This window comes from Cnephaeus nilssonii, assembly GCF_951640355.1.
Source record: "Cnephaeus nilssonii genome assembly, chromosome: 15".
NCBI lineage: Eukaryota > Metazoa > Chordata > Mammalia > Chiroptera > Vespertilionidae > Cnephaeus > Cnephaeus nilssonii.
Genome location: NC_137086.1, coordinates 25920848 through 26065026, shown reverse-complemented (window position 1 = coordinate 26065026; position 144179 = coordinate 25920848). Strand labels below are relative to the sequence as shown.

Below are 144179 nucleotides of genomic sequence, written 5' to 3'. Positions count from 1 at the left end.
CAAAAAAAAATTTTAATCTTGATTGTCTCATAATGCTTTCCAGCAATAGTTGCCAACCTATAAACATAGTATACTTGTGGGGAGTAGTGTAACTTAAAGTGGCTTGGAGTTATTGTAAATATGCAAGTTCTGTGATGATCATTAAAGCATTTAAAACATACTGTAGCCCTGGCTGTTGTGCCTCAGTTGGTTGAGCATTGTCCCAGTGCACCTAATGGTCACCAGTTCAATTCCCAGTCAGGAGTGGGTTGTGGGTCCAATCTCTGGAGAACGGGCCAGGCATTGCGCCCAGGCGGAGGGAAAGGACATCTTTAAAAAAAACCACAAAAACATACTGTTTTTGGATTTTTCTTTTTTTAGTTGCAGGTGTCAGAAACTGACACTAAATTGCACTCAAAGGGGGAAATTTACTAGACAGATGCATGGATAGATCACAGAACAATAGGAAGAAAAGAGGAGCTGCAGGCCCTCACGTACAGCTTGGACCAAGGATCATGAAGCTTCTGCAACGTTCATCCTCTGTCTGTGCTGTCTGAGCCAGGATACCTCTACTTCTGCTGGGTAGTAAGCACGCAGCCCCCAGGTCCTGAGCCTCTCATCTCACAATTTTACCTGCAGAGAGCAACTAGGTTGCTTAGTTCCAGTTTGAAAAAACAAACAAACAAGGAAGGTCTCTGGTGGCCCACCCTGGGTGAGGTACATCCCTGAGTCAGTCAGTTCTGGCATGAGGTCTCAGTCACATAGGACAGGGAGGTCCGCTGGGAGAACCCCTAGGTGATGACCAAACCACGAGAGACTAGATCGCGCTTTCCTCAGATGAAGGCTTCTGTGGAGGTTAAGCAAAGCTGCAGTGTCCGCTCCCCACTCCCACACTCCCCTGGGAGGGAGAGGACAACACTCAGAACAAATGAGCCTTTTCTGAAAGGAGGGGCTGTTGTAAACTAAAAGAAAACTGTTTTGACTAAAAAGACTGGGAAATTATATATATATATATATATATATATATATATATATATATATATAAGCCTAAGCAACTGAACGACCAGAATGACCAGTCGCTATGACGTGCACTGACCACCAGGGGAGGAGCTGCCCCCTGGTGGTCAGTACACTCTTACAGCAGGAGTGCCACTCAGCTGACTGACCCATCCTAGTGGCCCACCAGCCTGACGGCAGCCACTCACTCCCTCAGGAGTCCTGCAGGTCCAATCTCTGGAGAACAGGCCAGGCACCGACGGACCAGCACCACCGGCCTCCTGGAAGTTGGCTTCAGGGACCAGGGCCGGTGTGAATGTCAGCAGGATGGATCCGGATCCTGGGCCAACAAGAGCGTCCCACCTCCCTCGGGACCCCACCAGTGCACGAATTCGTGCACCGGGCCTCTAGGTAACTGATGAATTAGGCTTTCCCTTTCAAATGGAGAGGAGACTGAGGAAGACAAGATCTGTCACAGATCTGTTCTCTATACATCTAAGCATAGGATGAGTCAATTACGATCACACAGCACTAGCAAGAAAAAGTTTTGGAGTGTATTGTTGATTCTCCATCCTGAACAATAAAAGATCTGGATAAAACAAGACTTGAGGACTTCCTTGTGCATGGTGAAGGAGAACAGAACTGTTGACTATTCAATGTTGATGAATCAATAATATATATTAAATAAGGTGTCTTTTAAACAGAAACACACCTAAAATAATGTATTGATCAGTTGAGTGGGGCTTGCAGGAACCTACCGCTTTATTTTCCCTAGGAGCAATGTTCTTCGCTAATTCAGTGTTTGTGGTGATTTGATAGAACACTACTGCAAATAATGGGAATCAATTATATGTACACAGAGAACAGTGTGGAACTTCCCGTGGTCACACACAGTCATCAGTTACACCACTGGGTTACTGAGAGGACATTGTCAGTCTCTGAGTGAGTATTATTTCGTGGTACAATAGAATTGTGTGTTTTCCATCTTTACATACATCTGAAAATCAAGAACTTCTTTCAAGCTTCAAAGCTCTATCTCCTGAAATCATACATTCTACTTCATAATAACCCGTGGGTATGTAGCAGCTACCACAGTGACATCAGAAGACCAGCTAGCCCCACCAGCATCTCCCCACTCAACCAGTAAGATAACTAAGTAAAGCCCAGCCGGCCCTGGCTCAGTGGTTAAGCATCGACCTATGAACCAGGAGGTCACAGTTTGATTCTCAGTCAGGGCACACGCCCGAGGTGTGGGCTCGATCCCCAGTGCAGGATGTAGTCGATCAATGATTCTCTCTCATATTTCATGTTTCTATATCTCTCTCCCTCTCCCTTCCTCTCTGAAATCAATAAAAATATGTTTGTTTGTTTTAAATAAGATAACTAAGTAAAGATTTTCTCTGGCCAGTTTTCACAATCCCCAAGGCCGGTCACCACTCTGGATTACTGAGATAATGGACAACAAATAGTGTTCATATAAGAAAAGGGTTAAAGAAGGCAACTTGGTATATTGTCCTTGTTGTTGTTTATATTTTTAACTCAGTGGGAAATGCCTATCACTCTACCATGAAATTAAAAGAAAGGGGATTGGGGGGGACTTCCCACCACATGATTTTCTCTTGAGCAGCTAGCTCCGAAGTTCAGGTTTTGTAATGAGTAACCAGTGAGGCAAAATCTGTAGATTTGTAAGTTTAAGGAACTCTACTAAAAATAGAAATTCTGGAGTTGGAGGTTTTGTAACGCCTTCCTCCGGCCGTACCCTCATGCTTTGCCCATCTCAGTGGCAGCGAGACAGAAGGATGATGGGTAAGGCACAGAGCCCTGACATACCTTGCCCAAGTCACAAGGCAGACAATGCAGAAGCAGAACTAGAACCCAGGTCCTGCCCTCTACTGCAGGCTGTGTTTTCTCTGTTAAGGGCCACGTGTGGGAAACCCTTTACCACTCAGCCTAAATGATCAGAAGGCGAATGAGCCCTAGATTAGGGGGAGGATGCCATTGTACTCCTTGATGTTTGTTTGGACTTGTCCCGTCATGAAACAGATGCCATTAGAGCCGTTTAAAGGGAAAGGGGCAGGAGCAACATGTTAATAATGATCATCTTGATAACCTATTACACTTTGATATTGAAAAGTTGCATTTTCTAAAGCATGGAGCCTTCTCTTCCTCCATTCTTCTGCTCGTGCATCCTGATTTTGCCCTTTCTATTGGAGTGTCGTCCTGTAAATGGCCTGTAAAACAAAGGATGTGCATTGAAGAACAATGGGAAATAAAACTAGATATGGGAGGACAGGATGTACTGGCTTTTAAGCCTGGCCTTTTGGCAGGGGGTGTGGGGAGAGGTAGAAGAGGTGGAAAGTAAAGATTTAAGTTGAACATTTCTGAAAGTCCACTGCTGAATTCTACAGTATGGGCATCCGCAGTGTGAGTGTGTGTGTGTGTGTGTGTGTGTGTGTGTGTGTGTGTGTGTGTAGTAAAACATGCCTAACATAAAATGTATCATTTTTCCTACACAGTTAAATGGCATTAAGTAGATTCACCTTGTTGTACAATCATCACCACCATCCATCTCTAGAACTTTTTCATCTTTTCCAACTGAAACGCTGGCAACCATCATTCTGTTTGTTTCTATCGATTTGACTACTCCAGTATCTCATACAAGTAGAATCACACAATCTTTGCCCTTTTGTGCCTGGCTTAGTTCATTTAGCATAACATCTTCAGGGTTCCTCCATGACAGATTTTATTGCATTTCAAGGTTGAATAATACACCACATTTTACTTACTCATTCATGCACAAACGGACATTTTTTTAAATAACCATAGTCATATGGGTATAAAGTGGTATCTAATTGTGGTTCTGATTTGCGTTTCCCTAATGATTTGTGATGTGGGGCATCCTTTCACGTGCTTATTGGTGTGCTTCACCATCACCCACTGTTTATTTGCTTACTCTCCTGCAAATCTCACCACCTTCTTCCTTGCCAGTGTCACACAGAGGGGCGGAGGACGGCCCCGGGTCTCTCTGACTGTGTAAGAGGACAGGCTGTGTCGCTTTCCTCCACAGCTCTACAAGCAGTACCAATCACCAGGCCTCCCCGAAGGCAAGTGGTCTCCTAACTGTCCTCCCTGACTCCAGGCAACTCTCCTTCTTGCCACAAATTGCTAGCTTCATAAATTAGAAACAGCTTCCTAGCACCATGGGAAAACACCTGGGCCCCCACTTACCTTCCTCACACTCTGCTTCTCTGGTTGTGATTTTCAATCAGTTTCCCCAGCACTCCTCTGTCTCTATGCACACCCCCTCTCTTGCTCTACATGGCTTCCCTGCTCCCCACCACCTGCACAAATGCTTCTCTACGTTAACCCCTTCTCTTCTCTCTGTTTCCTTTCTCTGACATCCTTAAGCATTGCAAAAATCTGAACCATTATTGGCACTTAATTTTCTTTAAATTGTGAATTGCCTATTATACCATATTTAGACATGTGCCCGCAACTAAACTGATACATCTTTACGGCGAGAACTGTGTCTTATTCAGCCTTTCAAGGCAAAGATTATATGAAACCATTAGATGGAAGGTTGACGGGGAAGTTTACAGCGGGAGGAGGGTGAGGCTGCCACCCTGGATCCACTGATCAGTCATAGCATCTTCACTAAGAGAAGGGCAGCCATGCCACATGTGCTTTCCGGTGAGATGTGGGATGAACTACAGAGCACCATGTCTGACGCATTCTTGCCAAAATATTTAAACTGAATCTCATCCAGGTTTTAGAGCAAACTAGTTTATAGGAAACCCAGGGTTAAAGGGACAAGTTAAGAGACACTACCAGGAAGCTGAGGGACATATGCAGAATGCAGAACTAGGGACAACTGAAAAAGTGGAAGAGCAGGGAGTGCTTATGAGCAGAGACTTGGTGTTTTCTTACAAAGTGAAATACACCCATTCACTGTGAGCAGTTGTTCTACGCAGGGGTATTTACCCAAAGGAAATGAAGACACATGTCCACGTAAAAATGTATACAAAAATATTCATAGGCCCTAACCGGTTTGGCTCAGTGGATAGAGCGTCAGCCTGCGGACTGAAGGGTCCCAGGTTCTATTCAGGTCAAGGGCATGTACCTTGGTTGCGGGCACATCCCCAGTAGGGGGTGTGCAGGAGGCAGCTGATCGATGTTTCTCTCCCATCGATGTTTCTAACTCTCTATCCTCTCCCTTCCTCTCTGTAAAAAAATCAATAAAATATTTTAAAAATATTCATAGCAGCTTTTTTTATAATATCCCAAATTGGAAACAATTCAAATGTCCAGCAACAGGACCGCACATAAGCGAATTATGATACATGCATAAAATGGGATACAACTCAGTAAAAGGAACGTGCAACAACGTGGATGAACCTCAAAAAACATTGTGCCGAGTACGAGAAGCTATTCACAAAGAGGTATGTACTGTATGTTTCCATTTTATATAAAATTCTAGAACAGGCAAGACTTGTCTACGGTGAAAGAAATCAGCGCGGGGGTGAAGGCACAGGAGGAAAGTTTCTGATGTGATGGAAATGTTTTCTATCTTGATAAGGATGTGGGTTACCTAGTAGATGCATTTATTAATACTCACCAAACTGGATGCTTAGTACCTGTGCATTTCACTATCCGGGGCAAATGTAGGCTTACAGTTTTTCATATGGAAAATAATGTAAAAATCAATAAATAATAATGCAATAATAAACACTGTTTTGCATACTCACAGCTATAAATCTATTTTCGTTACACCCTGTATATAAGGATAAGTTAAGAGGGAAGGAGGAGAGGGGGGGAAAGATAGAGATGGATGCCTTAAAGAGATTATAAATTTTTAGGTGTGATAATGGTATGTGGTTATAAAAAAACGCCCAGTTTTTAGAAATGTATTCTGAAGTATAGTACAGTATTTAGGGCAAAGTGACATAACATCTGGGTAATAAAATTTAAGGGAAAAGAGAAACTAAAAAATTAGTGGTATATATAAAGTGAGAGTGATAAATTGTTGATAACTCCAGAATCTAGGTGGTGAGTATATGGGGATTTATGAGTTTCATCTCTGTTTTTGTGTATATTTGGAAACTTTTATAATAAAAAATATTGAACTGCCCTATACAAACAAAAAGAGAACATAATACCCAGAATGTGTAAGCAGAAAGTATATGGGAGCTCTCAAAGTTATGTTCTCTTTCCTTATTAGACCAGAAATCAATTCTCCCTGATATTTTTCTGCTTTGGCAGGTTTTTCACTCTTGATTAAATCCACGCATTCCAAGATCATGATGATGAATGGATTACACTGATCACTTTAATTTCATATTGCAACCAACAAACACTTATTGAGAAATAAGCATTCATGTGCCCCCCTGAGAACTTTCCACAAACCGCACCTGTTCTCATTGATTCTCCTACCAGAGGAACCGCTCACTCAGCAGAATGGTTCTTCCTCCCTGGGATAGCCTCAGGTTGCCAGCAGGGGGCGCGCCCTCACCGAATTTGCTTTGGAAAGATAAAATCAGCCGCTCCGTCTGAGTAGCAGGTTCCGTCTAGGCACGCCCAGGACCGGTGTTTGTAATTGTTTAGGCACGTCTCTGGCGACCTCGCCCCAGGACACCTGAGTCTTTTTGCGGAAACAATTAGCCTGTCTGAACAGAACAGGTAAGGCAAATTAGTAACTGGAAAATTACTAAGTCGTCCTACAGGACCTGTTGGAACATCCTGTGTTTCCTTGAGCTCAGAGTTTGGGTGTGGATCCTTCTTGGTGGCTGGGAAAGGAGGCGAGTCACCCATCTCCACGGGGTGCAGCCCCTTCTTTGTCCTGGGCGGGCGGAGCAGGAGTGGAGCTGCCCTTCTTTCCTGGGCCGGGAATTTGAAGAGGGCAACAGAAGGGAGGCACAGCTTTCAGAAGCCTCTGTGGTGGAGAAGCCGCCAGAGAGGTGAACTGCTCCAAACGGCCATGTGCTCAGCCCACCGCAGGAGCGACGCCCCGGCCCTCTGGAGTAAGTTACTACTTACTCAAGTGCAGTCTTGCATTACTTTTCATTCTTTTTTTTCTTTTTTAAAATATATTTTATTGATTTTTTTACAGAGAGGAAGGGAGAGGATAGAGAGTTAGAAACATCGATGAGAGAGAAACATCGATCAGCTGCCTCCTGCACACCTCCCACTGGGGATGTGCCCGCAACCAAGGTACATGCCCTTGACCGGAATCGAACCTGGGACCCTCGAGTCCACAGGCCGACCCTCTATCCACTGAGCCAAACCGGTTTTGGCACTTTTCATTCTTACAAGGTTTATTTCGCCAGGTTTGGCCATGTGCCGAGAGACCAGTGGCTTCCAGGCTGTGTTTCTGCTCCGTGACCAAGTCCTCGGAAGACACAGGACTCGATAGAGAAATAATGACGAAGGGGGGGAATCTCTCTTTGATCCTACTATTGGCTGCCTAAGTAAACTCTTCAGTGAGAGTGGGAAACTTTGAGGGCTCCCTGTGGCTTTTAGGGTAAGGAACAGATCCTTGTCATGGCCTGCAAGGCCTGCACAGTCCGCCCCCTCCTCTCTCCTCCATCTCACCCTGACCACTCTCCCATGTTCCCTGCAGTCCAGTCAGCATGGCCTCTCAGTTCCTGGGCTGCCTGTGTGCCAGTATGTGGCTTCCTCCGCCGACACTCTCCCCTGTCCCGTCCCCTCCCCCTCTCCCTCCACCCCAACCCCCCACCGCCCTGCCCTCTCCAAGCTGACCTCCTCCTGGAAGAATTCTCCCCGGACCTGAGATTTTCCTGTAAAGCTTTGCCACGAACCATAGCCCCATGCTGCTGACTCCCCCACTGGACTCGAAGTGATATAGGAAGTATTTCCATAATACTTTTTTGACAAATGAAAAACACTTTAATTTTTAAGTGGTGGATCCAGTAAGTGAAGATATTAAAAGTTCCTGCCACCCCCCACCCCAAGGAGACATGGAAACAATCTAAGGGTTCATCATCAGATGAATGAATAAAGATGTCACACACACACACACACACACACACACACACACACACACACACACAAAAAATGAAATACTATTCAGCCATAAAAAAGGAGATCCTGCCATGTGTGACAACATGGATGGACCTTGAGGGCATTATGCTAAGTGAAATAAGTCAGAGAAAAAAAATACTGAAAGATCTCACAAATGTAGAATCTAAAAAAAAAAAAAAAAAAATCAAACTCCTAGAAAAAGAGATTAAATTTGTGGTTACTAGAGGTAAGGGTTGGGGATAGGGGAATTGGATAAAGGTAATCAAAAGATGTGAACTTCCAGTTATAAAATAAAAAAGTGCTAGGGATGTAACACACAACATGATAACTATAGTTAACATTGTCACATAAGAAATTTGAAAGTTGTTAAGAGAGTAGATCCTAAGAGTTCTTATCACAAGGGAAGAATGTTTTTTGTATCTCTGTGAGATGATAGATGTTAACTAAACTTATTGTGGTAACAATTTTATATTATACTGGAGGCCCGATGTACGAAATTCGTGCAAGGGCCTTGGCTCCGGCCCCTGCCCGCCACCGCCGCCACCACCGCCCCCACCCGCTGCTGCTGCAGCTGGGGGCCTCAGCTGCCTCTGCCATGGCCCCTGCCTCTGCCGCCTCTGCCTCTGCCCCTGCCCGCTGTGGCTTTGTCTGGAAGGAAGGACATCTGGAAGGACGTCCGGTCTAATTAGCATACTATGCTTTTATTATTATAGATGCAAGTCAAGTCATTATGCTGTACACCCTCTAAAGCTGTGGTATTCTGGTAAATTGAGTCTCAAAAAAAAGAAGACTTGGTTTTTTATCATTTGCCAATTTCTGTGGTGTAAATATTCCCACCATGGCCTATTCCAAGCTTCCCATGTGGCTGGGGTTATCTGTAACACCTTCATCTTTCAACTTAAGTAGCACTTTAGTTAAGGTGTGTGTGATGTGAGGAGAAAGGACTAGGTCAGTACTTGGTGACTGGCACAACACAAGCCATGGGAAGCCCAAATTGGACTCTTACCAAAGCTGTGCAGGGCCTTCCCATGAAGTCCAAATGCCACCTACACCACAGAATCCAGTTATTACTTACTCAAGTGCAGTCTTGCATTACTTTTCATACTTACAAGGTTTATTTCGCCAGGTAGCCTGGAAGAGTGAGTTCAGGGGCTGACCTAGCCAGGGCTGGACTCTCAGAGGCTCTCAGGGATAGTTACTGTTCTCAGATGGTGATCCAAACCCCCAAAGCAAAGAACAGATGACCACCTTTCATGGTAAGACTCTGAAGAGAGTATTCATCCATTTCCACTAGAATTGGGCTCTCTGTAAGACAGTTGGACCAGGAGAGAGAGAGAGAACATCTGTGTATGTGCGTGTCTGTTTGTAAATGTGTGTCTATTTTTGAGGATATAAGCATATCCTATATAATAAAAGCATAATATGCAAATCAACCAAACAGCGGAATGACCGGTCGGCGGGGGGGCGGGGCCGGTGAGCAGGTGGTGCCAGGCCAGCCAAGGTGCATGCCAGCGGGCAGAGGGAGGGGACAACGATGGGGTTGGGGGGGGGGGAGGCGGTGGCGACCAGCGGTGGGGCGATGGGGGCTAGCGCCATCCCCTGATCTCCTGCCCGGTTGCCTCCCACAGAGGGAGGCCACCGGCGGCAGTGGCACAATGGGTAGCGGGGCAGGCCGCTCACCACCGGTGCCGTCCCTTGATCGGCCCGCCAGTCACCTCCTGCAGAGTGCAGGAATTTTCATGCACCGGGCCTCTAGTATAACTGTAATTTACTAGATGCCTACTGGACACCAAAAACTTGATATTCTCACTGAATCCTCCTCACAACAGCCCTGTGAGAAAAACGTTACAATGGAATCTGATTAACAAATCTGCTACATACTAGCCGTGGGAATAACATGCGACTTTTTGATTCATTTTCTCTTTGCAGATGTTCAATGATTTTGACAGCTAGGCCAGATTTTTTCCACTTTACTACTTTTATGAGATGACACTGTAATTCAGAGTCAGCTATGTATGTATGATAACCACGCTTAATAAGAAAAATACAAATGCATTGCTGCATTGAAACATTTTTAATGAATGGTAACATCAGCCATGAACAGCTCTAAGTCTAAAGAGTTTACTAAAAGAAAATATTCACTTGAGTAAGTGTAGATCATGAAAAATAAACCTTGAGCAAAAAAGCAAAAATATATAAAAAAAAAACAATACTGTCTGTTTCAAATGGATATGCATGTGCTTTGGTAACTTGTACTAAACTTTCTGGTAAGAACACATGTTACTAAATGCCTCAGTTGCTACACTGACACTCAGGGAAGCAGACACTTGCCCAGGGTCACACAAGCTCAGTATTTTGACTCCCTTTGTCCACCTCTTGCAGGAGAGAGAAAGACATACAAGCAATACAGCCATCTCTGCCCTCCATGTGGGCACGAGCTGGGGCCTGGGGTCCTTGCATTTCAGGTTGGAAATCCCCAGGAAACAGTCCTCATAAACCAGCCCTAAGCCAGGAGCAAATGAGGATGAATCTTTCAAAAGGAGCAGCTATTCCAGAGTTCACATGGGGGTGGGGTGGGGCATTGCTCACTGACCCTCACTTCCTTTCCAGACCTGAGCACATTTCACAACAAAGGGTTTTGTAAGAATGACGATTCCAAAAAGTAGCTGGAAAAGAGCCCCTGGCAATCACAGCGTGGTCATCAGGCAAACACTTCACTTACCACATCCTCAGAAATAATGACACCTCCACTGGTGTTTGGTTTCTGTTGTCCTGGCAACAGCCATCTCCAAGCAGTCCCTCTCCCCTGCATCTCTTAAAGAAGATGGGCAAAGGGCTGGGGCAGGAGGATTGACCAAGACATTTACGAACCTGAAGTAAAAGTTGCTTGACATTTATCCGGGGAGAAGGTGAAGATTTAAAACACCCTGCAAGACTTGCGTATATGTGCTTGTTTTACACCCCTCTTACCCCCACAGGGATTCAAGGAAGCAGGCAGAGCTCCTGGCAGAGTTCTACCCACAGAGAAGACAGTCAAGCAACATCTGTGGATTGGATATAATGGAGTGACATGATTTTAAGAGGGTTGCAACATTTCCCCCCCTTAACTGTTTTACAGATGAGAAGGCAGACACAGAGAGGTTATAGTACTAGCCCAAAGTCACAAAGCAGCTTAACCACAGAGCCAGCCCCAGAGCTCCTGACCATCATCTGCTCCCCCTATCTTCCCAGGAGGATCCCACTCGCCTCCGGGTTTGCACAGGGTTCTCCGTCCCCCCGCTTTGCTGGGCCAGGCTTCACGAGGGACACTGCTGCTTTGTGTTGCCTTCCTTGGCACAAAATGGAATCAGGTGGTCCCCATTCTTCCTGCTCCGCTCTGCCAAATCTATCCGAACACATTTCCTGTGCACCAAGCCAGCTCGCCAATTATCTGCTCCAATTAAAGAGTGTGAGATGTGGTTAATTTAGTCACTCCTGTGGGGTGACCAAGGCGAACGGTGGGCTGGCCTGGCCGTGCTGCTGCAGGCCCCCGTGGTGGCCTGGGCTGCGCTGTTTCCCCTGGCCCTCTTCCCCGACCCCCAGATGGCCACGGTGGTTTCTTCACCTCCCTTCTCCTTCCTTTCTGAGTCTCTGGAGTCCCAGAACTGTGCCTTGCTCTGCCTCCCCCTCTATCAACAGACCATTCTGTCCTAATTCTGTGTCCTCTGACAAACCAATGTGTACAGAGTTGTCAGTGGTAGATCACGGACTAACACTCAAATCTCTCAGAGATGATCAGCTCTCACATGACATTGCACATGAGGCATCTTCTGCATTGATATCCAAAGCCAGACACACCACCAATGAATGTAAAAATCATGCCTGTTTTGCCTTGACGTACAGACCCCAAACACTCAGCTCTCTATCACCAGTCCTTTCTGCCTCTTAGCACCAAAGCAAAGAGGCAAACAGAGGCTGAGTGTAAGTCTAATTAGTTAGGACAATGGACACTGTCAAGACCAAATGCCAGCCCTCCTCCCCTCTTTGTAGAGCAAATATTATGACCCTATGATGAATTATGTGGATAATGAGCCTACCTATACATACCTTCTCAAAAGTAATGGGCTTCGGTTTTTTTGTCTGCTATTCCATGCAAGGCAGCAGCGTGAAGCCTCCTCACAATGATCTCTTCTGACTAGATCCTGGTTACTGGACAAATCTGGGGACAGCAGACTGATCTGAGAAGGGGCTCAAAACCCCAATCTAGCTGAGCTTCTAGTGTGAGAGATCAAGACCACAGTGGGTTAGCCCTGGCTGGTTTGCTCAGTGGTTAGAGCATCAGCCCCCAGACCGAAGGGTCGTGGTTCAATTCCCAGGCAAAGGCATGTGCCTCAGTTGTGGGTTCCAATCCCTGGTCCCAGTCAAAGCACTTGCAGGAGGCAACCAATCTATGTATCTCTCTCCCACCCGTGTTTCTCTCTCTCCCCCCACCTCTTCCCTCCCTTCCACTCTGTCTGAAAATCAATGGAAAAAAATATCCTCAAGTGAGGATTAAAAAAGAAAGAAAGTCGACAGTGGTTTAGCTTCTCACATTTGACATTAGTCATTCAAATGTATGTATGTGTGTTATGTTTTCCAGAGTTTGTGCCAAACCCTTTAGGATTTCCCTAGGGGAGTTCTGTTCAGCTTCACGAGTATGTATTGCATCTACTGCATTTCTCCTGCTGTGTGCCAGCGATGCAAGATGAAGCCAACAAAGGCTCTTCCCTGGTGAGTCTGGGCGTGGGAGAGGGGGGAAAGTGGGGTGGAGGGAGAGTGTTGACTGGCTAAAGTGGTCAGTGCAGTGGAAAGGGATGTGCAGGCATTGTTTGCCCATGACAGCCAGCACAATGCCATTCCTTATAGATGTTCAATAAGTAGTTGTACTTTGACTTGTAATTCTTCTCTGTGATGCTTGGAGAGGAACCTGTTCTATTCCAAGCAGGGGCTTCCCGGGCTGAGGAGTTACCACTGCTTCTGTTACCGAATGCTCTGTTTTTCCTTCTATTTCAGTCAACTATGCCCTAGAAAAGGTTTCTGAAATATGTTTTTATTTTCAACCTTGCAGAAATCCTTCTTGGGTTGAAGCTGTGCCAAAACTCTTGGAACTGGGAAATATCCAGAGATATGCAAAGATGATTAAAAATAATCTCTGTACTTGGAAATTCCTAATTCTTCCTTAGCCCCCAAATCCCTCCAGAAGGCAATCTGGCAACAGTTTTCAAAGTTTTAAGGAAATGTTCATACCCTTTGACCCAGCAATTCCTCTTCTAAGAACTGTACCAAGAAAATAATTAAGGATAGACACAAAGATTCAAAAAAAAAAAAAAAAAAGATGTTTGTTAGGGCCTGGTTTACAATCATGAAAGATTGGAAAGCACCTAGAGGTGGCTGTTTTCAATGTATTCTAACCAATAATAGGAGATCAATGAATAAATATAATACCTTCCATACAACAGCACATTGCATCCACTTGAAAATGATTCATTTGACAATTGCATATTGATTACCTGTTATGTACCAGGCACTGCTGTAAATAGAAGGATACATTAGTGAATAAAACAGACAGTGTGAATCTCACAAGTGGTTATGTGCCATAATTATATTTATTGACATGAAAATATGTTTAGGATGTATTGTTAAATAAAAAGTCAGGTTATAAAATTAATAATAATAACTAACAATTATATGTAGCATTTATTATGTGCTACACATCACGATAGAAGCTTTACCTATATTAGTCATTTTATTTCTATAAGAAGCTGGGTATGATCCAGCACTTGTTTAAAAATACTTTTGTACTTGTTACTATTTTGTTGAACAAGCAGGGGACAAGTGCAATAATAAAGCACGTGTTTCATTTCTACCACATTTGCTTCAAACCAGCTCTCTGGATTTGTCCTTTTCCTGTCCCTGGATGAAATCTCAGGCAGGTCTCAAAGCTTTTCTGGTCCCTTTCAATCGGCTGGGCAGTCTCACTTCGAAAATTAGAACGGCCAGTCTATTCTAAACTTCTTTCCACTCAAAGGGAATCTCCTCCTTCAGGCCAACCTGTTTCCAGCTTAGAATCCTGGAAGGCTTAGTGGGCGCTGTCTCCCTCCCATAGGTCCTCCTCTTCCCTCATCTCCGATTCCTCCAAGGCGGGGCCCCTGGGATGGGACTGGGGGAGACTTTCCTGTGCGTGTGGCAGATGCACCTGTGCAGCCTCTTTCTCTGGCAGGCATCTTGCAGGGTGCTCCCAAGGTTCTCTGTACAGGATGCATCTTTCCTCCAGCTGGAAGCTTCTAGTTCTGCCTTCACCCATGGAGTTTCCAGCACTCTCCCTCCCACTAACCCTCTCCTGGGCCCAATGCCCTCCTCAGGTCCACAGGGCCCCTGGTGAAAGGCGTGCACCTTCACCTGCCACTGCGGAAGGGCAGCCCCTTTCTCCTCGATGGCAGGCAGGCTGAGGTCCAGCCACAACCTTTCACTGTAGGCTTCTCTTGGCCAAGGGGATTCCAGTCCCCAAACTCCAGGAAGCACATGCCAAGCTGTCTGAGTGGGCCTCTGGAAGGCTCTCTCACGTGGCTGGGGATGAAGAGATGTGCCCCTCTACTTCCCCTGGGAACTAAAGCAGGGCCCAGCCCACCAACTGGCTCTCCACGAAATTTTCTCATTACTCTTCAACTCTCACTTTTATAGGCTGGAGGGGTGATTGCTTAATGCTGGCAGTACCCCTTCCTTTCTTCCTTCCTTCCTTCCTTCCTTCCTTCCTTCCTTCCTTCCTTCCTTCCTTCCTTCCTTCCTTCCTTCCTTCCTTCCTTTTCTTCTTCTTCTTCTTCTTCTTCTTCTTCTTCTTCTTCTTCTTCTTCTTCTTCTTCTTCTTCTTCTTCTTCTTCTTCTTTCTCTCTCTCCTCTCTCTCTCTCTCTCTCTCTCTCTCTCTCTCTCTCTCTCTCTCTCTCTCTCTCTCTCTTTTTTTATTTCAGAGAGAGGAAGGGAGGAGAGATAGAAGCATCAGTGATGAGAAAGTATCATTGATCAGCTGCCTCCTGCATGCCCCTACTGGGTATTGAGCCTGCAACCCAGGCATGGGCCCTGACCTGGAATCCAAGCATGACCTCCTGGTTCACAGGTTGATGCTCAACCACTGAGCCACACTGGCTGGGCCAGAACCTGTTTCATTATCTCTCAATCTGCCCTGCATAGTTGCATGGGAGATACAGCACCTCAGTTTGGATGTTTAGGATGTAGGCTCCTTGGGTACCTATTGTATTGTCATCTGTCATTAGGGCACCAGCCAAAAGCAAGCAGAAAGACTCCCATTTTAACATCCTGTTACATACATATATACGTACACATATCTGGAAGTTTCACTTCAAAATGTTATCAGTTATCTTCGGGTCATGGAGTTATTTTCCTCTTTTTTATTTATCTTTATTTCTACCTGCATTGCACATATATTAAATGAAAAATAATTCTTAAAAGGAAAATATTTTTCCACATGCCAAAAATAGAAAGAAAAAAAAAAAGGAATTGAGACCCAGACCTCACACCCCTCACAAAAATTAACTCAAAATGGATTGTAGACCTAAATGTAAAATGGGAAACTGTAAATCTCTTAGAAGATTACATGGGAGAAAATCTAGATGGCCTTGGGTCTGGCAATGACTTTTTAGATACAACACCAAAAGCACAATCCATGAAAGCAATAATTGATAAGCTATGCTTCATTAAAATTAAAGCCTTCTGCTCTGTGAGAGACAATGTCAAGAGAATGAGAAGATAAGCCACAGTCTGGGAGAAAATATTTGCAAAAGACAATCTGATATAGGACTATAATCCAAAATACACACAAAAAATCTCAAAACTCAACAATAAGAATAAAAACAACCCAGATAAAAGGTGGGTCAAAGATTTTAACAGACAATCCACCGAAGAAGATATACAGACAGTAAAATAAGCATATGAAAGGATGCTCCACATCATATGTCATCACAGAAATGCAAATTAAAACAAGATGCCACTACACACCTGTTGTAATGGCCAACCTCTGAAACACTGACACCACCAAATCCTAGTGAAGATGCGGAGCAATAGGAGGTCTCATAAATTGTAGGTGGGCATGCAAAATGGTACAGCCACTTTGCAAGACAGTTTGGTGGTTTCTTACAAAACTAAGGGTACTCTTATCACATGATCCAGCAATTGAGCTCCTGGTATTTACCCAAATGAATTGAAAACTTATGTCCATACAAAAACCTGCCCATGGAAGTTTATAGCAGCTTTATTCATAATTGCCAAAACTTGGAAGCAACCAAGATGTAAATGAATGAATAGGTAAATTGCAGTACTTCCAGACAATGGGGTATTCTTCAGCACTAAAAAAATAATAAAAAGAACTATCAAGCCATGAAAAGACATGGAGGAACCTTAGTTGCATATACTAAGAGAAAGAAAGCCAATCTGAAAAAGTTACAGACCTTATGACTCCAACTATAATACATTCTGGAAAAGGCCAACCTATAGAGACAGTAAAAAGATCAGTGGTTGCCATGAGTTGGTGTGTAGGGAGGAATTAATAGGTGAAACACAGAGAATTTGGAGGGCAATAAAAATATTTTGTATGATGCTATAATGATGGATACATGTCATTATTAATTTGCCCAAACCCATAGAATGTACACCAAGAGTGAACCCTAAGGTTAACTATGGACTTCGGGTGATTATGATGTACCAGTGTAGGTTCATCAGTTTGTAACAAATGTACCACTATAGTAAGGGATGTTGATAATGGGGGGGGGGGGGGGGGCTATGCATGTGTGAGGACAGGGAATATATAAGAGATCTCTATCCCTTACTCTTAATTTTCTGTGAACATAAAACTACTTTAAAAAATAAACTTTTTAAAAAGGAAAATATTCTTAAAGAAAAAAATATTTATCTACACACATTTATTTTCTATTTCTTCTTGAGTCAGTTTCAGTAATTTTTGTCTTTCTAGGAATATGCCCTTTTCATCTAAGTTATCTAATTAATTGGCATACTGTTGTTCATGTATTTCTTTATAATTCTTTTAATTTCTGTAGGATTCATAGCAGCTTCCTTATTTCATTCCTTATTTCAGTAATTTGTATCTTCTCTTTTTTTTTCTTGGTTGGTCAATTAAGCTAAAAGTTTGTCTATTTTCTTGATCTTTTCAAAGAATTCACTTTTGATTTCATTACTTTTCTCTATTGATATTCAATTTGTTTATTTCTACTCTTACCTTTGGGTTTAGTTTGCTCTTCCTTTTCTAGTTTTTTAAGGTGGAAGTTTAGGTTATTGATTTGAGGCCTTTCTGCTTTTCTAATATAGGCATTCAGCTATAAATTCCCCTCTCAGTGATGCTTTAGCCGCATAAGTTTTTGTGCACTGAGTTTTTGTTTTATGCATTATTTTCCTACTTTTCTTATAAGTTTCACTTTTAAGAAAGCTTAGTTGACCAGACTCAAATTAGTGAAATGGAGACTAGTCTAGATTCAGTCTACCTAGTAAAGCCCTTAGATGGTATCCTACCCTGCCAGGATATTTTGGCTGTCTTGGCTCCCCTTGGGATTGGTTTGAATAATGGAGGCTGTTTTACATACCTATTTGCTGCTTAAAATTGCTCTCCTTCTGTTCACTGGTTCACATGGCTGTAGCCAGCTACCTCTTCAGTACTAAAATACAGGCAAATCTCCCATGTAACAAAAGCTTTGAAGATTTAAATGCATTTTTGTGTTTATTTTTAAATTTTACCCCTTTATTCTCTCAACAAATATTTACTGAGCTAAGTACTGCAACAATCCCTGGAGACACAGAACTCTTAAGACAATTGGCTTTTCCTTTTTTTTTTTAGTTTATTTTTAACATTGGGGATCATGTTAAAATACTTTCATTAAACTCATGAACTTTAAATGTATAGCACGTTTATCTAGAAATGTAGAAATTTGAAAAAACTTTCCTCCACCCCTCATTCAAAGGATTCTAATACGTTACAGATGCCACAGAAATTAGTTTGTCAATTACTTTCCCCAGATATTGAATTTTGGCTATCCAAAGGTGAAAAGGTTCATTTGGACATTTTTCATAAGTAATCTCAACCTTCTACAGATATGCAAGGACATCAGATTCAGACTTGTTGTGTATACCTATCCAATTTACAATAGTTAAATGCAAACAAGGGGCGTATGGTTCAGGAAATGGACCAAATGTTCCATGGAGATAATGCCATGTCCAGGTGCTTAGGGAGCATGCAAGAGGCACACCTAGACAGAGTTTTGGGGTCAGAGAGAAAATGACATCTTCTGAGATCTGAATGTTGCTTGGAAGTCAGCCCTTGGGAGAGGCCAAGAGTGTCAGCATCCTGTGCCACAAAAGACGGTCACAGTTCAGTTCAGCAACCGGACTTGTCTAAAAAACACACACTATTTTAGAAGCTCACAGAGTGGTTGAACCCTTTGGAGTCCCTTCTACCTTTACCCTGTCATCTCTTCATGAGAGAAAATCCAAGACTTTTTTTTTTTTTTTTTTTAAGAAATAAACCAAAACAATTTGAACTAGATGAATCTGTAAATCCAGTTTGGAAACAATACCACCAGTCAGACCTGCGTCTGTCCAGCCCTGTGCTAAATTCTCTAGCATAGTCAAATGAAAAAGATGAAGGGTAATATTGTAGCACTTTCTGGATAGTTGGAAAAATAAGCTGTATTTGCAGGGCCCCCCACCCAAGAGCTCACACAGCAACTTTGCTTAAATTAGGGAAAAGCACCCCCTTCGGGCAGAGAAATTACAAAACGGCACCCCATTAGGGCAATAAGTTAGATAAAGACACCTTTCTCGAAACTTCCCGAATAAGGCTCCCATGGAACACAAGCTGATTTCAGCTCCACTCCCCTCCCCCACCCAATAGCATGACTTTGTCCAAGGCACAGACTACACACCCATGTGACAACCTGGCTTATGGGGAGTAATTGAGTAACAGTTCTAAGCACACAGAGGAGATAATCATGTGGCTTATACTGTGACCCATGTGAAAAAGAGGCTTTAAAATGTTCTAACTTTGCCAATATTTTCTTTAAAAAATCTTTTTTTCAATTACAGTGCACATTCAATATTATTTTGTATTAGTTTCAAGTGTATAGCACAGTAACTTTACCAATCTTTTCAAATCAAGTAATGTCCTTAGTCCTCAACAGAATGATTCCTCCCGTTGCCTCTAGATACAGCTGTAGGGGGAAAAAAAGCTGCATTATTCATATTAGTCCTTTTGTCCATAGATTACTGCCATATCAGCAACAAGAAACCGTGACTGAGTGAGGGTTAAATGTTTGAAAATTCTCTTCCACTGAAGGCCGGATCCTGTTGCCTAGTGACTGCTGTGTTGCTGCTGCTGTCACTCACCTTGTCTCCAGAGAATTATCCCCGACTCTCATAAGGAAGGTTATGATTGGACAAAGGTGACATCATAACACTTAGAGGAATGGCATCTCTTTGTCAAGACAGCACCAATAAGATGACTCAAGAGTTGGTAGCAAAGTGTTTTGGTTCCTTTGTTTTGTTTCTTTAATATAGCCTTAACAAATAGATGAAACACTTCTTTCATTTCTCGCAAAGCCAATTTTGCAGGTGTTAGTGGTGGATTTTTGCGCATAAAAATATTCCTTGACAGCCCATATGGATTATCTTCGCATCCATTTAATCAATGCTAGCCCAGTCAAAGCCTGTTCTCCCTCAAGCACTTGGTCAGCACTTGCAAAGCTGAATAGATTACAGGCAGAAAATGACTACCCCGCAGCTCACGATCACACCATTGGTTGCAGAGTGGAATTTGACACAAGGCATGTTCTTCTCCGTGCTTATTTGAGAGGTAGTACCTAAAGTGGTTCCAGAGCATCAGTTTCAAGGACAGCCCCAGAATAAGACTTCAGGGCACATACGTAAGGCTTCAAAAGAATACAAAACAAAACCTATTAAAGTTGAAAGCAAGTCTACTTTTAAAATCAAGCAGTTGGAGAAATCCTTCTCATTTTAGATCATAAACAAACATAACCTTTTTGGTTACTTTTGAAATTACATCACCCATGTTGATGCTGCTTTGAAAACTAAGCCTAATAGTCTTTACTTTTTGTACTGACTTGAGCTACCAGTGTACCCTTCAATATTTTAGCCGTTGAAGACTAGCTATGTGATTGGAGTGTCAGTTGCAGATTCATTATGCCAGGCTGCTATATTAAATCATGTTAAATTTGTTCTTTTCTTGGTAAATATTCAGTATACAGTATAGGCACAGCTGGTATAAGTGGATAATTGCTCCCAATTAATGCTCTATTTCGAAAGCTGTGACTCCATATAAAGCTTATAGTTGAGCTATAACAAAGGCATTCCTCCTGGGAAACAGAAGAGAGCGAATTCCTTTCTGCAATTCTACTGGAAAACAGTTCCTTAAAGAGAGAGAGTGTGTACTAATAAATTATATATTGCTTTGCTTTTACATCCACTGATAAAAGACCCTGTAAGTATGTAAGTATACACTACTGCCTTTCCCAAGAGCTGATTGCAAGTATTTGAATATTGTAATTTCTTGTTTGAATAATCAACATTGTTCTTAAAATGAGGTAAAGCTGACCATACATTTCCTGGGTGGTGGGGGGGGGGGCGGGGGGGGGGCGGGAGTCATCTATAAGGAAGGAAAGATAGATAGTATTTACACAGAATGAAGTTTCAAGGAATCACTTATTCTCAGAATTATCATCCAACACTTACATTCAAGAAAAACCTATTTCATAGAGAATTTCCTTTAAGAATTCAGATTGGTGTGCAAGTGAAAGCAGAAAATGGGTGGGGTTCTTTAAATGAAATCTTAATAGATTGAAAGAAAAAGTTCTGCTGCTGACAAGGTTCTTGCTCATTGGATTGGATAGATATCAAGAATCTGGGCTTTTAAAGAATTTGCTTGGTAGCAGTAAATTATGGTGCTCTAGAAGAGTGTTATAACTTGATCAAGATTCAGTTTTATATTTACTTTTATTTTACCCATTAAGAGATTTAATACTGTAAACAACATGAACAGGGTGTAAGCAAATATGCCTGACCTTTGCCCTAGAGGGAGCCATTATCTTTATTATCCTGGATATCAAACAAATCTGTCTTCCACTTTAGAGGGAGACACTATTCCTGTCTTCTTTGGCTGTTCACTATACAACCATCCCTGAAAATACAGGGTGGAGCAAAAGTAGGTTTACAGCCCTGGCATGTTTGGCTCAGTTGGTTGGAGCCTCATCCCATGCACAAGTTGTGTGTCTGATGCCTGGTCAGGGCACATAACTAGGTTGCAGGTTCGGGAAGCAACCAATTAATGTTTCTCTCTCCCTTTTCTTCTAAGAAAAGAAGCACACACAAAAAAATATCTCTGGATGAGGATTAAAAAGAAAATTTTAATTGCATTTATTGGGGTGACATTGGTTAATATTATATAGGTCTCAAGTGTATAATTCTATAATACACCATCTATATATTGTGTTTGTTCACCACTCACCAAATGGCTAGAATTTTTAAGTATTTCTTTTTTTATTTTATTTTATTGTTACTACTTTGCTTTAGCACAATTTTTTTAAATTTAAATTCTTTATTGTTTAAAGTATTACATGTCTCCTTTTTTCCCCATTGACCCCTCCCCGGGTACTCTCCCCCCTCCCCTAGCATGTGTCCTCACCCCTCTACTGTCTGTGTCCATGGGTTATACTTATATGTATACACACAAGTCTTTGGTTGCTCTCTTACCCCCCCTCTCTCCCCTGCCTACCCACTGAGGTTGGACGGTCTGTTGGATGCTTCTATGTTTCTGGATCTGTTTTTGTTCATCAGTTTATGTTGTTCATTATATTCCACAAATGAGTGAGATCGTGTGATATGTATCTTTCTCTGACTGGCTTATTTTGCTTAGCATAATGCTCTCCGGGTCCATCCATGCTGTTGCAAATGGTAAGCATTCCTTCTTTTTCACTGCAGTGTAGTATTCCATTGTGTAGATGTACCACCATTTTTAATCCACTCATCTGCTGATGAGCACTTAGGTTGTTTCTAAATCTTAGCTATTGTAAATTGTGCTGCTATGAACATAGGGGTGCATATATTCTGATTGGTGTTTCTGATTTCTTGGGATATATTCCTAGAAGTGGGATTACTGGGCCATTTTTAATTTTTTGAGGAAACTCCATGCTGTTTTCCACAGTGGCTGCACCAGTCTGCATTCCCACAAGCAGTGCACAGGGTTCCTTTTTCTCCACATCTCGCCAGCACTTGTCATTTATTGATTTGATGATAGCCATTCTGACAGGTGTGAGATGGTACCTCATTGTTGTTTTGATTTGCAACTCTCAGATGATTAGTGACTTTGAACGTTTTCATATGACTCTTGGCCTCCTGTATGTCCACTTTCGAAGTGTCTATTTAGGTCCTTTGCCCATTTTTTATTGGATTATTTTTCTTTTAAGTTTTATGAGTTCCCTGTAAATTTTGGAGATTAAACCCTTATCGGATGTAACATTGGCAAATATGCAGTGGGCTCTCTTGTTTTGTTGATGGTTTCTTTTGCTGTGCAGCTTTTTATTTTGATGTAGTTCCATTTGTTTATGTTCTCCTTAGTTTCCATTGTCCTAGGAGCTGTATCGGTAAAGATATTGCTACCAAATGTCTGGTCTGATAATTTGCTGCCTATGGAGTCTTCTAAGATTTTTATGGTTTCCTGTCTTAAATTCCTTTATCCATTTTGAGTTTATTTTTGTGAATGATGTAAGTTGGTGATCTACCTTTTTTTTGCATGTATCTGTCCAATTTTCCCAACACCATTTATTGAAGAGATTGTCTTGACTCCATTGTATGCTTTTGCCTCCTTTGTCAAATATTGAGCACAATGGCTTAGATTGAGAAGGGAGAGGGAGATAGAAATATCAATGATGAGAATCATTGATCAGCTGTCTCCTGCACACCCCTTACTGGGGATTGAGCCCGCAACCCGGGCATGTGCCCTTAAATGGAATCAAACCTGGGACCCTTCAGTCCGCAGGCCAATGCTCTGTCCACTGAGCAAAACCAGCTAGAGCAGGCTATACTTTTTAAATGACTGTATTTCAAAGGGATGCCTTGAAAGGAGGGCTTAGAGAGGGGGGTGGCAGTTTAAAATCAAGATGACTGTCTCACTGGATTTATTTTAAAAGAACAATTCTATTGTAAATAATACCATTTAAATGACCAGTGCAGAACTTCAAAGGGAAATGAGGGGGGCGGGGAATAAAACTCAAGATGTTGGTTGTAAATGATTCCATTTTACAATGGATGCCTCAATTTTTAAACATATGGTATTACTGGTATTTTAAGATAATCTTAATAATTTAGTATATTCACATTTTCTTAGTTGTATTTTAAAATATCTCATGTATATGTGAATTAGAAGTTCAACTTTAGGAAGAGAATAATTTAACACTACTTTAGCTGTCAATGATTAAGATGACATGTAAAAACCAAGAAAAACAATACTTAAAAAAAACCCAGACTTACAAATTTTCAAATTGAAACTTATTCCAACTTTATAACTTTGTAAAATGGTGTGTGTGTGTATAGGAGTATGAGTCACATACATCTACACTACCCACACCAAAAAACAGAGAAAACACAAAAATGTTATAAAACAAGGTTTATTCTGCAATACTTTATCATAATGAATTGCATCTCTTTGATAAAAATAAACTTTATAAACATTTTAATAATCAGAGATTAGGTACAAAAACTAAACATCTGTTAAGTTGTTTTAATATGAGCAAAGACTGGCAACTGAGAAGGGGTTCCCTTGGGCTGGTCATCTACTGGCAGTTAAAACTCAAACTCAGGGCAATTTTTATGCTACATTAGAAAAGGGGATAAGGAAACAGTATTATTCAAATTTTTTTAATCAAACAGCATTCTTACACTTTAATTAAAAATAAATAATAGTTACAATGAATTGGCAATTATACATTTTTATACACTATATGATGGCAACGTAATACTTTAAAATTAAGCACTTAGTTTAATAAGAAATGTACAACACTTTAAAAATAAGTTTTGACAATGGCACTGGCAGTTAAATGCAAAAAAAAATTGCTTTAAGAAAAAAATGGCAGGTATAACATTAATATACTTTGTTTTTCAATAAATATTTTGACCACATCATTAACATATTGAAGTAAACTTTGTTAAATCAAAGCTTACACATTTCAAACAAAAACTATAAAATAGATGTAAACCAGAAAGCCTCAAAGTTCTTATTTAAATGCTATGGTCTTCACAAAAGTTTTTTTAGTTACTATAGTATTTAAGACGATAGTCTTTACAGATTTGTTAAGTATTCACTTCTGTTGCTTAAATTGCTGGGAAAGGCTGGAGAAGGCCTCCTGGTCTACCAAGACACACACATTTCCTCTTTAACTCTTTCTCTAGCTTTGAATTCATGCTAATATTATGTTTAACTGACCATCTAGTATGAACCTTTTACCTAATGTATCAGAAAGTAGCAAAAGAAAAAATATATATATTCTAAACTTAACTATATACAAAGAAACCTAAGTTAAGAGAAGTCATGCTGGCTATAAGGAGAGCAGGAAAGGCTCAAAGGTGGAAAAAAGGAGGTGATCCACCAATAATTAGCTTTTCCATGAATACGAGTATTGTTTCCTTTTTCTGAATTTGAAAATAAAATATTAACTAATTTAGTAAAATATTGCACAGATAAATTTGAAAAACATATAGTATTCAAGAAACACTGATTATATTTGGGATGTGAAAGATGAAGATTGTGTTGAGGCTAAACTTTTACTAGGGATCTACTTATAAACTGGAATTGGTTCTAATAATTTATATTGGTGTAAGGCAAATTATGTTAGCTTAAGTCAGTTTTAAACTACGTTGGAAAATATTTACTTCTCCAGGATTGTTGCTTTTATTACAGTAAGATTTGTTGATGATATATTATTTATAAATACAATTTTCAGTCCATAGAAATTCAAGTGATTTTCCTTAACTGAGTGGTTATTAGCCACGTTTTTATTTCAATACACCTGAGAAATGGGATCATAATGTCTATGGAAGTAATAATGGGGGACCATAATTATAAAGGTTCTTCCCTTTGAAAATAACTATGTTGGTAAATGAAAAGTTAGGCACTGAATTCTGTACAAGAATTAAGTGCAAAATATTGTGTAACTTTTCTGTTAGTTTTTAGTGCAAAATTGTTTATTGCCTTTGCTAGTGATAAATATAACTTCAATTTTTAAATTTCTGGGAATACATGGAGAAAGAAAATCAAGCTTCAAGAATTATTGTTACTCATATTAAGACAAAATAATTATGAAGATCAATTGAGAATGACTCTCCCCCTCATCTTCTTCCTTTACTTAGAATAATTATCTCACTAATGGACAGGAACCAGAGAGAACATTTTGGTACAGAATTTCAGCAGACCCAGGCTGGTGTGGTTCAGTGGTTTAACACTGACCCAGGAACTAAGAAGTCACTGGTACGAGTCCAGTCAGGGCACATGCCTGGGTTGTGGGCTGGATCCCCAGTATGGGGTATGCAGGAGGCAGCCGATAGATGTTTCTCTCTCATCGATGTTTCTATATCTCTATCCCTCTCCCTAAAAATCAATAAAAACATATTTAAAAAAATTTCAGTAGAACAAAATAAACTGGAATCAGGTCATTGAAACACTGTTACTAAGGTCTATCAAGAGGGCCATGGTAAATAGTTTAGAAATATTGTTACTAAAATGATGTTTTATAATCTGTGTACTATTTTATACTGTAGTAAAGCAACTTTTGGTGTTAATATTCACTGTCTACAGTAAAAAGTGTCAACTTGAGTTAGCCACTTTCTGTAGTAGATGTGACATACATGAAGAAAAATCCAAATACCTTACCCTGCATTCTTAAGATTTTTCATTATTAGCAAATTTAAAAATTACTAAATTTCAACAGCACCAATTCTATTAATGTAGCTATCCAGGTTCAATTACAATTAACATAGAAACATAACAGATGACAGTTTTGCCCTAATAAAATTTAGAAGTTAAAATATTTATCTCTTAAAAAAATCCAAAAAATGCTTTATAGTCACAGAAATAGCTGAAAGTAACAAATCAAAATCATAAACCTGTGTGTATAAATGTATATACATATATATGTATGTATATATGAAATTATCAGAAAATGAAAACAAGATCACTATGAAACAAGATGTTGGAAAGTTGCTCTGTCATTCTAAAAAGATATATATAATAAATAAGTTTAGTTTTATTAGTATCCCTTATACCTTCTGAATAATATAGTCAAACTATACAAATGATATGAAAAAATCTCATACAAGCATATTTGTTCAAATACTTAAAATGCCTTAGTCAATGCACATTTGGAACTGTAATATAAAATCTTTAGGCATGGATTAATGGCACATAATAGGTATTATACTGCCTTCTCAAAAGGGTATAATGTGCAAGATTTAATTTTATATAAATTTTGAGATCCATGAAGGTATTTTGTCTCTGTAAGTTTGTTACACCTTTTTTAATTGGGTGTACATACACATTTAAGTCATACAAAGCTTGAACAGATTTTCTTTCCTAAATGATCTACCTTTATGTATAAGGACGTAATATTCAAAATATTTGCACTAGAATACACTCCATTCGTACTACAAGATTTTCAGAATGCAGTACATTTAACAAGCAAATAAAAAGGTTCTCTTATTGCAAGTGTGTCAAAATGGGTGTTAACTCCATAACACATTCTATGGCTATATCCTCTCATTGGATAGTTTCTATTCAACAAAGACAGCTAGTGGCTAATATTTAAACAATGGTTGCAATGCACTCTGGGAAAGAATAATTCAATAAATGCTAAAGTTTTTGGAAAGTAAAAAAAAAAAAAATTTCAAAGATAATATTATAATAGTAATTGGAGTGCTCTTAAATGAAATTACACCACAAAATGGCCTTTTCTACATCTTATAAATCTTTGCTGTACTCTCTATGTAACCAAAAGGAATTTTCTAGGCATCTAGGGTCTTTTCCAATTTATATTCAACTTTGTCATGCTTCAACAAAAAAATTAAAAACAAAAATTAAGACAATTAAAAATTCAAATATTATCCTACTGGATTGCATGTGTCAGGAGAGGAGTATGTGAGAGACTGAGCAAAATTTTTAGCTAGATCAGCAGTTGATTACAGACTGAAAAAGAAAACTGAGTTGTCAATTATTACATTTTGGCATATTAAGAGAATAAAAGATTTCTCCTACAAGTTTAAGATAGAAGCTATGGATTCTCTTGTATAAAAATTTCAAAAATCTTAGAAACACATCACCAAAATTATGCTTTTAGAACTTCATATCATATTTGTGGTTGGGCATGATCCTAACAGCAATTATTTAATAAAAATTAATAAACAAACAAAATGTTTTGAAATAAACAAGTAATTAGCATCCCTTCCCTCCCCAAAAACAAAAATAAGTCCATATGGCTTTGATATCCCTTGTAAAGAATTAAGTAGAACAGTATTGCCACACTTTAAAATAATTTCACACTAACAGGTATTTCTATTTTTTCCGCTGCTTTTGATTTTGTGTCTTTGCAGTACTTATTAGGGAACCCAGACATGTACGAATTCCAGCAAGGTGGAGTAGAGACCCAGCTGCCTCTTTGAGCTCCTCATCAATTTCTTGACATGACGTTTTCCGCATCTTTTTGCCTGGCTGCCCGTTTGCAGAGTTATCTACACAAGGCTGTGATACATAGCCACTGTCTCCAAGAGGATCATACTCATAATCAACATCTGTATCTTCTTCACTGTGAAATCCTTCACTGCCATCACTTCCCACATGACTACTCTTTGGGATAAATTCATATACTTCATCCACAGAAGACAGAGAAGACACACTAGACCTGGATGCGCAACGCTGCGTTGCCATGCTATTTGCACTGTAATTGTGGTCTTCTTTTGGATCAATGCTGGTAGCTAAAGAATCACTCTCTTGTAATCGCATAGCACTGCGATGATTAAATGCATTGCCATAACTCCTTTTTTTCTGCATAGCTGTTTTAAGAGAAAGAGGCTTCTCACCTGTGGAAAATAAAACTTTCAATAGGTCAAATGCATTTGATTGCAAAAACAAGCCATTTAAAACAACTATATCATTACTGAATAGTAAGGGCTGTAAAGTTGGAATGTTTTGTAGGTTCTTAAAAACAAAAACAAAAACATGCCCGCTGGCATAGCTCAGTGGTTGAGCATTGACCTATGAACCAGGAGGTCACAGTTTGATTCCCAGTCAGGGCACATGCCCAGGTTGTGGGCTCAATCCCCAGTGTGGGGGCATGCAAGAGGCAGCCAATCAATGATTCTCTCTCATCACTGATGTTTCTAGATCTCTCTCCTTCTCCCTTCCTCTCTAAAATCAATAAAAATATTTTTTTAAAAAACAAAAAACACAGACCATATCATTCTGTGGGTATTAATCTGAAACATTTTAACACCATTTAATGATATGTCTTGACCTTTCGAGGGAAAATAGAATTATTTTGAACTGCTTGCACAGAATGCCTCAATATGTATGTCTCCACTACATTAACTGTACCATTACAATGGTTTGCTAACCATCTCCTGGTTGGTATTTGTAGGTTGTTCCCAAATATTCATTACTACAAATAACATTGCAATGAAAATTCTTCTAGATGCCTTTTCTCACACATATGCAAATAATTTTTAGGAGAAATACCAAGATATGGAATTAAGTAAAAGGATATGCACATTTAAAGTTGCAATTAGTATTTCCAAACTGCTTTCAAAATGGCTGGACCAATTTTTATCCTAGAGTGTATGACAATACCCTGTTCCTATACTTAACACTTAACATTATAAATCATTTAAACTTTTCATAATTTCATGGGCAAAAAAAGCATCTCAATATTGTTTCATATTGCATTTCCTTGATTTCTAGAGAAGATGCATATCTTTTCAAATGAGTGTTGTCAATGTGTATTTCTTCTTGAGACCCATCTACTAATATATTTTGCTGGCTTTTCTGTTGAACTGTTTTCTTATTTCTTACTTATAGAATCCTTTTAAATACATACACTCAATATGAATCCTTTCTTTTATTTAGTATAAAAAAATGTCCTCCCAGTGTTTTGCTTTGTGTTACTTTTCTTAAAGACTTGTTTTGTCAGAACTCTAAACGTTTGATGTTTAATTTAATTTGCCCATTTTTTTCTTTCATGGATTTTGTACTTATATATCTTTTTTTTTAGTTTATTTTTTATTGTTGACTAGAGACCCGATGCACGAAATTCTTGCACTCGGGGGTCCCTCAGCCCAGCTTGCGCCCTCTCGCAGTCCAGGAGCCCTCAGGGGATGTCCAACTGACAGCTTAGGCCCACTCCCCTAAGCCAGTGGTCAGCAAACCGTGGCTCGCGAGCCACATGCGGCTCTTTGGCCCCTTTAGTGTGGCTCTTCCACAAAATACCACGTGCAGGCGCGCACATACAGTGCGATTGAAACTTGATGGCCCATGCGCAAAAGTCAGTTTTCGGCCTGGGTGAGTCTATTTTGAAGAAGTGGTTCTAACGCCGAGCCACACTCAAGGGGCCAAAGAGCCTCATGTGGCGCGCGAGCTGCGGACCACTGCCCTAAGACATCCTTAGCGCTGCGCTGCCGTGGAGGCAGGAGAGGCACCCGCCACCACCGCTGCGCTCGCCAGCCATGAGCCCCTGAGCGGCGCTCCCCCTGTGGGAGCGCACTGACCACCAGGGGGCAGCTCCTGCATTGAGCGTCTGTCCCCTGATGGTCATTGCCTGTCATAGCAACCAGTCATTCCACCATTCGGTTGATTTGCACATTACTCTTTTATTATATAGGATAGTATTATAGATGTCCCCTATTTTCCTCATACTTCCCCACTCCACCCAGCTCCTGCCCAACTCCAGAGAGTCATAAGCACTAGGGAGAAAAGAGGAAAGAGAGATACTGAGAACAGTAGTTACAATTTTTAATATGCCTCTGGACCTATTTTGTTCATCAGTTTATTTGTTCAATAGTGTCCACATATAAGTGAGATCCTGTGATATCTGTCTTTCTCTGACTGGCTTATTTCACTTAGCATAATTGTCTCTAGGTCCATCCATGCTGCTGCAAAGGGTAAGAGATCCTTCTTTTTTATAGCTGCATAGTATTCCACTGTATAGATGTACCACAACTTTTTTATCCACTCATGTACTGATGGGTACTTGGGCTATTTCCAGATCTTAGCTATTGTAATAACGCTGCTATGAACATAGGGGTGAATACATTCTTTCTGATTGGTGTTTCAGGATTCTTAGGATATATTCCCAGAAATGGAACTGCTGGATCAAACAGCACTTCCTTTTTTAATTTTTTGAGAAAAGTACATACTGTTTCCAATAGTGGCTGTAACAGTCTACATTCCCACCAGCAGTGTACTGATTCTCTCTTCTCCACATCCTCACCAGCACTTGTTGTTTGTTGATTTATTGATGGTAGCCATATTTAAAGAAGGCTTATCCCATTCCACTGTTATAATTATACTTTCCTATATTTTCTTATTTATAGCTTTCATTTACTTTTAAATCTTCAAGCTTAATTTCTAAATACACTATTTCATTTCTTGGTCAATGTAACATGAACTATCATAGCATTAATCTCAATCTTTCAAAAGCTCAGTAAAGAAATGGAAATATAGTAAAACAGAAATTAAATTATTCGGATAAAAATACAACTTAGCTGGAAAGAATAATTTGCTATACCATTTAAATATCTTGCATTCTAAATTATATTGAAAAAGGCACTCACAAAAATGTATTTTAAAAATAAAGCATGATTACTTACATTCTAGAATTCCTTGTTCTATAGAAGTATTTAAGAGCATCATTGCAGTGGCAGCATCAATATCAGATTCTGAAAAAGGAAAACTAACAATTTTAATGTTTTTTATTATAGGCATTTGCATGCATCCAAAGGTAACCAACATTAAAATTTTGGTGTGTATTCTAATTTTTAAAAAGAATAGTGATGGAAGGAGACTTGGCTTGGGGTAGTGAACACACAATACAATTATGTAGATGATGCATTATAGAATTGTGCACCTAAAACCTATGTCATTTTATTAATCAATGTCATCCCAATAAAGTCAATAAAAATTTCTTAAAAAGAAAAAAATTTAAACCAAATTAAGTACATATTTTGCCATCTGCTTTTGTTCACTTAAAATTATGAACAGTTTTGTGAATAGTATTGAAAAAAGGAGGATTGACAGGTATAGAGATAATAAAAGTTTTATTCTTTAATTATTTACAATGAAAATAAAAATCTAAACTCCAGTTCAATAAGGTTTGTCCTTAAACAGACTAAATTACCTAGGAATGTATATTAAGGCATTATTACTTAACATTTAAAAAAATCCTTATCTATGCATATCTGCAGTTATAAAGTAATGCATTAATCACATGCTAAAGGAAATAAAAATAAATGTAATTGGGCAGTCTAGATCATATGAATCTACAAATGCTAAAGGAATAATTACTGCTGGCACAAAAATATTAGTACTAATATCTTTAGTTATAATTATATATAATCTTATATGTACTAAAGATTTATATAATATTCAAGAGGTCAAACGTAATTATGACTATTCCATAAGGAAAATGGGCTGGTAAAACCAGCAGGTTCTACTCCAGATAAGGTCATTTTGCTCTCATATCTATTTTTCTACTGAAAGGCCCTCTCCATCTTAGTGATCTATTAATCTGAATAACTGTAACTGAATAAAAGTGAAATGGTATAACCTAAAATGTGAAAGAAAAGTTAGAAAATATTTAAACTTTTTAGATTATAAAGGATAAGTTTAAAATAAGACTCAGACATGAAACCTCCCATTTCTACCTCAAAGCTAGAGAATTTTTATTATCCCAGTTTTCCATTTTACTTGCAATATCTAATTATAAAGTTATTTTAAATAATAAAGTCATGAAGATACTGACTTGTTCTTCCCCCAACTTTACTGTAAATTCCGTAAAGGCAGGCAATGTTTGTTACTGACTTTTAAGTATATCAGAAGATGGTTGTTATGAGGAAGTACACATAATATTAGAGCTCTTTTCCCTTAAATAAAATGTGACCTCATGAAACAAAGTCTCTACATGAACGTCTTTCCAGTTAGACTGTCAGCTTCTTTAGGGTAGGAAACATTATCTTACCTTTTGTCTTCCATAATACCTGGGAACAACAGTAGGTCCTTAATAAATGTGGAAAGAGTAAGTATATTATATCTTTGCCCTCCTTTCCTTAGATTAAGCTGAGTATCACTAAATTACTAACTAACATTGAGTACTTTCAATTGTCTTGGCATATTTTAAGTATTATTAACTCATCTAATTTTCACAACTTTATGATTTGTGTACTATTAGCATTTCCATCTTAAAGATGGGAACAGACACAGAGGATGAATCTCTAGGAATGAGAAGTAGGATTTGAACCTCAGTAGTCTACCTCCAGAACTCAGGCCTTCAATTTTTACTCCATCATCAGCCCTTAATAGGAAATTCTGCAGAAAATTACAGAATATACTGGAAATTCTTGATTCTGTTATTCATTCAATAAACCAAGTGTCCTGTTATAAGCCTGACATTTCATACAGCAGAAAACAAAACAGGAAAATCCCTAACCTCTCAAAACACAAAGAAATAAATTAAAGTACAATAAGCCAGAGAGTCATAAGCACTAGGGAGAAAAATTAAGAGGAAAGGGAGATACTGAGAAAAGTAGTTACAATTTTTAATACAGAGGTTAGGGAAGAGGAGAGGGTAACAGTTGAGCAAAGACTTCAGGAAGGTCAGAGAATGAAGAAGCCATGTGCATATCCTAAGGAAAAGCATTTAGGCAGAAAGAGCAAGTGAAAAATCATTCAATCAATGATTCCCACATGTCATAGCCACGAGGCTAGCAAAACAAAGACCTCTCCTATTCCTTTTAGAAAGAGACTTGACTACAACTTTGATAGAGTTCAGTATTCTAATGTGTCTTTGAAGTGAAAAAGGTGCAGCCGCTAGCCCATATTGTATCTCTGTGTGAGTTGGAAAAAAGGCAACTTTGCCTCCAGGTGAATGTTCCCTGTATCAAGGCACACAGCTTGAAGACTGAAAGGTGGGCTGGATTTCAGACCCCACTCTTTCCTCAGCCTGGTGTCCTTATGCAGGACACAACTTGCATGGCATTATTCAAATGCACAGAGATTTCCTGCTCCATGAAATAATTTTTCTTTTAACAGAAAAAGGTCTTCCTTATTTCCAATTATATATATATATATATAGAATAGAATATAAATTTATATATATATATATAAAGGATGTGGTGGGGAAGGAACAAATCTAATACTAAATTCATTATGAGGAAATAATTTCAGAAAATTTATAATCTTATAAAACTTATAATCTTATAAATGTAACATATAAAACCTTATTAAAATTTAGTATATATCTAACTTCCATTACAATTCAAGGAGTCATATTTCTGAACACTATACCTAAAACTAAAGAAAACCGATAATAGGCTTATTTTGGCAATTATAAGTAAGCTGCATGAACACCATTTCTTTTCTTAGTTTTCGAATATTTAAGGTGATAACAAAATGAAGTACTATTTTTGTAACAGTAGAATAATAGATGTATTCCTTAAATAGATTTATTTCTTGTAGAAAACTTATTATACCTAATTAATTTGAACTCTCCCCATAAAATTAATTTTATAGAACCAAAAACTTCTTTGCAAGATTTTATCTACATTTGATTTGTTTGGTTTAGAACATTCATAAGTATGCTTCCCACAATGCCTTGCCAATTAATGCTAACTCTGATTTAAAGTTTAACTTCACCATTAAAATATTCATTAGAAAAAGAAACCATAACACTTGGTAATCAAGAACACCTGATTATCAATGATTTGTCCAAGATACAATTTGAACTTCTTGGAACAAAAACTCCCTGTACAGCTTTACAACATTTTTTTTTTCTTTAATCTTCACCTGAGGATATGTTTTTATTGCTTTTTAGAGAGGAGAGGGAGAAGAAGAGAGAAACATCGATGTGAGAGAGAAACATTGAGAGAAACATCAATTGGTTGCCTCTCCTATGTACCCCGACCAGGAATTGAATCCCCAACCTAGGTATGTACCCTGACCAGGAATCAAAATCCGCCACCTTTTTGGTGTATGGGACAACACTCCAACTAACTGAGCCATCTGGCCAAGGCTGCAACAATTTTTATTTATAGTACCCAATCTGTGTTGGTATTAAGATTAAACTGAAGACTTATTCAGTCACAATGAAAAACACCTCGTATTTTTTCATTGATAAGTATTTAACACTATTTTAAAGGTGGCTCTGTTTCTAAAAACACATACTATTAGCTATATTACCTAACATATCCAGTTCATGAAGAAAAAAATTTTTGTTTTTATAAGTCTTTTGTATATATTTTCTGACACTACTTAGATTAAGCAAATAATTCACTTACAGTTGAAAGTCAGTTGTCATTAGAACCACGGAAGTGATCCAAATAGTGATTTTAAAAAACAACAGTTCGAAGTCATATTATTTCGCTTTTTAGCCTTCCTAGTTCTGATTGGAGTTTAAAACATACCTAAAACTAAAAAAAACTGATAATAGGCTTATTTTGGCAATTATAAGTAAGCTGCATGAACACCATTTCTTTTCTTAGTTTTCGAATATTTAAAGTGATAACAATGACTGGTTCAAATAAATTTCTGTCAATAGTGTAAACTCACACATTTCCTTAGCCTTGCTTGTTGCTGGAAAATTAATAATAGCTGAGAAAAAATTTAGAAGGCATAAGTTTTAGCCCTGTGAAAGTGAGGATTATAAGATAAGTTTCTATTATCTGATTCTCAAGTCCATTTGCTTAAGGAATAATATGAGAAGCATAGGGGCAGAATTTAAATGGACATAAGCGCAACAATAAGTATAAGAAGATTTATTGCCTCCATCAAAACATACACATTCACAGAGCATCCAAATGGAGAAGCTGTCTCTTGTGATTCTTTAAAGATTCTTTAGGAGAGCAATTTCAATAAATTACAACACTTTAAGCTGCCTGGACCATGGGTTTACTTTCATTTCAATAAAGATACAAATTATGCTAATTTGCAACCTTAAATTGAATTTAGATTTGTACTTAGCCTCTAACATCACCATTAACTATCTAAATTTTATATCTGTTGTAGTAAACTAGTGCTTATGTATAAATACTAAAATCTACTAATTAGAATGTAAGTTCCATTTTTGTCTGCATTGTTTTTCACTGATGAATTTACTATAAATGCACAGCACACCAAACATTGGCAAAAAAGGTTTTGTTTTACTATCTCAGTATGAGATTCCTGTGCCACCTGCTACTATTATACAATACTGTAACATAGATGCTAGTATATATAATTAGTCATTTTAAGGTGAACAAGAGTGACAACTATACTTTTTATTTACTAGAGGCCCGGTGCATGAAATTCGTGTGTGTGTGTGGGGGGAGGTGTCCCTCTTGCAATCTGGACCGCTGGCTCCTAACCGCTGGCCTGCCTGCCTGATCACCCTTAACCCTTTGCACTCGCTTGCTTTTTTTGATTCCTTTATTCTACTGCTAACCATGTCGAGTCACACTCCACATCCGAGTGCAAAGGGTTAACCATTCTGCCTGCCTGCCTGCCTGATCGCCCCTAACCACCTCTGCCTGCCTGCCTGATCACCCCTAACCGCCTCTGCCTCAGCCCCCATCTGCTGTGGTGGCTGCCTTTGCCTCACCCCTGCTGCTGCGGCTTCGTCTGGAAAGTCGTCCAGAAGGACATCCGGAAGGATGCCCGGAACGACATCTAGAAGGTCGTTTGGCTGTCTGGTCTAATTAGCATATTACACTTTTATTATTATAGACTATTTTTTAAAATTTTATTTCTTATATGATTTTATTGATTTTAGAGAGAGAGAAAGGGAGAGGGAGAGAAATGTCAATGAGAGAAAAACATAGATCAGCTATCTCCTGCATGCTCCCTACTAGAGACAGAGCCTGCAACTCGGGCATGTGTCCTGACCGGGAATTGAACTGGTGACCTCTCGGTGCATGGGACAACGCTCAACCAACTGAGCCACACTGATCAGGGCAAGATAACTATACTTTAAACAAACTGCTGCACCCATTTTGGCTGATACTGGTTTCTGAAGTTCCTAAGCCTAATGTGCTACTCTCTTATGTGTCTCAATATAGCTCTAATATAATAATTAGAAAGATGTTTCCATGAAGTGATAGATGAATCTAACATTGGACTCTAACATTGGAGCCCAACAGTGCACCTAAGTAATCTTTACAAAACTGATAATGTCGTCCTAACTGGTTTGGCTCAGTGGATAGAGCCTCGGCCTGCCAACTGAAGGGTCCCAGGTTTGATTCCAGTCAAGGGCATGTACCTTGGTTGCAGGCACATCCCCAGTAGGGGGTGTGCAGGAGGCAGCTGATCGATGTTTCTCTCTCGTCAATGTTTCTAACTCTCTATCCCTTTCCCTTCATCTCTGTAAAAAATCAATAAAATATATTTAAAAACAAAACAAAACAAAACAAAACTGATAATGTCACCGCATTCTTTAAAGCCCTTTAGGCGACACTCCTACCAGATATGGGACATTGGGGAAGCTGCTGAAGGGCTTTAAAGGTTGAGAACCGCTAGCAGGGTCGCCTCAGACCATCGGAAAACACAGATATTTACATTACGATTCATAACAGTAGCAAAATTACAGTTATGAAGTAGCAACGAAAATAATTTTATGGTTGGGGGTCACCACAACATGAGGAACTGTATTAAAGGATCGTGGCATTAGAAAGGTTGAGAACCACTGCACTAGACCAAGGCTACCTGGTCTTCTTCTGTACATGTAGGCTTCAGCCTGCAGTTCCCAGTAACTGCATCCTACCAAACCTCTACCCAAAGTTAAGTATACTCCAAACTTTTTTGAGCCCAGCTCAAACACACTCTTTCTCTTCTAAGAGGCCTTTCCTGAGTTACCTCTAAGCTTAATTTGCCATTCTCTTCCTTTCCTGCCAGTGTACTCTGCATAATTCTAGCCAACCTTCTTCAATTAAACTGTATGTTTTCTGAGATCAGGACCTAGGTCTCTCTCATCTCTGTATATCACAAAGCATCCACTACAGTGTCTAGCACTGTGTAAGAACTCAACTATTACTTGTAGAATAAATGTTTATTCATTTAGTATTGTATTTTTCAAACTTTTCCCCAGAAAATATATCTAGAGAGAATAAAAAGCAAATCTCCTCAGAATTCTATGAAAATGCCCTAAAGCAACCTAATTTAAATGTACATTTTCTTAAGTTTTTGTAAAGTCTATTCCAGGCTAGACGGGCATTTTTTACCCCAGAATACTAATACCTTCCCCACCAAGTTACTTCTTACTAGGGGAATAGGTCTAAGACTTATGAGTACAGAGATGAAGGGAAATAGTGTTAGCAGCACTGGGGAGATGATGCATAACATATAGAAATCATTAAATGAAAGGGAAGTACCTACACAAATTATAAAAACTGGGACTGAAACTAGCAGGAGAAACTTGTGAAAGTGTCTGCTCCCCAAAGGGAATTTAGAAGCAGAATTTAGATGACATGAGAAAAGAACAAGACAAGATTCTAAATAAACCCCAGAATTCAGAAAGAAAATGTTCTCAAAATGTGTATACGAACTGAGCTTGAAAGAGTAATTGTCAGAAATTAATGAGGTAATACAAAGATAAAGGAAGTTTCAACAATACATAAACATAAAGAAAAACCACACATATCCATTAGGTAATAGAAAAATGGATACTTACCTTACGTTAAGCCAGAACATAGCTGAAGTGGACTCCATATACACTAAACTTCCTTGCAAAGTTCTCTTAAACTTTTTCCATTCTCTCCTTCCCTTGTTAAAGACCAACATTATACTGCTTCCTATGCTCAGCTTAGTGAAATTCCAAAGAGACAATGTGTCTCTGATATATGGAAATGCTTTTAATCTGTGAATTTCTATTTTTTTAAAAAAATCACAGAAATTTATCTAGGCTCCAAAGCAACAATGCTAGAAACTTTATATTAACACATTACTAATCTATAATATCAATTATGAGTAGGGGAAAACCCACTAAAATTCAGAATTTTTATATACTTTCAAAAAGAAGTTTATGAAATTTTAAAAATTAACTTGTCTTCTTAAAGTTCTTTTAACTTAAATAACCTATAAAAATTATTCTGAACTTTATTAACTCAGGGGCTGGCAAACTTCTGTAAAGGGTCAATAAGTAAATATTTTAAGCTTTGTGGGCCAAGAGGCAAAACCAAGGATACAATATGGAGGTCTCTGTTGTAACTACTTGACTCTGCTGTTGCAGCAAATTTCCACAAGCCTCAAAATATTATTTTTATTTTTTCAACTACTTACAAGTGTAAAACCATTCCTAATTTACAGGCTATGCAAAAACAGGTGTCAGGCCAAATACTAGTATACTCCGTAGGCCATAAATTGCCAACCTCCTATTCTAGTCTAAGACGTACTTTGAGAAATATCTTCCTATTTTTAAGGAAAAATACATGTTAAAGGAAATGAAAATGGGATATAAAATAGTGTATATAATATGAGTCCAGTATTTGGAGAAAAGATATGTCTATGTGTGTGTCTGTGCATGCACACAAACATACCTACTCATGAAAAAAACATAAAAAGGACCAAAGCAATTGTATCAAAATGTTTACAGTAGAAATGGTAAGTTTTTAGGTACTTCTTTATAAATATTTTTATTTTTCAAATTTTCTAAAATAATCCTATAATTGCTTTATAATTAGAAAAAAATTTCAACCCTAATATTTTACCTAAAATTCTATGATTTAAAATACTGATCTTATACATACCTTTGAGGGTTTGCACCTGATTCTGCTTGAGTACAGAGCTTAAGTAGTGAGGTGATAAAGAGCCACTGAAAAATAGAGATAAGACAAAAAATCTTATAAAAATCTTTATTTTGCTTGTTACAGAACTTAGTCACAAACATAGCTAATTTCTAAAAAAAAAGCCCAAACAATTTTTACCTTATTTTCTTTGTTTAATACTACTCAGTTTAGGAAGAGAATGCCAAAGCAAAAAGAACATAAGATCAAGATTAAATCACAACTATTTGGATGTTCTTAGGCAAAATAATTAATCTTAGTTTCTTCATCTGTAAAATAGGAATAATTAAACCTCCCACATAGAGATGCTCTGCCAATTAAATAAGAAAAAATGCATTTAAAATACTTGGAACAATAAAAACAAAAATAAAATACTTGGAACAATAGCAATACATAATAGTATTTGGTGTTGTATTGAATGCTTAAGTTTGACATTATATCACTATAGGTATTACCACAAAAATTAAAGAGTTTATAAAAACAAATGTTTAAGGAGCACTGAATGATAATGATGCAAAACAGATTAAGTTCCTGATTTTATTAGTAAATATCATTATCACATTGAACTTTCTATATCCATGAAAAGAGACCAGCAATTTCTTTTTAATTCCAAAGATTAAAACATTTTTGGGACAAACTACTTCTGTTTTTTAGAGTTTGTGACAGTGTAACAAATCTATTTTTCTAACTAAATTAAGTCTATTTTCTATTCACAGTTTTATATACACTGTATCTCATTCTCTTCCTCAGAATTACCAATTATGATTTGAAAGGGCCACACAAAAGCAGGTCAGCTGGAACTATCCTTTTGCCAAATAATGTAAAGGAAAAAATGTTTCTAAAAATAGTTAGGTGCCCTAGTCAGTTTGGCTCAGTGGATAGAGCATCAGCCCACAGACTGAAGGGCTCCCGGTTCAATTCCAGTCAAGGGCATGTACCTCAGTTGCAGGCTCAATCCCCCAGCCCTGTTGGGGCCTATGTGGGATGCAACCAATCAATGTGTCTCTCTCTTTTTTTAAATATATTCTATTGATTTTTTACAGAGAGGAAGAGAGAGGAATAGAGAGTTAGAAACATCGATGAGAGAGAAACATCGATCAGCTGCCTCTTGCACACCCCCTACTGGGGATGTGCCCGCAACCAAGGTACATGCCCTTGACCAGAATCGAACCCGGGACCCTTGAGTCCGCAGGCCGACGCTCCATCCACTGAGCCAAACCGGTTTCGGCAATGTGTCTCTCTTACATCAATATTTCTTTCTCTCCTCCCCCCGCCACCCCCCACACACACCCTTACACTCTTTCTCTCTCTTTCTAAAAAAAAAAAAAAAAAAAAAAAATCAATGGAAAAATATCCTCATGTGAGGATTAACAGAAAAAATAAACAAAAATACTAAGTCATGTTTTAAGGTCAAAGATTATAACCTTTATGTTGTCATTGTTTAATCTACCTACCATATTTTTCGGTGTATAAGATGACTTTTTAACCCAGGAAAATCTTATACGCCCAGTTGTCTTATACGCCGGAAAATACGGTATTTTAAGCCATAAATCATTTTTATTTACCTTTAAACATATGATAGAGTTAAAAAATGTAAACATGAAAATGCAACATATCAAAGACACATTGACTGGTTGCCTCCTGCACGCAACCCATCCAGGCCAGGGAAGAATATGCAACTGAGGTACGTGCCTTTGACAGGGAATCAAACCCTCGACCCTTCAATGTGTGAGCTGACGCTATAACCACTCAAGTACACCAGCCAGGGCTCCCATTTAATCTTTAATTTAAAAAATAGCATAGCTAAATAAGACACATAAGTGACCTTCACTGAACTTATCAATTTCTAAATTATCATTTTTTTAACCAGAACATAAGCACCAACATTAACTAATAAAGATATCAACTCCTAAACAATGAAGATATAATCTGATAATTTCTAGATTTCATTCATAAGAATAAACCACTCAGTAGTTCTTGTTACAATGATCCTTTTACCTATTAATATGGTAAATAAGCTTAAATTCTCTAAGAGTATCCTAGATAATAAAAGGCTAATATGCAAATCAACTGAACGGTGGAACGACCGGTTGCTATGATGCGCAATAACCACCAGGGGGCAGATGCACAACGCAGGAGCTGCCCCCTGGTGGTCAGTGCGCTCCCACAAGGGGAGCGCCACTCAGCCAGAAGTCCTGAGCCAGGCTCACAGCTGGCAAGTGCAGTGGCAGTGGCGGGAGCCTCTCCCACCTCTGTGGCAGCACTAAGGATGTCCAACTGCCGGCTTAGGCCCACTCCCTAAGCCATCAGTTGGACATCCCCCAAGGGCTCCCGGACTGCGAGAGGGCGCAGGCCGGGCTGAGGGACCCTCCCTGCGTGCACGAATTTCGTGCACCAGGCCTCTAGTATGTACATAAATTTCAGCATTAGCCTTACTTATTTTTTTACTGTATTTCAGCTACCTCTAAAAGCTATCTAATAATATTTTAAGAAACTAGGATATGAAGTGGTGATAACTGTTGCAGCTGGGAGTTCATTATAACTTTCTCCCTAGTTTTTTGTATGTTTGAAAATTTTCACTTATTACTTTAATTAAAACTTTTAAATTTTTTCCAAAAATCACATTAACCATTACAGAAACTCTTAAAAATATCTTGACAAAATCTGGCATTTTTAACACAAATGAATGTACATTAATAGAATGCAAAAAGATTCTGAAGGCTTCTCTAGAAAAAGGAAACAAAATCAGATTTAAGGAAGTCATATCATTTTCAGATGCAATTTAAAATGGGAAAGCTATAAGACCAATAGGAGTCACTGAGTTTGAAAGCAAAAGGCAAGGAAATACATTACAACTGTACTTACCTGCAAAATCAAAACAAAATGTTACAATTACAATCACCTTATTTAAACATCTTTAAATATACCTTTAATTTCCCACATCATTAGGTCAGCATTAGTATTGCAGACAATTAAAATGATTTAGCCTTTTGTAACTAATATCATATTTTAGAGTTTAGTTATAATATATTCAGTACTGACTACGTTTTCCAGAATTTATGTTCTTAACTATCCAATATCCTGTTTCCTAATAACACAAGTTAGACTATAAGTAAAACTGCCTTACGCTAATGTCTTATCCATAAATAATTGTCAATAAAAAAACGCCAAACCCCTACAACTTTGTTGAGTTTCTCCATCTCATACAGGAAAATCTTATAAAGCACCATTGATACTTATATGGAAGATCCCGTACCTTTCTGGAGATGTTAATGCTGAAGGGAAAGGTTGCTTCTTCAGTGCTTGCATAAGGTTAGGTTTATATTCTGGATCAACACACCATAAGGAACCTTTCCCATTAACCTAGAATAAAATACACAAGAATTAATAACTTGGAACTTTAATCTGTGAAAATGATATAACCCCTAAATTATACGGTGACCAGCATGGAGGGCTATACAAAGAGGCCCTCCACACTTTCAGATGTCAATAAGTGTTAGCCATTATTATTGTTACTGAAAACTCAAAAAGAAAGTTTCTTTGCAGCATCATAGGGAATACTTTAGGGAATATGATATTAAGTGAGGCATCAAAGAATAATTCCTATTTTTTAATGGCATTAACAGCAAACAATTTAATGAAGATCTAGCGAATTTCTCAAAGAGTAGTAAGTTGGTGACACGGGTATGGAAAAGACTCTTGTAAAAAATTATAAAAGCTCTGGTTGGGTGGTTCAGTTTGTTGTTGCGTCATCCTATACACCAAAAGGTCTTGAGTTCGATTCTCAGTCAAGGCATATACCTAGGTTGCAGTTTTGATCCCTGGTCAGGGTGCATACAGGAGGCAACAGATCAATGTTTCTTTTTCACATCTATGTCTGTCTGTCTGTCTCTCTCCACCCCCCTTTCTTTCTCGCAATATATCCTCTGGTGAGTATTAAGTATACACATGCGCACACACACACATACGAAAGAAGCATTAATTTGCCGAAACCGGTTTGGCTCAGTGGATAGAGCGTTGGCCTGCGGACTCAAGGGTCCCAGGTTCGATTCCGGTCAAGGGCATGTACCTTGGTTGCGGGCACATCCCCAGTAGGGGGTGTGCAAGAGGCAGCTGATCGATGTTTCTCTCTCATCGATGTTTCTAACTCTATCCCTCTCTCTTTCTCTCTGTAAAAAATCAATAAAATATATTAAAAAAAAAAAAAAGAAGCATTAATTCCTTCCCTTAAGATGGTTAAGTTTCAACATTTGAGGGACTTCTGGATAATATGGCTGGCAATGGGCACACAAGCTCGAGGCCATTAAAATAATCAATGTCAATGGAATCTAAAAATAATGGAATTTGTAGGGTTCTGGAAACTAGCGAATCTATAAATAAAAGTGTCTACTAAATTACAAATGGAAGGTGCCTGAAAGAAAGGCTTACTTGATTCACTGTTCCCATAGTAAGAAGGACCAGCTTATGAAGAAGGTAAGTGAACAAGATACCTGAAGAACCTCTCTAATATTATCTAACATGCAGGGGAAAGGCCAGGCTATGAGGTAACTCCTTTGAATAGGTTTGAAGATGATGCATATTTTACCTCGCTCCTTTTTTTTTTTTTAATATATTTTAATTGATTTCAGAGAGGAAGGGAGAGGGAGAGAGAGATAGAAACATCAATGATGAGAGGGAATCATTCATTGATTGGCTGCCTCCTGCATGCCCCACACTGGGGATCGAACCCGCAACCCAGGCATGTGCCCTTGGCCGGAACAGAACCTGGGACCCTTCAGTCCACAGGCCGATGCTCTATTCATTGAGCCAAACAGGCTAGGGCACCTCACTCCTTCTTAAATTATACTACATATTAGTAGATTAAGGAATCAAAACAGTCCTGCTATAATTAAACCTGCTTTATGTGGTTTCCCAAAATTATTTGACACAGAACCTCTTTATCCCAGGTAACATTTAAGAAGTTAGTGTTCTGTGGAATGCTGGTGAGAAAAACTGATGTAATTAGTGAACTCTTATAGAATACTAGAGGCCCGGTGCACAAAATTCGTGCACGGGGGGGGGGGGGGGACGGGATGTCCCTCAGCCCAGCCTGCACCCTCTCCAATCTGGGACATCCCTCTCACAATCCAGGACTGCTGGCTCCCAATTGCTCGCCTGACTGCCTTCCTGATTGCCCCTAACCACTTCTGCCTGCCAGCCTGATCACCCCCTAATCACTCCCCTGCCAGCCTGATTGATGCCTAACTGCTCCCCTGCCAGCCTGTTTGCCCCTAACTTCCCTCCCCTTCAGGCCTGGTCACTCCTAACTGCCCTCCCCTGCAGGCCTGGTCCCCCCCAACTGGTCTCCCCTAGAGGCCTGGGTCCCGCCCAACTGCCCTTCCCTGCAGGCCCGGTCACCCCCAACTTCCCTCCTCTGCCAGCCTGGTCACCCCTAACTGCCCTCCCCTGCGGGCCTAATCGCCCACAACTGCCCTCCCTTGCAGGCCTGGTCCTTCCCAACTGCCCTCCCCGGCTGGCCATCTTGTGGTGGCCATCATGTGTCCACATGGGGCAGGATCTTTGACCACATGGGGGCAGCCATCTTGTGTGTTGGAGTGATGGTCAATCTGCATATTACCCTTTTATTAGATAGGATAGAGGCCTGGTGCATGGGTGGGGGCCAGCTGGTTTGCCCTGAAGGGTGTCCTGCATCAGGGTGGGGGTTCCCTTGGGGCATGGGGTGGCCTGGGCGAAGGGCCTGTGGTGGTTTGCAGGCCACCCACGCGCCCCCCACCCCACCCCCCAGCGACCCAAGCGGAGGCCCTGGTATCTGGGATTTATGTATCTTCTACAATTGAAACTTTGTAGCCTGGAGCAGAGCCAAGCCTCCTGCTTGCTCCATGGCGGCAGCCATTTCTGTTGAGATTTATGTATCGTCTATAATTGAAACTTTGTAGCCTGGAGTGGAGGCCTAGGCCAGCCAGGGCTGCAGAAGCTTGGCTTCCTCCATCACCAGGGGCAACCCTGGCCTCCTGCTCTTCCAGCTCCGTGGCTGCTGCCATTTCTGTTGGAATTTATTTACCTTCTATAATTGAAACTTTGTAGCACTGAGTGGAGGTCTAGGCCGGCAAGGGCAGGCGGAAAGCTTAGCTTCCTCCATTGCCGGGGAAACCCAAGCCTCCCTCCTGCTCTCTGTGGCTGCAGCCATCTTGGTTGGGTTTATGTGCATATTTTGCTCCTGATTGGCTGGTGGGCATGGCTTGTGGGTGTCGCGGAGGTACGGTCAATTTGCATATTACTCTTTTATTAGATAGGATACTTTCCAAATATTAACAGGAAAAAAACTATAAACATTGACTATACCATGAAGAAAAATTAATTCCCTTTTAAAGATCACAATTTTGGACTCCAACACAAAAATAAAATAAAAATGAACAATCTCACAACAAAGTTCTCCGACCACTTGGAAATTTATAACCATTCTTGGATTAAAAAGCTATCCAAACTAAAATTACAGATTATCTAGTATCTAAAGGGTATAAGAAACATTGTTGTATCAAAACTAAGCAGATGTGGCCCTAGCTGAACTTAAAGGCAATTTTATATCCTCACTTTCATTCTTTTTTTTTTTTAAATATAATTTATTGATTTTTTTTTAGAGAGGAAGGGAGAGAGATAGAGAGTTAGAAACATTGATGAGAGAGAAACATCAATCAGCTGCCTCCTGCATACCCCCTACTGGGGATGTGCCCGCAACCAAGGTACATGCCCTTGACCGGAATCAAACCTGGGACCCTTGAGTCCGCAGGCCGACGCTCTATCCACTGAGCCAAACCGGTTAGGGCAACACTTTCATTCTTAACCCTTTGCACTCGCTTGCTTTTTTCTCAATTCCTTTATTCTAATGCTAACCGTGTCGAGTCACACTCGACATCCGAGTGCAAAAGGTTAAACAAGAACTGCAATATTTGAAACAAGCTTTTGTCACATCTACAGGGGAAAAATAAAAAAGAAAAGTATGTAATATTCTATAATGTAAATATATTATATAAAATCATATAAAAATTGATAAATATATAAACTAAAAATTAGGAAAAAGAATAGAGTCCTACATAATAAAAGGGTAATATGCAAATAGACTGAACGCAGAACTGAACAACCAATCAAAGCGTAATATGCTAATGATATGCTAAGGCTGCTCAACTGCTCGCTATGACGTGCACTGACCACCAGGGGGCAGACAGTTGACCAGTTGCTATGACGTGCACTTCCCAGCAGGGGGCAGATGCTCCGACCGGTAGCTTGCTGCTGGGGTCCAGCTTATCGGGACTGAACGAGACAGGCCGGAAACACCCTGGAGCCCTCCATGGTCCCTCCCCAGCTGGCCAACCTCCTGCGTCCCTCCCCAGCCCCGATCGTGCACCAGTGGGGTCCCTCGGCCTGGCCTGAACCTTCTCACAATCCGGGACCCCTCGGGGGATGTCAGAGAGCCGGTTTCAGCTCGATCCTGCAGGTCACTCCCCTTTGGAGGGCACCAGACGCAGGGCTCATGGCGGCGAGTGCTGCTGTGGCAGCGTGAGCCGATCAGGACTGATTGGGCACAAGCCAGCGGCAGGCACAGTGGGGCCAGGATGAGTGGGAGCAGCAAGTAGGAGCTGTAGGCAGCATTGGACTGCCGGTTTCGGCCTGTTACCTGCAGGCCACTCAGAGGGACCCCACCCATGCACGAATTCGTGCACCAGGCCTCTAGTTGATAAATAAACTCAAGAGTTTTTTAAAAACCATCAGTATCCCATACACACTAGTTGAGCTAGTCAAATGAAATAACTGAAGGGCCCTGGCCAGATAGTTCTGTTGAAACATCATCCTGATGTATATCAAGATTGTGGGTTCAATCCCAGGTAGGGGCACATGCAGGAGTCAAACAATGTATAGATGAATGGGTGGAGCAACAAAGCAATGCCTGTCTGTCTGTCTCTCTCCCTAATCAATGAATAAAAATTTTTTAAAAAAGGAAATACTGAAGGACTTTAGGAACTGTCATATCACCCATTAACTCTTCCTTCAAGATAATCTTTCCTATTTCCTTAGCTGAACATCCCTACCTACACATCCTGAACAGAAGCTCGACTACAAGCATATTTCTACAAATGTATCACATTCACAAACAGTCCATTGCCACTGGACTTCCTCCTTCTGCCATGCAAGGAGGAAGTCCAGTGGCAATCTCATCCCACTTCCCCAAAGCTAAACACCATTTGTACAGTGATTAAGGCAAGCCTTGGAATCAGACTGCTTACTTTAGAAACTGGTTCTATCACTTAACAGCTGTGTAACCTTTAGAAAAATGTCTATGTTCTCTGTGTATAAGTGTGCTCAAAATATCTCTATATAAATTGTACCTACTTCAAGAATTACTTTATTTTAAGTTAATTCGTGTAAAGTGCTTAGAATACTGCCAGACATTCAACCACTCAACAAATGTTGGCTACTAGGTATTTTTCTCCACAAATGTAAAAAATCATTTATAAGTATAACCTGTCCTCTCTCCTACCATATGATGTTCAAAACTTCCTCAGAACCTCAGAACTAACTCAGGAGATGAGTTAGTGAAATTCAAACTATTAATTTCTGTTAACCCTTTCTTTGATTTACATGAACAATTACTTAGACAACAATAAAATTTACATGTTTTCTGTTCCCCTGCTCCTTGTTATTTATATAAAATCTTATATAATATAAGCTATTATAATTGCTGAAGATTTGATGTGATGAATTCTAGAGTGCTTCCATTTCCCTAAATCTTTTTCAAGGTAATATTAATCTATTACTGAGGCTCTTTTATCTTTGAATATCATGTCATAATTATTATGGCAGAATGGCACGAAAGAATACTTCTACAGGTTTTAAAAACTGAGGTCCTGCCCTAGCCGGTTTGGCTCAGAGGATAGAGCGTTGGCCTGCGGACCGAAGGGACTCAAGTTCAATTCCAGTCAAAGACACATACCTCATTGCAGGCTCCTCCCCGCCCGAGGGCTTGTGCAAGAGGCAACCAATCGATATGTTTCTCTCCCAATATTGCTCTGTCTTTCCCTCTCCCACTATCTAAAAACCAATGGAAAAATATCTTCCAGTGAGGATTAAAAACACACAAAAAACTGAGGTCCTAAAAAACAAAACAAAAAAACACTGAGGTCCTAAACAGTGATTCTTGATTGGCTATGTGATAATGAACAAATCATATCTCTAAGAGTCAGTCCTCTCATGCATAATTTATCTATAAAAAAGAAAACCAGGGCATCACTAAGTTGTGATGACATTCAAAGAAGGTAATTCATATGTAAGTGACAGAGATAAAAAATAAGTTAATACTAGGATATTCTGAAATTGGCATATGTACAGAGAGATTGTATTGTTTAATAACAGTATATTCTTATTCCTTTACTTCTAAGAGATGAGGGAGTTTTAAAAAACAGTAAGAACAAAAGTCAATTAATTCCAGCCCGGCTGGTGTGGCTCAGTAGTTGAGCATTGACTCATGAACCAGAAGGTCATGGTTCAACTCCTGGTCAGGGCATATGCCCGGGTTTCAGGCTTGATCCCCAGTAGGGGGCATGCAAGAGGCAGCCAGTCAATGATTCTCATCACTGATGTTTCTATCTCTATCTCCTACTCCTTTCCTCCCTGAAATCAATTTTTTAAAAAGTCAGTTAATTTGGAATAAGAAACAAAGTCAGGTAGTAAATAACAAGGGCTAAACTAAATTTAGAAGGGAAAAAAAGCCCTTGTCTGAGGAAAGGTAGGTAATTGATGTAAGGCAGTGTCTAGCATCCTAGCAACTTAAATACATAGGAAAAGAAAAACCATGGGTGTCCTAATTACACTGTAATATAGAAAGAAATATACCATATATAAGGTAAAACTGTTTTTGCTTTCAGTGGCAAGATACCACATGAACTATGCTAAACAAATAGTTGAAATTTTGGGGGTTTTCCCAAAGGAAGTTAAGTTTTACAAATATGCTTTTAGATTAAATGATGGAACTTCTTAAATATATATTCAGTCACTTGGCCCAAATAATGTTTTGATGGGGAAACAAAATTATAAAATGTTAGCACCCACAAAATGCTTTGCCCCCAAACCATTCCAGTTTCATAGAGAAAAGATATACGTAAATTGTTTTTCATATATTTACTAAGACAATTATTTTAATAATTCTAGCTATGTTCTATCTTGATATTTCTGAGATTACACTCCTATAAACCATTTAGTTTAAGTCTACTTTTCAAATTCTATTGTGAGAGAATTGCAAATTGTTTTGATAATGGTAGAATTGCTATTTCCTTGAAATAGCAAATTAGAAGAACTGGTACTGAAAACTTGAAGTTCAGGGCAGTTAAGTATCTTGAATAAGGTCTCCAAATAACAGTCTGGTTTATGTTACCATGGCAGCACTTCCTTTCACTGAGTCTGTTCATGAACTATCAGTAACAAGAGATAAAACTATGTATTTGCTAATCTATGTTTTAGAGTCTACAGGAAAAAGGAACTTATTTTTAACTAACTCACTTCTTAAAAACTTTGCCTCTTCATTATTGTGCTTAGATGATAGAACACAAATAATAAAGAGCTTTAGAAGTTAAAAATTGATTTTAACTAAATTTACATAGAACAAGATAAATCTTTTGTGCAATGGAAACAGGAAATGTGTAGTCTCTCATACACTATTATGCATTTGGAAACGCTAAGGCTTTTGGACTTATTTGGTAGAGAAGGATGAAGGTTCTGAAGAAATGACCCAAATTTTAAAAAGATTTATTTTAATGGAAGTTGTAAATAATAGACAGGGAGAAGAGGCAATGTTCATTATTCCTGAGATGTTTTTAAGTACTTGCCCCATACATTTTAGTAGAGTTCCTCCTCTTGACTACCTTTTCAGTGGTTTTTAGAACCACTGAATTAAAAAGAATTAACAAATTAAAAATGGTATTCATATCTCTTGCTTATAGCATGAACTTTTATAGTAGTTAGCATGATTTCTCCCCCTGAGATTCAGTTATTGAAATATGTCATCATCATGCAAATGTAAATTATACTAAGCCAGGTAAAATGTCAAATTTCATATTTCCCAGCTAAAATCCCAGTTATAATATTTTAGTTTGGCTTTATAAAAACGTAAAAAGTAGATATAAGGCTTGGATGCTAATATTTAAAACATAAAAACAAAAACAGAACAACCACAAAAAACCATGTCTAACTTTTATAATTACCACTTTGTAGTCTGACCTGGACATTGCTATCTTGCCTTTTTCTTTTTAAATTAATCCTCATCCGAGGACATATTTTTATTGATTTTTAGGGAGAGTGGAAGGGAGAGAGAGAAACAATGATGTGAGAGAAACATCAATTGGCCGTCTCCCACATGCGCCCTAACCAGGGATTGAATCAGAAACTTCGTGCCCTGACCCGGAATCGAATTCACAACCTTTTTTGGTGTACAGACAACACTCCACCCAACTGAGCCATCTGGCCAGGGCCATCTTGCCTTCTTTTTTAGATTATCATCTCTACTTAATGATCAGTCATCAGAAAAGTGCTGTGAAGGTTGCCAAATTTATTTCCAACATTTAATGGAAGTAAGTACAACCTATTTGCCTTCTGCAGATTAGAAGTGAAATACTGCCCTTCTGAGGCATTGATTTTAAGAAGTATTTCATAAATTAAAAAATCCATAAACCTTCCTAATCCTACTTAAATGTGTCACTTTTCTGCATCCAAATTTCAGACACTTAAGCAAAGTGGTCTATTAAGTTTTGTGATCATCATCACCTATGATTTCCTTTCCTTCCACCCTAACTTGTGGTGATAGCCTGATAATTTTGTCCCAATATATAACAATTTCTATATTTATCCTCATATTCCTTATTATCTCATAGCAGGATTTTTTTCTCTTTATCACTTTCCCTGTACTCTGGACTCTATGCTTCCTGTTTGCTAGCTCTTACTTCTAATTCCTTTCTTTCTCTGAGCATTCAAAAACACTCAGGTTAATTATACAAATAATGCACACATTTAAAATTTATAGACAAGAACAAGTCCCTTTTGATCATTACCACAAGTCATACCATATTGAACACATTATTCTACAACTTTTATTACAAATAATACCACAGTGAATATTCTCATATACATTGCCTTGCATTCAAGTATGAATGTTACTCTAGGGGAGAAATCAGAATCTGATCCACTAGATCAAAGGATAAGCACATTTTTTGTCATAATAATTTTTCAAATTGCCTTCAAGTATGATCATATTAATTTATACTCCTTTGTAATCAAATGTGTGAAACTATTGATATTGATTTATTTCCCATGTTGTCCTCATCTAATTTGATACTATCAAACATTTAAAACTTTTTACATTCTAATAGGTAAAAGTGGTCTTTTGTTCTTTTAACATGTCTGTCCCTGATTACTAGTGAGAATGAATATCTTTGCATATGTTTATGAGCCATTTGTATTTCCTCTTATGAACTGCCTGTTCATATTCTTGCCCATTTTTCTATTAGGTTTTATTTTCCTTACTAGAGGCCTGGTGCACGAAATTTGTACACAGGTACGGTCCCTAGGCCTGGACGGTGATCGAAGGGTGAGCATCTGGTGTGGAAGGGCAGGTCCCAGCTGACCTCTGTGCCCTGAGCAGACCCTGGGCTCCCATGTGCCTGAGTCACGGTGCTCGAGTCCCCACACGAAGATGCAGTGAGCGTGGCCGGACACCGTGGGCCAGGGCGCAGTGTGGGCCTCTGGGCCGCCCAGCGGCACCGCACGAAAGACAGGCAGGCAGCGCGCTCTCTCCCGGCCAGCCTCACAGACCAACTCCTGTGCGAACCCACAGGGAGCCCCCGACCGGCCCCTGTGGTCCCAGGAGCTGCAGCCTGGCTTACCCAAAAGAGGCCGTGCAGGTGCAGGGTGGGCTCCTTGCAGGCGCCCGGCACCTGAGTGCGGGGGCTTCCCCGGCATGTGAGCCCTGGCGTCCCAGAAGAGGGTAGCAGGGAGAGTGAGAGCAAGCTTGGCAGACACCCTGCATTCTCACTGCACCTCCATCCCCATCACCCCCGCCCCCACGTAGCCAGCAAGAGGTCGTAGTGCGTCTCCAACACCCACAATGTTCTGCGCTGCCCCCTGGTGGTCAGCACACGTCATAGCGAGTGGTTGAACTCCCGGTTGAATGACCACCCGAGGGGACAATTTGCATATTAGGCTTTTATTATATAAGGATTGAATTATGAGTCCCTTATATATAATGGTGTGCTGCTGACTGTAAACATCTCATCAACTTCACATTTAATGTTGGTAGCTTGAAACTGGCCATGACAGAAATATTTGTATCATGGATATCTGCAAAAGCTACATCCCCACCCCCACCCAATTGTAAACATTTACCACCAGCACACCACTACTTATATATTTTGACCCTAATCTTTTGTCTCAATGAATTCTTCTTAGTAAATCATTTCCAAGTTTTCTGCAACATTTGACACTATTGCTCATACACACTTAACTCAACTGCCTTGGTTTCCATTACACCCTTCTTTTCTTAGATTCTTCTACTGAAAATCAATGCTGACTTACACACTTAGAGCTTTAATTCCACAACATCACCACTATTCCTGTAGCTTATTTCTAGATACCTAGTAGATAGTTCAACTTTTATGTCCCACCGTAAGTGTAAACACAAACTAGAAAAGAATTAAGTGATATAATTAAAAACTAAACTCTAACAAAGCACATGGGAAAAGACTTACTAACAATTTCCAACACTTTAAGTCACCTGAAAGGAAAGTTAGACTGGGGCTGGGGGAATCTGCTTCCAAGATGGCTATTGACATAGGGTCTCATTTCCTTGTCACATGAGCCTCTCCATAGGGCCACTTATTAAGTGTCTTTAGGATATGGCAGCTGGCTTCCCATAGAACCAGTTATGCAAGAGCCCAAAATGGAAGCCATGTTTTTTATAATCTAGTCCAGTGATGGCGAATCTATGACACGCGTGTCAGCACTGACACGCGTAGCCATTTCTGATGACAGGCGACCGCTGAGGTGGCACATGCCGAGGATGAAACATTTGCAAAATAATGTTTTTTCCTCAAAGTGACACACTACCTGAGTTATGCTCAGTTTTTTGGCGAAGTTTGACACACCAAGCTCAAAAGGTTGCCCATCAGTGATCTAGTCTCTGAAAAGGCAAACTCCCTAATTTCCACAATATCCTCTTGGTTACACAAGTCAGCCGTATTCGGTATTAGAGTAGACTCTAGAAAGCAGGGCTCATTTGGGGGCTATCTCAGAGGCTAACTATAACAGAGATTGATCCTTTGAAATTATTGAGGCTCTTTTAATGGCCTAATACATAGTTGGTCTTTATAAATATTCCATGTATATAGTACAGAATATGAGACAGCAATTTGTTACATGGCAATAAATAACCAATACAACCTCCTCTACGTTAGCTATAAGATGATGATATGTCCTAATGTCTTGCTACTTAGGGTGTGTCCATGGGCTAGCAACTGGTAGCTTGTTAGAAATAAAAGCCTCATTCTCCATTCTAGATTTGAATCATAATCTGCAATTTAAAAGATCCTTCTACATTTAAGTTTGAGCAGCACTATCCCAGAAAATCCTTCAATCACCTAAAAATATAATTACTTACTCTTTTTACTTTTATTTCACATAAGAATAGACTTCTGCTGCCAGTTAGGGAATAGTAAGTAAGCTATAAGAGAACATTACTCCCAGCCTAATTTAAAAAAAAAAAAACAAACTCAAAATAATCTACAAAATCATAATTTTTTATGAGTCCATCTGAGAGCTAAAACGGCAAGACAACTGAAGGAACTGAATTCTAAACTGTGATAGGGACCTGTCAGGAGAGATGGAATATGTGGACTGTTTTAATGGAACATGTGAACTGTTTTACCATTGGCAGAGCATGAAAGAAGTGGCAGTCATAAATAAGGTAAGAAAAAACTACTCAAAATTTAACAAATTCTTAAAAGCCAAGTGTGAGCTAGCAAGATAAGTTAGCATCCTTGGCATTCCCAGGCAGGAAAGAGTCTTCATCCACTAGCCAGTATTTTTCCATGAACCTCCATCCTATGCTCCAGAAAAAGACTGTGCGCAGGGCAGGAGACGTAAAAGAGACACCCTTGGAAATGAAGATAGATATATAGAATCCAGCAAGACAAACCTCATCCATGCTACTGGTCCTGAATGACCGTAAGGTGAGATCAGGTATCGCTGTGGGACAGGCACACAACCTTTATATATTTTGGACAAAGCTCCAAAATTAAGCAAAAGCTGTCTGCTACTGAGAGAGAGAAACAAAATACCCTACCCACCTCAGTCCCAGGCAAAGGATGGCTGCTGCTAGAAGAGAAGTACAAAACCAAGTTATCCTCATACTTCAATGATACTAGGCAATGTGCCATGTGTCATTAGAAGGGCAGAAAATCTGCTCATGCCCAGATCCCCCAATGCCACAAAGCACAAATATGCTACACTGAGAAAAGAAATGGTCACTCACTTGTACATAAGACATCCCACTGATATTAGCCAGTTTACCTACCATAATGGGAATAAGCAGGAAGCTTGCCTGAGCTCCAGAACAATGCTGTCCAGTACGACTTTTTACAGTAACAGAAATATTCTATATCTATGCTGTCCAATATACCAACCACTAGCCACATGTAGATAGTTGGCTAGTGATGAATGCAGCTCTAGACTCCACTCTGAATAGATGGGAGAAACTGTCTGCTCCTGGAGGAGGCATGAAAAACCCAACTCATGAGTCAGAAGCATTCATAGGCCTGCTAAGACTAAAATGGGAACAGAAGAACTAAAAAACCCACGTTAAAAAGCCTTGCACCGCCCTAGCTGGTTTGACTCAGTGGATAGAACATAGAAGATAGAAGGGTCTGGGGTTCGATTCCAGTCAAGGGCACATGCCCGGGTTACAGGCTCGATCCCCACTAGGGGGCGTACAGGAGGCAGCCGATCAATGATTCTCATCATTGATGTTTTTCTCTCTCCCTTCCTCTCTGAAATCAATAAAACTATATATTTTTTAAAAAGGCATAGTAGCTGTCATTTTTTTAAAAAGCCATGCACCAAGTGATAATAACAATCTATTCCTATGGGAGGGGCAAGAGCATGAAAAGAAATGTCCAAACTCCCCTCTGGCCCCCAAATGTGGCACAAGCTGAAAGATGAAGGTAAAGTAGAAACACTGAGAAAAATCATCTGATACTCCAGTTCTCACACTAAGCACAAAGTATTGGCAGTTCATCTCTGAGGAATCTGAAGCCTGTGGTATGCTGAAGGTAACTATGACAACCACAAAACCCAATCCCAGTTCAATTATTAACTAGATTGACCAATACCTGTTCACACTAACAACCTAACAAAAGTAGAGGCATTGTCTACTTCTGGGCAGAAATATTATTTACCTCAGTCTCTACCAATCTCTTACACTGAAATTCAATCCAAAATTATGAAACACACACAAAAAAACAAGAGACAAAACAGTCAACAAAACCAGACCCAGAGATGGACCAGATATTGAAATTATCGGACAGATACCACAACTATGACTAATTTATTTATAGATCTAGTCGGAAATTTTAGCAGAGAGATGGAGAATATTTTTAAAAGGTAAGTACAAATGCTAGAAATAAAAAATGTGACAAATTACTTGTCAGGCTTATCAGCAGAATGAACACAACAGAAGAAAAAGTGAACCTGTATAAAGTGCAACAGAAATTATCCAAACTGAAATAAAGGGGGGAAAAATAGAAAAAGGGGCATAGCAACTAAGAGGTGAGACAATAGCAAATGGTCTAACATATTTTTACTTAGAGCCTCAGAAGTAGAAAGTGAGCCAAAAGAAATATTTGAAGAGACAATAAGCAAAATTTTTCTAAACGTAATGAAGAAAAACAAACCACAGATCCAAGAACCTCTGAAAAACCAAAGCAGGATAAAAATAAAGAAAAACACAACTAAGTACATCATAGGCAAACTACTGAAGAGTAGTGATAAAGAAAAGAATCCTAGAGGGTAAATAACTGGAGTGGGTTCCACCACATCTCTCGGAGAGGCACTGCTGGGGGCATGGAGGCTCTGCCAGGCACTGATTTTGATGGGTTCCAGCAACAGGGAGGACAGGATGGAGGAGATGTGGGACTGATGGCCTGCTGGGAACAGGACTTCTATAAGGACAAATATGTCTGGAAGGCTGTGATCAAGGCCATTTTTGCTGGCTATCAGTGGGGTCTCCAGAACCAGAGGGAGCACATAGCTCTTCTTAAAATTGAAGGTGTTTATGCTCGAGATGAAACAGAATTCTATCTAGGCAAGAGATGTGTTTATGTGTACAAAGCAAAAAACAACACAGTGACTCCTGGTGGCAAACCAAACAAAACTAGAGTAATCTGGGGAAAGGTAACTCGTGCTCATGGAAACTCTGGAATGGTTCGTGCTAAATTCTGAAGCAACCTTCCTGCTAAGGCCATTGGACACAGAATCCGTGTAATGCTGTACCCCTCAAGGAAACTTACTGAAAATAAATAAAATGGATTTGTTTTCCTGTGGGGGGAAGGGGGAAGAATCCTAAAGACAGACAGCTAAAAAAGAAACTTAACAGAGGAACAAAGATAAGAAGGCAGTAGACTTCTCATTAGAAACTATGCAAGCCAAAAGACAAGAGAACATCTTTAAAGTACAGTAGTTTCCCCTTATCTGTGATTTTACTTTCCACAGTTTCAGTTACTTGCAGTTAACTGCAGTCCAAAAATATTCAATTTCCCCAACCATTGATATCATCTGCTCTTGACATCGAACTATAGAGATTGTCATGGTTCAATGATCCAGGATCACCTAAAGCAGGTGATCCTTCTCTGATGTATGGTCAGAAGGTCAACAGTAGCCTAGCGCTAAGTCACAATGCCTACACCATTTATCTCACTTCATCTAATCCTGTAGGCATTTCATTCACAAAATAAAGGTGATTACAGTAGAGTAAGATATTTCAAGAGAGAAAAAGAGAGGCCATACTCACATAACTTTTATTACAATATATTGTTGCAATTGTTCTATTTTATTGTCAGTCATTGTTATAATCTATTACTGTGCCTAATTTATAAAATTAAACTTTATCATAAGTATGGATGTATAGAAAAAAATAGTATATTCATATATATAGAGTTCCATACTGCCTGCATCCACTGGAGGTCTTGAAACATACCTCAGCAGATAAGGAGGGGACTACTATACTTAAAGAAAGAAAACTGCCAACCTAGAATTCTATAGCCCTCCTCCATAAAACGGTTGAAAAACATATTTCATTGCTAGTGGACCTGAACTACAAGAAATGCTATATAAACTTCTCCAAGAAAAAAAAAAAAAAGATCCAGATAAGACATCATGGAGGATTAGTCAAGTTTTTCTGTAAAAGTCAAGATAATAAATAAAATGACATACTATTTGAAGGTAGAATGTGATAAAGATAGATATAGATACCTCTCTCTCTCTCTCTCTCTCTCTCTCTCTCTCTCTCTCTCTATATATATATATATATATATATATATATATATAATATATATACACACTAAAATTTTGTATAATAAATCACTAAAAAATTTAATAGTTTATAAGCCAATAGTAGAGATAAAATTGAATCATAAAAAATATTCAATCCAAAAGGCAGAAAAGTGCGGAAAAGGGAATAAAAACAGACCATAAACAGAAAACAAATAGCACAGTAATAGATTTAAATTCAACTATATCAATTGCGTTGCTATAAATGGTCTACATTCCAATTAATGGTTGCAAGACTACATAAATAAGAATAATATACTGATACAGTGATGGAAAAACACTATAGAAACTAATAGAAAATTGGAACATTAAAAACCTAATTTATGTACCTATGGTAGACTGAAAGCAAATGATGAATATAATTAAGATCAAGCTGAAGTAATCTGACTTGGCTATTTTTGTCTTCCTTTGATTTCCCCATATTTTAAAGTCTCAAAGTTAACTCTCCCCAACCTCCCCAAATATAGCAATGTTCATAACACTGACCTTGCCATGGCTTCTTTCCACTTTCTGAAAACATTTATTCAGGGACAGATTATGTCGAACAGAATTCTTCCAGCCTGTTGGTGCAGTAGCAAAATATGGGAAGCGGTCCAGAATCCAGCTATAAATTTCTTTGACAGGCAGACATTTATTTGGAGAGTGCTCTATAGCCATATAAATGAGAAGACTAAAAGAGTATGGGGGCTTTGAAGTTGCTGATTTTTTTTCTGGGTTCTGGTAGCAAGATGGTCCTAAAGATGGCATATCATCTCCCTCTATGTCATACAAAGGACTAACAATTGGAAGACCCTCACTTCCGAAGCTGAAGTTTGTTAGAAGATTAGTACTTTCATGAAGCCAGTTCAAGTTTGTGAGTTCATCATCTGCTGATTCACAGTCCATTAGAGTGGCCTTTGGCCTGGCAGCATCAACAGCTTCAGGCAAGCTTCCCATTTTGTAAATCTGGCTTAATCCTGCAACCTTTTCAGCTCCTGGAGTTTCAGCTCTCTTTTCTGGAGTCATTCCAATTATTGGACCCATTTACTCTTATAGTTCTGCAACAAAGGAAATAATTATCATTCAATGTAATGCTTAAGATTCTTAGGCTCATGAAAAAATAAAATATATATTTAAATATCCCCAAATCAGAGAAATTTTGCAATTATCCCACATAATATTTAAGCATACTAGTTGTATAATTAAAATTTACAACATGAGAAAGAGAACTTCATATTATTTGATATGGCTGTAAATAATGCAGCATTATAATACCATATTGTATGAGTGATATAAACAAAATTAAATAATGTATTTTGAGTAATTAAACAATATTCCATATAAGCCCTTTCCTGAAATTTAAAATATTTATTATAAAGAGAGAAACCATTTCTCATATTTTTACATTATATAATACTATAACAATAACATTTCTTATTCATTATCAGTAAAATTATATTTATGTTATTTCTTTTGTAAATTCCAGTGTTTTTACATCTGCATTCTATATAATATTATCAAATACTGAGACTGTAAGGCTGACATTCTCTTAATAAAGTTTGAAGTGTTACTATATTTTCAAAGAGAAAAAAACATTTCTAAACTATCCGTTTGTACTTCTATTTTCTCAAATGACTTCTCTTTTGCTTTTTAAACACACTTCAATTCAAAACACCTATCATGGGAGAATAACTGACCAAAGAAGAAAGTGATAGAGCTAATGTGTTATTTAATTTATTTAATGATTCAGAAAAGTATCTCATTTCTGAATTCAGTGAAAAAACTTCTATGTTTTCCATCAGTCTAGTCCAGTGGTCGGCAAATTGCGGCTCGCGAGCCACATGCGGCTCTTTGGCCTCTTGAGTGTGGCTCTTCCACAAAATATCACACGCGGGTGTGCACGTACAGTGCGATTGAAACTTCGTGGCCCATGCGCAGAAGTCGGTTTTTGGCTCTCAAAAGAAATTTCAATCGTTGTACTGTTGATATTTGGCTCTGTTGACTAACGAGTTTGCCGACCACTGGTCTAGTCAATACACTTATGCTTATGTAACTGAAATAAGATAAGTAACTCCAAAGTTTTCCTTTACCTAGAATATAGCTGGCAGGTTATTACAAGAATTATGAAAATTGATCAATTTTAGATGTAGAGACGTATTTAAATTCTGGTAGAAACTAGTAGATGTAGTCTTAGAGAACTCCATTTTCAATAGCAGTAGTTAATAATTTGGGAGTCATGCCGAAACCGGTTTGGCTCAGTGGATAGAGCGTCGGCCTGCGGACTCAAGGGTCCCAGGTTCGATTCCGGTCAAGGGCATGTACCTTGGTTGCGGGCACATCCCCAGTGGGGGGTGTGCAGGAGGCAGCTGATCGATGTTTCTCTCTCATCGATGTTTCTAACTCTCTTTCCCTCTCTCTTCCTCTCTGTAAAAAATCAATAAAATATATTAAAATTAATTAATTAATTAATTAATAATTTGGGAGTCAGCTATTTATTGTATCTCAAGTAACCATCAGTTAAACCCTATAATATAGGCACTATTACTAACCCAATTTTATAGATAAGGAAAATGATTCAGAGAGGTTAAGCATCCTGTTTGAGGTTGTCTGGCTAGCAACTGGACATGCCAGAATTTAAACCCAGCAGACTGACTGCAGAACCAAAGATGTAACCACTACATTATCCTGGTGAAGTATATATAAACTACCTATGAGTACCAATTGTCCAATCCTACCCAATGTTTATTTTATCATTGTTCTCTCCATAACCAGTTCCTCTCTCTCTCTCTCTCTCTCACATACAACTATAACTTCACACACCAAGACACTGTAAAAAGGAAAAGACCAAACTATAATTAATTTGATGTCTATTTCAATCATTAATAAAAACCACACATACATAAACAGATGCACATATGTGCACACAATAAGTCTCTCTACCCATAGAAAACTTTAAAAATGTGATGGATGAAAATTAATTTGTTGAAGAAAGTCTTGTTTCCTTTAAAAAATATGTATCTTAGTATTTACTGCCCAAAGAAGGAAATGACTAATTTCTAATGGTCCACTTTTGCCTTTTCACCTATATCTCACTCCATTTATCTTCAATTACATATAGAAATTAGAGAGTACCAAATAGCACTGACTAATATTACAGACACTATGCTATGGGCTTTGAAATGCATCATCTCTACTTACTCCTCCCTATTACTTAGCTCTATGTATCATCTTTTCTTTTTGACTGTGAATTCCATAAGGGGCAAGAGTCTTTACTTTTGTATTCCTAATGAACCTTAACAAAATGTGGGCATGAGTAAGCAATCAAACCATATTATTTAAAACTGAAATTAACCAATAATCAATATACATGTCTATTCTGGACCAAATGCTATGCTATCTACTTTTACGAGTTATTTATTTTTGAAACAAATTCTTAATGCTAGGAAACATGCTCACTGGTAACAATAAGAAAATTGAAATTCACTGTTTATAAATAAGGAAATGGAAATGAAATAAGGCATTTGCCTAAGTTCTAAAGCTAATAAAAAGGAGAGTCAAAATTATAAACCAGGCTGAGTTCAATACTCAAGTATTTTGTCCATTAAAGTACACTCGGAAAAAAAAAAAAAAGTACACTCGATCTCTTAAGGAATTTCTATTTTAGTAACACTACCTAAGACAAATAGATACTGTTGACAAATATGAGAATATATAGTGACAGAAACTAACTGAGATGGTTGCAAATACATGTTATTTCTCTGAATTACAAGTTTAGAATAAAATCTTATTTGAAGCTATAAAGTAATATTATGTCATCAAATATGTCAAAGATTACAGCCAAGCAAAGTTAAAAAATCAAGTACTGACAGTGAAAGGCTAATATGCTCTTAGGTTTGAACTGTCACTGTATTTTCAAGGAGAGAAGAGGAATGTTTCTAAACTATCATTTCAGAATACTTTTGAACACCATCCACTTAGAACATTAAGTCTACCACAATAATAGGCAAATAATCTTTTTCACAAATAAGTAAAAAATAAGTGTAGTAGAAAATATTCAACTCCACTGATGATCATAGAAATGCAAAGCAAACAAAATGTGATATTAAATATGATTATGTAATACAGTACCTAGGATGCAATAGGCACAAATATTAGTAGTAATAAAAGTACCGTACTTTCCGGCATATAAGACGACTGGGCGTGTAAGATTTTCCTGGGTTAAAAAGTCGTTTTATACACCGGAAAATACGGTATATTGGACTATATTGATGGGATTAGATATAATGGATTAGATATATTGAACTACCATATTTTCCGGCGTATAAAACGACTTTTTAACCCAGGAAAATCTTATACGCCCAGTCGTCTTATACGCCGGAAAATACGGTAATAGTAACTATTTTTGCCCAAATTAGCAATGGTTTACAAATATAAACAATTTGGGGCAAGAGCGCCAGGCCATTTTGGACAGCTACCTGGCAATATGCACCCAGAATCATTAAAAATGTCATATTCCTTGACCCAGTAATTCCACTTATGAGTCACTTCAGTGAAATAATCCTATGTAAGGTAAAAGACCCTCTCTTCTCTTTCTTCCTCTCTCTTACACAACGCACACACAGATGCCCATCCAAAAATTATCCAAGTTAATAGAAACTATAAACAACTCACATTTCTTATTATAGAGTAACTAGTGACCCACTTCATGGATTTGTGCACTTTGAAAGGAAAACAATTAGAAGGTGGGCGGCGGGGCGGGACTGGGTGAGAAGGGCTGGACACGCCCTCAAGCCAACCTCCCTCGATCCCTCCCCGGCCTGTCGCACCTGGGGTGGCACCGTGGCTCGAAGGGCATCTGCAGAGTGAGCGGGGTCCCTCCAGCAGGTGGGGTCCCTTGGCCTGGGCTGTGGGGACCGGGCCAAAAGTAGCTCTCCGACATCCCCTGAGGGGTCCCAGAGTGCAAGAGGGCACTCTGCAAAGTTGCTGTCATATAGGGTATGGAACGCAAACGCAAGTGTGCAGTAAATCAGATTCGGGGCCAACAGTGCCCCAGCAACAACGTAACCCATGGCTGAAGGTGAAATTGCGCGGCCCGGCGAGGAATCGGGCTCCCTAGTTTTGGGGTGCATCACCCAAGAACCGCCGCTGCCAAGTCACTGCAGCTCGGCAGCTCCTGTGTTGAGCGTCTGCTCCCTGGTGGTCAGTGCATGTCATAGCCAATGATCAGATGGACACTTAGCATATTAGCCATATATATATATATATATATATATATATATATATATATATATATATGGCTAATATATATATACTAAAGGCCCGGTGCACGAATTTGTGCATGTGTGGGGGGTCCAGCCAGCCCACCCGATTGGAACTGATTGGGACTGGGCCAGCCAGGGGGAGGGGCCGCAGGAGGTTGGCCGGCCGGCCAGCCCCGCCTCCGATCGGGACAGTTGGCAGGCCACAGTGCATGTGATAGCAACCGGTCATTCCAGTTGTTTCAGTTGCTTGGCTTTTATATATATAGATACCTAAGAAAAATAAAGTACATATATTCAATCTAATATTTAGTAGTCATTAAAAATGACTGTCTTAAAGACTACATGGTAAACAAAAAAGCTTTGTTAAAACTAATAAATAAATAAAATAAATAAAAAGCCTAAGAACAACTCCATGAAGAAAATATATAGATTGGACTTCAGTATCAAATAGATTTAGATTTGAATTCTGGGAGAAAAAAAAAAACCTGGTTAAAAAAAAAAAAGAAAAGAAACAAATATACAAAAGACCAACCGGAGTGGTTCAGTGGTTGAGCATCAACCAATGAACCTGGAGGTCAGGGTTCAATTCCTGGTCATGGCGCATATTTGCACACACTTCCATCAGGCTAATTTCACCTTTTTAATTCCTAAATCAACTGCATTTTTTATTTGTAAAAAATTTAGTATAGCTTTTAAAATATCCTAGTATTCTTATTAAGATTTATTTTTGTTAGTGCTCTGCTTACCAAGTTTCAGATATTTTGGGTGAGTTACCCAGCAGCTGTACACAATTTTAGTATCTTCAGAAATATTTATATATAATATCACAACAGAAAGGTCTGTAGATTTTACACCCAAATTAAAAAAAACTTTAAGTTTTATTTATTTGGAAAATTCTAGTTTTATCAGCAACCACTTCTTAAAATGAACTGAAATCATTCAGTAGCAGATCATTAATAATGTGTATGAAAGTTTGTTTCATAAAGCAAAACAATTAAATAAAAGGAAATCTAGGCTAGAGCTATATTATTTCCTTTTCTTAATCCTTTAAGAACAATACTTCAACAAACCACATAATAGTTGTTGCACATAATAAACGTCACTCAAAATAAGCATTTAATGCCAAGAGAAAATAATGTGGGATTTGAAAAAAATGTACCCTAATTTTATAGGTTTATAACTATCACAACCCGTGATGAATACACGCTCTAGTAAACCAATTTCTAAAACTCAGACATTGCTACCAAAAAAAAGTAAACATACAAGACAATTTTAGCAAAATACACATTTGCTAAATGTAGATTCCAAATCTTCTGTATTTCAGAAAGAACAGTTTCTTCTCACAGGAGAATTTTAAAAGGGGAGAGTTCAAATAAACCCAGTACAATCTCTCTAGAACCCCTGCTAGAGCTTCACTGTATAAGGGCCACGACAGTATCTTCAGAAGAGGGTTCAGAATTCAAATATACCATTTTTTCCATCGCTGTGCAGCTCATGCATCTCTCAAAGGTGTCTGCATATTATGTTCAATATTACAGTGATAATCTGTTCTAGGACAAGAAAAATAAAATTCCATATTGGAATTCTTAGATCATTTCCCAAAAGATTAGAGGAGAGCACTTTTGCTTAGGTTGGTTATTAGCACTGGTGTGAGAAGAAATGCATGACAGAGACTAAATAAGAGAAGAAAAATTAAGCAACAGAATTATCTAAAAAATAAAATGCTGTATTATACAGTATTAGAGGTGTTGCCCCAAATAACTAAAGAACCTACTAAACATAAAATGGTAGTTATAACCACTTACCACTCTCTTTATCATTCCTTTTTTAATTTTAGACTTTCTAGATCATTTCCCTTCTATTTAAAAAGTGGTCTGCTAGAGAACTTTCAGATTTTATTTCTTTGAGCATGTGTTTATTTAGCCCTTGTTCTTAAAATATATTTTTGCTAGCTATAGAACTCTAACTTGAATTACAACGAGTCACAGTTGTTAGACTTATTTTCACTGAGTATATCATTTTGTGGTCTTCTACTTCCATTATTGTTATTGAAACCTAGTAGTCCTTTGAAGGTATTCTGTGTTTTCTCAAAAAAATTTCTCTTCTTTTAACCTCTTTTTATTTTCCATTTTGTTGTCTCTCGGTGTTGCTTTCTGGACTTTTCAGATTTGTCTTTCATTATGTTAATTTTTATTCAATGGGGTCTATTTGCTTTTATCCCTCCCTTAATTTTAATTGCTGTATATTTTCATTTCTAGAACTTCTGATTCTTTTACAAAGTGTTTGCTCTTTTCCTCACTTTTTAAGTTTTCGTTGAATATATTAAAAATATTTATTTTATATTTTACAACTGATAATTCCAAAATGTGAACTATTTGCAGGTCTGATTTTTCTAATTCTCTTATATTATGCCATGTTTTCCCTAGATGATTTATAAATTTTTATTATAAAATAATCAGTTTCATTAGAACTTCACCAATGGGAATTATTTAATGATGATGATTCATGTTGCTTATGTCAGGCTCCTGAAAGTAACAATCCAGGATACTTTTAAATTCTTAGCTTGAGGTTTAATGTGAATTCAGGCTGCAAACCAATGTGAGGGCTGGTTTGTTATAATACATTTTCAGCAGTGATATTATTTTTCCTATTAGCAGAAATAATCTAGAAAGATTATTTTCTTTGTTATCCTTGGTGACACTAAGGCAAAGAACTTCTAGATCACTCTTACACCTAGAATGTACAGCCCTATGGAACTCCAAATTAATGGGGAAGACTATTTCCTGCTTGATGTTCTACCTTGGCTGGGTCTGGGTTTTGCTTCCTAATCCCTGAGCCCCACAAAGCCAGAAAATAGAAGTCCACTTAATTTGGTAAATATCTTCAAGGCAAAAAGCCAGCTTCAGCACTCAGCTTACCTCTCACTAGGTTTCTAATTAGTGTTCGGTCTAAATATTCTTTATTCTGTGCCAGAACATTGATGCATTTTAGGTTATTTTCAGCAGAAAGGCTGGTCCAGATATTTAGTTCACCATTCTGCGAAAAACAGATATTTACATTAGTTTCTAATGGCAATTTATCTCTAACATGCATTAGCCTGTATGTTAGAGCATTGGTTCTTAAATTTCTTCTGCCTCAGCATACTGGAGGAATTTGATTTACTCCTATCAGTAAGAGTTGCTCATTATGACAGTGATTCCCAACTGGAATTAGGTACAGAACATTTCCCTGGAGGCTGAAGTTGATTATCAAAAACTCGGTGCAGAATTTTAAAAAGAGGGTGCTTTCATCACTTTTGAAAACCATACTCTTTAAATACAGTAAAGATATTTTAATCCTTTAACTATGATTCAGTCCATAATTATAAACAAGTATTACTCTTTTGATATAAGTAATACTTACAGGGGCTGCTAAAGTATATAGGGCTATTTGCCAGTTTATCAGTGTTTCTCAAATCAGAATGTCCCAAGGATTTTCCTGGGGGCCACAAGCTTCGTAAATTTTCATTTTTTTGTTTTCATTTCAATTAACAGTATAAAAATGCATTTTTACTGTTTTCAAAGAGAAAAATAAAAAGACTTAAAACTACCCGAGGAATTAAAGTCAGTGATTCCTCAAAATCGGATCTATAATTTTTTTTTCTATAGAAGGATCCATACATTATTCAAGTTGAGAAATATTGCTCCACACTAAAGGCCTCATATTGCTATGTTTGAGTTACTGGATTAATCTTAGTTCAATATCCTAGTCCTCATTTGTACTGTAGTCACTGTACCTGATTATACAGGTGTATGACCACTTAGCAAAAATCTTTAAGGGCAGACACACTTCAGAACTCAGAGTATTTTTTTAGAAAGGGACTACAATGCAAATATATGTTTTTACGTGATGTGTCAGTGAAGTCTGAGGCAGCATCCCATAATAAACATGTTAATATTTCTGTAGCAAAATGTATATTCACACTAAAAGAGGGTTAAATAAAGATCATCAATAGTCTTATGTCAATTCAAATCATGTTTTGGCAATAAGAGAAAACTTTAGGTTTTCAGAGCATTTTGGATTTCTAAATCATGATGAAATTATACAACCATTATTTACTGGAAAGCCTGATAAATTTCATGTAAGATCACACTTAACGCCAAAAACCGGTAAAGAGCTCACCTTAAGGTTTATAAATCTAATGCATAAACTTGGTAATTTTTTCTCCCAACTACTTTGTAGTCTCTTTTTGTCTATTTGTGGCTTAATAGTGGAAGATACAGAATAAGTAAGCTCCTGATAAGCAGAAAATATTATATTATTAATTCTAAAATGTCAGAAGTACCTAAATGTATATAGGAATTTAAAACACATTCCAAAGCCAACATATTAGCCAAATTGGATTACAATTACAATGTCTCTTCAGCTAACAATGTGGATAAAAGGTAGAGAGAGAAGTGTAGTAAATATATTATTCAGAATAACCTTTCCTGATCCTTTTCAAAGAAGCTTCAAGATGAAATCTCTTACTCCTACGAAACTCATGGCTCTGTTGTCATAGTTGTTAGATTCTATGGTGAAATAGTGTACAACTGTAAAATGAAAGGCTTCTTCCTTGAGAAAGAAATTAATATGTTTAACACTAAGAAATTAAACAGAAACTTGAGGGGGCAGTATATTTGAATTATAAAGAATAAGCAATCTCATATTATAAAAAACCATAAAAGAGAAATCTAAATCATTATTCTTGATATTATAATCACATCTGGAGGCAGTGAAGCAGAGTGTTAAGAGCCTGACCTGTAAAGATATATTGCGTAGGTTCAAATCCCAGCTCTGCCAAACAATCTATAATAATCTATAATAATCTAAGGGTAATATGCTAATTAGACCAGACGTCCTTCCTGATGAAGCCAGGGCCAGAGGGAAGCCAGCCCAGTCCTGGTACTAGAGGGAAGCTGGTGCCGGCAGTCGGGGGAAGGAAGGCCTACTCTTGCACGAATTTTGTGCATCGGGCTTCTAGTAGGTTATAAAGATCTATCAATTTAGAATGAATAGTACCTACTTTCATAAGATTGTTAGTACAAATTAAAGGAGAATAAATATACTTAGAACAGAGGTAGTACAATAAATACTAGCTATAGAAATGGTAATTATTATTATTGTCATTATTAATTTTTAAAAATCATTATTACATTTTCCCTAAAGTAATACTGTAGATTTACAAATGTTACATTTTTCAAATAAAAACTTAAGGCACAAAATTAGTAACAATACTTTGTTTTGAAGTTTAAAAATTTTAAAAATCTTCTGTTATTAAGGATGGGTCTACCTCATGACCAATGATACCCATTGGCAAAACAGCCAACTGAAATTAGGCCTTCTCAGAAGAGTGCTGCAATAAGTATCATCATTTTCTTTATGATGCAACTTTCACTTCCTTACTCTACTTGATGCACTTTATTTCTTAGGTTATGTCAATACTTTGCCCAATAATATAGAAGAACTTGCCCTGGCCAATGTGGCTCAGTTGGTTGGAGTATCATCCTGTAGTCCCTTACACCAAAACGTCGCAGATTCAATTCCTCAGTGCACATACCTAGGTTGCGGGTTTGATCCCCAGTCGGGGTGGGAGGCAACTGATTGCTGTTTCTCTCTCACATCAGTGTTTCTCTCTCTCTCCCTTCCTCTCTCTAAAATAAAAACATGTCCTTGGGTGAGGAGTAACAATAATAATAATATAAACTTAAATCACATAAACTGTAAGAACTTTTTTTTAGTATTTTATTATCTAGTGTCTCCCTCCCAGCAAAGTCTAAATTCCTTTATTTACAGCTTTGGCTGGTAACATTCTTACACACACACACACATACACACACACACAAATCATAAAAAATAACTACACTATCTCTGAAATAAAAATGTTGAGTTTTCACTAGTAACAACATTCTCAATAACAAAAAGAAAAGATATACGGCAAATATAATGCTATAATCAAAACAGGACAAAAATATAAATACCTACATATACATGTTGTTATATTCATTTGTATCCAATTAATTCAGAATCTACTATCCTGTTACAAAATTCTTATCAAGTTAAAATAATCAAAATAATTTTTATCTACTCTCAAGATGTTACTTATATTGTGAATTTCAAAATTAATCTAAAATACTTTCAAAATATGAGCTCATGAATATAAAATTTAGTGACAAGACATCAGGCTCTCAGTCCAGCAATTCTCGTGAATGTAAAGTTTTTTAGTGTATACTTTAATAAATAATATAGCGCCATAGCAAATAAGATATAATTGTAATTAACTCGGTTTTGTTAATGTTTAAATACTTTTTAAAAGTACTTTTCAAATTATATTATTGAATATCTTCATGTCACATTTTTCCATTTTAATTGTTTTTATCTTACCCATATTATAATTAGAGCCCGAAATCTGTTATTATTTGCAAGATAATGTAATAGTTGAAAATTTATATTTAATCCATTACATTACTAAATAACACTGAAAAAGGACTCAGATCAAAATAAGATAGTCAATTTTTTTATATACCAAAGAAAATTAATTACAATTAAGTTTTTCCTTGCACCCCTGATGCAATCATTGAATATTTCTTTCCTCATTACCCAGAAAGAGTAATAAGGAAAATCAATTTTGCTGTTTCTAAAAAGCTTTTACTACACTGGCATGAAAAGGAGCCACACCACCTGTTATGTTCTACTAGAATTGGGAAGAAGTTGAAACCAACACTTGAGCAATTATACTGAGAGACCCTGAAGACTTGTAGTCAGTCCCATGCTTAAAGCAAGGGATGATTAACTATGAACTACATGGCAACATCTGACTTACAGATGTAGTTGTTTATATCTTTTCATCACCTACTAGTCCAACTTCCTATTTAAAATCAGTCTCACTATACTTACTTTAAAGATCTGAATTCCCGAATCACGTGACGAATGATCATTATATTTTTGGTTATGTTTAATTAAATTCATCTCCAATTTCTAATTTGGTCAATTTTACACGGTCTTAAGACATTTGGAAATTTTTTTTATTGACTTGCCATTTTATTTCCCATCAAGAACTTAATGTCAAAGGTAAATCAAACAATCTTATAAATGTCAAGAGAGCAACCAGAGATTAGACCCCGTGCCCTCCCCCCACTTCAGATTTGTGGCTTTCCCATACAATCACTTTAAATTAAGCAATATTAAAAAGCCATTTGATTTGGGCTAAGACACCCTAACAAAGGGAAACAGGCAATCAATCACTGAATTCAGATCACTAAACAGTGTTTTTCATAGAAAAAATATATATGACAGAGCTTGGCATATCATAGAAATACAAAATGTTTGTGCATTTTATTAAAACTGCCTGGCAATTATCTCAATTCTTTATTGTAAGTTAAACATTGTCTGTGATTAATCTATATTATACAATGAAAGAAATTTACATTCAATTTCCCTCTCCTTTCTTCCTCCTTCAATTTCTTTCTCCTTAATGAACCATTTTTATTTATTAATTATAATGAAGTACCATTTCTCAAGACTGAAAGCATCCCCTTGCATTATATTTCCTATATTTTTTCACCAGTACACTAAGTTTATTATAATAAGTTCAACATAAAATATTTTAGCAGTTTACAGATACTAATAATTTTAAAAATCTTGAGAGTTACTCCTTTTTTTAAAAAGGAAAACAATTTTCTTCTTGTTAATTTATCACATCGGTACCAAAAATCAAGTGTAACATTTAGTGAGCACATACTATCTGCAAGGCTTTGTGTAATAAATCTAACAAATGCTAGAACCTTAAAAATATTCTATTAACTCAAAATATCTGTTAACTTTGGTAACCCTCAATAGAAAAAAAAAACACATATAAAAGGAACTCACAAACTTTCCTATTGAATTAACAATACATTCTTTGTTTTTATTAAGATTCTCAATTATAAATACTGTCCATCCCATAAAATCCAATTCTGAGATTAGGGGGTAGATTCAAATCCCAAATGTACTGCAAAAAGACATATGTTTGATTATAATGCTACATGATGTCATGTATCCAGGACAACTGAAGCATTATGGTCTCTTAGGAATAAAACTGCCTCTTGGTCATAGATTTAGGTGACACAGCATGTGATCCATTGTCTCTAAACAAAAAATGTGTGCAGCTGTATTTTCCAGTCAAGAAAGGGGGGAGAGGAGCAGAATACAAAGGGGTCAAAGATTTGTTTCATAGGGAAACTGTTTTTCAAATAGGGGTAAAAAAAAAAAAAGGGAAGAAAATTGAGTGGTGGAAAAAAACCTTTCTCCAACTCATACTAAAAGCAGAAAACACTAAAATCTGGGGGAGAAAAATCTGTTGTGGTAACGTTCTACTGAATCCACTTTTCTCACTAACTTGCCCAGATACACTGTGTAAACCGTGGCTTAAATGCCACTTCTATCTAAATAATTTTGTACTCTTTGTACACAGTATATAGAGTTCTCCTATACATTGTTGCATCATTTGCCTCCAAAAAACCCAAAAGTCTCAATTGTTCATCAGTTTCTTGGGGAAGTTAAAATGAAGCAATACTTTATTTAAAATAAAAAGGAACACATTTGCTTCTAAGCAGTAACAAACCTGATATTTTCTGCATAAAGATCAAATACTTCTTTTTATAATGAATCCCTAGCATATAACTTTGTCTTTTACACAGAAATACTGATTTTAAAAAACAGTGCCACAAGATATCTAAATTGAGTGAAAATTGTTTTCATTAATAAAAAGTTACTTCTAATAAATGTTAAAAAAAAAAAAGTTGACACAATAACTTGTAAACTTCCATCAGTATCTAAAACATAACACTAATTACTTTATATGTTATTAAATACTAGAGGCCCGGTGCATGAAATTTGTGCACGGGGCGTGGGGGGAGGGGGTGTCCCTCAGTCCGGCCTGCACCCTCTCCAATCTGGGACCCCTTGGGAGATGTCCGACTGCTGGTTTGGGCCAGATCCCTGCAGCATTGGGCCTAAACCAGCAGTCAGACATCCCTCTCACAATCTGGGACTGCTGGCTCCCAACTGCTCACCTGCCTGCCTGCCTGATTGTCCCTAACCACTTCTGCCTGCCAGCCTGATCACCCCCTAACCACTCCCCTGCCAGCCTGATTGATACCTAACGGCTGCCCTGCCAGCCTGGTCAACCCTCACTGCCCTCCTCTGCCAGCCTGGTCACCCCTAACTGCCCTCCCCTGCTGGCCTGATCGCCCACAACTGCCCTCCCTTGCAGGCCTGGTCCCTCCCAACTGCCCTCCCCTGCTGGCCATCTTGTGTCCACATGGGGGCAGCCATCTTGTATGTTGGAGTGACAAAGAGTTGCATATTACTCTTTTATTAGATAGGATAGTGTAAAGGTAAGAACGAGTACTTTCGTGTATGTATTGTTTTAAGTGTTTCACTAGTATTAACTTCTTTAATCTTCATAACAGCCTTACCAGGTAGTTGCTATTAGTAGTGCCCATTTTCTATATGGAAACAGATAGAGATTAAATGATATGCCCAATACCACAAACCTTGAAGTGGCACAACAGGAATACAAGCTCAGGGAATATAGCTCCAGAACTCACACTCCAGAAGAGTAAAAATGAAGCATCTTGCTCACCACTATATTCTTAGCACTTAAATACAGTAGCTGCTCAATAAATAGCTATCTAAGTTTAAATGTTTATTTATTGAAAAGAAAATTAGGTTGAGGAAAATAAAAAATACATGAATCTGCTCTGGCCAGTGTGGCTCAGTTGGTTGGAGTGTCGTCCCGTACGTACATCTAAAAGTTTCAGGTTTGATTCCTGGTTAGGACACATACATAGGTTGCAGGTTTGATCCCCTTTGGGGCACATACAGGAGGCAACTGATCGATGTTTCTCTTCCCGCCCCCTCTCTCTGAAGGCAATTAAAAAAACAAATACATGAATCTACGTTAAGGCCTAAATCATGGGCTGTGCTTAGTGACTTGCTTCCAGAATAGAATATGGAATGAGTGGATATGGGGGTGAAACCTGGCAAACCAAGACCTCAAAAAGGTGATCATGGTTAACATAATTTTATCATATTGTTTACATGTAACCTTGATATATTGTGATGAGAATGGCTCTTCACCTCTGTTGTCTTGCTCCCTAAAAACCATGACCCCAGTCTAATGAAGAAAACATCAGCGATATCACCTCACACCTGTCAGAATGGCTATCATCAAAAAATCAACAACGTGGGGAAAAAAACCCTCATGCACTGTTGGGGAATGCAGATGGGTGCAGCCATTGTGGAAATCAATAAGGAGTTACCTCAAAAAATTAGGATGGCCTGCAGACATCCCCCAGGGGTCCTGGATTGCAAGAGGGCACAGGCCAGGCCGAGGGCGAGGGACCCACCGGTGCACGATCAGGGCCGGGGAGGAACTGTGGGAGGGCTCCAGGACGTGTCCGGCCTATCTCACCCAGTCCTGATCAGCCGGACCCCAGCAGCAAGCTAACCTAGCAGTTGGAGCATTTGCCCCCTGGTGGTCAGTGCATATCATAGTGACTGGTCGAACGGTCGGACACTTAACATATTAGGCTTTTATTATATAGGACTAGAGGCCTGTTGCACAAAATTTGTGCATGGGGGGCGGGGGGGAGTCACCTCAGCCCAGCCTGCACCCTCTCCAATCCATGACCCCTCAGACATCCCTCTCACAATCCAGGACTGATGGCTCCTAACTGCCCACCTGCCTGCTGGCCTAATCGCCCCTAACTGCGCCCCCTGCTGGCCTGGTCGCCGCCAACTGCCCCCCCGCCAGCCTGATCACCCCTAATTGCCTCTGCCTGCCGGCCTGATTGTCCCCAACTGCCCCCCTGCCCACCCCTGCTGGCCTGGTCGCCCCCAACTGTCCCCCTGGTCGCCCCCAACTGCCCTCCCCCCGCCCCACTGACCTGGTCACCCCCAACTTCCCCCGCTGCCAGCCTGGTAGCCCCTCACTGCCCGCCCCCCCCCCCCCCCCCCCGCCGGCCTTGTCACTCCTCACTAACCCCCCTGCCAGCCTGGTCGCCCCACGCAGCCTGCTGTTCGGTCGTTACTGTGAGGGCATCCTGACCAATTTGCATATTACCCTTTTATTAGTATAGATAGCCAAGATTTGGAAGCAGCCCAAGTGCCCATCAGTAGAGAGTGGATACAAAAGTTGTGGTACATTTACACAACGGAATACTACTCAGCCATAAAAAAGGAAGGAAATTTTACCTTTTGGGACAGTGATGGATGGACCTGGAGACGATTATGCTAAGTGAAATAAGCTAATCAGAGAAAATCAAGTACCAATAAGTGAAACTAATGAACAAAATAAACAAAGTGGAGACAGACTCATGGATATAGAGTACAGACTGACAGCTATAAGGCAAGGGGTTGAGGCTAGGTGAAAAGGGTGACTCAGGGACACACACAATAGTATAGTGATTGCCAGAGAGAAGGGAGGGTGGGGAGAGGTAGAAGAGGATAAAGGGAGTGGGAGGATGAATGGTGATGGAAGGAGACTTGATTGGGGTGGTAAACACACAATACAATATGTAGGTGATGTATTGTAGAATTGTGCTGAAACTTGTATAATTTTGTTAATCAGTTTCACCCCAATAAATTCAATTAAAAAATTTTTAAATCTCAATCGAGGAACATTCTATAAAATTTCTGATTAGTACTCCTCAAAATTGTCATAGTCATCAAAAACAAGGAAAGTATGAGAAACTGGAATTCTGGAATCATAAATGGGCACTAAGGGAAAACTAGTGAAATCTGAATAAAGTGTGTAGTTTAATAGTAATGTAGCAATTTTGTTACCTTAGTTGTGACAAATGTACCATAGTAATGTAAGAAGTTAACAATATGAAAACTGGATGAGGTATCACTCTGTGTACTATCTTACAACTTTCTGTAAATGTAAACTAGCCTAAAAGAAAAAGTTTATTTAAATTTTAAGAAGTTTAGGGTAAGGGAAGTAAAAAATACATAAATCAAAATCCCTTGGAAGAAAATAGTAATAAAGATTATTTTGGTCCCTTTATATTTGGTGGTAAAATAGAGATAGCATTCTCATAGAGTGGAAATAAAGTTATTAATAAAACAATTCCACAGTTATTATACAACTCTATAATATTAATTATGAAGTCACATGTGACCAAAGCAAATGCCCTTTGAATTCTAATTTCTCACAATATCTTTTTCTCAGTCCTCAACACTTCAATTAACTCTGACAAAAATTCGTATCATCAGCTGTCAGCTCTATATTGACTGAATTATCCCACACTTCCAGCTTCTAGTCATTTAAGGTCAAATTCACCTTACACTCAACTAAACTCACCACCTTCTTTGTGATGTTCCCTTCTAAATCTCTTTCTCAAAGTTAATTTTTTTTCAATAGATCTTTCCTTCTCCTTCTTCAGTCCCACAGTTAATAATTAGTCCTACACATTGCTGTCAAATGAACCTTCCTCAAATAAAGATTTTATCACATCATTACAGGCTCAAATGCCATATTTAAGTTCAGAAGTGATGTTTTCAAGGCCATCCATAATAATTGCTTATCCTTTTGTGCCCATCACATGTAAAGAAAGACCTTTCCATCATCTCTCTACCTTATAACGTAAGTCCTGCTTTTCCTTTATTCACAAAATAATAAAATATCCACTAAGCATATCACATATATCTGAGAAGATAAGATTTTATAATCTTCTTGGAGTAATAAAACTTAAAAAGATAACTAATAACATGGGAATTTGTCTATTCAAGGATGTATCCTCAGTTCCTATAGAGTGCCTGGCACATGGTAGGTGCCGAAAAAACATTTATTAAATAAAAACAAGGCAGTACAGAATGTTACAGTACAAAAGAATTTGGTGTTATTAGAGATGAGAGTTTTCAGTTGGAGAAAGGCAGATCTAAAATTGTATTATTTTAAGGCTCTTAGGGCAATCAAAATTACAACCAAACCTCAAGCCTGAGCAGATCTTCAGCAGTTAAGAGGATGTGTGCAGGTGCATGTCAACAGAAAAATGTTATATCAACAAAGGTTAAAAAAAAAAAAAGGATGTAAAATTGGTATAACATGTTAGAGTAGTGAATAAACAGTTCTTATAGGTTAGTGGAAAATAAGATGGGAGAAGACAGGAACCAAAGTTTGAAGTCTTGAGAAGAAATCGTATTCATGCTTGATCTTCAGGATGAGTAATTTAATGGGAGTAACACTTTAGAAGGCAAGAGAGCCCTATTTCTTCAAGAAGCCTCCCCTATCCACTCAAACCTCTAGTTTTCTTTCCCTCTTAACTTACAGCACCTGCCTGCATCATACAATTTAACTCCTAACTATATCATCTCACAATGTAAACTCCCTTTCACGTGTTAATGTAGTCTCTTCAACCTAAGAACAGGAATCAAATCTTGGACCTCTTTTTCTTCCCTAAGAAATCAGCAAAGCATTAGACCTTCAAAAGTTTGTTTTTGAAGGACCTTTTTGCATTTATGCAAAAATGACAACTGAAGAGCAACACACACATAACTAAGCCATAAACTGGCATAAGAACAAGACTATTTTTTAAAGTTTCATTTGATAGATAGCATAACTAATGATGTAGTTATCTTCCAGCGTATGTTTTCAATGCTTTCTGCTTTATGTAAGTATTTCATTACCTCGTTTACTTTTCTTTCTCACCTAAGCACTGCTCTCAGTGGTCAGCACGCATACTCATTTCTCAATCCCATTATCCTTTCTGCACTGAAGCCTTCCTGATATTTTTTTTGTTAACTTCATTAAGAACCATTATCATGGTGTAATTAAAATTCTAATAAACGTTGATGCTATAATTTCTCTACACAATTCTAAATGTTTCTAAATTTCTCTACACATCCTTAATGTTTCCTGTGGTTTAGCACTCTTCAAGTAAAACTGGTTCAAATAGAAACATATGTTACAGAAATAATTCAAATACACAAAGTATTCACAAAATGAAACAAAATGCATTAGTAACCAGGGACTGTATTTAAATTCTAAAATTTTCCAAATGCTCCAAAAGTTTGGATTTTAACGTTTTCAATCCTTCCACATTTAATTTTATGTAGTCTAAAAATTAATTTTTATTCCCTTAAAATCTGTTCATGTTAGCATTCATGTTAATACCTTTCAAAAAAAAAAAAAGCTTAAGAAAGTGTGCATACATAAATCAAACGCGTTTATTTCAGCCCCAAACAAGTATTTTCAATGGTAATAATCTTTTCAGGTCACGACTTGTATGTAAAAAGAAAAAAACTTTAGGTTTTTATTAAACGATCAAAAATAAATCCTCCAGAATGTAATTATTTCTGATCACACCAGAACCTCTCATTAATGGCTCTAAAATTCAAACATCGCCCCAACTCCCGAGGTAGGAAACTCCATACATAATGTACCATTCTAATCCCCACTGCTCTTTAATGGGCACCTCATGCTGCTGAGATTTTAAAGATGAATCATCAAAACGGCAAAGGACGGCAAAAATGTCAATATATACCTTACAAGAACTGCAAGGAAACAGTTAAGTCTTTCGATTGGGACATGTACAGTTCAGCTTTTTCCACTTCCCCACCTCCGAAAACACGAAAATAAATGTGGATGGAAAGCTGCAGCACGGTTACAAAGCCCCTGGCTTCCAGCGAAGTGTCACCCTAGTGGCACTAGGACCATCTTCTTACACTCTGCCGGCCACGTGGCTGTCACAATTAGGAGGAGGACGGGAGAAACCGCGTAAACCAACCAGAAATAAATAATAGCACTCCTCCCCCCACCTTGGAGTTCGGGTAGAAGAAGTAAGTATGTGTCATTTCTTTGCATGTAAGACTTTTTTTTTTTTTCCTGTAAGGAGAAAACTAAGTACAGAAGCCGCTTTAAAGAGACTTTGAGTCCAAGAAGATGCCGAGAGTGTGCCCCCAATGAACTGGGTACCCCCAACTCCCCTGAGCTGTGGTGGGGAAAAAGCATTCCGAAAAAGGGTAAAAGGGGTGGAGTAGAGCAAGATGGAGCACAGGCACATGGGCCGCTTCCCCCGGACTCCCACCGCCCTCCCAGGTTCCAGACTCGCTGCCGCGGCGGCCGTGGGGCAAACGGAAGGCGTAAGTGCCTCCCGCCCGCCCGCCCGCCAAGCTCACACCCAGGAGAGAAGCCTGAAGGGCAGAGGTAACGGCGGCCCCGAGAGAGAAGGCGAACAGGAAGTGTCCATTTTGTAGCGCTGAAACACTAACTCCCATCCCACCTAGACAGCCACCCTCGCAGGCCCCCAGGGCGTCCGCTGGAGGAGGAGCCCGAGGGTGCCGGGGTCGGCCACCCCCACTTCCGGGACCCGAACCTGTCCACCCCAAAGCCCCGGCACCCAACCGCCCGAAGTTCACTCCTGGCGGCGCCCGGCGCCTTCCCGGACACTTCTCGGCCGGGCTCAGTCGGAGTCCGCCCGGGGCCGGGCGAGGACTCCACGCCCCGCACGTCCAGTTCCAAGACGAGCCCGGGGAAGGGGCGTTGCAAAGACTCCTGGGGGGGCTTGGGGCAGCCACTTCCCCGCACAGCGGATTCTCCCCAGTCGAACCCCAAGCGTCCGCGGGGTCACCTCCAGCCTTCTCCGGGAGACGGCACCCTTCGCCACAGTTTCCCCGCGCGACACCCGCTCCCGGGCGGTCAATACCTTTCAGGAAAAACTCCGAACTCCTCACGGGGCCGCACTCCCGTCGGTTCGACGCCCCAGGGGAGCCCACACGCCACCCAAGCAGCGCTCTGGGGAGATCCCCGAGCCGGAGCCCAATCCTTAGGACGAAAATGTCCGGGCGCGTCACGGGACAGCCGCCTCCGGGCCCCACGCCCGGCGCTGGCCGCACGCGCTGCTGGTGCCCAGGAGCTGCGCCGCGACCCCGGGCGGGGAGCGCGGACGCCGGGCGGCGCCGGCCGGAGAGGGCGCCGTTCCACCCGGGACTCACCGTCAGCTCGGCCGCCGCGGCGGGGAGGCAAGGGACGGGAAGGGGAAGACACAATATGGCAGAGCACCGCAGCTGCTCCCGGCAGCTTCCAGCAGCCGCCTCCGGGAAGACGCCGCCACGAGCAGGCAGCAGCAGCAGCAGCAGCAGCTGCGGTGCCGGCCGCGGCAGTACCACATCCCCCCCGCCCCCTCCCGCTGGCTTCCTCCCTCTCCCCCCGCCCTTCCCCCCGCTGCCATGGCAACGTGGCGCCAAGGAGATTGGCCCCGCCCCTCCCTCCGTTCCCGCCTCCCAGAGCCTCTCGGGAGGAGTGCTCGGCCCGCCCCTTCCCGTCCCCTCCCACCTTAACTGAAGGGCCGGGCTCGGACCCGGAGGCGGCCCAGAAGGGCGGGTAGGGGAAGTAGGGGGCTGCGGTGTCCGGAAGGGCGGGGCCCGCACAGAGGTAGGGCGGAGACGTGGTGGGCCGGTGCGGGTTTCGGGCTGAGGAGAAGCTGGGGAAGGCGGGAAAATGTAAAGGCCTCGCCCGTCCGGGGAAGGACCTATCGGAGTGCGGCGGGGCGCGGCGCGGCCGCTGACTGGCCGAGAAGGCGCGGGGCGGAGCGGGGCGAGGGTGGCTGTCCCGGCCGGTCGAACCGCGAAGCCGGTGCTGGCACTGCAAGGACAGCCCCCAACAGCCCCAGCCTCTGCGGTTTCCCCCCTAGAGCCTCCCGCCTTTGGCCAGGCTTTTTGAAAGCGCTTTAGGGACGATAAAGCATGAATATAAACTTAGGGCATTTAGTACCCTCGCTGACTGAAATTTTATGTGGAAACTGAACTCCGCATTTGTGGTGGGGGAAAAAAAATGACTTTGGAATCAGAACCTAAAGGTAATGAGCATAGCATTTACAGAGTGCACGCAGAGTGCTAGGGTCAGGGCTAAGTCTTTTACGTGCATTGTCATAACCATAATGCTAACATTGCGTTGCCAGATAAAATACAGGAGTGCCCAGTTACATATGAACTTCGGGTAAAAGTAGAATAATTTTTTAAATATAAAATGTTCCACTTGGGATAGTCTTTCTAATTTCTTTTGTTTGCTAAACCTGCCCACCCTATCCTAACTCTTACAAATTTCCAGAGAAGGAAACTGAGGGTTAGAAAAATAACCTGTCAGATATAAAGTAAGTGCCAGGACTAAAGCTCTATTTTACTAAAATTATGATGCTGATAATGAAATCTCTGAATATCTATATCCACATCTCCAAAAACTACAGTAGTGATACCTACGCCCTCACAAATGCGTTGAAAGGGTTAAAGGAAAAGGTATATGAAAAAGACCTGCGCAGTGACTGAGGCATAGTAGGTGCTAATAGAAGTTTACTTTCTTCCTGAACAATCAGTGTTAATTGGATATTCACTGTGTGCCAGGCTCTGCGTGTAAGTGAGCTGGGTATGGAACAAGCTGCCGACTAACAATAAAACCAGTCAAGCCGAGGGGATGACAGTGATAAAAAAATAATTAATAGGCATCAGGATATATAAAAGCAAAAATGGAAGTTTGATCCCTCTCATTTCACAGATGAAAACACCGCATTTATATGATTTGTCCAAAGTCATCTGCTAGTTGCATTTGTTTTTCTTTTTCTTTTTAATCTTTATTGTTGAGGTTATCACAGATGTCCCTCTTTTTGCCCCCTATTGTCCCCCTCCACCTGGTTCCCCCCCAGCCCCAGGCCTTTGCCACCCTATTGTCTGTGTCCATAGGTAATGCATAGCCTATCTAATAAAGGGGGAATATGCTCATTGGTCACAAAGATGGCGGCACACAGCCAATAAGGAGGGAATATGATAATTGCTGCCCCGCCCTCAAAGATGGTGGTGCCCACAGCCACAAGATGGCGGTGCCCAGTCCCCTCAGCCCCACCGGGGCAGAAGGTGCCCCATGCCTGCCTCTGGAGTCCACCAATCTTCTCAGCACCCCACCCCCCCCCCAGCCACCCAGGGCGGCCCAAGGCTCAGGAAACCAGGGCTGGCTGAGGCATGTGCTGCCGGCAGTGGCAGCAGCAGAGGTGTGATGGGGCATCGCCTTCCCCTGATTGCCAGGTCGCCTCCCGCTCCTGTGGGCTCCCAGACTGTGAGAGGGGGCAGGCCGGGCTGAGGGACACCCTCCCCCACCCACTTCAGTGCATGAATTTTCATGCACAGGGCCTCTAGTATGTATATTAGATCTTTGTTTAATCTCTTCCTGGCCCACCACTCCCTTTCTCTCTGAGAATCATCAGTCTGTTCCATTTCCATGCCTCTGATTCTATTTTATTCACCAGTTTATTTGGTTTATTAGATTTCTTAATCGTTTATTTTTATTTTTAGATTCAATTATTGATAGGTATGTGTTTGTTGCCATTTTGTTCATATTTTTTATCTTCTTCTTCCTCTTCTTAAAAAATGCCTTTCAACATTTCATATAATACTGGTTTGGTGGTGATGAACTCCTTTAGCTTTTTCTTGCCTGTGAAGCTCTTTATCTGACCTTCAATTCTAAATGATAGCTTTTCGGAGTAGAGTAATTTTGTCTGTAGATCCTTACTATTCATCACTTTGAATATTTCTTGCCACTCCCTTCTGGCCTGCATAGTTTCTGTTGAGAAATCAGCTGACAGTCATATGGGTGTGCCCTTGTAGGTAACTAACTGCTGTTCTCTTGCTGCTTTTAAGATTCGCTCTTTGTCTTTAGCCCTTCGCATTTTAATTATGATGTGTCTTGGTGTGGTCCTCTTTGGGTTCCTCTTGTTTGGGACTCTCTGCACTTTCTGGACTTGTAAGTCTATTTCTTTCACCAAGTAGGGGAAGTTTTCTGTCATTATTTCTTCAAATAGGTTTTCAATATCACTCTCTCTCTTCTTCTGGCACCCCCATAATGCAAATGTTGGTACACTTGAAGTTGTCCCAGAGGATCCTTACTATCTTAAAATTTTTGGATTCTTTTCTCTTTTTGCTCTTCTGGTTGGGTGTTTTTTGCTTCCTCATATTTCAAATCATTGATTTGTTTGGGGCTCCCTGACCCAGCTGCATCTTGTTTGAGAAATTTTACCCTGAGCAAGGAAAGGTCATTCATATGCAAAGGCTGCTTCACACAGCTTGAGTGGGGTTGTAAATTGGATGAGGCGGGGTCTTAGGGAATCACCAGGGTGGAGCAAATAGAAATGGCTGCCAGTCAGTATGCAGGAGGTCCCAGCATAGGAACAATGATCCCTGCGAGCACCTCCATCTGGGAGAAAGCTGCCCCAAGTTCCTGCCCCGATGCCAGATAATCCAGTTCTTCCTGGTATGTGTCTGTGTTCCCCAGAGCCTCTCCCTGGTGTTGGAGCTCAGAGGAAGTGGGACCTTGTAAGTTCAGTTTGTAGTACCGGCCTTTTAAGAGGAACAGCTGGGTCTCCTCTAGCCTCTGGGTCACTGAGCCCCAATCCACACTGGTTTTTACAGCCCATAGTTCTTACTGCCTGTGGGGTCTTCTTTTTCCAGTTCTGGGACCCTGGGCTGGGGCTCTGGTGTAGGGCTGGGACCCCTTCCTCCTCCGGGCAGCCTCCACAGAGATGATCTCCCTCCCGATTAAAAAGGAGGCACACGTGGGTGCAGGACCAGCTTATTCCACACTCTGCACCTCCTACCAGTCTCAGTATGCTTTCTTCTTTACTTCTCTAGTTGTTGGACTTCCATTCAGCCAGCTTTCCATTTCTGTATTTTAGTTGTAATTTTGATGTGGTTGTGGGAGGTGGCAAGTACAGGTGTTTACCTATGCTGCCATCTTTCCCCTCTCTCTGCATTTGTTTTTCATCACATTGTTCTGAAGAGCCTCAGAACTACATTCAGAGTCAGAGACCACAAGGTAAACATACAATGCACTTCAACTGACGCAACAGTTACTTAGTTTTCTCCCTTCAGGTCAATCACTGTTGCTCTCTCCTGTGGACAAATTGAAGGAAATTCCTGGAGGAAGAGTGTAGTAGAAAGGGAACAGGGGAGAGAAGGAAGGGAAGACTGAGACAAGGTGGATTCTGAGAACCACAGCCTCCTCAGACTTCAGTCTTGATTATATCTCTGCTGGCCATTGTAATGGTGGCCACAACATAATATGGATTTTCATCTTCTTACAGATTACTCTACTAATATCTTACTTATATATTGAACGTTAGTTTCTATTTTTCCTTCTAATATATTTTAAACTCAGGTGGCCAAACAACTCTAAAAGAATGACAGAATCTAAGAACTGGAAGTTATATATACTTTAGAGATATATCATTCAGGAGCCAGATCTATCATGGATGAGAAAACAAATCCAGAAAAGTTATGCAACTTGTCCAGAACCCCATAATGAATCTACTATATCCTCATCCACTAAATTCTCTGTACTGGTCTTTTCTACTCACTGATTCGCCTCAGAGAGGCTGGGCCCATTTGAATAATCTGTGGGTGAGGTTCAGGTTCCTTAGGAAAGTTGTCACACTTAGTTTAGAGTCCAGGGATACTTGTATAAAAGTCCAGAGACTTTTTAAGGAGACTTTGAACACCAACCAAGGAAAAGCACTGATTAAAAATAATGATGATTAGGGGGAATAGCTTTTCCCAGGAGTTTATTATAGTAAAAAGACTAGAAAACAAGAATTTAACTCTTTAGGAAAAAAGAGGATCCTGGCATTTAAGATCTCTTGTGAAGTTGTATTATTTTTCCAAAATACTTTTTAAAAAATCTATAATAATAAAAGAGTAATATGCAAATTGACTGAACAGCTGAACAACCGTCTGGACGACCTTCCGGACGAAGCCGGGCTGCAACGGCCAAGGCAGCCGGGGCTGTGAAGGCCTACTCTTGCACAAATTTCACACATTGGGCCTCTAGTATTCAATAATAAACTTTATTCAAAGACAAATGCATTAGAAAATATATTGTTTAAACGCCCTCATGTTTAGGCTGGAAAGTGAAAGAAACTCAAATATACATGTTTAGAATTTAAATGTATTTATCATTGTATACAATGTATTTAACAAAAGACTTTTTGATCATGAATTGATGATTCTAAAAATAACCAGTTTACCAATAAGGAATCTAGACTTTCAGCCCCTTGAGGTCAATGACCATGTCTTTCTCATCTTTGTAATCTAAATTCTTAGAATAGCTTTTGGAATAGGAGCGATGTTCAATTCTTGTATTCTTATCAGTAAAATATTCTTGTTAGTGAAAGAAGTAACCTTCCTCAAATTACATGGTACCAGGACTACCAAAAACATTCCTAAGTACTGATCTGCCACCTGGGCTAAAAAAGTATAATTGTGAAAAAAAGTCTAATTTTTTTTCTTTAAGGATTATTTTCATTGTACTTTTAAAATTCTACTACCTATCTATACTAATAAAAGGGTAATATGCTAATTAAACCGGATGACCGGACATCTTCCGGACATTTGACTTCCTTCTGGACAAAGCCACGGTGGCGGGGGCCAAGGCAGAGGCGGTTAGGGGTGATCAGGCCAGCAAGGGAGAGCAGTTAGGGGCGCAATCAGGCCGGCGCAGGGGAACAAGCAGTTAGGGGCGTGATCAGGCTGGCATGGGGAAGCAAGCAGTTAGGGGCGCAATCAGGCAGGCAGGCAGAGGCAGTTAGGGGCGATCTGGCAGGCAGGCAGGCGAGCAGTTAGGAGCCAGTGGTCCCGGATTGCGAGAGGGATGTCCGACTGTGGGCCTAAACCGGCAGTCGGACATCCCCTGAGGGGTCCTGGATTGGAGAGGGTGCAGGCTGGGCTGAGGGACCCCCCCCTTATATGATTTTGTGCACTGGGCCTCTAGTATTTAATAATATCTACATTTCTATAAGTCCTGGTATTGGCAGTAATACGGACCAATCCTCCTACTGAGGACACTAGAAAAACTCAACAAAATTATCATCTCAAAGGCATCAGAGAGCTTACAAAATAGGAATTACCAAGCCATCATCTGAGGAGCAAAGGAAACCCAGGCAGGTCCAGTTATCCATTCCATAGAGGGTTGCTGAGAGATGGGGGATGGCAATTAGAGTTGGGGGTATGCTTAAGGGGTGTTCGTGGGAGTGGGGGGACTCTATTGAAGACCCATTGCTTTGGATTGGTAATTCAAATGGCTATATCCTAGAAGTGAAGAGGTTAAATCTATTTTAAATCATCTCAATTCCAAGATTGGATTCAGATAATTCCTTTGAGTTTAGGCCCTCAAGTACTTGGTGGAAGCAAACTAAAATCCTATGTGGAGGAAAGTAATACCATCATTTCTATAAAAAATTTCACAAATACAATGTCTAGTACACAGTAAAATATAATCAGTTACCCAAGGAAACAAGAAAAACATAGCAGAAACCATAAAGAATAAAAACAGACCCCAAATGGATTTGGATAGTTGAAATTATCAAACACAAATTTAAAAATGACAAATGCTTCCTATGTATACATAAATAAAACACAAGTTTATAAATTGAGGCAGAGCACTAGAAACTTAAAGAAATAAACACATGAAATTTTAGAACCAATAAATCCTCATCTACTAAATGCTCTGTACTGGTCTTTTCTACTCATTGATTCACCTCAGAGAGGCTGGGCCCATTTAAATAATCTCTGTGGGTGAGGTTCAGGCCTCTTAGGAAATCTGTCACACTTAATTTAGAGATAACTAATGTGACAGATTTCCTAAAAGATCAATAAAAACATATTTTTAATTGATCTTTTAGAGAGAGAGGATCGAAGGAGAGAGAGAAACATCGATGAGAGAGTAACATCACTCGGCTGCCTCCAGCATGGCCCCCACTGGGGATTGAACCTGAAACTAGGGCATATGCCTGACTAGGAATTGAACCAGCAACTTCCTAGTGCATGGGATGATGCCCAACCAACTGAGTCACACTGGCCAGGGCCATAGTAGCATTATTTAGGCAGAAGGAAAATTATCCCAGTTGTAAGGTCAGATATACATGAGAAAATAAAGATCAATCTAAATAATAAATATGTGGGTAAATAAATGAATATTGATATTGTCTATATAAGATAATAGTAACGTCTTCTATATTTAAAAATACATAGCAATGATATTAAACTCAGGAGAGGGTAAATGAAATCAAGTGTTCTAAAATCCATACATTGTCTTACAGGTTGCAAAAAGTTACAATTAATAGTAGACTCTGATAAGTCAAGAATCCATCTTGTAATCTCTAGAAGAATCACTAAGAGAATAGTAAAAGATAGTCAAGAGTCACCAGAGAAACAGAACCAACACAATGCATATGTGTGTATATATAGATAAAAAGAGAGACTTATTTTAAGTGATTGTGGAGGCTTAGTAAATCCAAAATCTTTAGGGTAGGCTCGCAGGCTGGCGACCCAGGGAAGAGTTGCAGTTTATGAGTCAAAAGGCAGTTTTCTGGTAGAATTTCTTCTTCCTTAGAGGTGGTCAGTGTTTGTTCTATTAAGGCCTTCAACTGATTGGATGAGACCTGCTCATATTATGGAGGATAATCTGCTTTACACAAAGTACATTGATTTAGATGTTGATCATATTAAAAAATACACTCACAGAAACATATAGAATAATGTTTGAACAAATATCTGGGCACTGTGGCAATGCCAAATTGACACAAAATTAATCATCACACTATGCAACTTTCAATCTAAAAAGGAGCAGAGGAACAGAGTAATAAAAAGTAATAAATCTTGCCTTAGCCAGTTTTGCTCAGTGGATAGAGTGTCCAACTGAGGACCCAAGGGTCCCGGGTTCGATTCTTGTCAAGGGCACATACCTTGGTTGCATTTTATTATATTTCATGATTTTGTGGGTCAGGAATTTGGTAAGGAAACCAAAGGGATGGCTCATCTCATCTCTGGGTGATGGCTGCTGGGGTGAAATGTCCTAGATAACCTCTTTACTCTCATGTCTGGCACCTCAGGTAGGATGGCTTCAATGGTGGGGGTTAGCTGGACCAACCTGACTGAGATCATATGTGTGGGTCCTTTATTCTCATTGTTGATTGGGTCCTTTGGTTTTTGTTCAAGTAGTAAGTAGTTCCATGACTTTCTCTTCTTCACATAGTCTCTCCAGGCAGATAGGCAGACTTCTTACGCACAAGCTCAGGGTTTTCAAAAGGACTTGGAGTTAGTATATTGTTACTTTTCCCACATCTGTTGGATAAAGCAAAATACATGTCCTTCCCAGAGTCAAAGGGAGGGAACTATATAAGGGTGTAAATGTTAAAAAGTCTGATAAACCTGGGACTACCAATCCATTTAATCTGCTAGCACAGATATGACACAAGACAAAAAAAAAAATCACAATTTAGCTACATGCTGTTTACAAGGGATATGTCTAGAACAGTGATGGGCAACCTTTTGAGCTTGGTGTGTCAAACTTTGCCAAAAAACTGAGCATAACTCGGGTAGTGTGTCACTTTGAGGAAAAAAACATTATTTCGCAAATGTTACATCCTTAGGAGCAGCAAATGTTTCATTCTCGGCATGCGGCCACTTCAGCGGCCGCGTGTCATCAGAAATGGCTACGCGTGTCAGTGCTGACACACGTGTCATAGGTTCGCCATCACTGGTGTAGAACATACTAATACAGAAAGGGATGGGAAAAAAAACCCGAAACCTGTAATATTTTCTAAGGAATGCTGGAATAGCTATGCTAATATTGGATTAAGTAGACTCTAAGACAAAAAAATACCACCAGAAATAAAAAGACTCTTCATAATGATAAAGATTTAATTTGCCAGGAAGATTAAAAAATTCCAAGTTTTATTACCCTAATAACATATTACATAAAGAAAAGTTAAAGCACTACAAGGAGGAATACAAAATTGATGATTTTAGCAGGAAATGTCAATATATTGTTGCTAAAAAAAAAAAAATAGGCAGACAGAAAATTCAGTAAGAATATAGGTTTGAACAACACTGTGAGCAAAATTAAGTGTAAAGGCATATTGAGTACATTCTTATATTCCCTTATATATATGAACAAATTTATCAGTTTATATTATTTCTGTTTTGGCTCATGAAATTGGAAGGGACATCTAAGGATTCTGAGCCTTCAGGCTGGTGAGAAGCTATCTGTATTTTACAGATACAGTGTTAAAACAGGTATAGTTTTACCTTACTCATTAAATAAATTTCTACTATTTGCCAGGCCCTGAACTTAGTAGAGACGAAAACTATAGTTAAAACTGCTGATAAACAAATCAGAAAATGCAATGTGGTTTTATAAGTACAGTGATAGAGCTTTGCATAAGGAGCAATGAGAACCAAATCCTAACTCAGGAGGTGATGTCTGAGCAAAGTTTGAAGAATGTGGAAGAATAGTGGCTAGGTGTGGGTGGAAAGTGAAACTGTACCTAGCAAAACCTAGTTGTGAGAGAGCTTGACTGTTCATTAGAGAACTGCCGGTCATTTGGAATGTCTGATATATAAAAGGTTGCTGGAGTTAAGAGTTATCTGGTTGCAAGAAAGAGAAACTCATGCCAATTGGCTAAAATAAAGGAGTAACAAATATAAAAATAGGCAGGGATTATGTAAGACACAACTGTGGGAAGCACAGCTAACATTACAAGAAGTCTTGTTTCCCCTTTCTTTTTCTCATTGTCTTATTTCTAGTTTTAGCTTTTCTTTGTATGACTGCTTCATTTCCTCAGCAGACTGGCTTTTCTGCTCACTTATCTGCTTGCATGTAGGCTACTATTGCTATCCCAAATAGTGGCCCCAGCTCTAACTCTGGCTACACCACCCAGTTTGCCCAACTTTCCAGCTTAGCAACCTACAGTTATTACTTAACTCCGTATCAGGATCTCAATTCCATATTCCCAGGAGCTGTAATCTGACTGGTACAGTTTCAACATACATGTAAATCAAGGGTCAGCAAACTATAGCCAGGGAGTAAGGAGGGGGCAATCTGGCCTGCCTTACATTTTTGTAAGTAAAGTTTCATATTGTCTATGGCTGCTTTGGCATTACAAGGACAGATCTGAGTAACTGTGACAGAGAACATATGAACTGCAAAGCTGAAAATATTTACTATCTAGATCTTCATAGAAAACCAGAGGCCCATTGCATGAAGATTCGTGCAATAGGCCTTCCTTCCCATGGCTGCCGGCACCGGTTTTCCTCTGGCACCCGGGACTCAGGCCTTCGTTCTGGCTGCTGCCTTCTGTCTTTGCTCCAGCCGGCCAGAGTCTTTGCTCCGGCTGGAGTCTTTGCTCTAGCCGGAGCCTTCAGTCTTCTCTGCTCTGGCCAGAGCACCGCTCCTGTAGCTCCCTCCACCCCCCGCCCACCCCCTCATAGCAGGCATCCTGTCCTGCCCAGCTGCTCCATGCCTGTGGATGCAAATTAACCCACCATCTTTGTTGGGTTAATTTGCATACTCACTCCTGATTGGCTGGTGGTCGTTGCAGAGGTACGGTCAATTGGCATATTTCTCTTTTATTAGTGTAGATGTTAGTTGACCCTTGCATTAGATAGTTGGATGTGGGGATGTAGGGCTGTTTAGAGGCTTAGTGAGGGTAAGACCTTGTAATTAAAACTCAAGAGTTTTTTGCAGAAAAAGGATAATTTTGGGGAAAAGGCAACTGAGGAAGTATTTTGATACAGAAACTGAAGGCTCTAACATAGGAAAAATAATCAGTCTCTCAAATATACACTAAATGTTGTACACAAAGGGTGAAAGAGTGCAAGACAGTTACTTCTTAATCTGGAGAAGTTCATTAAGATACTAAATTTAGGAGAGTGTGTCATCCTAACTACCTTTAAATAATTCACTTGTGGCAAATTTCCCAGACTCTGCACAGTTAGTTCTTGGTGAGATGAACTGGCTGAGGCACAATGTTCACTTTACAAAAAGATTTTTAAATGTATGTCTAGAAGGTTAAATGTTATTTAACTTTCAAAGGAGAGAGTAAAAGAGAAAGAGGACCTGAGAGAATGAGACATTTAGATGGAAAGACTGAGGCAGATAGACTGAGACTTGGGGGAATAAGAGGAGATAAAATCTAGAATTTACATTTGGTAAACTTAAGATTATTGTAGAGAAAATCTTTCATAAGTAGTCTTTGGTTGAGTAGAAAAATGATTTGAGTTTTAAAAACCTTAGAGATCATTCTAGTCCTTGCTACTCAAAATGTTGTCTGAGCATACTCAGCAGCATTGGCATCAGAAATGCAGAATCCCAGACCCAACCCCAGATCCACTGAATAAGAATCTGCATTTTTAAAGATCCCACAGGTGATTCATATACACATTAAAGTATGAGAAATTGAAGCACTGAATTAGAATAGTAGTTTTTAGAGCCTTCAAAGTAGAATAGTTGTGGGTTATTTTGTTTGAATGAATTCTTACTTGGAGCCCAACTCTATTAAACAGATCAAAGTGGACCCACTCTGGTTGAAGATGGGCAAATTCTAAAAGGCAGGGAAGGGCTGGAAAAACCTAGGGATTTGCATCCTCTATTCCTCAAGGAACAGTTTGAAAACCACTAACCTAACAGAATCAGTGAAGGTAATACCAGAATCTTCAGGGCCAGCCTTTGTCAAACTCCCAGGTCCTCTTCCACTTTTACCTCATTGAGAACTTCTACTACAATGAATCACTATTAGTGATGGGATATTTTCTGCCTTCTAGATCCCTTGTCTGAGCTTAAAAATGGGGAAACTAGGGCTCAGCATGTGGCCAACGGAACTTCATTCAAACAGGCACATTTTAAACTATATATATTGCTAAAAAAAGAAAAGAAAAGAAAGAAAAACAGGAGCTGCTAGAGACTGTTTGTTTCTCCCCAAAATTCAAATGTTGAAACTTAATGCCCAATGTGATGGTATTAGGAGCCCTGAGGAGTGGCATTAGTGCCTTGATAAAGGGAAGCCACAGAGCTCCCCTGTCACTTCTACCATGTGAGCTTTTAGCAAGAAGATGGCAATCTGTGAACTAGGAATTGGGAACTCATCAGGCACTGAATGGTGGGACTTTCCAGTCTCCAAAACTGTGAGAAATACATATTTGTTGTTTATAAGCCACTCAGTCTATGTTATTTTGTTATAGCAGTCTGAAGGGACTAAGACAGAGGCAAACCTAAAGCTTAAATAATTCTTAGGGAATAAAGGGGTTCAGAGTAGACCTCCCCAAAGTGTGCCACTTCGGTATATGAATTATTTTGAGCTGAAGGCAGTTGTGACCCTGTGGGCTCACAAGAAACTTTATCTCTCTTTTAAATTTGGGACCTAACCGATAACAAGATTTATCACCAGAAATAACTTTTTATGGCATATCTATGTAATAGGACAAACTTGTAATTACTGAACATCTGTTCTTATCGTTCTGTGAATGATCTTTCCCTGCTCAGAAGCCCTGTGGTGCCTTACCTCATTCTTAGCTCAAATGCCATATATGCCTCATTTTAACTTTCTGTCTTTGAACCTCTCACGTGTATGGGATCTCTGACTCTCTCATGTATATGGGGTTCCCATATGTAGGTATGTAATTAAATTGGGTTATTTTCTCTTGTAAATTTGTCTCATTTGATTATTAGACCAGCTGGAAGAAGCTAGAAGGGTAGAGGAAATTATCCTCCTTCCTCACAGGACAAGAAAGTGATAAAGTTCCATATCCTTCACTGGTCCTTCCCGACTTAGCAATCCCCCAAGTGAGAGACCATCTGTGCAGTTTTTAAAAACTATAGACTTAGAGAGACTCAGGTTTGAATCCTGGCTCCACTGCTTACTAGCCCAGGCAAAATATTTCAACATTTTCTTAACCTCTTCATGTCTAAAATGAAGATAATAATTTCAGCCTCAGTGGGGTGCTGTGAAGCAAATATATGTGAAACAATTTAGCACATGGCCTGGTAAATAATTGCTCAATAAATGTTACTATTAATATTATTTTTAAATTAACCACAACTAGAAAGTCAACCTACATCAATTTAGAAATTGCTTAAAAAGATTACCCTTATGAAGTTAGAGAAGACTGTTTTCTTCTTCACTGCTACTGCTAGAAGAATAAAACAAATTATATTTATAGCAATAGGCTAACTAGTACATACAGTTTATTCAAAATTAAGTACTGTAGTTGTGAAAATGGTTTTCGATAAATGAGGTAAATATTTAGGGAAGACAGTGAGTATGAAAGGGATTCCAAATTATATAGCAAATGCAACTTTGTTTTCCACAGTAGTGTTGCTTTTAGAGTCAGACATTTTTAGTAACTATGACCGATGGCTTCAATCTCTCTTTTTTTTTCTTTTTAATCCTCACCCGACGATATGTTTTTATTGATTTTTAGAGAGGAAGGGAGAGAGGGGGAGAGAAACATGGATTGGTCGCACATTTTCTGCAACTACCTCTCAACTAATTCAGAAAAAAATTATATGTGTATAGAGAATATGGAGGAGTGATAGAGCAAATGTAGTTAATTGTTAATGATTGATGAATCTGTGTGAAGAATGTATAGGAATTCTATGTATTGTTCTCACAACTCTTTTGTAAGTTTAAAGTTATCTATAATAATAAAAGCACAATATGCTAATTAGACCAGATGTCCTTCTGGATGAAGCCAGGGCTGCAAGGGAAGCCTGGGCCCCGGGATCCAGAGGGAAGCCAGCTGGGGGGAGGAAGGCCTACTCTTGCATGAATTTCGTGCATCGGGCCTCTAGTTTCAAAATAAAAAGTTTAAAATAATAAAACCAATCATTGAACAAAATTCTCCCTCTATCCCTTAGCTTCCAGCTGGGATCCAGCAACCACCAACATAAATAGGAAAAAATGAAAATGGCAGAGAAAAAAAGAAAAATGACTTTTGCCTTACTACTTGTCAGGTACTGTTTTTCTTTGTTTTATTTCATTCTTGTAAAACTCTTAGAGCCCTGGTTCTTGACCTCATCCATACGTTACAATCACCTAGGGAGTTTACAAACTCGTTATACCCTGGCAACAGCCCCACTGATGAATTTAGACACTCTGAGCGGTGGAACATAGTCATCATCAGTACGTTTAAAGTTCTCTAGGTGATTCCATTGTGCAGCTAAGGTTGAGACCACTGCCTTGCACTAAAACTTTATTATCACCCTTTACAATGGTCAAAGTTGAGGTCTAAGAAAATTCAGCAACTTGCTCATGGTTATGTAGCTTGTATAAGTGGCAAAGAGGGTAGAGGTGGACATGGTCACACAGAAAGGGGGGGTGACCGTGTGACCCCATTTGGGGGCTCTCCTAACCACACCCCTTGGTCTTCTTGGGTCTTCAGCTGGCTTTCCCCAAACCTGGCCAGCAGGCAAGGAGCTGAGCTGGATGCTACAAAATGCAATCAGACATGCTTTGGATTTTAAGGAACTTATAAAATGACATAAGCATATGAAAGCGAATGAATATTTAAAATTCTATAGAAGTGCATAGGTGCTTTGTGAAAGGGTAAAATCAGCTGATGGGAATAACTTCAATCAAGAAAGGCTTCTTTCTTAAGTAAAGAGACATTGACATCACTAAACATTCCTTCTTGTGAAAACCTTTTAACCTTTTCTCCCAACTGTTTTCCTCCTTGCTCCTTCTTACATTTTCTTCAACCAGACAAAACAGACCTAAATTTTTAAAATTGTAAAATAACAAATTTTCAAAAGGCTTCACTCCAAATTTAGAATAATTAAATGTTTTCTTTAAGCCATGTTTTTTTAATAACTTTCAAAGCATTAGGAAAATTATGTCTCATTTTAGTTTAGTTCATCTATTAATTTTTCATATTGCTGAATAGATAATGTTCATGTAATAAACCGTAATTCTTTTCCCAAATTTTATCCTAGCTTTCCCAAACATTTGGGAATAAACCTTTTCAAGTGCTATTTAAGCCCAACAAGAGGGAATTTGACCCACAGTTTATCACTTACCTCATTAGCATACTAATATGATTACAATTTGCATTTGACTAAGGGGTTGTTCTTTCACCCCTGTAATCTTGTTGGTGGAATATCACAGTTTTTGGTTGATTTTTAAAACAAATTGTCTAGGGAAAATAGGTGATGTTGATACAAGAAGCTTGGAAGTGAATTAATTGCTCTTAAACAATTCATGTGAGTTTAGCCCCTTCTGTGGTGTAATATGCACAGCTCTCACAAATACTCAACTCACATGGTCATTGAAACAAAATCAACCCTAAAACATTTCTCACACTTTGTAATGAACGATTCTTTTTTTCTTAGTCTCAAATTACCTTGGTCCTGCAGTGATTTAGGATGGCTCTACTTATATAAGTGAAAGTGTGGCTGCGGCTTTCCAGCAGTTTTTTCAGGTAACTAGTTCAAAATGAACTAGCTCTTTATTAGCCATTTATGGTGCAAAGTATCTACCTTGATGTGGGTACACATAAGAAGGAAATTAACTGGACCATGTTGGTGACAGTCTTCCTGCTAGCAAGATTTTTATTATTAAAAATGTAATGAAATATTTTAAGTAATAACAAGGCCTGTAGTAAAAAGCACATTCACTGTATAGAGGCAGGATATCTCTGGTATAATGACGTCATTGCCTTCGTATGAGCTATCGATTGAGTATTTGTGTCTCTCCCAAATTCATATGCTAAAACCTAATCCCCAAAGTGACAGTATTTTGGAGATGGGAACTTTGGGAGGTGATTAGGTTATGAGGGTGGAGCCGTCATGAATGGGATTATAAAGATTCCAGAGAACTCCCTTCCCCTTTTCTCTGTGTGAGGACACAGCAAAAAGATGGTGGTTTATAAAACAGGAACTGATTCCTCACCAGACACCAAATCCTGCCAGTGCCTTGATCTTGGAATTCCCAGCCTCCAGACTGTGAGAAATAAATTTCTGTTGTGTAAACTACCCAGTTTATGATGTTCTGTTATACCAGCCTAAATAGACTAAGACTGTGTGTGTACCAGGTACACCAGTATAAGGAGATAATAGATAGATAGATAGATAGATAGATAGATAGATAGATAGATAGATGATAGATAGATATTTTATTGGATAATAATATAAATATAATATATATAGCAGGTCCTTGAACAACATCTTTTTATTCAACATCGTTTTATTATAACGTTGGTGAATAAAAAAAAAATCAATTCCCTGAGGAACCACTCTCTGTGTTCCTCAACTGGCACATTCTCTCCATGTTTGCATGGGTTTTCTCCCAGTACTCTGGTTTCCTCCCACATCCCAAAGATGCACACATTAGGTAAATCTAAATCATCCCAGTATGAGTGAGCCTGGGGTGAGGTATGAGTGCACCCTATAAAGGAAGAGTGTCCCATGTAGGGCTGGTTCCCATCTTGTACCCTAAACTGGAATAAGTTGGTTGTAAAATAATTATATTACTTGTTTTTATTCGTCTTTTTAAAACATATTATAGTATAGCTCACATTTATTTCAGTGTTTAATTTAGAAGTGTTTGGATTCTTTATTTAGAAGTTTGGTGATGTTTTTGTGGCCATAGGAACTTAACTCTTGTTTATATCAATTAGCTTGTGATAAATTGGTTTTGTTGCACATCATTTCTCTTAAAGTCATAATTTCCAAGAACTTATTGACAAACATTAAGTAAAAACTTACTGTGTGTGTGTGTGAGTGTGTGTGTGTGTAGTGGGGTTTTAGAATGAGTCACCTCAAGATATGTCTCTGTGGTATGCAGATTGTTTTGAGCCAGAGGCAACTTTAGCTCTGGGCTCAAGGGAAACTTCTGCCCATCCCTTACCTGCCTAGAATTTGAATTAGGGGCCAATAATAAGAATCCATCAGAGATAACCTTTTTTGACCTACCTATAGGGCAGGGAAAACTTCTATTTACTAAATAGCTGCTCTTCTGCTCATCCTGCAATGATCCTTTGCAGCCCCCAAGGCAATTTACTTCATCCCTAGCTCAGAATGTCATAAATAGCCATGTTCCCTTTCTGTCTCTAAATTTGTCATGCATGTGGGGTCTCTGACTCTCTCATGTATATGGGGTTCTTATACGTATGTAGGTATTAAATTTGGTTATTTTCTCTTGCTAATTTGTCTTGTGTCTATTTGATTATTATACCAGCCAAAAGAACCTTGAGGGTAGAGGAAAGTTTCTTCCTCTCTCAGTATAATATATATTTGTCAAAGAGAAACATTTCTTTCTTTTTAGGAGACATCAAATACTCACTAGGTCCCTTAGCTCAACTGGTAAGATTGTCTTTTCTCTGTCCTGGGACAAAGTGCCAAAACCTCCCTTGCAGTAGAGAAGGGACCTACAATTACAATACCTGTCAATTAGGAGTACAAATTAATTAATTGGTAGAGGTAAAATTACTGGAATGCTGACAAGAAGATTTTTTTTTTTTTTTTGAGGGCTGTGGTGGAGGTGTTTTGGTCACACAGGTGACTTTCTATTGCATCTCTACTTAAGAAAAAGTACCTGACAGTAATTCAGGGAGTGGGAAGAGAACAAAAGAGGGATGACACGAATTGTTACCAAGCACCTACTCTATGCAGGACACTGTAATAAACACACTTAATCTATGTTACCCTGTTTAATTCTTTTTATTTAGAAGTTTGGTTATGTTTTTGTGGCCAGAAATATGCTGTAGAAACTTAACTTGGCAACCATAAGAGAAAGGGCTGATTTCTATACCTGACAAATTGTGGAGTTATAGTAACTTGCCTAATGTAACACAGTCAAGGGATAGAGCAGAGATTCAAACCCAGTCTTATGGTTTCCAAAGCCTGTTTTCATTTTACTATACCATGCTGCTGTAAAAATGTAAGAAGGTTCAGTAAAACCCAATAAGAAAATAAAACTGAATATTTGATTGTCTGTTGAGGTAAACACAGTAAGTTTTGGGATTAATATGGCAAAAAGAGTATATTGCTCAGGGCATGGGAGGAGAAGACAAGAAGATAGCTAGAAATTAAAAACAGGAGAATCCAGACTTCTCAGCAACCGAGGAGTGAGAATAGAATGTGCTTTGTTAGCTGAACATACTGAAAACTCTCAGGATAGATTTCTTCTAAGTTGAGCAAAGATGAACTGTGAGCCTGTATATGCTGACCTATATGTAGCTATGGCTTTAAAAAAAAAATAGTCTCATCACTTATAGTGGCTTTAAGAGAATTAAACTAAGTGTTTGTGGATGTCATTGAAAATTTATGAAGAGGAGGAATATAAAAGAAAAGTGGGAGTATGTAGGACATTTCTTTAGAGTATATAAAGGGGAATGAAATTATTGGAGCAATGGGTGTATGGATCTGCATGTTAACTGGATATTACCTAAGTGAGGGAGGATAGCTGTTTCTAGGAAATCATTCCAGGAATATCTCTCTATGGGAGGAAAGGAAACTGCCTTCACTCCATTAACAATTCACCAACCTCATCAAGAGCCCATTATGAATGTGGCACTGGATTCTGGGAGATGCTAATAAATTCTCAGGATAGTTCCTGCCTTTGAGGAGCAGATCATATGATGTGGAGCAAGAGCATGGACCACTGAAACACTACATATTCCTTCTGGTGATGAGAATAAGTGAGGGGCTATCTTGGGAGGTCACCGACAGGAGAGATGTGAAGAACCTTGTGATAAGGAAAGCCTTCTTAGGGACTTGAGCAGGGCCTAGAAGGACAGGAAGGTGAGAGGAATTAGATTGGGACAAATAAAAGAGGGAAAGAGAACCAGGTAGGAATATCCAGGCTTGGGTCTTCTGAGCCCTAATGCATACACATGAACTCACCATATACATCTGATACATGCATGAATGTTGGCATATATATATTTCTTTACACTTTCTGACTGAAAGGCTCAGTGCAAGGAGCCCAAGAGCCAGGATGACTAACTAAGGCTATTGGTCAAACTATACAGGTTTATGGCCAGACGAACCAACTCCACCTTTAACCACATGGTTCTTAATTCGCATCAACTGGCCACCTCTGTTCCTTACCTGAATGATCTGGAAATGAAGCTTCCTAGATGGGAGAGCAAAATCACTGTGGTTGTAGGGATTATAACCAATGACTTATATGTACAGGAGGTGCCCAAACTAAGGATGTCTGCACTTTGTGTGAGAAGCAACACCCGGAGCTGTATCCATAAGGTTGGGGGCAAGATCCTCAAGTTTGACCAATTGGCCATGGACTCCCCCAAGGGCTGTGGCATCATTCTGCTCTCTGGTCCTCTCAAAGGCCAAGAGGTGTCCAGGTATTTTGGCAAGGTCCCAGAAGCCCCTCATAGCCACACCAAACCTTACATATGCTTCATGGGCAGGAGTTCCAGCACACAAGAGGCTGATGGGCCAGCTATGGTTACAAAAACTACCCCAGATCCTACCTTGTTATTAAAAAGATTTTTGAAGCTGGAAAAAACAAACAAACAAAGTGTAAGTTAATACAACCACTTTGAAGAGCCATTTGGTAATATCCAGGTAATTTGCACCCTTTGTTTCAATGATTTTATTCCTAGGTATGTACCCTATGGAAATTCCTCCTCATGCGCACAAGGGAATATGAATAGAATGGTTATTGCATGATTTTAACAACAAGATATTAGAACCAATTTACATGGCAATTCATAGGAAAATGAATAAATTGTGGCATATTTATCCACTAGAATATTAATGATACAACAGTTAAAATCAATGAAGTGGAGCTATATACATCAACATGAATACATTTCAAAAACATTGATGAGGGATACAAGCAAATTACAGAGAATGTCTTCAGAAGGATTTTTATGTAAAGTTTAAAAACATGCAAAACAGTTCTTTATGTCACATATATGTAGTGAAAATATACCACAATACAGTTGTCCCTCTGTATCTGTGGGGAATTGGTTCTGGGATCCCCTGAGAATACCCAAATTCAGGGATGCTCAAGTCCCTTATGTAAAACTAGGAGCCCGTTGCACGAAGTTTTGTGCAATAGACTTTTCCTTCACCTGGCTGCCGGCACCAGTTATTCGCCAGCAGCAGTTTTCCTCTGGCCACCCGCCCATCAGAGCGCCTCCCGCCAGCACGATCGGCCACCCCGAGAGGAACTCCGATCAGGAGGCGCTCCGATCGGCGGGTGGCCAGAGGAAAACTGCTGCTGGCGGAAAACTGGTGCCAGCAGCCTCGCAATCGGCCACCCCGAGTTCCGCCACCAGCGTCTTCCGCAGTGCGGGCCTAAGCAGCGCCGGCTGTTTAAGCCAGCGGGAGGAGCGGGGGGCGGGGACTCCCGAGTCCCCGCCCCCCGCTCCTACCGCCAGCCAATTGGCCACCCTGAGTCCCGCCCCCCGCGCCTCCAGCCGGCCCAATCGTGGGCGTAGCGGAGTGATGGTAATTTGCATATTACATTTTATTAGGTATGATGATGGTGTAGAACAGAGCATACAGTTAACCCTCTACATCTGTGGATTCTCAATGGCAGATCAAAAATACTGTTTTCGATCCATGGTTGGTTGAATCTGCGGATGCAAAACCCAGGATATGGAGGGCCAACTGTATATTTATTGAAAAAAAAATGTGCATATAAATGGACCCACACAGTTCAAACCAATGTTGGATATACTGTGCTACATATAATTTATTATGTGGTAAAAAATAAAATTTACAATAGTGGTAACCCTGACCATGACAAAGTTAAATACAACTGGAAAGGGGACTTCAATAGTTTGTGTAATATTTTATTTTTTAAACTGTGTAATGGGCATATGGGTGCTTATTTTGAGGGGACACAAACATTCAGTCCATAACAAGTATCAAACCCCTAAAAGATAATTTCAAATCTTTTCAGAAAGCTAGGGATGAAGCACCATAGACAGATTATTTAGATTCAGTAACACATTTGCTTGCTTTAAATGAGTCTATATTTGTACCAAAGTTATACTTCCAAGTAGAATTATATACCACTTGGTAAGATTCTGCTTTATTAAACTAACTAACAAGGTAATTCTTCAGGCCTATGTGATTTGAGGAAGATACAAGAATCTGCACAAAATAATAGCAGTAATCTAAATACAGCCAAGTCAATTGTATCTGCTGTGCACTAACAGAAAGACTCCTCGGTTTTAGTAGATAGCCCACTATGCAATCATCCTAGCTGAATAGCCTCAGATACTTTGTTTTGAAGGGAGTGCAGAAATCCTGCAGGTTTAATTGCCAATAAATCAGCATGACCTCTACTCCCTGGCAGTCCTTTTCTACAATGATCTTTTCAACCAGAAAATGAAGAGATGGATTTTACAGGGTATTCGTACTGCCTGTGGTAAGATAACAGAATTACATTTGCTATTTTCTCCATTATAGGCTGTGCTAGATAATGAAGGACTCTATTAATGATATGTTCTGTTTGCTGTTAGGTTATTTTAATCTTGTAGTTATTTCTTTTTGTTGTTATGGAGAGCTGTCCTTCCTGTTTTTTTAAAAAACAAACCCTTCTATCATTTGTTAGTTCAATATTTTATCATCACCAGAGATTTTATTCCCTAGTTAATTCACACGAATTTACATTAAAATATTCTAGCTCACTTAGAAAGCTATTTATAAACTGAATGAATTGGATGTTGCTCTTAGCTGATTTTCAGATTTATTTAAAAAAGTAGTTATTTTCAATCAATATTTCCAGTTCATGGCTATAACTAATACAGAAATTTTAACACCCATCCATACCCAAATGTAACATAACCCTGATGTTTGTACTTTTGAACTATTCATTTGTTTAAGTTTATTTTATTATGAATGAGTATTATTTTGTGGTATGTATTTTTACATTTAGACTTTTAATTATATGAACTCTCTAAGAAAACATAAAAATTAAAACTACTAAACAATAGGTTGTATATTCTAATTCATTTTGGATAGCTCCTGCCACCTATTTTACACTCTGTTCTTTTAAAAATATATGTTTTATTGATTTCAGAAAGGAGAGGGAGAGAGAGAAAGATCAATGATGAGAGAGAATCATTGATCGGCTGTCTCCTACACACCCCCCACTGGGGATCGAGCCTGCAATGTGGGCATGTGCCCTGACTGGGAATCAAACTGTGACTTCCTGGTTCATAGGTTGATGTTCAACTACTGAGCCATGCCAGCCGGGCTACCCTCTGTTTTTGAGAACGAAGATAAATAAAAAACCCATAGTCCTGAATTTGAATTAGAAATATCAATATTAATTCAGAGGTATTTATGTTTAAAAATGTAAGTTTTTCTGTATCTGTGTGTTATTTTATAAGAAAAAATTTCTTTAAAAGGAGGTTTTCTTTTTTATTTTGCATATCTCTGTCCACTGAAGAGGCCCAGAAACAGTGAGCAATCCTGTAGCCATGAGCATCCTAACAGCCAGACTGTGGTCTTGGAATACCATACTACCATCTCTCCCTAAAGAAACCTGAGTTTCATGGAGAAATGGCTGATTTCAGCTTTTGGGCAGTGTATTCGTTTTCTAGGGCTGCTATAACAAAGTACCACAAACCGGTTGACTTAAACAATATAAATTTATTGTCTCACAGTTCTGGAAGCTAGAAATCCAAAATCAAGGTTTTGGCAGGGTTGGTTCTTTCTGAGGGCTATAAAAGAAGGATCTATTCCAGTTTTCTCTTCTTGGCTTATGGATGGTTGTCTTTTTTCTATGTTTCCTTACCTTGTTCTCTCTATATGTATCTCTGCATCCAAATTTCCCCTTTTTTTACTAGGACATGAGCTACATTAGATTGGAGCCCACGCTAATAACCTCACTTTAACTTAATTACCTCTGTAAAGATTCTATCTCCCAAAAAGTCACATTCTGAGGAGGGAGGGGTTAAGACATCAACATGTAAAATTCAACCCATAGCAAGCAGTAAATAAGGTTTTCCCCATATGAAAGCAGAGCATTCCTATGTAAACTCTCATAGTTGAAATGGTTTGTATAAAGTGAAGAAGCAATTACCGTAAGACACATCTTGCTAACAGATGCACAAAGTGAAGCAAAATAAAGCACAGATGCTCACAGACACAGGTCAAAGCTACTGAGATGCTGAATGTAGTTCCTGGGGAAGGAACTTGCGGGTAGCACTCTCACTGCTCTGGGTATGTGCTGGCTCTACAACAGCTCACTGCAAAAACAAACACTGAACACTATTTTCACTTTTTTTCATAAAAGCAAAAATCCTCTTTGGATTTCTTTTGTTTAGTAAAACAAGTACTAATATAGGTCTTTTGTAAAAGCAAAGTGGGATAAAGTGAACTTTCAAAAAGCTGGGGATACCTGTAAACAGAATGAAAATAAAAATGTTACACTAGATAGTGAGGAAGTTATCAAGATTTACCAGTGTCATGTCTGAAGACCCAGAAGCCAACCTTTGGTGAAAGAAAAGATAGGACAATTGCAGTTTGAGCTTCAAAGTTGATGCGCAAGTACCAACCAATAAATGAAAAAAAATGATAGAATTAGAGTACCATCAGTTTAATGGATGTAGGCACTGAGTTTCCAATATCACAAAAAGAAAGACAACTAGACATGAGCCTCCCAGTGAAAGAAAAATATCAATACCTAGTGTCTTAGTCCATTTAGTCTTCTATAACAAAATACCACAGACCGGGTGGCTTATAAACAGCAGATATTTATTGCTTACGGTTATGAAGGCTAGAAGTCTAAGATCAGGGTGCCAGCATGGTTGAATTCTAGTGAAAGTGTGCTTTACACTTCTTAGATGGTCATCTTCTCACTGCGTCCTCACATGATGGAAGTGCAAAGGAGCTCTCTGGGGTCCCTTTTATGAAGGTACTAATCCCATTATGACCTAATCACCCCTAAAAGTTCCCACCTGTTAATACCATCACCTTTGGGAGTTAAGATTTCAACTTACACATTTTTGTGTGTGGTGGTGAGGGGGAGAGGGTGTGTGTGTGTGGGGGGAATGACACTCAAACATTCACATCATAGCACCTAGTTTTCCCAGAGGATCAAACTTGAATCTGATCATGCCTCTGAATCCAGCTGCCAATATGCAGAAAATAAGAGGACAGAGAAACTTGAACTGCATTGTGTGTGTTCAGTCAGCAACATTCAGAGTGTAGGAGAATGTACAGGCTAAATGATCTGGATTCTTCAACAGATAGGGTGTAAAGAAAAGAGTTGGAGGAGGAACCTGTAGATTAAAAGAGATTTAAAAGGAAAAACTTTCCTAACAAACAGATAAGATTAAACAATAGTCTAGGGTTGCATAATTGGATGTTTTGTTACACTGGGGTGTTAATATTGTAAAAAGAGCCAGCTTGGTGTAATACTCAGAATAGTGGTTACTTTTGGGGAGAGTGGGGGTTATCTTTGGAATGGGCATTATGGAGGGACTTCTGCATGGGAATTGGGACTGGCAGAGTTCTATTTCTTGGCCTTGATGGTAGTTACAAAAGTATTTGTCTTAATAACTCATCAAGTTACACGTTTATTTTGTGTGGTTTTCTGTGCCTGTTTTTTTTTTTTTTCAATAAAAAGTTTTGTCTTTTAGGTTTAGGTTTTGTGTTTTAAGAGCAGTGCAAAACATGAAAATCTTTAGGAGATCTTGTGCTGTATACTGCTTTAATATCAGGATACTTGTTGGTGTCTTTAAAGAGTCCTAAAATTCAACAAAGCCTGTTCTTGGGATAACAGACAAACACTCATTTCTGCTGCAACCTGACTTAAGGACAGGCCAACTAAGTAGAAAAGAAAAATGTTTGCCATCTAAAGCATATTCTTGTAAAACACCATATTAAGCTAAACCAGGAGGGCAAAGGCATTGCAGCATTTGTGTAGTGGTATTGCAAAACCTCTTTGAGAAGTTAGAGAATCCTTCACTCTCTATTCAGGTTTACAGCTTCACTCCATTCAGATTAGACCAAAATATCACTTTTATCCATTCAATCCATTGATCTTTCAACTTTAAGCTGCAAAGGGCTACCTAGAGATAAGTTTGCAACCCAAGTCAGTCTCTAAGTTATCAGCAGGCATCTCTCTGAAAGCTAACTTCCCAAAGTATTCACGGAAGCAGAGAACTGGAGTCCACTGTGCAGAACAATAACATTCCCTGCAATGAGTGAAAAGGGGGTCATGGGGTCTGTATCAGACAATTTGCAATTTATTGAGCACAGATTTTTTTCTATATAGTCTCAATTTCAAGTATGGAGCTGGAGTTCCAAATATATGGTCATCATATCTATGCTATAAAATCAGTCTTTGTCTTCTTTCTTCCACTCCTAAGGAAAATAGTGCTGTACTTGCAGGTATATCTGACAGATAGATTTATCACATTCTTAAATTTTCAAATTATTAAACCAGCCCAAGAGGTTCTGAGGATGTGCCCTAGAACCCCCAAGGTGCCACTTGGAATAGTGGGGTTTATAAGCAAGCAGAGTTATTTAAATCCTATCAATTCTTTAAGGTTTGCCTAAGCATCATCTTTCTGTTTAAGAGCATAATAGACTGAACCACTTCCAACCTGGCTATCATTATTGCTGCTGTTACATATTGTTCTCCAACTACTTTTTTTCCCTTACAGAAGCAGTTTATTTATTTCCCTTTTTATTGAATTTATTGGGGTGACATTGGTTAATAAAATTATATAGGTTTCAGGTGTACAATTCTATAATACATAATCTGCATATTGCATTGTGTGTTCACCACTTCAAGTCAAGTCTCCTTCCATCTCTATTTATCCTTTACCCTCTTTACCCCCACCCCCCCTCAAGCCCCCTTTCCCTCTGGTAACCACCATACTATTGTCTGTGTCTATGAGGGTTTTTTTTTTATTTGCTTAACCCCTTCACCTTTTTCACACAGCCTCCCAAACCCCCTCCAACTACTTTTTAATTGTTAACTTTGTGACTCTATCTGGTTACAAAGCTTCCTGAAGGCAGCAATTATGTCTTATATTTTCCTTTATTCTTAAAGGAAACACTCAATATTCATTGATCTCTATGCTTTGATCCTTTAATTTATCCATTTATTAAATCAACAATAGAATTTATTGAGGACCAACTACGTGCTATTCTCTATGCAGGGGTTATAGCTATGAGCAATTTTGTGCTCTCATGAAACTTCCATTTTAAATTATTGGAATAAGGAAAATACCCAGGGAACCTTTTATCTTTTTCAAAATTATGGACTCTAAAGTGACTAACTTTCCAGGAGTACCAGTGGCTAAACCACCCTTTCTGCTCATTCTGCTGCTTAGTGGTAGGCAAACTAAAAGAAAAGAAAAAACAAAACAGGTTTAGCAGGTATGAATTCTTATGGATTGTTCTCCCCTGCAGTGACCTGCTTACTTCAACAAGCCAAGTAGAGCCTTTCAAAATCCTGAGGTGGGCAGGGATTCAGTTTCCCTTCGACTCCCTTCCTTATTCCCATTACTTTCCCTCAGTCATATTCTATTTAACAGAATATATACATTTATATACACATATGTATGTGTATGTACATATGTGCATGTATGTACAGTATATACATGTGGGTTTATATTATAAGGTTTGTCTCCCTTCCTTCATAGCGTTTCTAGGGAGACTTTTTAAAGCAGTAGTTACCCTACTGCCCTTTGCCCTCTACAAAGAATTCTCAAAGTCAGGGCTGTGCCAAAGCTATAAACCTTTGCCTTTGCGATTCTCTTTTTGATGTTGGAGCTTTCTCACCACCTGCTGTTTTTGAATAAGCAATTCCCAGGCTTTCACAAGCCTGAGTATTTGGCTACTTCTTGACGATTCTTATTTATTTTATTAATAGTGTTGAAGTGGCTAATTTTATAGCACAGTGACAACAATAACATTGATTCTCAAAGTAGTTATTTTCCTGGTTTTATTTGTTTTGACAAAATAATATTTGACAGAAAGAACTAAATACAGTTGCCCTGAGTGAACTGCCTAAGCTTTATTTATAATGGATATAGCATAAAAATGATAAAACTCTGCCCTTAATAAATATAGTGCAAATTAGTGCAATGCTGCAGATAATGTTAAAAATCAATTAATAGATAAATACATATATATAGTACCTTCTGAAGGAGGCAAAAAGTGAAAAAGTCAAAGAGTCTGTCCTCAATAAATATAAAATCTCCCCTGCATTCCAGTGCTGCTACCAGGCCAACATATAGTAAGCACAATAATACTTGTTGAATTACTGAATTCAATTCACTTCTTTTACCCACCACTCCCAGATCCCTAATACTTTAAAAGTGAATTATCTAAGAAGATAAGGAAACATGTTATGAATATAGATAATAATATGAGTATAACAATTCATATATCATTTTAAACCAGTTTCACTATGGCTAAAACTTAGTGCTTTAAAGCCAGGGCTCATGTCAATAATTGTTCACCCATTCTTTGTACATCATCTGAGTAATCTAATTACAGACAGATAGGAAGAGAAAAGTTTCACACACTCACAAAAAAGGAATCAGGAGTATTTTTCTTGTGGAAATTCATAAACATTCTAGATACTTCCAAGGTTTTCTCTAGGTGATCCATTCTTGATACCCAAAGAATTGTTTTCAGAGGTGCTTACTGCTCCAAGATGGGCTGAGTATCTTTGAAATAATATGAATTAGTGGGTTATCATGTAGGGTGATTGTTTTTATTTGTCCAAGTAGAAAGGGCACATGCAAAGCAGATGGCTCTCACTTAGTACAGATGGCTCCAGATGACTGTACTGTTCCCAAGTTAAGCTGTGAGGAAGCTCAAACCAAGTGGGTTGTGGACAATTAGTGAAACTTGTAGGTAACTATGGAGAGTCTTTCCTACATGTACTCTGACCTGAACTTCATGCTGCAATATCTCCTTGGGTAGAGAGATTTGTTTACCTCAGAGGAGACTTTTGAAATGATTCAAAGTCCTAAAGCACTAAGGGATTTTATCTTATTTATTTATTTTAAATATATTTCTTTATTGATTTCAGAGAGGAAGGGAGAGGGAGAGAGAGAGAGAAACATCAATGATGAGAGAGAATCATTGATCCGCTGCCTCCTGCACGCTCCCTACTGGGGATCGAGCCCACAACTCGGGCATGTGCCCTTGGCCGGAATCGAACCTGGGACCCTTCAGTCTGCAGGCTGATGCTCTATCCACTGAGCCAAACTGGGCTAGGGCAAGGGATTTTGTCAAACAAGTACATTCATGTCTCTTTTCCTTACCAGAAATGACATGGAAAATATTGAAATTTCTTAGATATCCTCTTTATTCATACAAATGGAACAACAATAATGCAGGGATCCTGTGGAGCCTTTAACTGAGTTAAACAGTTGGTCTAATCAAAGTAGTTTCTCTAAGAGTAGATCATGTTTCTACCCTGTGAAAGGGAGCCCTAGATGCTGCAGATAGAAGCCTGATCCCTAAGAGCTACTAGGAGTGGGAGAAAGCACCTTAGAATTTCCTTCCCTGCCTTAACTCTAAGTCTTCATTCATTATGCTAAGTCGTAAGCCTCCCAGACATAAAGATCCAGAGCAACCACCCATAGCCTATGTTTCTGTATAATAGTGGTAACTAGGATTGGTTGACTGTTTACTATGTGCTAGGCACACACTAATTACATATATTATCCTGCTTTATCCTCCCATCCTGATGAAATAGGTACTTTATTACCACAGAGTAAGCTCTGATTGGACATATTTACTTCTGGGCAGAAATATAAGCACAGACTTTGGCTCAGGGGGGCTGAGGATCAAGAGAGAGAAAGTATTTTGTATTAGTTATGTCTTGCTGTATGCCCATCAAAGCTACCTTAAACTTAGCAACTTAAAATAACACACACTTATTAACTCACTAGAGGCCCAGTGCACGGATTCGTGCACCAATGGGGTCCCTCAGCCTGGCCTGCGCCCTCTTGCAATCGGGGACCCCTCTGGGGATGTTGGACTGCAGGTTCCGGCCTGATCCAGGCAGGGGCTGAAACCAGTAGTCCGATATCCCCGAGGGATATAGCAGTGCACGAAGTGGCAGGCGGCTGGGGAGGACCCCGAGCTGGGGCCCAGCACTGTGCCGCTCCCGCTCATCCTAGCCCCTCTGCGCCTGCTGCCGTGGCCACTCAGTAGTGCTGCCACCGCAGCTGCTCTTAACAGCCCAGCCGTGAGCCTGGCTTCTGGCTGAGCGGTGCTCCCACTATGGGAGCGCACTGACCACCAGGGGGCAGATCCTGCATTGAGCATCTGCCCCCTGCTGGTCAGTGCGCATCATAGCTACCAGTCAACTGGTCCAGCAGTTGAATGGTCGACTGGTAGCGTAGGTTTTATATATACTATAGATAGTTTCTAAGGGTCAGGAATGTGGGGGCAGCTTAGCTGGATGGTTCTGCTTCAGGGTCTCTCATAAGCTAGATGTTGGCCAGGGCTGAAGTCATCAGAAGGCTTGACCAGAATGGGAGAATTCGCTTCCAAGATGGCTGACATGCATTGTTCTCGGCAAGAAGCCTCAGGTCCTTGCCCTGTCAGTGTTTTCACAAGGCTTCCTCAAGCCATAGCAGCTGGCATCCTCCAGAAAGACTGATCCAAGAGAGAGCAAAGCAGAAGCCAAAATGTCTTTTATAACCTAGCCTTGGAAGTGACATTCCAACTCACAGATATGAATACCTGGAGGTGTGGATCTGGGGATTGGTACCCACATCTTTTACAGCTGAAAACCACGAACCAGCTCTTTTTCATATTAAGAAAATAAAGTCTTGGAATGTCTCTGGTAGGCTGGCAATATCTGACTTTAACAATTAGGTAAGTCCTGTGCTGGCTGGAAGTGGTCTCCACCCATTCAGATAAGAGCCCACTCAAGATTAGGGCTGTCAGTTGTCTTTGCTCTGTAAGTGAATTACCCAACTGGGGATTATTATATCAATTGTTATTTTAGCAGAAGTCAGGTCTGTACCACCATCAGCCTGGCCATGTCAAGGATTTGTGATTTCTGTTTTATAGCTTTGGAAATGTAGATATTTGCTCAAGATAATATACATAACTAGAAGCCCGGTGCACGAAATTCGTGCACGGCGGGGGGTTGTCCCTCAGCCCAGCCTGTACCCTCTCCAATCTGGGACATCCCTCTCACAATCCAGGACTGCTGGCTCCCAACTGTTTGCCTGCCTGCCTTCCTGATTGCCCCTAACCGCTTCTGCCTGCCAGCCTGATCACCCCCTAACCACTCCGCTGCCAGCCTGGTTGATGCTTAACTGCTCCTCTGCCAGCCTGTTTGCCCCCAACTTCCCTCCTCTGCCAGCCTGGTCACCCCTAACTGCCCTCTCCTGCAGGGTTGATTACCTCCAACTGCCCTCCCTTGCAAGCCTGGTCCCTCTCAACTGCCCTCCCTTGCAGGCCTGGTCCCTCACAACTGCCCTCCCTTGCAGGCCGGGTGCCTCCCAACTGCCCTCTCCTGCTGGCCATCTTGTAGTGGCCATCTTGTGTCCATATGGGGGCAGGATCTTTGATCACATGGGGGCAGTTATATTGTGTGTTGCAGTGATGATCAATCTGTATATTACTCTTTTATTATATAGGATAGAGGTCTGGTGCACGGTTGGGGGCCAGCTGGTTTGCCCTGAAGGGTGTCCCCGATCAGGGTGGGGTTTCCTTGGGGCATGGGGCGGCCTGAGCGAGGGGCCTGTGGTGGTTTGCAGGCCGGCCACGCCCCCTGGCAACCCAAGGGGAAGCCCTGGTATCTGGAATTTATTTTCCTTCTACAATTGAAACTTTGTAGCCTGGAGCAGAGCCAAGCCTGCTGTTCCCTCCGGGCAGCAGCTATTTCTGTGGCAGTTAATTCACCTTCTACAATTGAAACTTTGTAGCCTTAAGCGGGTGAGCCCGGCCAGGGTGTGCAGAAAGCTTTGCTTCCCCTGTTGCCGCTGGCAACCCTGGCCTGCTCTCTCAAGCTCCATTCTGCCGCCATTTGTTTGAATTTGTTTACCTTCTATAATTGAAACTTTGTAGCTTGAGTGGAGGCTTAGGCCTGCAACGGCTATGGAAAGCTTGGCTTACTCTGTTACCTGGGAAACCTTGCTCTCTGTGGCTGTAGCCATCTTGGATTGGGGTTAATTTGCATACTCGCCCTGATTGGCTGGTGGGCGTGGCTTGGCTGGTGGGCGTGGCTTATGTAGCGGAGTGATGGTTAATTTGCATATTACCATTTTATTAGAGAGGATTAGTGGAGGAGGCAAGGATTCTAATGCAGGCTGTTAAACTGCAGAGGTCATCCTTACAACCAGAACTCTATAGGGTCCTACCCTCAAAGGGCAGGCCATACTCTCATAGTTCCTTCTAGTCACCAGACCAAATAGGAGGAAGGGGAGCTAGGGCAAGAAATAGGGCATAGCCAGAGTGTTACTCAAGATTCCCTTGGCAGGGCATCCCAGAAGAATGGAAGGTATATGTGTAGTTAGAGCAAAAAAATACTCAGGGCTGGAGATGGCATGAGAGGATTGAAGGAAGGGATTTCCTGCTTCTGATGGGCTGATTGAGGGTCTTTGTTTCCTAATATGTGTGAAAGTGACATAAGAAATTCAGTATTGGTAAAAAGTATTACAAAGATAATTTTCATTAATGCTGAATAATTAAAAGAATGGAAGTAAGCCCTAGCTGGCTTTGCTCAGTGGATAGAGCATCAGCCTGCAGACTGAAGGGTCCCGGGTTCGATTCCGGTCAAGGGCACATGCCTGGCTTGCAGGCTAGATCCCCATTGGGGGCAGGGAGGTGGGGTGTGTGCAGGAGGCAGCTGATCAATGATTCTCTCTTGTTACTGATGCTTCTATCTCTTTCTTCCTCTCCCTTCCTCTCTGAAATCAATACAAATAAATAAAAAGAATGGAAGGAGAAGATACAGATACCTGCATTGGCAAGGTAAAAGAAACACAAACTGTAGTCATTAACATGAAATGTTTACTATTTGTGTCTGGCTAATATAATCACATTCAGGAATAAATGCAAGGAAATCATGGTCTCTGATGTACAGTTAGGAGCCTCTCAGAAATTCTTCCCCTGGATATTTCTCCTGGAACTAGATATGCCCTACCTCCTCCCTCCAAAAATTAAATATAAAGTAGCTATTCCTTTTGAAAAATTATGTTAGCTCTGGTGAGTCCATGATGCTGACCCAGAAGGATGCAATCATAAAATAATTCTGTTCAAGATGATGGCAAGTTAAGAAGCTCATTTGTGTCTTCCTCTTCTGAAAAACCTTCCTTAATTTTGCCATGGTGGCCCAGGCACTCCCTCTTCCTATTTTGCCCGAATGGGAATTTGGATTAAGCATATGAAGGAAAGATCATTTGAAAACAGGAACCCTAGGGGAGAACAGGCACTGGGGATGGAGGATTGTACTGCCCTAAGGAATTCTAAGGCTCTCTTCCCAGCCAGACTCTCAATGACTTTGAACCTTTTTCTCCTTCCCATAGGTCCAAGAAATTCAGCTTGCTTTCTTTTCTTTTCTGAGCTGTTAACACCTACTCTATTTCTTGGTTCTCATTTTCCTCCAAGAGTGAATGTGGAGTGGGATATATCCCTGTTTTTCTGTACATGAAAATAAGTTCACAGGGCTTGGTTTGGAGTACCATGGAAAAACAGAAGGGAATTTAAAAAAATAACAACATGAGAAAGTTATGAAGTCTTCAAAAACCTTACATAGTGTGCAACTTTATTCTTATCTGGTACCCAGAAATGTAGATGGCCCTTTTCTGCTTCTGAGGGTGTAGGTCTCATCAGGGCTCCTCCTTTCTGTACCTCTTCTCTCCCTTATCTTGTTCCCACAGACCCCTTCCTTCTTCCCTGAGGGACTCTCTTTTAAAATGTATAAATACAGTTTGTGTCTGGACACATAGACACTCAAATAGTCCCATAACTAAGGGATCACTTATTGCCAGAGTTACTCCAAGACAGTTAGTTCTCTTCATCTCTATCAATGCCTCTCTCATGCAACTTCAGAAGTTCTTCACTAGAAAAACAAAACAAAACAAAACAAAAAACTGCAGTTGAGGGAAAAGGACATGGGAAGAGGCAAAGATGTGGGCTTTGGAAAGGCACCAATAACACACCATATCTACTTTGCCATTTACTGAGGATCATTGGTGCCAGAATGTGGTCTGGATGCTCCTGGCCAGCATCTCTAGGTGAAGCTTTTTTTTTTTTTTTTTTAATAGCTTTGTTGTTGTTGTTAATCCTCACCTGAGGATATTTTTCCATTGAGTTTTTAAAATATTTTTATTGATTTCAGGAAGGAAGGGAGAGGGAGAGAGAGAGAGAGAAACATCAATGATGAGAGAGAACCATTGATCGGCCGCCTCCTGCACATTCCCCACTGGGGATCGAGTCTGCAACCCAGGTATGTGTCCTTGACTGGAATCCAACCTGGGACCCTTTAGTGGGCAGGCTGACACTCTATTTACTGAGCCAAACCAACCAGGGCTCTAGGTGAAGCTTTTAATAGGCTGTTCTCTGTAAATATGAATCTGGACACTCCAGATGTTAAAGGTGTGAATCAGAGGAATCCTACCTGGCATAACCAGAAAGCCAGTACTTTACAGGACAGACAAGTGACTCACCACAACTTGATACTATCACACACAAAGACAAAACTTGGAAGCTTTGGTATGCTAAATGGGACTAGAAAACACTAGTCATTTTTATAGTAGAAGAGAGAGTGCATCTAAAGTGAACTTTTAAAAATTTCCAACTGCTGGTGTGCTTAATGCATTCAACAAGAAGTTCAACAAAGAATGGAAATTGGAAGCTGAAATATTGATGTTACTTCAAAGGATTCATGAGTAGTTAAGTAACTTAGGTGTAGCTTGTTAGTGGTTAAATCTTTAGTGTTATGAAATACACTTTATGTGAAAAAACTTTTGAAAGATGTTCATATAGCTTATGTTCTCACTTACATTTGAATAGCATAGTCATAGTGCTGAGTGCATCTTGGCATCATCAGTGATAGCTGAAACTGGTCTCCCTAGTACTCTGATTTCAGCCCCTCCCCATGCAGACATTTATAGTCTACATCTAGCCTAGGACAGAAAAAAAAAGCAGGTTAGGGATCAGATGGGTTTATGATAATGGATAATCTAAATTGAAAGCATTATATATAAGAAATTATAAACTTTTTATATGACATGAGTGACCAGGTGCATGGATTTGTGCACATTGAAAGGAAATTAATTAGAAGGTGGGCAGTGGGGCAGGACTGGGCAAGATGGGCTGGACATACCCTGGAGCCAACCTCCCCCAGTCCCTCCCAGGTGTCTGCAGAGTGAGCAGGATCCCTCCAGCAGGTGGGGTCACTCGGCCTGGCCTGTGGGGAGCAGGCCGAAACCGGCTCTCCGACATCCCCTGAGGGATCCTGGAGTGCAAGAGGGCACTCTGCAAAGTTGCTGTCATACAGGGTATGGAACACAAATTCAAGTGTGCAGTAAACCAGATTCGGTGCCAACAGTGCCCCAGCAACAACATAACCCATGGCCGAAGGTGGAATCGCACAGCCCCATGAGGAATCAGGCTCCCTCCTCTCTGGTTTTGGGGTGCGTCACCCGAGAACCGCCACTGCCAAGTCACTGCAGCTCGGCAGCTCCTGTGTTGAGTGTCTGCTCCCCTAGTGGTCAGTGCATGTCATAGCGACTGGTTGGACAGAGGGAGGGACACTTAGCATATTAGCCTTTTATATATATAGATATATACTTTAAAAAATTAATCTTAAATTTGAAAAAAACAAACAAAACCCCTCCTACATTGGAAAAGGCAGTTTGATGACACAGTTGTTTGGAGAAGTTTTAAAAAAAATAACACAATAAAAGAAAACTCACTGAAGGATTTTGAGAAACTCCAGATGGACTCGAACAATTTGAAGGAGGCAGTGGGCAGCAATATGACAAATGAGGTCTGACTTAAATATCCATAGTTTTCAAAAGGAAGTTTGAAATTCTCAGAAAAGCTAAATTTTCTGAAGAAGAAAAAAACTTTAGAATTCACAATTTTGTCCATGGGTTTTGAAGAACTATTTATAAGTATGGAACAATCCTAAGGGTAAAATGGGAGCAATAGGTTGCTCCCCTGTCTAAGACAGCTGGACCATCTGTTCTTATTCAGCCATATGGAAGTGGTTATGGATCCCAGGATACTCCATGTTGTGATTCCTCCCTCCACATCTCCATCCCACTCTTATCAACCCTGTTGGGTTCTTATAGTACCATATACTTTCCTTCTGTGGCAATTAACATAGTTTATAATTAGATATTTACTTGTTTGATTATCTGACATCATTAGACTGCAAATGTCAAGAACAGGGACTATGTCTGTTTTATTCAGAATTGTATCCCTAGTGCCTACTTAAAGCATGGTATCTAGTAGTAATCAATAAATATTTTTGAACAAATGGATAAATGAGCCTTAGCAGATGGTTGTTGTTTTTTTTCTATGCTTGGAATTTCTTCCCTCTTCCTATTTGGCTGGTTATGTCATATTTATGTTTTTCAAAACCCAGCTTGTATCACCACTCCCAAATACAGCTCCTACGGAGGAAATTACAGCCTCCTTTCTCTCCATGTCTTTTAAGCATCTGTATTGCTATACTCAAAGCACTCGCCTGCAATTACTTGTTTACATGGCTCTCTTGACAATTAGACTATGAGCTCCTTGAGGTCAGCAGCTGGATCATATTTATAATTTTATTCCTAGTATCCAGTGGCATATAGTAGATGCTCATAGATGTTTAGGAAGTGAAGTAATAAAGGAACCTTTTATTTTCTAGCTACCTCATCAAAGGAAAAGTCCATTTAGGGCAGCTGAGAGCTGTAGGTTGACAGTTCAATAAATGTGCAGGACACCAATAATGTCCCCACGTAACATTGGTGTTCCCTTTCCTTTCCACTTTTCTCCCTCATTCCTATAGTTCAAATGGAACGTCCTAGGCCACTGAGGGGCAAGTCCACGATGCAAGCTGAGACAGTCAGAGAATTTGTCTAGGGTTTTTTCTTCCAATAGGTGAATGATATATAGAAGCTCTTTCTTCTCTGATGGTACTAATGTCCAGGTATGAGCACAAGTCATTCTCCACCACTTGGAGAATGTAGAGTCCTGAGAGAATTTAGTGCCTAGTTCAAGTGAGACCCAGCCAATCATCCCTGTCTTTTCAGTTATTTGATTATACAGGCAAGTGCATTCCCCTTTGACCTAGTTCAAGTTATAAGATTTAGTAATAGAGGCAAAGCTCAGCTTCTTTTTTTAAAAAATATTTTTTTATTGATTTCAGAGAGGAAGGGAGGGAGAGATAGAAACATCAATGATGAGAGAGAATCATTGATTGGCTGCTTCCTGCATACCCCACACTGGGGATTGAGCCTGCAATGCAGGCATGTGTCCTGACTTGGAATTGAACCATGACCCCCTGGTTCATAGGTTGATACTCAACTGCTGAGCCACGCCAGTCAGGCAGAGTTCAGCTTATTTACCACTGTTGGTCCTCAGCCTTTCATCTGAAAACTTCTTGGACAAATAATAAAAAATATCTGTGAGATAATAGAAGAATTATATATTGGTCTCTTCTCCAGTTCCTGGCACAGAGCTCATAAAACTGTTGTAATTTCCTGAGTGGTAAGAGTACTAGAAGCATCCTTTGTTCTAATATTTGGTCTTTGACCCCATTCCTGACACAGAGTTCCTAAATCCCTTAGAATTTCCTGGGTCATAGCAGTAACTCTTGGTGGGCTCCTAGATGGGGGCTGGTCATCAGAAAGACCAAGCTGTCATTAAAGTTTGGAATTTTCAGCTTAACCTCCCATTCTCCAGAGAAAGGCTGGAAATGGAGTTAATCATTGATCATGCCTGTATGATGAAGCCTCCATAAAACTCCCAAAAGTACAGAGTTCTGAAAGCTTCCAAGTCAGTAAACACATCCACATACTTGGAGAGTGAGATACCCTCTGAATTTCTGCTCTCGGGACCTTCCCAGATCTCACCCTATTTGTATCTCTCTATCTGGCTGTTCATCTGTATCCTTTATTATATATTTTAATAGAATGGTAAACATAAATGTTTCTCTAAGTTCTGTGAGTGCTCTAGCAAATAACAGAATCCAAAGGGAAGAGGATCATGGGAACTTGCGATGTGTAGCCAAGTCAGTCAGAAATCATAGGTAACCTGGAGACCTACTACTTGTGATTGTCACCTAAAATGTGTGTGTGTGTGGAAATAAAAATAAAATAAAATGTGGATGGGGGAGCAGTCTCATAAGACTGGGCCCTTAATTTGTGGGATATGATGCTGTCTCGAGGTAGATAATGTCAGAGTTGAGTTAAATTGTAAGACACCCAGCTAGTATACAAAATTGCTTGGTGTGGGGACCCCCCCCCCTGCCCCGTGCTCTCACACACACATATCTGGCATCAGAAGTGTTGTGTGAGCGTGGTAGTAGTATGAGAGTAAAGGAGAAACACAGGAGGAAAAACTGGAAGTGAGGACTTCAGGACCAGGTTTTTTTTTTCTTAATACAACTAGTAGCCCGTTTGCACGAAGATTCGTGCAATAGACCTTCATTCACTTGTCTGCCTGCACCAGTTTTCTGCCGGCACCGGGGACCCAGGCCTTGGCTGTGGCCACCGCCTTCTGCCTTCTTTCAGGGTCGGGGCTTGGCCCCGGGCGGTGGCCTTGGGCTCGGCCGCACCCATCATCCCTGCTAAGGATCGCAGGAGCCGACCCCCAGTGGTTTCCTGCTATCCGTGCAGGCTCCCCGCTGGTGCCCAAGGCCGGGAAAGCCTCCGCCCGAGGCTTTCCAGGCCTTGGGCTCCGCCACACCCCAACGTCCCTGCAACGGTTTCCTGGTGGGCGTGGTTGGGGGCGTGGCTTGGGCGTAGCGAAGGTGCGGTCAATTTGCATATTTGTCTATTATAAGGTAAGATATTCATTTGGAAGGCTTTCAATTTTAAGATGACAGAATAAAGATGATTCTGTTCCCCCTGTCTCCCCCTCAATAATAGTCCTAAAACAATAAGAACAAGAATAAGAAACATAGAGTTTATCTTTAGTAAAACTAGGAGACAATTGTGACTCTGAACCAAAGAGAAAGAAGGTCAAAGTAAAGTTCCTGCATGGAGCCATGTTAAGCAGAAGGAGCTGATTCACTCGACTCACCTGCAGAAAGGCTCAGGAATCAGTGTCACCAAGTACCTGGAAGGCAGAGGGGAGCGGAGGGAGTGGAAAGATGTTTAAAGGTGTGTGAGGAACAGATAGACTTCTGGGATCCCACTTACTCTATGAGGGGGCTACCTTTTCCCCACCCTCAAAGATGAGAGTAGGAGCTCTAGAGAAGCTGAGCTAGAAAGTCTCAGGAAATCAAGTACAGAGGAGAGCTGGTAGTGAGGCATTAGAGTCTAAAAAGAGGGAAGTGAGGACTTCAGGGCCAGGTTTAATGGCATTACCTCCCTGCCCTCCTTCCACAGGAGAAACTGAACACCATCAGAAGCTGAAATCTAGAGATACCAAGGGAAAAAGTTGGCTAGCCCCCTGCTCATATTACAGGTCACCAGAAGATAGGTCCATCCTCATATAAACAGGTTCCAAACAGCTCTTAAGTACCTCATTTTAAGTTTTAAATGGATCACTGGAGATCTGAGGAAAATTCCTGATGTAGAAGTTAGAAACTAGAACAATAACAAAAACTCAGAGAGAGAAAAAAAAATTCAGAGAGAAAGAAAAAAATCATTCCAAAAGATTGGGGAAAAAAGTATCTCTGTACTTCTCAGCAACAACATTGACAACTAGAAGCCAATGGAGTAATGCCATTAAAAGTCTGAATAAAAGTTATTTTCAATCTAGAATTCTACACCATCCACCCAAACAAACTATTGATTATGTGTGATGATAGGATACAAATTTTCATACATGCAAAATCTGAAAAAGATGTTTCTTTCACATATCCTTTCTCAAGAAATTGCCAAATGATATGTTTCACCAACTGAAGAAATAAACCAAGAAAGAACACAGTGTATCCAGAGAACAAAGGATTCAACACAGGAGTGAGACAAAGGGCATCTCCAAGATCATGGCAAAGAAAGTCCCAAAAGACCTCACATAGACTCAGTGATGTGGTAGGCCTAGAAGTGACTTGTATAAATTAAGTGGGATGAAGGGCTTCAGGAAGGAGGAACAAAACAGAACTACTAGATTATCTAACAGGTCTGGTCACGTGAAATTTTTTGGTGAGAAGCATTTAATAGAACTGTTGGTGGGTATGGGAATACTTACATTTAGTTCAATGAAATCTAAGCAAATGAAAAAACAGAGGCAGTTATCGACTTCAGGAGGAACCAAAAAATATACAACAAGGAAAATGCAATCACCATACACCTATTGACTCATTAGCAAACAGTACTTATGGTCAGATTAAATAACACAGAATATGGGCCTAACCAAAAAATATGAAAACTACTAGGTTGGGAGGATGGAGGAATAGATAGGGGAAGAGGAAGAGATCTAATTGCCTCACCTACAATGAAAGGAAATCAATAGATAATATCTAACTTGATGAATAGAGAGAATCACACACCCAGAAACTTGGAGGCAAATAGAAACAACTATAAAAGCTGGAAATGATGCTCTCTGGATAATAGGATGGTGGGGTGGGACAGAGCTGGGTGAAAATATTGCTGTTTTTTGTTACAAGCCTTTTGATATTACTTGACCTTTTAAATTATCTATAATAATAAAAGGGTAATATGCTAATTAGACCAGACGTCTTCCGGACATCATCCCGGATGTCCTTCCTGATGAAGCCGGGGCCAGAGAGAAGCCAGCTTGGGTCCTGGGTGCCTGTGGGTGGCCTGAGGGAAGCAGGCTTGGGTCCTGGGTGCCTGCGGGCGGCTGGAGGAGGGAAGCCTGGGTCCCAGGCACCAGAGGGAAGCCGGTGCTGGCAGCCAGAGGAAGGAAGGCCTGCTCTTGCATGAATTTTCATGCATCGGGCCTCTAGTGTCTATATATTGCTTGGATAAGTAAAAATTAGTTTAAGAAATATATTGAAGGGGTACCAAATTATTAGCCAGCTTAATTGCCCACATATGTCATTACAACGCTGTGCTTATGCTTGAAATGAAGATGTGGTCAGAGAGCAGGTCAGAGGATAAATTATTAAGAGTGTTGTATGCCAAACCAAAGAGCTCAGATTTTATTGTACAGGGAATCCTTAGGGATAATAGGATCAGACATGCTCTCTGAGCATTCGTTTCCTAGGCTGAGTTGGCCTTGGAGGGACTAATCTGCCACTTTTTTCTCCCTCAACATTTTATTATAAAAATTTCAAATGTTTTATTAGTTACTAGTTTTAAATTCTTATTTATTAGTATTTATTATATATTATTAAGTAATTATAAATTATTTATATGTATTATGAAAATTTTCAGAAATTTTGAATTATACAGTGAATATCCATATAGCTATCTCAATTCCATAATTAACATTTTACTATATTTGCCTTCTCACAAAATGATCTATTTATCTATCTCTCTATTTGTCAACCCCATCTGATATTTTTGATACATTGACAGATATCAATATACTTCATCTCTAAACACTTTAGCATGTGAAGCTTTTGCTTTCACTTCTTTTGGATATATATCCAGAAGTGAAATTGCTGGATCATATGGTAATTATAATTTTAAATTTGGGGGAAACTGCCATACTGTGAATAATAGCTGTACCATTTTACATTCCCCACAGCAGTGTACAAGGGTTATAATTTCTGCACATCCTCACTAACACATTTTTTTCTTAGTTTATTTTGATAGTAGCCATACTAATGGGTGTGATTTGCTCAGTGTTTGAGCATTGACTTATGAACATGAGGTCAAGGTTTGATTCCTGGTGAGGGCACATGCCCGGGTTGTGGGCTCCATCCACAGTGTGGACGTACAGGAGGCAGTCAATCAATGATTCTCTCTCATCATTAATGTTTCTATTTCTCTCTCTCCCTCTCCCTTCCTCTCTGAAATCAATAAAAATATATTTAAAATTAAATCTGAGTACATCTTCAAATATATTTAAGGCCCCAATTGTGAGTCTTTATCTTGAAAGGCAGCCAGTGGTACTGAGGTGAGCTTCTGGAATTTGTTTTCTGGCTGCATGGACACTTCTTCATCTCACTCCATCTGGTCACTCCTAGCAAAGCCCCACTGGAGAACTCAGGGGTGTAAATTCTCATGATTTCTGACCTCCGGCTCCTTGGCAGCATTAAATATACACTGCAAACCCTATTTTCTTCTGGAGCTGCAGTGCATTCTCTCTGCTAGACTGAAGGTAGTCTTTCCAGAGTCCTGAATAGGTCCAGCTCCTCCCTAAGGTTCCATAGTTCACAAAAGGCAACTGAAGGGGAACTATACAAGTTTTACTTACAGGAAAGAGATTGTATAAAGGTAATAAGCAATCTGAGTGAGTTATAAAATAATAGAGTGAAGGCAGATTTTGAAGACTCCTTGTAGTGCTGACAACAAAGCTGAGTGAAGGAACGCTTGGCAGGCCTCATGCCCCAGCCACATACTCTGTCACCCCATCAACTCACACCTCTGAGTCCAGTTCTGTTCTTAGAGAGCTTCAGTGTGGGTCATTTCCCCCATATTGCAGGTAATTCTAAAAATATTTCCAAAAACTTATGCACAGGCTAATGGAAGAGAATCTATGACTTAAACTTATTTTTAATTTCACAATTAACTGCTACTCTGGTTAAGTCAGTAAACCTCACCTCAATTATGTTCTCAGCTATAAAATGAAACAATTGGACAAGAAGTCTTCAAGAGCCCTGCCAGCTCAAAATAATTTTAATTTCAAAACTAATTTTGGATGATCCAAAAAACATTTCCTTTTAGTTTTAGCAATGGTATTATATATATTTTGGACACAATCACTTCATAAGGTTTTGTGTGGTCTATATTTAAATAAGTTAGTATTTCCTAAATATACCTCAGGCAGAACAGGTCACTTGGGGTTATGCTGGTTGAATTTCAAGGAAATAGCAATCCACCAAGTGGATAATTCACATATGGTTAAGAATTTGAAGGCTCTAATCAGTCTTTAATGGGCCTGAGAGTCAAGGCAATTCTCATTCTGACTTCAATGGTGACCTCATTAATGTTGAGTATATCTCTAAAAACTCAGAATCAGATGTTTGTTGCTGTTTGTTCTCTGCCAGAAAATTGTATATTTGTGTGTCTGCATTTGCAGAGAGCTGTGATTCTCAGTCATTCCCTCTTATCCACCACCACTTCCAAATACTTCTTTTCTAAAAGCACACACAAAAATATCTCTGGATTAAATGTAAATATAAAATGCTGCATCAGAAAAAAAAAATCAGGTGTGTGCTCAGTGGTACTCAAAGTCTATAATTGCTCTTGTATCACTCCCTTTTACTCACTCACTATTAAATTCACATTGCAAACAATGTAAAAAGAAACAAAATTCAGAATTGTCATCATTTCCCACAGTATTACTATGATTAAAAAAGTAATGAGCCTGTTATTGTTATGGGCCCTGAAATGTTTTAATGGGTTTTCCAGCCTGCTGAGAATCATTCCAGGACACTGAGCCAAGGAGTGAAATCTGAATCACCCAGTTGTTTCTGACATACCTTTTAATTGATGTCACCAGATATTTCTTGGAAAGTAGATTAAGCCAAGGCCCACGTGCTAGTCATGTTCATTTTCATCAATTTAAGTTATATTCATTTATTGAAAATAGTCCTTAATTCTTATTTATTCACTCATTCTCTGTTCTGGATAAACTTTAAAAATGAAGTTAAAGATGCTTCCCCTGATTTATAATGTATGTTTTGACATGCATGTAGCTATTAGCACATGCAGAAGAGAATATCATAGGTAATTCTGTTTTTAAACCCTTTAATACCCACTTTGGTAGCATATAGTATACAGGATAGATAAATTACTTTAATGATTCTAAAATATAAAAGTTCATATTATCAATTCTATCAGTTAAAGTTAAGTTGCAGGAAACAAATCACTACCTATTTCAAGCATAAGCACATTAAATATGGGGAATTAGGTGCTTACAGAATTGTTGGGGAGGCTTATAGGAGTGGGATAAACTGGGTCCTTTCAGATGATCTCCAGAATATCACCACTGACTTGTCCTTGTCCTGCCAGAGGAGGGCCATCGTCAGGAAAGTGGGGGATCAGGACCCTGCTCTGGAAGTGTGGAGTTCAAGAACACACCACTAAGACTGTGATCCAGGAATCAGGAAGCTGCCATTTTAACTGCCTTTTGATATCTATGAAGCTAATCTCTGGACACTAGGACGCTGTTGCAGAAAACCCGGATAATCCATGACCATGACTGTTAGCAGCAACAGCTACGAACATGAGAAGGTGGTGCCTACCCCTTCTGCTTTCAAAATCTTGCATAATGCACTGAATTGGTGCAATCTGTTTCATACCAGAACCAGCTGCCAGGGAGCATGAGAAGTGTGAGATTTTATTTTTTTGACACAAATAATCATTATTATTGTCATAAATATCACAAAGGTAAAGCACAGAATACAATGACAACATATAACAGGTGATCTGTTGCAGGGGTCAGAGACATTTTTCTCCCTATATTTTTATAATAAGTTATACTCTTTTCTACATCTTGCCTTTTTTAATTTAATAGAATATCTTGGATATTATTCTATATCAACACACAATGGGCTTTTACATTTTTTTAAATGACTGTATGTAATATATATGTACATTATATATATGTACATAATTCATCTTACCATTTCCCTCTTAGTGGACATTTAGGCAGAATTCAGTTCTTTGCTATCACAAATAATGTTACAGTGAATGGCCTTGTATTTACATAACTTCACATGTGTACAAGTATATCCATAGGATAAATTCCTAAAAGTAAAATCGCTCAGTCAATGGGTATGTTTGTCATTTTTAAAAGAAAATATTTTATTCATTAGTTCATTTTTCTGAATAGCTAATGTACAGAGTAGAGATAAAAAGTACAAAAAGGTAGATAGTGGGAAGTAGGTTTTCTTCCTCCAGAGATATTCTATGTATATACAAGGGCATAGACACACACATATGCATATAGAACCACATACAACATATGAGCATACAAGTTATTATGTAGAATTTCTCTTCTTTGGCAGATTTTTATTTCATTTTATTTTATTTACATTATAGTCAGTGAAGACCAGGAAAGTTTTCCCAAAACATAGAGAGACCCCAGCCTTCAACCAAGGTATGCGCCCTTGACTGGGATTGAACCTGGGACCCTTCAGTCCGCAGGCCGACGCTCTGTCCACTGAACCAAACCAGCTAGGATGAGCTTTGCATTTCAATACTATACATAAATTACACCTCCAAAAATATTTTAAAAAACAAGTGAGGAATCAAAACACTGGTAGCTCTGAGCAAGTGGGTGGGATTTACCAAGCTAGAGGTTTGCCTTTAGGACATACGGTAGGCCATTTGTTGGTACAGGGCCCTGCCTTCAGTGGGGCCTGGCATTCCCTAGTCCTGGCATCTTCTTTTACCTCCATAGGGAATACTCCCCCAAGCTCTGCTAGGATAAAGGAGGGCAGTTATCCAGCAGTGTGGAATGAGGAAGAAGTTCTAAGGGTGTAATTGCTTCTCAAACATCTTTCACTTGACCCTCCTTATTTCAGCATGATGCCTCTTCACCCCAGCTCCAGTATTATCTAGTACAACGACTTCTTGACCTTATTGAGAATTCCACAATGTAAACTGGTTTGTACTCTGCTTCCTCACTGCTATTATGCAGCTTCCAAAATATTACTGTTCCAGCCCTAGAGGGTTGATGTCTTAAAAAAAAATCTCTTTATTGTACTTTTCTAGGGTTTCAAGAGGAAGCAAAGTTAGATGTGTGTATTCAAGCAACCATCTTAACTGAGGAGTCAGGAAATCAGAAATATGCTTTTAACTCTCCAGTTTCTGCAGTACAGAAAGGCCCTCTCTAAGGAGTTTGGAATACATGCTAAAAGTGACTCACCAAAGCTATCATAGTCAACATCTATACATAACCTTCTAACCATACTTTAATTTCTAAACAATATCAGTCTAACATGCTTTCAGCTAACAAAATGCAATGATCCTTTGTGCAAATGAAAACGTTTTCAGTATTTCTGAAGGGGAAATTAAAATGTTGTCTTCCTTGTATGGTAGGTAGTTAAGACAAACATAAGCAGAGCAAGGACATTGGGCCAGGTACAGAAGGTCACCAGGATAGAAAGCCCTGGCTGCCTAGTTAGCAGTGGACAATTGAAGGGTGGGACCTCATCCCCAGGGTGACCTTTCATCCCCTAGCATATCACCACAGGTCTTGTGGTGTGGACCCCCTGACCTTTCATATCTCTGGTTATTCAGTTAGACCTCCTGACCTTTCCTCCCTAGAGATAACATCTAAGCCTCAGTTGTATTTCAGCTCCAGGCCCAGAAAAGCAGCAAAACCAGACAAGTGACACCAGGGCTGACCTAAGGACAAGCTGCATTGAATAATGACCCCCTGCCTGGCTCCGACCAATCAATAAGTGGAGATCCTGACCCTGAACGAAATATTATATTGAGATATTGAGACCTTCCCCTGGGATCTCCCATAAAATCTCCACCCTTAAAACTCATGGGATGAGGATCCAGTGCACTCTCCCTCTTGGGAGCATGTCAGCACCTTTTGCTTTCCCCTCCCTCCCATCCTCCTCATGTCACCTTGACCTTCCTGCTTCTAAGCTCCAAGGGCCCTTACTTTGCCTCTATAAACTGTTTCCTAAGAACATGTCTTCTATGAATTACTTCTACCTCTGTGATTTTCTAAACAAATGTTTTCTTATAGTTTGAGTCTTGGCTCTGAATTCTTTCCTAGCCAGAACTCAAGTACCGAGTTTGCAGAACCCAGGTCTGGTCTGACCCCACCAGTCTATTGTTCTCACCGTCGTCAACACTTGTACCTCTCTCTGGGTAAAGTTCATTTTTCTAGTTCAGGAACAATCTCTCCTGGATATCATGTAACCTAAGAACTAAATTATAAAATTAACTACCACCAACATATCTTATATGAAATAATAAGGAAGAGTGGATACTAGTTATCTATAATTATGTGTGCATTAGGAAGAAAATATGGATGACTGTTAGAGTTCTTGTTTCTGCATGACGGCTAGAGTTCTTGTTTCTACAACTAGTCACAAGGCCACAGTTGGTATTTACAATTTCCTTCCTTTGTACCAGCAATTCAGCTATGTGGGACTCATTTTGTCTGTTAATTCAATTAGTGGCAGGGTTAGACATTTTGAACTGCCAACAAGAAAATTTTAAATGGGTCCTCCCTTATTTTTGCTATTTTCAAAATGCAAATTTCCAGCCTTCTGGCATTTCAGGGAGTGTTTTGATATTATCGATTCCTATGAAAAGAGGAAAGCAAACAGGAATCATGTGTTGTACTTTTCTGTGTAGATGAGAATCTCAGGTGGAAATTACAGCTTGTCAGCTGAGTACTTTCAGAAAGTTAAGCAATAATGGATTCATTTACCAATGGTAGATAGATGATCATGCCTTGGATTGAAGACTAGCAAGTGGTAAGGTTGCCCTTGTTCTTCATCCAAATTGTGAAGCTTGATGTCGTGTTCAGAAAAACCACCAGCCTCACTACAGAGATGGTCATCAGGTGTAATTGCAAGCAGAATTAAGGTAGTCCTAAAGAGGGTAGTTTGGGAAGGGTAATAAAAGTTGATTTGGTGCCCTTTATCCTCTATCATCATCCTCAACTTTTCCTTCTCTTCCTGACCAACCTCTGCTAAAATATTAACTGTTTGTAATATGTCATCTGATAAAAGATTGGAATAACCTCTTAAAGAGATATTTACATGTCAATAGAGTAGTCATAAAATTCAAAAAGCTTTTGAAATTAAAAAGAGTAGAACTTACCTATAGAATAACAGATGATAGAATTCATTTGCCCCATCAGAAGGTTCCATTAGCCTGTAAAACCATTCCACTAAATTGATTTGTAACATAGATTGTAATTAGTGATGGGGACAGAATTATATCCACATCTCATGACTTAATTGTCTACATTCAGACCCTATTGTCATTGAGCTCAAAGGTGGCTTTAATCATTGATAGTTCTATTATTATCAAGCCCAGAGTATGTGAGTAGTGGTCAGCTGGGATATTTATGACATAGAGCTATAGTCTGTCAACACGGGTTCTATCTCAGACTATCCAACCATCTTCCAATTTCAGTACCTGGTCTCCAGGAGAATTGGCTTAGGACTCAATGGTAATGTTCGCAGGTCTCTTTTATCTGGCAATTTAAAAACACTTCTTGATGCTGTTTTCACATTGGGAAATTCTTTAGCAAAGTTGAATTGAGAAACTAGTATACTAGTTATGATGTGGCCTACATTGGGAATTTTCCAGGGCAGAAATAGGCAAATATTGAGTAATGCCCTAGATTTTAGGGCGCAAAGAAAGGAGTGATAAAGAATAAAGGATTTCTTTAGGTTTGCTTTAGGGAATGGAGGTGGGGGAAATCTTTGGTGCTCCTTGGGAAAACTAAAGTACACCAACCTCTGCCTTGGGCAAGTCAAAGGATACCTCCAGCCCTTAGGTTCAGAATCCACTAATTTGGAGTTTGTGATCTTTTGACATTTCTGAGAATAAGATTTATTAAGCAATTTACTAAAAGGGGAAGTTTTCAGAGGGAAATAATGAAAGTATTTTAGAGAATGAACTCTTTGCACAGAAACAATTGATAGGCTAATTGAAATGAAAACAGTTTACCATTCATTATAACAGGCCTAGAAGGCCCTTCCCTTGAAATGTTTTATTAGCTTTAAATGTAGTTACTCTAAGTACTCACAATTAATTATGTTACACCTCTGTGGCTGAGTTTATAATTCATACCTGCTCCTGCCCCCTAACAAGCAGTTCAAAAGCCAATTTTACTAAGAGCTCTGATTTCAGACCAAGTGCTGCAGAGCCCAGACTGCAGAAAACCTTCATTGTTGCTCAGAAAAAAAGGGGCTGGTGGCAGCAGTAAAATACTTTCAGGAGGAAGGAAGCAAATGACTTAGGTAAAGTATTTGGATAGTCTGTCAAATAACAAACCAGAGGAAATTGTGGGGTGGGTCAGGAAAAAGGTTAACTAAAAAGACCTTCAAAGCAGATGTAAACAACCTGATAGGAACGAGTGTGTTTGTGGGTTTGGGTTGCCATGACCTGAATGTTTGATTAATGTGAGAAAATGGACAGTTTAAGAATTTAAAAGGCCAGTGAAATCCAGGCTTTTGAAAGCTTCTGGTCATTTTGTAATCTTTAAACCTTCCAAATCAGGTTGGCCCCAGAGAAACTGAATATAGCCATACCTCAGAAATATTGCAGGTTTGGTTCCAGACCACCACAATAAAGCGAGTCATAATCTTTTTGATAGTGGAGGATCTTGCCTTCACTTTGTGGAAAAAAATAAAAAATAAATGCTGCATCTGTCAAGGGCAAATAAAATGAGGTATACCTGTACAGACACCTATTGGAGATTTACTCTGAAACTTTCCTTTAGAATGGGGACACACAAACGTTAGCCTCGCTGCATAATGGAATGTGAACCCTGTTTTACTTTATAGAGATTAAATAAAAAAATATACTCTCTGTTATCTTGGTCTAAAAGTTTTATACTGCAATTTATTTAAAAAGTATTCTCTTTAGTTCAACTTAAAACTATACATGTTAGCACCTATAATTAGAGGTTTTATTAAAAGAGTGGAGTAAAAACTATTGTGATTGCTGGATCTATCTAGGTGGATGCTTTGCTCATAGTACATGTGCATATAGGTGTTCAGCACCAAGCCCTGTGCCAAGAAGGCAGGGCAGAGAATAGACTGAAAGAAACCAGGTCACTTGCTTATTTAAATATTTATTTAAGAAATAAGTTTAATACATAAATCAGGGAAAGGAAAGGAATAAAAGAGTTTCTTCTGGTTTTGTTCACTTTTCAGGTCCAGGCACCTCTACTCATTTCTGTTATGAGAACCACTATTATTGATAATACTGGAAATTAATTTCATTGTATTTATAGCATTTTAACAAATATTTAAACTGTGTGATTTTTCCATTTGGGATGCTTTATTTTGGCTCTGAAATTTTATTTATAATAGCCAGCTTGTTTTGTTGTTCACAAATGTATCTCACCTGCTAGACTGGAAACTCCTTGCAGGTAAACTTCCCTCTTCTCAACCCTCAAGATACTTTGATGAAAAAGGGGCCACATACTAAACCTGACAAGCTCAGTAGGGATGCAGAGAACACCTCACTGATAACACTTTGATGCTGCCAATCCTGGAGGCATTGTTCTGGTATTAGAAATTGCTGGAAGGTAGCCAGCATTCCAAATAGCAAAACTAAGCCATCATCTGAAATTGCTACTTAGATATTATCTTAGTCACACTAGAACCCTTGAACCATTTGCAAAGAATTATGAGGAAAATGCAAAGTAATCACATCTGCAAGGGAGCATGCCAAGGTGCAGATGAATAGAGGGCTTCTTTGTTTCTTGCCTCACCACCATCGTTTATGACATCCGCTAACAGATGCCACAAACCTGGAAATGGGCACCTTCATGCACCGTGTTTTGGAAAACACTCTATTAACACTGCTGGCTAGAGCATCGAGGAAATAAATACACTGCAAAAACAGCCCTTGAATAAATACAATCAGGTACTCTTTTGACTGCTTGAATCCTTTTCAATGTGGAAATAGAGACAACATATGCCAATAGGAGAAATTATACACAGTGTTCTGAAACTGCAGTAATCAGGTCAGGCACAAATGCGAAGGCTTTGAATGGCTTTCAGGACCTCCAGCTGATGATTCTAGAGGAAGCCAGGGCCATCTGGAGGCCCAAAGAAAATTCTGTCAGGTAAATAGAATGAGTAGAATTAATTATAGCAGTAACTAGAGTTCAGACCACCTGAGTTGAAGGAACCATGTTAAATGGTACTTTATGTCTCTACCAAAGTTGGGTGAACCTGGATGCATGGCTGTTTCATTAGGAATGTCAATAATTTGATTTTCTCCTTCTAGAGTGATTATTTAGACTGCAATATTTGGAGCAGAACTGATGAAGTCAGCAAGCCCTTTCAATATTTTCTTATTTCTCTTTGGTGAAACTCCTGGCTCCCCAATATCACCACTTAATTATCTCAGGAAGATCCTATATCTGACCACCTTGAATCCCAACTTGTCAAACTTTGTATTGCACAGTGAGTTTTTATTTATTGACAATATCCAGGAATAAGGTGTTTCTTATATAGGGTGTCCCCCCCAAAAAAATGTATGCACACTTTGAATAATTATTAATTCCAATGGGTTAAATCTGAAAAGAAACATCAAATGAGCTATCAGCTTTTAGTAGTGTATACACCCTGTATATGAAAGAAAATCCCATATGACTAAGATATTCTTTTATGCCAAAATGTTAAAAACTGGTCAAGATTTTTGCAATAAGCATTCCTGTATTAATTATCCTTTGCTGGGTAACAACAAAGTTATCCCCCAAATTAGAGGCTTTAAACAGCAAACATGTATTGTCTTATAGTTTTTGTAGATCAGGAATCAGGAAGCTTAGCTGGATGCCTCAGTCTCAAGGTGTCTTATAAAACCCCAATCAATGTGTCAGCAGGGCTGTTGACTCATTGGCTTCAGATGCTCACTGATGGGTTGTTGGCAGGATTCAATTCCTTGTGGGTTGTTGGCCTGAGGGCTTCAGTTCTTCACTGGATGTTGGCCAGAGGCCTCCCCCTGTTCTTTGCCCTGTGAGCTTCTCCATAGTTAGCTCACAACACTGGCAGCAGGCTTCCCTTAGTGCAAGCCAACAAGAGAGGCCACATACTAAACAAGCAAGACAGAAGCCACAGTCTTATTGTAACCTAATCTGGAATGTGACATCCCATCACTGTTGCTATATTTAATTTGTTAGAAGCAAGTCACTAGGTCCACCTGCTCATTCTTAAAGTATTTGGACATATTCCTAAGTGTCTATGTCAAATACCTTCTCCTAGAAAATACAATTTTGAGTCTTATACTATTTACTAGAGGCCCAGTGCATGAAATTTGTGCATGGGGGGTAGGGGGATGGTGTGTGTGTGTGTGTGTGTGTGTGTGTGTGTCCCTCAGCCCAGTCTGAACCCTCTCCAATCTGGGACCCCTCATTTATAAATGGGCAGTCAGACATCCCTCTCACAAACTGGCTCCCAACCGCTGGCCTGGCTCCCAACCGCTCGCCTGTCTGCCTGGCTGATTGCCCCTAACCACTCCCCTGCCAGCCTGATCAACGCCTAACTGCTCCCCTGCCAGCCCAATTGCCCCTAACTGCCCTCTCCTGCTGGCCTGGTCTCCCCTAAATGCCCTACCCTGCTGGCCTGGACGCCCCTAACTGTCCTCCCCTGCAGGCCTGGTTGCTCCCAACTGCCCTCCCCTGCTGGCCCGGTCACCCCTAACTTCCCTTCCTTGCCAGCATGGTCACCCCTAACTGTCCTCCCCTGCAGGATTGATCCCCCCCAACTGTCCTCCCTTGCAGGCCTGGTCACCCCCAACTGCCCTCCCCTGCTGGCTTGATCACCCACAACTGCCCTCCCCTGCTGGCCATCTTGTGTCCACATGGGGGTGGCCATCTTGTGTGTTGGAGTGACGGTCAATTTGTATATTACCTCTTTATTATATAGGATTCTTTATTTTTTTTAAAACTTCCAAAGGGATTGTGATGTAGCAGGTCAGTGGACCAGTATTTGAGAAACACCACTCTAGAGCTGTGCTTCTTGAAATTTCAGTGTCCATAAGAATTACTTGGGAACCTGTCCACAATGTATATTTTTAGCCTTTAACCCAAGAAAGGCTAGTTCAGAAGAGTTGGGTGGTGAATTGAAGGCCTCTCATGGGCCACTTTACACCCTCACAGCCTCCTTCAGCCACTGCCATGGAGACCAGTTCTATGGCTTCCACAGCTTCATGATGGCACCTTGCACTGGGCCTGTGCACCTGTACCTCTCACTTCCTGCTCCAGAGCTTTTCTGACCATTAGGGGCAAGGAATGTCTGAAGGAATCAGTTGGCATTCACCCTACAACAATTTACCTGATATACAGACTCATAGAGAGCAGGCTGACAACTGCCAGGGATAGGGGAAGTTGGGAAGCAGAGGGATGGAGGGATTGAGTAAAAAAGAAAAAAATTAGAAAAAAACTCATGGACACAAACAACACTGTGGTGATTTTGGGGACAGTGGAAGTGAAAGAGGGTATAGGAGGGATAAATGGTGATGGAAGGAGACTTGACTTAGGGTGGTGAACACACAATAAAGTGTACAGATGATATGTTGTGGAATTATGCACCTGAAACATGTATAATTTTGTTAACCAGTGTCACCCCAATAAATTCAATAAAAGAGAAAAAAATTTTACCATAACAAAACTAAAACAGAGACTGGACTAGTGATTGCCAGAGGGAGGGAGGGCTAGGAGGAGTGGGTACAAGAGGTGAATGGATTGAGAAGTACAAATTGGTAGTTACAGAATAGTCATGGGGATGTAAAATACAGCATAGGGAAAATGGTCAATAATATTACACCTGAAAACAAGCCTCTCTAATAAAATGGTAATATGCAAATTAACCATCACTCCGCTACATAAGCCACGCCCACCAGCCAATCAGGGCGAGTATGCAAATTAACCCCAATCCAAGATGGCTACAGCCACAGAGAGCAAGGTTTCCTAGGTAAAAGAGGAAGCCAAGCTTTCCATAGCCGTTGCAGGCCTAAGCCTCCACTCAAGCTACAAAGTTTCAATTATAGAAGGTAAACAAATTCAAACAAATGGCAGCAGAATGGAGCTTGAGAGAGCAGGCCAGGGTTGCCAGCGGCAACAGGGGAAGCAAAGCTTTCTGCACACCCTGGCCGGGCCCACCCGCTTAAGGCTACAAAGTTTCAATTGTAGAAGGTGAATTAACTGCCACAGAAATGGCTGCTGGAGCCCCAGGCTTGGCTCCGCTCCAGGCTACAAAGTTTCAATTGTAGAAGGAAAATAAATTCCAGATACCAGGGCCTCTGCTTGGGTTGCCAGGGGGCGTGGCCAGCCTGCAAACCACCACAGGCCCCTCGCTCAGGCCGCCCCACACCCCAAGGGAACCCCCACCCTTATCTGTGACACCCTTCAGGGCAAACTAGCTGGCCCCCACCTGTGCACCAGGCCTCTATCCTATATAATAAAAGAATAATATACAGATTGATCATCACTGCAACACACAATATAGCTGCCCCCATGTGGTCAAAGATCCTGCCCCCATGTGGACACAAGATGGCCACCACAAGATGGCCAGCAGGAGAGGGCAGTTGGGAGGCACCCGGCCTGCAAGGGAGGGCAGTTGAGAGGGACCAGGCTTGCAAGGGAGGGCAGTTGGAGGTGATCAACCCTGCAGGAGGGGGCAGTTAGGGGTGACCAGGCTGGCAGAGGAGGGAAGTTGGGGGCAAACAGGCTGGCAGGGGAGCAGTTAAGCATCAACCAGGCTGGCAGCAGAGTGGTTAGGGGGTGATCAGGCTGGCAGGCAGGAGCAGTTAGGGGCAATCAGGAAGGCAGGCAGGCAAGCAGTTGGGAGCCAGCAGTCCTGGATTGTGAGAGGGATGTCCGACTGCCCGTTTAGGCCCGATCCCTGGTGGGATCGGGCCTAAACGGGCAGTCGGACATCCCTCCAGGAGTCCCAGATTGGAGAGGGTACAGGCTGGGCTGAAGGACAACCCCCTGCCGTGCACGAATTTCGTGCACCGGGCTTCTAGTCCTATCTAATAAAGAGGGAATATGTTAATTGACCGTCATACCCTCACAAAGATGGTGGTGCCCGCAGCCAATAAGGAGGGAATATGCTAATTGACTGCCATGTCCTCAAATATGGCGGTGCCCACAGCCACAAGATGGCAGCACCCAGTCTCCTCAGCCCTGCTGGGGTGGCACGCCCAGGGCTGGCCGAGGCTTGCACTGCCAGCAGTGGCAGCAGCAGAGGTGTGATGGGGGTGTCGCCTTCCCCTGATCGCCGGGTCACCTCCCACCCCTGAGGACTCCCAGACTGTGAGAGGGGGCAGGCCGGGCTGAGGGAACCCCCCTCCAGTGCATGAATTTTCATGCACTGGGCCTCTAGTACGTAATAATACTGAAAAATAATAATTTACCATATTAGAGCTTGTATTCCTGTATATTTAAAAAGAGTCCAATTTATAAAAATTTCACATCCAACTTTCTAAGAAAAAGGAAGAAAGAACATTAAAATTAATTGAGAAAGAATTAGGCACTAAATATGTGTAATTATACCACTTAATCCTCACAGTAGTTCCATTTACCAGATGATAAAGCCAAGCATCAGTTGGGCTAAGTAGGCTTGCCTGGGGTTTCCCAGCTGAAAAGAACCTGAGGCTGGGTGTGTCTCATTCTGTAAACCTTTTCTAGTGAACCAAATACTATTTTCCTGATTATAATCTACTAGTAGCCCATTTGCAGGAAGAATCCTGCAAGGTGCCGCTGCTGCCGGCGTGTGCTACTGCTGCGGCGCCTGCCCCGCCCCGCCCCACCCCGCCCCACCCCGCCCCGCCGGGGCTTTCCCTCTGGCAGCCACCTTGCTTTCTGCTTTTCCTCCCTCTTCCTTCTAAGTTGTCTTCAGTCTTCACTCCTCCCTCCCTCAGTGTATGCAAATTAACCGCCATCTTTGTTGGGTATTTGCACACTCGCCCTGATTGGCTGGTGGGCGTGGCTTTGGCTGGTGGGCGTAGCGAAGGAGCGGTCAATTTGCATATTACTATTTTATTAGGTAGGATAAAACACTTGATAAATGTAAATTGTTAAATACCTACATCTTTCCTTTAACTACCGTCATCAACTTCAGAAACATAGTAATATTTATATTTAATAAAGAACATTCCTGCTACCTTTAAAATGGATCCACATTTTTAGCTGCAGACAGCTGCTCCTAGTTAAGACAAATTTCAAAGTTAGAATACAAACCATTATAAGGCAAGGCATTTAAATTTTTTCTCTGGTTCTTGTTCATGCATCAAATCTACAATTTCTTGACCACATAAGTTTTGTACAGTCTGTACACTTGAGTTAGTTATCAAGTGGTTTAGGAAAAAAAGGAGAATGTGAATTCAGAAAAGCAGCTGATCCTAAGTGGAATGATATCAGACAGTCTCAAAATAAGCTTGATCTGAGATTGCTTATTCTTCTATGAATTGGTTGGTACTTTTTGAAACTTCCTCACTTTGTAGTGATTATGTTAAATCACTTTTCTATTTCTGTAAGATTAGGCTATCGATGGTTAAGAATTCATGCCTCTTTTTCAAATGGAATCTTATGCGGAACATTAATATGTAAATCAGATAAGAAAAAATAAACTGGGTAAGGGCTGAAATGGAGCCCAGAGGCACATCAGCTTGGCTCCAGCTTGGGACTAGAGAGGAGGCCCTCTGCAGAATCCCCATATAAGACCATCTCTAAGGTGCCTTGCAAGTCAAAAATTCTATCAATCAATGGCTCTGTTGGGTATGTGTTAGTTATTGCCATGAAAACCAGTTGTAGTCAACAAGGGGAAAATAACAATTACTGCCTTTCTCTGGGAACATCTGGTCTGGAAATTAGAACATTTTATTTCTAATCCCAGCTTTATCACTATTTACGTCTGTTACCTGGGACTGTTCACCTATTTATGAAATAAGGATAAAACATTTCCTACCTACTTTATTTTCAAATACATTTTCTTGTGAGGTTAAAAATTCCCTTTGACAAATATAAAATTAGAGTATAACTGTAAAGTATTGCCTTCAGGAAGCTATATAACAAGAGGTGTGGATATTGACTTTTCTTCCAAAGTCACTACTGTACAGTTACTACCTATGTTGATAATTATAATAAAATTAAAATCTTCAACTATAAATTTGATTAATGCCTGGATGTTCATTCTCATTTGTGCATTGTTAAAAAATATTTCCAGAAAAAAAGTAGGAGAATTTCTTTGTTAAAAGAAAAACTTAGTTTTTATAGTTGATATATTTTATCAAATTTCTACATGATCCTTATTAAAATTCCAAAATGGAACCATTTCAACCATTTCAACCTATAACAAATGACATTTGTTGAAGATCTTTCAAGACTTTCTATATACAAACAGAAAAATAGTAGGTAGGTAGATAGGTAAAAATGTAGGTAGACTGAGAAAGTTACATTGGTAGATCAAAAAAAATGGAATTATACTCTACATGCTACTTTAAAACAAAAATACATAACTTTAGACTTTCACTTAATGGAGGTTAAGGAAATTGAAATAGAACTAAGAATTGATGAACTTTAGATATATGTTTCTTCACTATGAAAGTTATTAGTTACTAAATTTCTTTTAAAAGTATGAAAAATACTAAGAAGTTGGAATCATTATGTAAAAAGTGTTTCTTTAAATTTCATTTTAGATCATAGCTATAGTTCCTATGTAATGCAAGATGAGGAAATTAGCACATTTATTCTTCTACCATATTCTTTCTGTGATATCACTTACATTCTGCTCTGTAACCATAATTCCCACAGTTGTTAATACATGGTCCTTAGTTTTATATTTAAGTGAATTAAAACTTCTTCATTAATTCTTTTACAATGACTTCCGTATTCCCTATTCTTATGTTATTTTAATTTGCTTTTTGTTGGCAGTTTCATCATCGAATTTTCTTCCCAAGCTTGAGAAGTCCCATCCCTTTTCTTTATAGCTGAGGGACAACTGCCTGGCATTATCATTTAGGATGTGGCTCAAAATAAAGAATCTTTCCACCCCAACACACATACACACAAGATATTTTTAACAAGTTTAAAGTTTATTGCTCTCTCACATAATAAAAGTCCAGAGCTGGCACGATGGCTCCGTGAACTCATCAGAGACCTGTAGTATTTCCAGCTCACTGCTCTATTATTTCTTGGACGTCTACTTGAGCTCCAGCTTATATCCATATTTCAGGTAACAGGATGAAAGAGTCAAGAAGTATGGATGAAAGAGTCAAGAAGTATAGGTCCCCGTCCTAGCCAGTTTTGCTCAGTGGGTAGAGCGTCAACCTGCAGACTAAAGGGTCCTAGGTTCGATTCCAGTCAAGGGCACATGCCCGGGGTTGCAAGCTCGATCCCCAGTGGGGAGTGTACAGGAGGCAGCCAATCAAGGATTCTCTCTCATCATTGATGTTTCTATCTCTCTCTCCCTCTTCCTTCCGCTCTGAAATTAATAAAAATATATTTTAAAAAAAGAACTATAGGTCCCCATATTTAAGGAGAATTCTCTGAAGTGGTACACAACATTTCCACTTATATTTCACTAGACAAAATTTAATTACATGGCTATAGAATAATAGTATAGTCTTTTAGCTGGTGGCAATTGTCTAGCTCAAAATCTGGGTTCTTGGTTTTAAGAAGAGAGAAGTAAATGGACATGGAGAAATAACCAGCATTCTTTGCCTGCCATACCTGGGTATGAAGTTTGGAGTCATGCTTTCAGGCTCTCAAAAACTGTGTAGTAATGACCAGATATATATTATTCTAGACAATAATATATATTTATTTGTCTCCCTCATTGCATCTAATGCCTCTCCGCATCCAAAGTGAGCATTATCCTGAATCTTATGTCACCATTTCTTTGATTTCTTTTTATATTGTCTTATTGTGTCAATATGTATTCCTTAAAAGGATTATATATATATATATATATATATATATATATATATATATATATACACACACACACACATATATCATATAAATCATACATATATTTATGCTGGTTGTTCTTAACTTTATAAATAGGATACCATCCTGTATGTAAAGGACTTACTTTTTTATTTACATTACATTGCTGTTATTCATCCATATTATAGTATGTCATTACAGTTAATTTGTTTTGGCTATTATAAAATATTCTATGTCATGACTATACCACAATTTCTGTATTTACTTTCTTTTCATAAGCATTTGAATTATTTCCAAGTTATTGTTATATTAACAGTATTTCAATAAACATTCTTTCACATCTTATAATGCAGGTCCAAGTGTTTCTTTGGGGTTTATGCCTAGGAGTGGAATTGTTGAGCTAAAGAACATATCTAAAACAGAATTCATGATGATACCCTCAAAACCAGCCTCCTCTCTACCTCCCTATTTCTGTTAGTAACATTCTAATCACCAGCTCCTTTGACTCCCCAGTCCTCCCTGTTCCATATATTCAATTGATTGCCATGCTTGGAAAGTTCTTGCCTTTCCATGTTATTATCCACCTCTCCTGTTCAAGCCTCGTTAATTCTCCCTTTTATTCCCTATTTCTAAACATAATTGTTAATAAATTCCAATCCCATCATTTGCCTGTTCAACATCCTTTTGTGTCTTCCTATTATCTATGAGATTAAGTGGACCTATAATCCAGCATTTAAAGCTCTTTACAGTAACGTTCCACACCACCTTTTCAGCTTTAATGTCTCTCTATTTTGTTAGTAGAGAATATTAGAGTTGGAAGACAATTAGAGATCATTTAGGTAGATGCACTTACCTACTAATGAGGAAACAGAGGCCCAAAGAGGAAAAAGAATTCTATATATGTGATCTGTTTGAACAATTTTATGGCTATTCTAAGTACTTCACGAGGAAGGCAAAGAGAGGCTTAGAATCTTCCATCTTTTTTTTTTTTTTTTAACCTCACAGGAGGATATGTTTAGGGAAAGGAAGGGAGAGAGGGAGGGAGGGAGAGAGAGAAACATCAATCAGTTGTCTTCCTGCCTTCCAGGGGCAACCCAGGTATGTGCCCTGACCAGGAATCAAACCAATGACCTTTTAGTGCACAGGACGATGTTCAACCAACTGAGCCACTCCGGCCAGGCGCGATCTTCCATCTTGGGTTAAGGACCATGGAGTTTAATAGTTTTAGGCAGGGAGAATGAGCCTGAATATATCACATTGAGAAAAATAGTGAGATATTGGGCTGGAAGAAAAGAACCATAAATAATGTGCTCTTCTATTATTATGTTCAATTTGCACAATATTAAGATAGTGTTCTTTGGGACTGAAAGAGTGGAGCTAAGCTCTTAAAGATAGTTGTTGTGCCTGAGAGACATGCCTTTCAAAGAGGAAACCTTAAAATGGAGGGGCCCTAGGTGTGTGGTTTGGGTAGTAGGGTTGGAACTGAAATCTCTGTCTCTCTCTTTTCATCTCTCCAGCACCCACCACATTTTTCTCCCCATCTATCAGTCTTGCTTGTGAAATAATAATCGATAGTATTTACTGAGTGCTTTTCATTTGCTAAGTGCTTTACCTAGATTATCTCATTCAATCATCACAATAATTTTATAAGATAGGTACTATTATTATCTTCATTTAAAGATGAGCACATTGGGCAAAGAGAGGATATACCCACTATGTGAGTAGTGGGTTATAAAATGTCATTCTTCAGCTTTAGACAGTATGAGAAATAGGAAAGAAGAACTCAGTTTTTATGCCTAAAAATTTTGCTGTTTTTTTATTTGGGGATAGAGTGTGGACACTGTGGATGCCTTGTAGAATAAGACAGGTTTGGAGCACCTTGAGATTAGAATGATTCAAATTTTATGATATATGAGTCTTTTGAACTTTTTTCTTTGTGTTTGTTTTCCTTAGTAATTAATATAGCCTATCCATTTTGTGCTAGGTCAGTGGTCGGCAAACTCATTAGTCAACAGAGCCAAATATCAACAGTACAATGATTGAAATTTCTTTTGAGAGCCAAATTTTTTAAACTTAAACTTCTTCTAACGGCACTTCTTCAAAATAGACTTGCCCAGGCCGTGGTATTTTGTGGAAGAGCCACACTCAAGGGGCCAAAGAGCCGCATGTGGCTCGCGAGCCGCAGTTTGCGGACCACCGTGCTAGGTGATTAAGAGAAGGTCTTTTTGTTTATTCACCTGAGTCAGAGTGCTTAAGAGGCAGCAGCATGCTCATGGAGGAAGACATTTTACTACCAGAAGAGCTCCCAGTCTTTCCTGGGGAGTTCCCTTCCAGTTCTGAATCCTAAAATTCCAGACAAGTTCTAATCAAAAATAAAAATTGTTGGCTAGCCAGAACCAGTTTGGCTCAGTGGATAGAGCGTCGGCCTGCGGACTGAAGGGTCCCAGGTTCGATTCCGGTCAAGGGCATGTACCTTGGTTGTGTGCACATCCCCAGTGGGGGGTGTGCAGGAGGCAGCTGGTCGATGTTTCTCTCTCATCGATGTTTCTGACTTTCTGTCCCTCTCCCTTCCTCTCTGTAAAAAAAATCAATAAAATATATTTTTAAAAAATGTTGGCTATTTGGAACTGAAATAGTTCATGATTAAAAAAAAAAAGCAAGTAGGGAAGCTATGGGAAAAGATGAAAGCAAAGGGTTGTCATATTTTAACTGTCAGTTAAAATTAGTAAATATTTATTGTGAGTCCACTGTGTGCTGGATTTGATCCTTACCCTCAGAGTGAACCATCAAACACGAAAAGGTAAATATGTGCATGAATGGAATAGGAGTTAAAGATACAAAGCCTGTCATAAGACAACATGCCCATGAGGGGACAGAGAGTAAAGAGACTCTGTAGATGTAACAAGGAAAGAGAACTCACTGGGATGGGTGATCTTTCATTCTGAAGGAAGAAAGACTTGAGCTAGATATTTTAAAAGTTACAAATGTTGGATAAGTGGAAAGGAAGGAGAAATGGCAGGAGTAGAGATGAGATTAGGAATATGTAAGCTATTTAATAGGGGCAATGAGCAGATATTTCTGTCTTGAAGTAAGAGTTCTTTTAGGGGACCAGTAGGAGATAGGGCTTGATGGTGAGGGCTTTGAATGCCAGGGGAGGAGCTTGACTTGAATTTGTAGAACATGGATACTTTGTAAGATGCTTGAGATAGACAGTGAAATAATGCAAGTTACTTTTTAAGATGACTGGTTGGTAGGGAGATAAATTACAGCATTGTGGTAGAAAAACAGCAACATTTCAACATGTGTCTTGAAGAGACTTTTAAATGTACAAATGTTTAGGAAATTCTGAATTCCTTTTTTCTTATGCTAATTGCTTACTGTGTCAAGGAGAAAGGAAAGAAAAGAACAGGCAGAATTTTATCTAAAGCAGAAGACAGTTATTTTGCTAGCATTTACTTGCATTGCTGGTATTTTGGGGACAACTGTGGTAGGGGCCACTTCCCTGGAAATAGTAGAGCACAGTTCTCAGGCCACAGGTTGCATGTGGAAAGACAGAGGACCTTCAAAACTGGAGACAAATAAAGCCCTCAAAGGCCAGTGTGATGTTTCATCTTCTTTTAAAATACATTTCTGCCTCATTAAAAAACAAAAACAAATGAACAAAAACCAACTCTAATTAAAAATCTCTTTTTATACTAATATGACCAGGACATTTTATAAAGAGAGAACTGGTTCCCTCTTCTTAGCTAGAAGTTTCTGTAGGTTCAACATATGCCAAGATTTCCTTAGTAAATTAAACACTTCATAGACAAGGGCCTCAGCTAATAAGGACACAGGCTGTCACCCTCGGGGATCAGTGTTGTCAAGATTGCTAACAGTGATGGCTTGTCAATAATGCTGGGAGTGCCCTAGCAGGTTTTGCTAAGTAGATAGAGCATTGGCCTGTGTGACTGAAGGGTCCCAGGTTCAATTCCAGTCAAGGGCATGTACCTCCGTTGCAGGCTCTTCCTTGGCCCGGGGCCCCATTGGGGCGCGTGCAGGAGGCAACCAATTGATGTGTTTCTCTTACATTGGTATTTCTCTCTGTCTTCCCCTCTCTCTCCCACTCTCTCTCAAAAAAAAAAAAAAAAAAATTTAAAACTATCAATGGAAAAATATCCCTGGATGAGGATTAAAAAAATTATTGGACCTGCCATTGACCCATACCATCTTACTGTACACAGAAGCTACATTAACCAAGCTGGTGGCTCAGGTTGTCAGGAGTAGTAGAATTTGGGACACCCAGCGGAGAGAGAAGCTGGGGGTCAACAAGAAATGTATCTACAGTTTCATGGAGGGTCTGCAGTCTGCCATGTTTAAGGCAAACTGTCCTTACTTCTGTGGAGGAGACACTAACATGAGCTGCTTTTTTCTTGGAAGATGTAGTAGAAACCAAAATACACCTTCCCTGACTGCCCTGTTTCACTGAGACTGCAGAAAAACATACTTCTCAGCTTCTCCCCATTCCTGCCCTTGGGAACCTTGGCTGCAGCCAACCTTCCTTAAAATGAGATCTTTTTCAGGACAGGAACATAATCCTCAAAACATATTTCTATGTCTTTGGTTTCCTACCAGGCTGCCTCTTTTCTAGAGCCAATATTTTCATACAGACAGCAAATTGACTGTGGTTAGGATACAGTTTTATTATATCTATTAACATTATTTTTAAAAATGTAATGACAGATTCAGAAACAAGAGGACCCCATATTTTCCTACTGGTGACATGAAGAGCTACAACAGAAGTTCTATCTGGCTGCAGTAAATGGGAAAAAAAAATTAGTTGCTACATTTAGAGCTAGCCCTCAACTAACAAGTACAATTGTTTTCATTTGCCTTCAGCTGCACACAGCTGGTTTCTCCCCTCATCACTACTGAGGAACTCAATATGGTCTCCTCCCATCCCCACCTCCCCATCTTCTCCCTCCAAGCTATAAAAACCCACTTTCAAAAAGCATTTGATAATCTCACATTAATATAACTTGAACAGTTATATTAATGGCTGATAAATGGTAAAAGGAAGTTAGTGGAAAGTGTCTGAAAGCACACCTGAGTAGAAATCCAAGGCTTGGCTTGTTTGGTTCTATTGTATCCTAGTGTTGAGGGAAAATGTTCCCAGACTTTTGAGGCAAGCATGCCTGAATTTGAATCCTGGCTCCATCATTTATTAGCCGCATGACCACAGACATTTAATCTTGTGTTCCTGAGTTTCCTATTCTTTAAAGTGTATATTGTAATATTTACTTTATTCGATTATATTATGGATTACAGTAGTTCCAGCTTATCTGTGGTTTCACTTTCTCAGGTTTTAGTTACCCAGGGCCTACCACAAAAATATTAAATGGAAAATTCCAGAAATAAACAGTTGTAAATTTCTCACTGTTCTGAATAGAGTGATGAAATCTCCATCCTACCTGGGATGTGAATACCTTTGACCAGTGTATCCTTGCTGTATACACTCCCTGTCCATTAGTCACTTAGTAGCGCTCTACGTTATTAGATCAACTGTTGTAGTATCCAAGAGCTTGTGTTCAAGTAACCTTTATTTTACTTAATAATAGCCCCAAAGCCCAAGAATAGTGATGCTGGCAATTCAAATATGCCAAAGAGAAGCTGATAGTGCTTCCCCTAAATGAAAAGGTATGTGTGTACAGGAAAAGACATCATATGTATAAAGTTTGGTATGATCTGTGTTTTCAGGCATCCACTGGGGGTCTTGGAACATATGCCTATGGAAAAGGGGGAACTACTATATTTTTCAGGTAGCACAGTACCTGAAATATAAAAAGGCACTAAAATGGCAATTATAGTAAGTTGCTAATAGAAGAGAATTGAGGATGCTGTACTCCTTTTTGCCCAGTCAATTAGTGGGTATTTCTTTGCTTCTTATAACAAACATCAAACAGATCATGGTTCTTATGACCAGTAACAACTTTCCATAGAACTAGCTCATATCAAGCTTGCCTGTAGGCAGATCTAGGGAGACAGAGATTCCTCTGGCAGAAAGACAGAATGTGTCCCCTTTAGAAAACGTTGCCAACCCTCAGCCAGGAACAGACTACATTTCTTAGATCAATTATCACACTATTGCTTCTCCAGTGCACCTTGTCAAAGAGGCAGAGAGAAACATGGAAACAAAAAGGAGACAAGCAAACATCACCTGGACTGTTCCTTTCTTGGTTCTCTCTTTTATCAGGTTCTCTCTCATCTCTGAAGAATCCACTTTACTAGGATTAAGTTAAGCCCCGGGAAGGTGCTACTCCCCATCTTCCATCCAGCCTCTCGTGTGGATCACTGCTATATGATCATAAATATTTTTCAAGGTTATCTGGTCATCCTTCATGAGACTGGAGTCTCCCAAGAAAGAGGATATGTATTTCATTCATTTATCCATTGATTTATGTATTTATTAATCACTATAAATTTTAAAATAATAGTTAATATTGACTGAGCTCTTCCTATATGCCAGATAACTTGCTAGGATTTCCCCCCATATTATCTAATTTAACTATTCCAACAACCCTATGGTGTAGTTACTAATTACATTTCATTTTTTAAATGAGAAAACTGAGATACAGATGTCACCTGCCCAATCACATGGGAGAGTCAAGTTTCTACCATTTGACCAAGTTAGTGTTAAACAGACACTGAATGGTATAAATGGTATACATATGATAGTTCTTGTCCCCCAGGAACTTGGGTAGGTTCATAAGACATAAAATAGGGCTAAATTCTAAAATAAATATACTTAAACAATGGAAATTAGAGTGGGCTTGACCAGTAAAAGAACTCCTAGGCTGGGGTACTGGGGTGCTAAGAAGACAGGCAAGCTAGACCTTAAGTTACCTAATAATAGAGTAATATGCAAATTGACCACACCTTCGCTACGCCTAAGCCACTCCCACCAACAAAACCACGCCCACCAGCCAATTAGGAGCAAATATGCAAATAAACCCAACCAAGATGGCTACAGCCACTAAGAGCGGGAGGGAGGCTTTGGTTTCTGCGGTAATAAAAGAAGCCATCCTGTTGCCGGCCTAAGTCTCCACTCAAGGCTACAAAGTTTCAATTATAGAAGGTGAATTAACTCCAACAGAAATCGCTGCTGGCCTCTGAGCGAGCAGCAGGCTTGGCTTTGCTCCAGGCTACAAAGTTTCAATTGTAGATGGTAAATAAATTCCAGATACCAGGGCCTCCTCTTGGGTCGCCAGGGGGCGTGGCCAGCCTGTAAACCACCACAGTCCCCTCGCTCAGACCGCCCCAAGCCCCAAGGGAACCCCCACCCTTCAGGGCAAACCAGTCAGCCCCCACCCATGCACCAGGCCTCTATCCTACCTAATAAAAGAGTTATATGCAGATTGACCATCACTGCAACACACAATATAGCTGCCCCCATGTGGTCAAAGATCCTGCCCCCATGTGGACACAAGATTGCCACCACAAGATGGCCAGCAGGGGAGGGCAGTTGGGAGGCACCAGGCCTGCAAGGGAG

General features: G+C 39.7%; 1 protein-coding gene and 1 pseudogene across 3 annotated transcripts; one reads left to right on the top strand and one right to left on the bottom strand.

Moving 5' to 3' along the window:
* Positions 1-23708: 23708 nt before the first annotated feature.
* On the bottom strand, positions 23709-79174 carry FOXN2 (forkhead box N2). 2 transcript variants are annotated; one of them, XM_079792162.1, is made up of 6 exons: positions 78702-79174; positions 58238-58788; positions 42372-42478; positions 39080-39144; positions 30962-31030; positions 23709-28180 (listed from the first exon to the last, which is right to left on the bottom strand). In XM_079792162.1, the coding sequence occupies exons 2-6, from the start codon at positions 58772-58774 to the stop codon at positions 27657-27659; spliced, it is 1302 nt and encodes a 433-aa protein (XP_079648288.1). In that variant the 5' UTR covers positions 58775-58788; positions 78702-79174; the 3' UTR covers positions 23709-27656. The 2 variants fall into 2 exon arrangements, with proteins under 2 accessions (XP_079648288.1, XP_079648287.1); XM_079792161.1 differs by having other exon boundaries at positions 78991-79174.
* On the top strand, positions 53437-57431 carry LOC307112238 (large ribosomal subunit protein eL33-like; annotated as a pseudogene). The gene has a single exon. The product of its transcript is annotated as a large ribosomal subunit protein eL33-like (transcript).
* Positions 79175-144179: the final 65005 nt, after the last annotated feature.

What these genes read in the sequence shown, in the direction of transcription:
- FOXN2 (XM_079792162.1), bottom strand. Translation starts at nt 58,774, where the DNA reads ATGGGTCCAATAATTGGAATGACTCCAGAAAAGAGAGCTGAAACTCCA. An exon ending in TGGAAAGAAGCCATGGCAAG is followed by an intron (nt 42,479 to 58,237) that starts GTCAGTGTTATG and finishes ATTTTATTCTAG; the next exon opens with GTTAATGGGAAAGGTTCCTT. An exon ending in AGAACAAGGAATTCTAGAAT is followed by an intron (nt 28,181 to 30,961) that starts GTAAGTAATCAT and finishes TATTTTCCACAG; the next exon opens with GTGAGAAGCCTCTTTCTCTT.